This window comes from Taudactylus pleione, unplaced genomic scaffold (genome assembly GCF_031769625.1).
Source record: "Taudactylus pleione unplaced genomic scaffold, aTauple2 ptg000053l, whole genome shotgun sequence".
Lineage (NCBI taxonomy): Eukaryota > Metazoa > Chordata > Amphibia > Anura > Myobatrachidae > Taudactylus > Taudactylus pleione.
This window is the reverse complement of record NW_028284455.1, coordinates 9,222,326-9,366,504: the sequence shown is the minus strand read 5'-3', so window position 1 is coordinate 9,366,504 and position 144,179 is coordinate 9,222,326. Positions and strand designations below refer to the sequence as shown.

Genomic DNA, 144,179 nt, shown 5'->3' with positions numbered 1-144,179 from the left:
CAGCACAAAGACTAGGAACCCAGGGTCAGAGCACACATATTTATACCCCCCAGAAATAAACAACACAATAGAGAAGTTTGTTGCTAATACCATTGGTCCTAAAGGAGAGGGCATATGTTACAAGGCATTTAACAGGTTGATTCAAATAGACACAACCCAGCCTCTAGCAACTGGGGGTCTCTGGTTACCTGCCTCATGCAACATCCTAACAGTTGTTCATATTATGTACATTTCGTTGCTTGAAGTTTCTGCGGTCCATAAGTTGAGATGCATGATGCGATCTCCACACCGATGGTATCGGAATACTGTTGAAAGAGTACGCATCAGTACAATACCAATCACGGCTTACTTATCATGTATAAAACCTTAGTTACCAAATAATCTTTATTTCACAGCATTTATGCTAAATGAACAAACTTAAATCTTATACTTTAAAGCTTATTAAACCTTTTATGTGAATATGTAATGTGTAAGTATGGGGGGTGTGATGTAAAGACGCTAGTTAACTTGGGGCAGATGCGTGCGCATGAAGCTAATAAACAGCGTTTATACACAGGATCTTATGCATTCGCTAATATGAGATTAGTTAACAGCGCAATTGTGTGTATGAGAAATGGTGCACTTAAATCTCACTTAAACTAAGTGAACACCTAGTAGTGTGGAATGCTGAGCCTTATAGTTCCACACGCCCCCTCTCTCAGCAGCCTCCACCCTTCCCAGGCTCAAAAGTACAGTCCTTTGTTCTCCCAGGTTCTTGTGTAAATGCAAATTAGCACAGCTACAAGACCCAAACCTCAGATAACACTCTTGGCTTTGAAGGTATTTTATTGTAGGAAGCCTGCTAATGTAAGGTGCTACAAACGACCCTCTTGCTGTATTCGAGCAGGGCCACCTGGAGTGAGAGCAGACGTTATGTCTATGAAGCTTGTCTACACAGGCTAGTTGTCACGTGGCTATTTGCTCTGTTTAGCTAATGCAATCCAATTTTCTCATACTGTACAGCCATTTCTGAAATATATCCTTTAGGGGAATTATAATAATATACACACTTTATCCAGAGCACCCAAACTACGTAAAGTCATGAAATGGGCTTTTGATGAATCGCCGTAACTTATGGCGATGGTCACAGATGCAATCGCATGATGCTAATAGTAATATCGCTACATGTACTAAAGTGTGAGTTTATCTAAAATGGCGCTTAGGCGGCCATTCGCAAAATGGCATCTTGCGATCTCATTTCCAAGATGGCGTCTTGCGGCCAGTCGCAAGATGGTGTAGCTGCAATTCAATTTTAAACTGATCTTGTCTCAGCCAATAATCCAGCTTCGACACAATATATATGTGTAACCATATACAATTCAGGTGCATAAAGCTAAATTATAACACCAACACATTAAATAATCTATAAAGCTGCTCCTAACAGCGGTTAAATATGTAAAATGAAACCTAAAATAATTTGGAAATAATTCACTACCATATAGTTATGTTAATACTTAATTAGATGCAACAAATGATCATCCAAACAAGGAGCGCGTATCATATAAAAAATAAAAATCAATTTTTCATAAAAAATAAACTGACGAAACCGCTAGTACATTGAGCGGAGAAATGTGTAAGGGTCTCCTTACATGCCAAACTCATGACATACTGCACGAGTCGGGAGTTTGCTAGTTAGTGTTGCTTTATTTTCTCAGAGGTTGGGAGTCATTCTGAGCACCAGGAGCTACAACTACCATTTTCTTCCCACACAATATTTGCAAGCTGTGTCTCCTTTGGATTATACAGACGGTTGTCTGCTTCCCTCTAGCCGGCCGGCGATAAGGTACTTATTGCTCAGTATGATCTTGTAATTCCGATGTATGCTGTTCCACACACATGCATAGAATCAGTTTATAAACACTTGTAGTATCAAGCACCTGATTTATGCTCTGTGAGATTCTATACTTGGACTGTGAGGTCTACAGACTGTGTTCAGCAACTACAGAGAGACAAAAAGTTAATATTTATAACCTAAATAAAGATCAACTTCAGCGTTACTAACCCCGACTCAGACCACAATTATAACTTTATTCAAGACCATGTGACTTTACAGTTTACTGTCACCAAGTCAGAGTATAGAAGACTGTGTTGTTTTTTGCATTATTTATAATATATATATTTGTATCTAATTTTTCCTTTTTTATTGATGTCAGATTGGCACACCTACTGCAGAGGTAATCTTTTTTAGAAAAAATATATACTTATGAAAACGCTAATTCCATTTTTTACCTTTTTTAATACTAGCCTGTGAGGTGTGTGTGAGACAAAGGGTTAATAACCACAAGGTCTGTGTGGAAATTATTAATATCCCTCTTTACTCACACTAAATTTAATTAATACTGCCTATGCCATCCTTGATTTCAAAGCTACAATTTTGTGGAAATTCACTACAATCCACTACAAACAACACTTCAATTAAAACCAGTATTCTCATTAACCAAATAATACCTTTTGCTATAATAGTTTTGTAATGTCTATAATAATAACTAAAATTAACTAGCATGTGAATTTGTTAAGAACACAAAGACAGAATGTCATTAAATGGAGTTTAATATGATGAAAGGACAAAAACAAAGATCTAATAGGAAAATTACATAAAGTACAGGAAAGTAAAGGCAAACCATTTTCTTCCCTTTGAGGTCCCTGAAAGATCCATGAATGCTAATGCCTCTTTTATGACCTGTATTTTACTAATTACAAACCATTTTTTTATTTATCAATCCTTATAATGAAACATCTTTTTACCAGAACATAATCTAAGTATACTTTTAAATACAATCAAAAGATTTAAACTTCCCACACGTGCAAATGAAATGTGGCAATATTAGGCCCATTATTTTAAATACTACTTGTTAACTGTATTTTCTCTAGGGGCTAGCATATAAAATTGACATATGTCCTGGACCTAAACCCTGAAGATGTTTACTACCTACAGAATAGAGATCTATGCCAACATGAATTATGAACCATACTTCTTAAATGAACACATTTCCTATAGGAATATATGACACTCTGTAACATGGTTAGTATCCTATTTTGACTTGAAAGGGATTCCTAGAATTTGGTCAGTGTACTAAATTATTATCTAACAGGCTGTGTATATATAAAGAGAAAACCCAGATAGGGGAGACATTCCATCTATCTAGGACACTGACCATAGCAGATAAATAGGGGACATGTCAGCATAGTTAGTTCAACTCCTTCTGTACTTGTACACAGTGGGACGCATGTAGATTTTTACTTAAATGCAATCTGTGCCATTTTTCACTGCAAATTGCACATGCATGATGTGTCCTAAGCTAATTACATGAAAGACAGGAGCCAGATCACTTGCAGCTGCTCAACATGCAAAACATGAAGTGATGATGATAATAAAGATCAGCGTCCGCTTGTGATGGTCTAAGTGTGCCTTAATCCCTCACGTTATTACTACTATAATCAGGCTTGCCTACCCTCCCGATTTGGCCGGGAGCCTCCCGATGTTCGGGTGCCGCTCCCGGCCCCCCGGAAAGGCAGGCAAGCCTCCCGGAAGTCTCCGACCTTCCCCACCTCCCCCCTGAAAAAAAGAGAAATATCCGCAGCGGGGGGCCCGGTGACGCGATTCGCGCAGAATTGCGTCTTCGTGGCCCCACCCCCTGCTTCACAATGCCGAAAATCACGGCATTGTGAAGAGGGGGCAGAGTCACGATGACGCGATCGTGCGGCCCCGCCCTGGCTCCGATCGTGCCGCCCCGGCGGCCATTTTGTGCCCCCAGTGTGACACAAAATGGCCGCTCCATCCCCAATGGCCGGCCCGCCCCCCGCTATTAGCCGACAATCAGCTACCTCCCGGAAGGCTGGAGCTGATTGTCGGCAAGTATGCTACTATTGTTGTAGCGTGCCTGTTGTCATCCATTCACATTATTACATTTGTGCTGATTTGAACTTAATTAGTGTTTTTATTTTGCTTCAGGTTTCAAATGACTTTTACAAAATATATTCAACTTTATTGATAACTCTGTCAGGGCCGCCTAAACACCCAAAGGTCCCGGTTGCTGACGTGTGTGGCCAAGGAGGGAGCATGGCTATGCCCCATTGTTCAGTGCATATGTACAGTATGGTGTACGGGCCTCCGCTATACTCCAGGACCACTACAGAGACTAAGGCCTGGGTAATCCATATCCGCTCAACTCCCCCTCCCCCTCAGTGCCACAGAACACTGTCCACACATAGACTATACTGTGTATGAATTCTGTACACAAGTTAAGTCTCCAATATCCAAAATGCTTGGGACCAGGGGTATTTTGGATATTGGAATATTCTGTATTTTGTAGTATCTGCATACCATAATGAGATATCTTGGGAATGGGACCCAAATCTAAACACAGAATGCATTTATGTTTTATATACACCTTATACACACAGCCTGCTGATAATTTTATACAATATTTTCAATAAATTTGTGGCTCAAACAAAGTTTGTCTACATACATGAAATTAATTTATTTCATATACACAAAGCCAGAAGATAATTTTATACTTTATTTATGATAATTTTGAGCCTTAAACAAAATTTGTGTACATAGAACTATCAAAAAGCATAGGTTTCACTATCTCAGTCATGCTAAAAAAAAATCTGTATTTTGGAATATTTGGATATGGGAGACTCAACCTGTAGTAACGTTAACATGTACTAAAACCACTGTTAAAAAACATCTCCCCATGTATACCAGGTGCATATACTTCTGTCTTTCTTGAGTAAACCATGTACATATACTACTGTTCCCTCTTTGAGTAAACAAGCTGCATATACTACAGTTCTCTCTTGAAATAAACCAGGCACATATACTACTGTTCTCTCTTGGAGTAAACCAGGCGCATATACTAATGTTCTCTCTTGGAGTATACCAAGTGCATATACTACTGTTCTCTCTTGGAGTAAACCAGGTGCATATACTACTGTTCTCGCTTGGGGTAAACCAGGCGCATATACTACTGTTCTCTCTTGGAGTAAACCAGGTGCATATACTACAGTTCTCTCTTGAGTAAACCAAGTAAATATACTACTGTTCTCTCTTGGAGTAAACCAGGCGCATATACTACTGTTCTCTCTTGGAGTAAACCAAGCGCATATACTACTGTTCTCTCTTGGAGTATACCAAGTGCATATACTACTGTTCTCTCTTGGAGTAAACCCGGCACATATACTACTGTTCTCTCTTTGAGTAAACCAAGTGCATATACTACTGTTCCCTCTTTGAGTAAACAAGGTGCATATACTACAGTTCTCTCTTGGAATAAACCAGGCACATATACTACTGTTCTCTCTTGGAGTAAACCAGGTGCATATACTACTGTTCTCTCTTGGAATATACCAAGTGCATATACTACTATTCTCTCTTGGAGTAAACCAGGTGCATATACTACTGTTCTCGCTTGGGGTAAACCAGGTGCATATACTACTGTTCTTGCTTGGAGTAAACCAGGTGCATATACTACAGTTCTTTCTTGAGTAAACCAAGTGAATATACTACTGTTCTCTCTTGGAGTAAACCAGGCACATATAATACTGTTCTCTCTTGGAGTAAACCAAGCGCATATACTACTGTTCTCTCTTGGAGTAAACCAAGCGCGTATACTACTGATCTCTCTTGGAGTAAACCAGGCACATATACTACTGTTCTCTAATGGAGTAAACCAAGCGCATATACTACTGTTCTCTCTTGGAGTAAACCAAGTGCACATACTACTGTTCTCTCTTGGAGTAAACCAGGCGCACATACTACTGTTCAATCTTGGAGTAAACCAGGCGCATATACTAGTGTTCTATCTTGGAGTTAACCAGGCGCATATACTACTGTTCTCTCTTGGAGTTAACCAGGCGCATATACTATTGTTCTCTCTTGGAGTTAACCAGGCGCATATACTTCTGGTCTCTCTTGGAGAAAACCATACACACATACTACTGTTCTCTCTTGGAGAAACCAAGTTCATATACTATTGTTCTCTCTTGGAGTAAACCAAGCACATATACTACTTTTCTCGCTTGGAGTAGACCAGGTGCATATACTACTGTTCTCTCTTGGAGTAAACCAAGCACATATACTACTTTTCTCTCTTGGAGTAAACTAGGTGCATATACTACTGTTCTCTCTTGGAGAAAACCATACACACATACTACTGTTCTCTCTTGGAGAAACCAAGTTCATATACTATTGTTCTCTCTTGGAGTAAACCAAGCACATATACTACTTTTCTCGCTTGGAGTAAACCAGGTGCATATACTACTGTTCTCTCTTGGAGTAAACCAAGCACATATACTACTTTTCTCTCTTGGAGTAAACTAGGTGCATATACTACTGTTCTCTTTTGGAGTAAACCAGTCGCACATACTACTGTTCTCTCTTGAAATAAACCACATATTACTGTTCTCTTTTGGAGTAAACCAGGCGCATTTACTACTGTTCTCTTTTGGAGTAAACCCGGAGCGCATATACTACTGTTCTCTCTTGGAATAAACCACATATTACTGTTCTATTTTGGAGTAAACCAGGCGCATTTACTACTGTTCTCTTTTGGAGTAAACCAGGAGCGCATATTACTGTTCTCTTTTGGAGTAAACCAGGAGCGCATATTACTGTTCTCTTTTGGAGTAAACCAGGAGCGCATAAACTACTGTTCTCTCTTGGAATAAACCACATATTACTGTTCTCATTTGGAGTAAACCAGGTGCATCTTGTGATACAGCCTGCATTGCAAGATCAAGCTTTTTTGTGCTATTTTATAATATCCTTTTCATTATCATTTGGACATGAGAAAATATTACATGCTATCCAATGAATGTGTAAAAGATGATTTTCAATTTATTTTACATCACTTTAGATGTATGTGAATACTAACGGTTATACTAGTAGTCAGGTAAAGTCACTTTAAATGGTTGAGATTGATCTGAAATACTGTATTGACTGCCAGCATTCAGAAACCAATAGCATAAATCATTACTGAAAATGAACAAAAAAATCAATTATGTGCACAGTATTACATGAAAGGCCTAACTACTCCTCATGTTCAACTTATTGTGTCTTCAGTAATAAAGATTGCAGCACTTTGCAATGATTACCTCAGGATCCTCAGCTAGTGTGTGTATGCGTGGCAGTAATTATTTGTCAGGCTAAAGATTGGACTATTCACAAAGCAAGATCAATACTGTCTTTCTAATCTCTTAAATGACAAAACAGTTTATTTTCCTCTTGAAGTTGAATCTTAAAGGGCCACTACAGTGAAAATGTGGAAATAGATGTCAGAGGGCCTGATTTAGAGGTGTGTACTACTGCAGTGCGGATGCGTCTTTTGCTGCAGTGCAGCTGTGCTTTTATGCTAAGGCCGCAGCCAAAAGAATTCTTACAGAGATGCTCACCTGCTGCGCTAAGATGCACCATGGACTGCACAGTGTGTGCTGGGCTGCAGTGGGAGACTGCTCGTGGCTGCTGAGGAGCAGCCGCAGCAGTCTCCTATGCCTGTGATGGGGGAACGATCACACTGATTGCTCCCCCCCTGGCTTTGCGCCGGGCTGAGGGGCTCACAGCGCTGCTACACGGCACTGCAAAAGTGTTGTTTATTTTTTTTTTAGCTCCAGGGGGTGTGGCCGCGTCTCCCGCGATTAGGCCATGCCCCCCTCTTCACCTGGGCCCGGCATTGCTCTCTACGTCCCTGCTCTTACCACACCCAATCATAAACACCATATACGATTAACATCATAAGTCTGTAGACCATAGGTCCAGCAGGGAAAATGTGCCGTTCAAGAACTGCAAGGTAAAGGTTCTCTCTGCCAGAATCACCTTACCTCCCCCACCCAGAAATCAATCAATGGGAGTACAGTTACAACTGTACTGGATAGAGGTTGCTATGCATAGGAATAGTCCTCAAGGTGGCATCTCCACCATCCGCAGAGATCCACTGTGACTACTCAAATAAACAAATTGGTCTCCTCTCTTTATTCTACATCCACAATCTGACATACTTAACATTCACACCACCACAACTAACACAACTCCCTCCTCTGACTCCACCTTTAACAAATGCATACGTAGACCTACATCAAACACTCCCTTTTTCTTCTGCCCTCAATCCATTTCCCACACTAACACCACAGGTGAGTGCTAATACATACCCAAAAAGCGCAGTTCAACACCTGTTATTCTATCCCCTTGTTACCGCCCAGAAATGTCTACTGAAACTGCCTCTCTCTGCATCCAAACTCGTAATGGGGGGATATCACATAGGCAAAGTTCAGTAAGGACGTGTTCCTGCAAATGCAGCAGGCTATGCAGATCTGCGTTACAATACCTATATCTATATATATCTATAATGTGTGCAGGGTGTGAGGGGCACACGGGCCCCCGGGTTCAGGGCGGCCCACACCACACACCCTGCACCCATAGGTAATTATACTTACCTCTCTGCCTATTCCCGAAGTGCTGCTCCGCAGTGCCGAACGGGCGCTGTAGAGCAGCAAACACTCACTGGGAATATGGTGGCGGCCATTTTCCCAATGATTTGTGCATGCACAGAAAAGATGTCCCCGGGAAAGTAGGCGCGGGCGCCATTTTCCAGGAGACCGCGCATACGCTGTCGATTCTGACATGAAGCTAGAATCTACAGCGCTCAGTGCTGCTGAGCCGCAGTCAGAGAGGAGGGGGCCCAAATGGAGGCTGCACACGGGCCCCCTCGTCTCTTAAAACGCCCCTGTACAACACACCTGTATGGTGACGTATCTTTGCACCTAGTATAGGCTAGGTCAGAGGTTCTCAGACGCGGTCCTCAAGGCTCCCCAACAGTTCAGGTTTTAGAGATATCCATGGTTGAACACAGCTGACTTAATTAGTACCTCAGTCAATTTGATTTAACCACCTGTGCTCAACCATGGATATCTGTAAAACCTGAACTGTGGGGGAGCCTTGAGGACCCTGTTTGGGAACCTCTGGGCTAGGTGCAGAGATACCAGATGTGAGGGGGAGGGGTGTCTGCAGGTGCAGCAGAATGTGGAAGTGAGCAGTCTAGGGATCTGGGCCAATTGCTGCGTGTAATCATGGAGAGGCAGAATGCGGCCATTAGCACAGGCTGCAGGGTGTACACATCAGTGCGTCTCTGCACTTGTGCTGCTCCATACCGCTGGTAAGCAACAGGGATGGGAATCTTGTTTTGTGTGTATGTGGGGGAAGGGGGGGGCACGGAGTTGATTCTGTGCGTAAATTCCGCCACTGGCTAGGTGCAAGTGCTATATAATTTAGGTAATGAATCCGCACTAGTTGGAAATATATTTGTAGGAAAATATATTATATAGATGTAAGTGCACAAAGATGATGATAAGCAGTACCAAACCAAATGCACACACATATGTGGTGGCATTTTGGGATGTGCACAACTCCGCATATAGGCGAATATACTCATTTCTTCTATGCTCGGTTCTTCTAGCAAAATACGCTTTATTTATTTCCTATTATGTTTGTAAGTATGCAAAAATTGGAATGACCCATTCGAACATTAATATCACTTACTAGTCTAATAGAAACTGTCTCCGCTTTCTGCTGCAATACAGTACTTATTTCTCTAGAAGGAAACCTGATGTGAAAATCCCCCTATTCACTTATTAAATTTAACATTCCCCTATTATGTCAATATTTGCATTCCTGACATTTGTAAGGGAAAATTGAGATACTTAGTATGCTGAGAGACACCTTGCTCTATGATTCTGACCTTCAAGGTGCTGCTGTTATTATTCCTTCCAAGCGAGAAGTTTCTTATGAGAAAAGCGATATTCCTTTCCTGCTTCTAATTATACATGTAACTATGATGAGAAGACATGTTCTATGAACAACATCTCAAGTCCTGTTTGTTTTATGGTCTATTAAAGGTGAAATAAATGCATGTTAGTAGACGTGCAGTAGCATAAAAAGAGGCGTGGAAGGTAGAAATAAACTATGGGAGAGGTATGTCTAGGTACTTACCATACTTTGCATGTGAGGGGCATGATGACTGGGCAGGAGATATAAGAGGGCGGTTTACTGGTCTGTGATTTTTACAATATACGTTCAGCATGTCGGCATGAACAGAATGTCGACATTCATAATGTTGACACTGACAATGTCTACAGCTATTATTATGGTTAGGCTACGGTTAAAGGGCCTGATCAGAGCTGTAGGCTAATGCCATTGCAGCTGCCATCTCATACACAGCTGCTGTGCAAAAATATGCAAACGTAGCAGATGCCGCTGATTGTATTGAGAGGCCCTCCTGTGACTTTGCAAATCTTCTGCGTACACAGATGCAGCATCGGTCACAGATCATTTGACTATCTCAGTTCTGAGTAACCCTATGGCTACCCTGAATGGCAGCAGGAATTGAGATGCCTGTGCCACTTTCATGACCTACGGGATTGCAAATGCAGGCTTTAACACAAACCCCAAAAATGGTTGTGACACACCTGTGTTCTTTGATGCCACTCCCCGTTACCTCCCTCAAACGCTCCCTGTTAGTCACACTGCGAGCAACTGCAGTAAATGAGCTGAGAGCTGTATAAGCACAAAGCTATACAAGAGGCCTCATTTTTTGTAATTGGTTAGAGGTTAGGAACCTGATGCTAGGTAGATTCTTTCGTTCGTTTGTATTGATTGGTCAAAAGAGTTAGCCTATGGGTATGGTTTGGGGCAAATACCTTTTGAGGGGGCTATTTAAGGAGATTTGAATTTGGTCCAGCCTCTTTTCAGTTTGGAAGTCCCCCCCAAAAAAAGATGTTCATTTTATCTGTTTGTCTCTCTTACTAACCCAGTGGTTCTCAAGCTCGGTCCTCAGGACCCCACACAGTTCACATTTTCCAGGTCACCCAGCAGGTGCGCAAGTGTATTCATTACTCACTGACACATTTTAAAATATCCACAGGTGGAGCAAATTATTTCACTTGTGATTCTGTGAGGAGACCTGGAAAACATGCACTGTTTGGGGTCCTGAGGACCGAGTTTGAGAACCTGTGTACTAACCTTTTAGTAGACGTTAAGCAGAGCTAGAAGGCGGGAAGGTGCTACTAGCCAGCAGCCACATGTGGCATAAGTGGTCGTTGTGGGGCACTTGCCCTTTTGAGAGATGGCAGGTGTGACCTACCTCTGCAGAAGGAAAGAGGGCGCTTCCTTACGGAGCGTCCAAACTGTGCTATAGTAAAGGGTGGTGAGCCCTTCACAGCGCAGGTTATGCTGTTATAGAGGGGGGGGGCAGCGTTTTAGTCGTCCCCCAATTTTTTAAGAGAGTCAATTGGCTAGAGCTGGTTCTTGGTAGCATCCTTCTTTGCCACTATTATTGAATTAAAATTTGATCATTTGATCATTACAATTAATAAATAACGTTGATCTGACAATGCAGTGGTGTCATTGTCATTATTTTTAGTGTTAAGTTAACTTAATGGTTTGTATCCAAGGGTTAATTGCAATAAATTAATGGACACCTTAATGTACTTTGATGCATGCACAGTGCTACTTAGACACATGCGCAGTTTACCAATAATCCCTTAACTGCGTAATTATCATCACTACGTTCATCTATGAATCAGGGCTAGAGTTAGGGTTAGGCTGCGGTTAGGGTTAGGCTGCGGATAGGGTTAGGCTACGGTTAGGGTTAGGCTGCGGATAGGATTAGGCTGCGGTTTGGGTTAGGCTGCGGTTAGTTTTAGGCTGTGGTTAGGGTTAGGCTGTGGATAGAGTTACAGTAGGCTGCGGTTAGGGTTAGGCTGCGATTAGGGTTAGGCTGCGGATAGGGTTAGGCTGCGGCTAGAGAAGGAGTTAGGTTGCGATTAGCGTTAATTGACAAGTCAATGTAAAAATACATTGTCGATATATCAACTGTCAATTCTTATAATGGCAACATTATGGGGGAGATGTATTAAACTTTAGATAGACAAAGTGAAGATGTCCTTAGCAACCAATCAACTTCTAAGTATCATTTATGTAGCACAGTCTATAAAATGACAGTTATATAAGCCGACTGGTTGCTTTGGGCAACTACTCCACTTTATCTGTCTCAAAGGTTTGATACATCTTCCCCTATGATAGTGGCGACATTGTAAATGTCAATATCTAACATGTCGACATGCTGTCCATGTCTATATTCTGAATGTCGACAATCACGCTATGCTGAAATTCTGGTATTAACTTTTTATACCACACCCACTTTTTACACCTCCGCGTTAATTTTTCTTGTCGCAATCATAGGGGCTGATGCAGTGTTAGCACAAAGCCAGTTTGTTTGACATGCCCAGAAAATGGAGGCACACATTTATACACCTACGCAGACTTACATGACTCTGCCAGTCAGCAACCGGAGAGGCAGGTCAGAGGAGGGAATGGACAGAGTATAGCAAGAAAGTGTTTGAATCATTTTAACATACATGCAGACCAGCAACCTGAAACTAATTTAGTGTGAGAAAGCCATATTCAATTGCAGGTAGTCAGGAGTAGGTGGAAATGCATTGATGATGATGGTGACCAGTGGCGGATTTTACCTAGGCAGCAGCTCCCAAGTAAAATCTGCCACTTCAGTGAGCCATTTACAGTCTGTGACTGCATTAGATACACTATGACTGCACTGGATACACTGTGACTGCACTGGATACACTGTGAGTGGCAGTGGCTTCCCATTGCAAGCGCTACCTGCCAGTCACACACAGGATAGGCAGTCCCAGGGGGAGTTGTTTTCTTCCCCTGGGACTGCCAGTCCGGGCTGCAATTAGCAGAGAGCAGCTTCCAGGTGTTTTTCCATGCTGCCCCCACTCTGTGGAATGCTCTCCCTCACAGATCAAGACTTTCCCCTTGGCTTAAAACCAGCTCCCTGAAATCTCATCCCATTAGGCAACTTTACCAAATTCTTCAGTCACCTTTTTAACTTCTCCAGCATTTTTTACCACCTCACTACACAGTTCACACAAACTTACATTTATTCTCCTTCTATATTCAGAAACCCATTAACCCATACCTTAATCACATTACCCCACTAATATTTGTCCCATTGTGATCTGGCTATTCCTACAGTACAAGCAGTATGTGACACTTAACCTCATATATTATATTGTGAAGGCATCTGAGCAAGGCCTCCTTACCACTTTATCGGTATGCTAATATGAAGTCTTGTTTTATTATTGTTTGTCCGGATTTTAAATAATTACAGACAATGCTGCTGCTAAATAAATAAATAATTGTTTATAAATAAATGTATAGGGTCATCTTATGTAATTGCCTAGCACTTCCTCTCTCCTGCTCTGGTAGGTCTCCATGGTATTGTCAGAACCCTTCCCCATGAACTGCCCACTCATTATTTTAGGTTACCTACATCCACTAAAAACAATATTTCTATCTTTAGCTGAAATTGCAACTGTTATGGTGCTTTCATTTAATATTTTCAATCTAATGCATGTAGAATTAAAAAAAGTAGGCGTAACATATTTGTAACTGACATCATTGTTTTTAATTTACACAGATACAGTTGTCTTATTTTCTGTCTGTGCTGCAGGATACGTTACAGGCTTGCCAATATAAAGCAGAGCAGCTCTTCTCTTTAAGATTGGTGAAAGTGTGTTTACGAGTTTTCATTCCCTCCTGTGGAGTGGGCTGAAGTCATTAGGTAAACACAACATCAAAGAGAACATGATACAAACAATCTCCTTGAAAAGTTTGCCACAAAGAATTTGTAAGTGAAGTATTGCTCCCTTGAAGTAATAGCTACTGTACTGCTTGTCACAGATTCATTGCCTTCTTATCTAAAGAAGCTCAAGCTTACGATGACACAAACTTTATTTTCTATTGAAATAATTGCACTTGCAATGCAAAATGTTATTAATATAATATAATATATATATATATATATATATATTTATATATATATATATATATATATATATATGCAGTATATATGATTAAATAAAAATAGGGTAATACTGCGACCATAGGTGTCCAAATCACATTAAATAAGACTGAGAGCTATGTTTAAATAATATATAACATCCAATTTAATAAAAAGAATTCAGACAATAAATAGCATATAGTAGCAGTTAAAAAAAATTAAATAAAAATATATAAAATATATAGCACAGGAAAAGATTGAATAAGAAGGTATTACAACATAATAACACTGCAACAGCAAGCAGTAGAAATTAAAAATCAAGTAAGAATTGCACAAAATAATGAATGTCATGAAGGTAAAAATATGAGTAACTTAAATTCTGATCTTTTAGGAGAGGTGCACCCAGGAAAAGTACAAAGCGTTTTGTTCAATGGACTTCTTCAAGGGGATGCAACGAAAAACAATTTTTTTTTACCTTTGAACAAATCCACAAATCCACATAGCCTAACCATATACGATTACATAATAGCTATGAGCGAAAGAAAAAAAAGAAATAGATTGAAAAAGGAAAACAATACATAAACAGTATTCTAGGTTTTAATGCGTTGCCCATGTCAGTTTTTTACTTTTTTATTTATATCACAAAAATGCATTTTCCAACAAATATTGCAAAGTAGTTGAAATAAGAAATAATTTCTTGGTTTGCCAGCCTTTACCTTTCAAGTTTGTTCTTGTAGATATTAGTGCTAGATTTTTTTTTGAGAAAAATAAAAACAAAAAAATGTGGCCAGTGGTGCATGAAAGCAGGGTAACTAAGTATCTTGAACCACCCTCTAACTGATCACAGTCGAAGCCCTGCCCATATATATATATATATATATATATATATATATTCTGACAAAAGCTCTGGGGAAGTTGTTGATCTGCCGCCTGGGGTGTATCTAGGGGTCCGAGTTCCCCTTGACAAAGTAAGGGACTGGTGCCCCCACATCACTCCAGGCTCCCTTGTGTCATTCTAGGATCCCTCATACGTCATTCTAGGCTCCCCCTGTGACTCTCCAGGCCCCCCTGTGTCTTAACCATAAGAGGCATGCACAGATTATAGTGATCTGTGCTGTGCTTTTCCTAAAATCGCCTGCCTCAGGCAGATGGATTTATTTTGGGATATGAATGTCGGTTTTGTAGTAGATTTTAATTCAATTTTCAATCCGACTGTCAGTAAATGAGGGAATCCTGTATTGGTCTATGTGAAAGTATTGATGTTTGGTCAATGTTCGATTTTGTCCGGGATCCGTATTTATATTCACTTTTGCCTTTAGTAAATCCCCAATTTGCAAAATCTAATTGAAATCAACTACAAATACACCAAAATTGACCAAAAATCGATCTTTAGAAAATATACCCCCAAGTGTCAGAAATAGAATGCATCCCTTCCCTAGCAGTATCTCAGACCATACTCCTGTGTTGCTCATAGTACATTTGCTATATAAGAAGGTATTGCATTTTGGAATCTTAACCTGGCCAGCAAACATTGATCTTGTTGGGCTGGTTCTGACCTTGATCCTGAGTCAGATGTGGATGCAATGCCAATATTTACACAGATTGAACGATTGATGGCCATTGCAGGGGGAGGTTAGAAAAACACAGACATATCTGACCGTTTAAACACTGTTTTCTGGGCGTCCACTGCATTCTTGCTCGCAGCAGGAGAGCCCTCTGTGTATATTAAGAGATGAAAGGGCCCGTGTGCATTCCCCGTCTGGGGCCCCCTCCTCTCTCCTTGGCGGCCCGCAGTGCACTAACTATAGCAATAGACTCTGGGCACTAGTCTGTGCCCATATAAGAAAGAAAGGGTTACTGCGCACGCGCAGGTCACCAGGAAAAAGGCTGCCATTTTGCCAGTAATTTCCCTACTACGCATGTGCAAAACGCTGAGAAAATGGCCACGGTGGCAGACATTTTTTAAGGCTATCCATTAGCGCCAACTCTTTTTACTTTAGCTATAAAACCTCTTGCTTGTATCACAAAGGCATCAATGGCTTCAGAGTAGAGCACATAAATTTGCTTTATATGTAGATGACATCTTTCAAATACAAATCTCAAATTAAGTGGGCAGAGTCCATTATTTTTTCAATTAGGAGGATCTGCCAATACTGTAGATTACCCAGTCTGCAACGGATTAATACATTTAAACATTTAGGATATTGATTTCCAATAACCCAACAGAATAACATCCAGTTATCATTAACCCTTTGTTTTCTATGTGTTAACATAAAAATGCAGATGTGAATAAAAAAATTGTCAGAGTTAATTTTTATTAAAATAATAATTCAAACAAAACTCTGTACTTCTGCATTCACCTTTATATTCCTGGACATATTTTCCATTATTTATAACAACTTGTGTTATATCTGGTCTCGGTGGCAAGGTTACAATGAAGTTTGGTATATAGAACGTGTGCTTCTGCTTCTAGAGGCTTGGTCTTTCCCAGCTTCAAATTAAATTATGAGTCTCATTTGACCCAGTTTAGAGACTGGCTGGAAGATCTCTTAAACGTCTGATTAAGGAAGTTGGATTCAATCACGCAGGTCCTTCTAGAAGGAAAAACTCAAATATATATGCCTTCACTCATATGATGCAAGCTACCCATCTGTGGTGCTGCACACTCATTAACCAGACATAATGAAAGAGACCCAGACTAAGCAATTATTTATTATGATAAAATGGATACGTTTCATAAATTGGCAATTGACTATGTTTGTCTGGGTGTCATAGAACTAAGCTTTTTATTCAAACCATTTTAAATAAAATTGACACAATTACAGGAGGAATTTAATATCCCCAAAACAGCATTTCACAAATTTGTGCATTTTTTTCAAGGCTCAATTTGAACATGATGTACCAAAATGTACGTTATCTAAAAATAACCCTACAGAGGTAAATGTACTAAAATGAGAGTTGGTAGAAGTGGAGATGTTGCCCACAGCAACCAATAAGATTCTAGCTATTATCTTCTAGAAGGTGCTAGTTAAATGTTAAGTAGCATCTGATTGGTTGCTATAGGCAACAGCTCCACTTATAAGAACTCTCACTTTAGTAAATATACCCCAGGGATCACACTCATCTGTTGTGTATGCAGACCTTTTGAAATACTTTAGTTCAGCTATTATTATTAACAATTATTTATATAGCGCCAACATAATCCAGTGTGCTTTACAATTGGGATGAAAACAGTAATAGAAGAAGACTGGGTAATAATAACAGACATTCATAGAGTTAAGAGGGTGCTGCTTTCCAGTTACAGTCTATAGGGAAATAAGCATTGATACACAAGGATAAGTGCTACATATTGCACATTGGTACAGCCAGACTACAGAGGTCAAACAGCAATGCTAGCCTAGGGTCAGTGAAATGTGTGAGTCTACAAAAGTAAATATGTAAAGTTATGTGTGGACTGTATAGAGGGGATGTAATTGGGTACAGTACCTTACAGAGGTTACATGGATGGTCCTGGAGTTTGATGACCTTGCCTGAACTTTTCAGGGAACACTTGAAGGTTTGGAGACTAGAAGAAAATCTTGTTGTGCATGGGAGGGCATTCCACAGAGTGGGTGTAGCTCAAGAAAAGTCCTGTAATGGTGAATGGGAGCAGGCAGGAAGTGTGGATGAGAGATGCAGATGGAGGGTCCATCTGGGAGATATTTTGAGATAAGCAAAGAGAGATGTATGTTGGTGTAGTCTGGTTCATAGCCTTGTTTGTAAGTATAAGTTTTTTGTAAATTACAGGTAACCAGTGTTGGGACTGACAGAGTGAAGCAGCATAAGAGGAGCATTTTGCAAGGAAATCAGCCTCACAGCTGCATCCAGAATAGTTTGTAGGGGTGAAAGTCTGTTTTGGAGAAGACCAGTATGGTGACTATTGCAATAATCAATGCGAGAATTAATGAGTGCATGAAATAGAGTTTTTGCAGTGACTTGTGTAAGATAGGGTCGATTTTAGGATATGTTTTTAGATGTATGTAACATGATTTGGAAACACATTGAATGTGTGGACAGTTCAGATTCAAGTCAGCAGCAGCAAGAGAAGACACAGTGATGCAGGTAGGAGAATCAATGGACACTGAAGCTTAGTGTAGTGAGGGGAGAATAACAGTGAGTAGGGGGTGAGACAGGCTCCCAGCACTCAGACCCATCTCCATGTGTGCCTACCCAGCTATTGACCTCACCGCACTTCACTGAAATAGAGAAAAGCAGAGGACCTAGGACTGAGCCAACCAATAGAGGTAGTGAAGAGGAGGTGGAGCCAGAGAAACAAAAGCTGAAAGAGTGATGTGATAAGTAGGATGAGAACCAGGATAAAAATGTGTCCTGATGACCTACAGTAGGGATTGTAGTTTTGTATGAGAAGAGAGTAGTCAACACTACTAAACAGCAGAGCGATCCAGAAAAATTAGAAGTGGGTAATGGCTTTTAGAGCAGAGATCAAATTATTCGCTACCTTAGTCAGTGCTGTCTCAGTGGAGTGTTGGGAATGACAGCCTGACTGAGTCGGTCCAATAAGTTGTGCGAGTCAATAAAGTGTGTGAGACGGATGTATGCAATTCTCTCAAGCAGCTTGGTGGGGCATGAGAGCTGAGAGATGTAACAGTAATTTGAGAGCGTGTTCAGATCAGCATTGTGTGTTGTTTTTTCAGAATAGGAGTAATCGCTGCATGCTTGAATAACGAAGGATATATACCAGTAGAGAGATGACAGATTTTAGTTAAAGTTTGGCTGAGCACAGGAGACAGAGCTGAATGATCAAGGCTGAGAAGAAGTAATAGAGTAGGAAGAAAAGAAGAGAGCAGATTCTTTACCTTTATTTGTGGCATCAAATTAAGAGAAGTTGTCAGAGGGTTCAGGGAAGGAACTGAGCAGGTTTCAGTTTTATCAATATTGTCCTTGAAATAGGAAGCAAGATATTGGGCACTGATAGTAGCCAGTGGGTTGGCTATGGGAGGGGTAAGAAGCAGCTTAAATGTATTAAAACGTTGCTTGGGGTTAGAAGCTTAGATATCCTTGTGTCTTAAAATGGAAAAACAACACATGTTCTGTAACTGATGTTTAAGGTCTTTATTTTGAGTTAGCTCAAAAGTCTATTAAGTTTAAAAAAAATCAGCAATATCTATTTGGGAAGGTTTAATAAGGCATCGCTGAATGCTGAGCTAATACTGCGAACGGGAGTATTGTAATAGAACCTTGGATAGGGATGGGACATCATGGGTAATACCAATGTTTTTAACATTATTCAATAAACATGGTTTAGTCCTAAACATTGGTTCAGAAACAGTGAAAATTTCACAGGTTAACCAATGTTTCTACTTGTTTGAAGTCGATTAGCTACTTAACACTCCAAGCAAGGGATTTGATCACAAAACCGCCTATGCCATATTAATCCGCTTAACTTGTGAGCTATCAGCCACTGCGTGATTTATGTGCACCTTGTCATTCAGCTACATCCTGCTGTATTTAAAACATACCTTACTCATTATGTCATACCTGGCCAGAACTCAGACTCTCAACCAGGGGCGTATCTACCCATTGGCCAGGATGGCACTCGCCAGGGGCGCCAGCCAAGGGGGGGCACCATCCAGGAGTACCACCCGTGGCCAGGGGCAAGAATGAAAACAGAGCTGCCAAGACTGCAGTCCCGGGTACGCCCCTGTGGCTCCTCAGTGCAGCAGCAGCGATGAGATGCACATGACGTTATGACGTCAAGCGCGCCTTATTAAAAAAAAACAACAACTTTATTTATTATATTGTAACAGGCAGCCGCCGGCAAGCAATGGCGGCTGCCTGGACCTCGACATCTAGTTCTTAGATGTCAAGGTCCGGGCAGCCGCCATTGCTTGCCGGCGGCTGCGTGGTACAGTCAGGGGTGTAGGGAGGGAAAGCTCCAGTCGCGGTAAATGATAAAGGGTGCGCCGGAGCCCGACTCCGCTTCAACTATATTGCCTGGCCTTAGACAGGTCACAGCTGTCAGCCTGAGCCACGTCAGGTTCCCCCCTCCGTGCTCCCAACGCGCACATGACTTCAGACGGGTGGAGACTGCAGTGCAGTGTACAGAAAATTGGACTGGAGAGGGGAGGTTCCTGGGACACACCTGCCCACCGTGGAGGGCGCCATCCATCAGGACCAAGTAATCCATAAGTTGGACAATGGACACTGCTAAACTATTGGAGCAGGCAAGCCGCATTCAACAGGCAGCTGGGAATTTAGCAAGGGGGAGGGGGTGCAGAGAGAGGAATAATGGGTACAGATAGAAGCAGAAGGGTGCACCTATAATGACACTGAGAGGAATATGGGGTACAGACAGGCTGAAGAAGGTACAGTTAAAGGCACAGAAAGAATAAGGGGCACAGACAGAAGGGGGTACAGAAAGAGGCACAGAGAGGCAGAATGGAGCACAGATAGAGGCACAGAGATGAATTGGGGATACATATAGAGGCACAGAGATGCAGAAGTGGGCACAGAGATGAATATGGGGTAAAGAGTCAGTACGGGGTACATAAAGAGAAACAGAGTGGCAGAAGGAGGAAAAGATAGAAGCACGGATAGACACAAGGAAGTACAGATAGAAGTATTTAGAAAATAAGGGGGGAGGGGGCACCAGTCCATTACTTTGCCAGGGGCCCTCGGACCCCTAGATACACCCCTGCTCTCAACCTTCATACCACAGTCAGACACCTTACACATGCAGCTATTTGCTACTGCATAGCAAGCCTTATCCTAAGTATATGGAACCAGTTGTAATGATCAGTTTAACTTTGCAGCTAAGCAGGTGTGGGCTGTGGGCCTGATTCAGAGGTGGACAGAGTTGCAGTAGCTGCTGCGACTTTTGTTGAAACCAATACTGCAAATTTATGCTAATGACGCAGCTGATGGGCTTCCTACTCATGCGCCCACCAGCTATGACTCTAATTTGTCAATGTGCACAAATAGTTGTGCCATCGATTGGACATCGGCCACACCATCAGACATTAGAGCAACCCTATGGTTACTCAGAATGTCCAGTGGTAAATGGCCACCTGTGCCAGTGGAACTGCACCTTTTGATGCAGCACCAGACAACGATATGCCCGCCGCCAGTAACCAACTGATGTACCGTACAGGAACACCCATCGGAATTGCATGGATCTCCTTGCAATTTCCTTCTGCGTCCCCCGGCGGAAACCATCAGGGTGCATGTGCACAATTAAAACATCATGATGTTTTAATTCAGTCCACCTCTGAATCAGGCCCTGTGTGTAGCTGCTTACTACATAGATCTGCTTAGCTGAAATAGTGTAAGTAAATAAAGCTAATTTTAATAGTCAGTTTAGACTTCAGCTTCAAAGGCAGGAACAACAAGCTCCATGTGTTAGGTGTCTGACTGTAGTAGGTGAGATTGAAAGTTTGAGTCCTGGGTATGGCATGCTGAGCAATGTGTGTTTTAAATACAAGGGGATTTGACGCAGGAGCCAAATTAAACAAGCCTGCCTGCTGCCATCCCCAAATACATAAGTAGAGCATTACTCTTTAGAAAAAAGTGAAAAACATGATATTAATAAAAATAAATAAATAACTAGAGTGTATAGAAGTTAGCATCGATAGCTTGCATACATTAACATTTAATATGTGCTACCATATATATATATATATATTTCAAATCTTGCCTGGAAGAACAGCATAAGTGGAGGAAGAGTTTATGGCAGGGGGGGTGCCGGACTTTTGTGACCTAGGATCTACTTTTTGTTCACTTACAGTACTTAGCGGTGATCTACCAGTGTCAATGTCCACAATGTAGTTAATATTATAAAGGTTATTTTTAAATCTGTGCATTATTATTGGCACTATTATTTGGTGTGGGCCTACATCAAATAATAGCACCAATAATAATGCACATATTAAAAAATAACCTTAATAATAATGACAACATTGAATAATAGGACCGTAAAATAATGCAATATATTTTTATATTGGATATACTTTTTTCCCCCTTAGGTAAAATAACCATTTACCCATAAACTGAAAGTAGAGGTAAATCTAACTCACGGTCTTTGTACGCAACTTCTATTGGGCCCTCACTCTCACAAACTACTAAAATAAGTAGTTACTGTTCTGTTGTCTTGGAAAGCTGCTGGACCTGCCAGGTTGGACTGATAGGGTAGGGATGTCCCTCACAGAAATAGGGCCATCTCTCTGCTGCAACTGCATTTTATGTGGCGACAGTTTCCCCAGAGACATCACACTGCCAGCATCACCCCATCTCCTCCAGTGAAGTCACACTGCCAGTATCACCCCATCTCCTCCAGTGAAGTCACACTGCCAGTATCACCCCATCTCCTCCAGTGAAGTCACATTGCCAGTATCACCCCATCTCCTCCAGTGAAGTCACACTGCCAGTATCACCCCATCTCCTCCAGTGAAGTCACACTGCCAGTATCACCCCATCTCCTCCAGTGAAGTCACACTGCCAGTATCACCCCATCTCCTCCAGTGAAGTCACATTGCCAGTATCACACTCTCAGCCACAGTGACATCACACCCCATATTTCAAGTGACATCACACTGCCACCATCACCCCTCTATTCCCAGTTACATCACACTGCCAGCATCACCCCCCCAGTGACATCACACTGTCATCATCATCCTCTCTCCCCCCACAGAACACTTAACTTACCTGACAAGTCTTCAATCTGTGATCGCTGGGATGAACGCTGCCTGGATCAGGCCGATTCTGAATCTACAGTGCGGTAGACTCCTCACAGCACGCTGCACTACTGAGAGCTGGGCCTCTGGGCCCCAGAGTGTTGTTAGAGGCAAGAGGTTAAGTTGGTCGCTATCTACTGGTGGATGCTCCGTAAGCTACCGGTAGATCACGATCAATGTGTTGGCCAGTTCTGGTTTACGGTCTCATGAGATGCCTGAACTTTTTGGCTTCATCATAAGGTGACCTTTTTGCAACACTGCAAACAATCTCCAAAACCCTATTCTTATCATATATCATAGTATTGAGAATATAATGTTATGGAGATGCTTCTCTGCTTTAGGAACAGGACAACTAAAACCAATTAGGAGTACAAAGGAAAACCTGTCTGCAGCCAGCAAGAGACATAGAATTTGGGAGATTTGTATTACAGGAGGACAAAGCATATTTGTAATCATAGGTCATGTCGGAGTGGCTTAAGCACCAAAAAATCAATGTCCTGAAGTGGACCAGTCAAAACCGCAGACCTCAATTGCATGGACAATCTGTGGAATAATTATGAAATTGCTGTTCACCAACAGTTCCCATCCAACCTAATGGAACTCAAACAAAATTGCAAAGAACAGGGAAAATTGCTGTTTCCTAACAAGTATTAAAACAAGGGTGTGAACTGAATATCAATAACTATACATTTTGATTTGTATTTAAGGGAAAAAAAATAAAAATTATGTGACATTACAGTATAGTTTGGGGGGTGGATTCAATTAGCTGTGGTAATGTACCGCCACTAACTGATCCCTCAGGTGGTATTCAATTATCCATGCAGGGGTTTCTTTCAGGAGCTCAGCAAAAAATTCCCAGATAACCGTTATCGGGAAGCCGGCAGCAAAAACACATAGGTCCATGAACTTACCATAGATCCTATGTGTATTCGCCCGAAAACAGGTCATTTTTTGGGCAGATAAAACGGGCTTTAATTGAATTGCCCGAAGGCAAAAAAAAGTGCAGCAAGTCCCATTTTATCTACCCAAAAAATTATCGGAGCTAATTGAATTCCCCCCTCCGTGTTACTCATTGGTAATAATAAATACATATATTGTGATAACATGATATAATAAAATAAAAAAAAATTCCAATGGGGTGAAAACATTTTATAGCCACTATGATTTGGATTACAGTTTCAACATACTGTAGCAGGTTGTGCTCAGGCAAATGTGACTATATTAAGTGTAACAGATCAAACACATGTTCAACTGTAGTGTACAGCCGACTGTACAATATGAATGCAGTGTTGCAGACCCCTTTAAAGTTCCTTTTTTTTCTTTTTTGAACTCATAGGCTGCAAATGCCATGTTGAACTATCAGGAGCCCTCTAAGCTTACCGGTCTTATATGTGCCTTTAATGTCCTCCCAAATATATCCTCTAGAGTTAAGCCGAAAGATATTTATCACATGTGAAAGAAAAAAAATGCATCATTTTGAGCTCTTTTGAGCAAGGTTTGAACTCCTATTACATCTCCATGTTATTAACATTTTCCCATTGTGTATTGTTACTGCTTAAGGTGCCAGTACCGGCTGCAGTGTGTGATCCAATTAGCTTGTTTTAATATTAAGCTTTATTTATATAGCAAAAACATATTATGCAGTGTTTCACAGAGAATGTCTAAATACACAAACACAGAAACCTACTAACATTAACCTACAGTACCAGCATGGGAGAAAACTGATTCACCAGGAAGAGGCCCACAAAACATGGATGCCGCAATGTGTCCTATGTGCCACTTATCAGACCTAACTAGCTGAAAATATCTAGATGCATGAACACAAAACACCCATTGACCCCAATTAACATGATCGGAATCAATCAGATTTTTTCTAGACTGGTGGTAAATGTGAACAGATGATAACTGTAATCTCTTCATATGCATAAGATATAATCGCACTATAAATCTATATTAAGAATTAGACATCTTTAAAATATATTTCATTTATTGTCTTGCTCATCAAAATAAGCTACTGTACTTTATAATATTATAAACATACTTTCCAACTTTCCCCTCATTGTCAGGGAGACTACCTGATATAGTAGCAATTTCCCCGTCTCACTGAAGAGTCTACTAATCTCCCTGATTGCACATTACCCCCATTATGTAGCTGTTATATTAAAAAAAAAAAAAACACAGAGCTATATACATTCACATGTGATCATTAGTATCATTTCCCTGCATTGGCTATAAGACACAATGATGCCTATGGCTACATGTATTTTCTGATAAGTAAAAGTGTGTTTTCATGAACAAATAGATCTTACTAACTGCTTTGGGTCTCGTTTACATTTGTATGTAAGTCAGTTTTATGACACGCCCCTCAGATGTAGCAGTACACGCCCACTTTACTGCCGCACTCGTAGGTAGTGTTTTCACAATCTCCCTGAAATGCTTTTTCAAAAGTAGGCAAGTATGATTATAAACCCATATACATCCAGGAAATTAATATTTGCAGCCAGTGATTCTGTAATTAGATTGTCTGTGCACCACTGTGTAAAATATATAGACATCATCTAACCGTAATAAGTTAATGTGAAATAAAAACTACTTTGAACAGTGTATGCGTATATAAAATTTTTATTTTGCATCCAGGATGTAAATGAATAGGTTAAACAGGTCATATGCTAGAGACAGGAAGAGAAACTAGTTCTGGGGAAATAGCTGAGGTTTGGCTGATAAAACAGGAAGCATACTATATACCGTGACAGCAAACTGCACATGTAACGTACAAGTAGATAGAATATTTAGTGCTGAAGAGATTCACAAAACATGCAGCTGGTGAGAGTGGGGAACTACTTTGTATAATGAACTTAAATCATTATCTGTATGCAGTACAAGCTCACTAGCAGCGACAGCAACTTCCCATGAGAAAAGCTCCCTGCTAATTACAAGGACAGGCAGTCCTATGGAAAGGTGTAGCTCTCCCCCTGGGTTGCCAGTCTGGACTGCGATAGCAGGGAACGCTTGCCGTGGAAGCCTCTACCTTGCTATCACGGCAGCATTACCCAGCTTCTAGGGGTTGCAGCCAATGCAGTCCTTGGAAGCCAGTCGGCTAGTTAATTTGGGCGCATGCGTGTGATCACGATCCTACTATCAAGGCCGGCTTGGAGTGATTTGATGTACCTGAGCTGGGGTCTAGGGTTGGAGTGGTTAGTGAGGTTGAGTGCTAGAGCTTGGGTGTTTATGAAATTCCTGCACATGGACTGATACTAGGTGGACACTGGGAATGACAGAAGATCTCTATTCAAAGTCCCAAGATACTAATACAGGACACTGTATTGGATTCAGTGGACTTGCAGATAACTGGACACTGTACAAGTGAGACCAGAGAAGCTTGGCTGAGCACTGTGGCAGCCACGGTGGAGTTGGAGTAAATGCACAGAGGTGCTGTAGCTAGTTGCTGCATTGGACACAGCAGTGCTGGAGCTGGTTACTGCACTGGATGCATTGGTGTTGAAGCTAGTTGCTGCACTGGACGCAGCAGTGGTGGAGCTGGTTACTGCACTGGATGCATTGGTGTTGAAGCTGGTTGCTGCACTGGATGCAGCAGTGCTGGAGCAAACAGGTAACTCAGACAGAAAACGCAGAGGGGCACATATAATCTGCTCACATGGACTGCAATGAGATAAGTTGCACTGGCAACCGGATTTGAGTCCCAGGAAGTTCTTTTATAGGGTCTACTAGCTGTTGATTGGCTGGGTCTGCAGGCGTGGTACTCCCATTGGTAGAGCTGAGATCAGGTGGTTCACTTGAAGATTTAGGTGCCCATGAACCAGTGCTAGCGGAAACAGCTTGGGGAAGGGTGCCAAGAACACGTGCATGATTATGTGGGTGCCGACAGCCAAGCATAGGGAAAGTGGCGGCCGCGGAAACCCACGGGTGACGGACTGCAGACAAGGATGGGCAGCTGCCAGACAGGGTCTGTGTCTGGGGTCTCTGGCCAGGGTTGTGACACCTAAGAATTACAGACCCCCTGGCAAGCATAGGCAGGAGCCGCCTCTGTTCTACATTACTAACATGTAACACTGACTTTATCTGGACTGCATTCTGAAATCAAATGTACTCACAAGATGTGTACATTGAACAAAAACAAAGCTTTAAAAAGGATCAACTTCATGAATAAAATATGGTTTAATGCAGAGGTTCCCAAACGCAGTGCTCAAGGCTCCCCAACAGTTCAGGTTTTAGAGATATCCATGGTTTAGCACAGGTGGTTAAATCAAAATTTATAATAAAAACGGAGGTGTAATAAGTTTCAAACTAATTGCGTAAAAAAAATACTTATACAGTAGGTACAAGAATGAACATCCCTTGGGTCAGGAGTGTGTCTTCATATAATTCCTTCTAATGGTGCGTACACACTGGGCGATTAAAGTGGACGACTGAACGATAACGATATCGTTATCGTTCAGTCGTCCACTTTATCGTCCATGTTTAACACAAAAAAGATGAACGATGACGACGACGCGCGTTCCCGCGGGTCGTTCGTCATCCTCGTTCATCGGGCTGACATGCAGGCCAACCTGACGACCTCGTCAGGTTGCTGCATGTCAGGGAATGGGTGAGAGAGCCCGGCGCTGAACGATATCGCTAATGATATCGTTCAGCGGCTGTGCTCAATGTCATGAACGACATTGAGCACAGCCTGCCGGGGACACACTAGACGATATCGCTCAGGGAGCATATCGTCTAGTGTGTATGCACCTTTAGTCCGTTCTGGATGTAAAACAGTCACTTCCTTCAGTGTGATGTATGCTGTAAAAGAAAGAAACATGGATTGCATCACTGAAGTGAAGTTACACTATTGTTGTAATAAAGATGGAGAAGGTGTATTCCACATTTAGAATATAACTCGTGTCAATAACAGAGCGTAACCAACTCACAAGAAAAACACTGTGTTTGTTCCTGTAAGGGTATCTTTAGGAGTGGTCCCTCACCCAGTGTGTACAGAATAGGGGGTACTGTGTACCATTTACTCACTCAATTGTGAATCATATAAATCAAATAAAGGTATCTTTGGTCTATAAACACTTAAATCAGCGACCGAACTCACAGTTTCAATGATGTACAGTAAATCTTTGGTTTCTTTCACTGTGATGCTTCAAATGGACCGTATCCCATATATAATCCAAAATGCAAATATCTCATGGAGACTTCAATATATAAATCCAAAAAAGGGTTTATTCATACAAAAAAGTCCCACATGTGGATTAAAAAATCTCCAAAATGTACAATATTAAAATGACACATTAAAAATGACACGTTAAAAATAATAAAAATGAAACATTAAAATAATTTGCACAATAAAAGTAGTAAATACTCCAATAGGCAGCCACAGAAACCTTGTGAAAAATGGAATCCGGATTTATAAATCGACAGATGAAAAATAAGTTCCAAAATGACATACCTCTGGATCAAATAAAATAGCACAATTCCTTAGGAGTCAACGCATTTCTGCTCTCTTGGGAGCCTTTGTCAAGACATAAGAATAGTTTGCCTAGAAGGGCTATTTATATCACCAACTACCAATCAGAGTGTATCGGGGTGGAGTCGCTGCCAGACTGCATCTGCCCAAGGGTAGGATAATCCTACTCACGTGGGACTAAACACGTGTCCTAAATCAGCCAATTAAGGAGACCTGCCCCAGCATTCCTGCCATGTAGCAGCCAAAGATCCCCCAGCATGTTACAACCCCCTAATAATCTTTCAACCATCACCTCAAAGGTTTCTTTTATAGATGTGGGGGATGCCAGGGTTGTAGATCTATCAAAAGTGATGGTAAAAAATAAAGAAGAAAGTATAGATATTAATGGGAAGGAAGTACAGATCAGGGATTTTATCACTTGCAAATAAAGTAAAAGGAAAGGGGAAGAGATGAGAACTCACCGCACAGGTAACAATAACACCATAATATCAAATTTACATTGAAAGTTATTGTGGATAATTATCAATCAAAGCTTGAAAAAAAGAGAAAAGGGGGCGCTATCTCCACAGTATTACCGTAAACACATGTGTGTAAGTATATAGGAGTTGTGGTGGTGGTGCTCAGAGTAAAAGGATACAGAACACAAAAAGGGAAAAGGTCCGAGGACCAGATCCAAGACTCTACAGTGCACTCTTATAGCTAATCAGCATAAATAAAATATAACTTTTAATGAATATTAATTATAAAATTGGACTTACATAACACACAAACACTGAACATTATAGAGAAAAAGAGAGTGTGAGGGAGAAACGTTACTAACCCTGTAAGGACGGCGAAATATAAAGACAATACAACACACATTCACAAAAATACACAATACTAGATAGTATTAGTGCGACAAAGACAGTGTATAAAATACACCCAGGTCATATAAATGTTCAAGGATTAATAATCAGATGTTTGTATAATTAAGGAGATACAAAGTTATCATTCGGACAAGCTTAACCTGTAATGAAAAAATCTCTGGGAATATTCGTAATAGACGGCATATCCTGTAAATGGATCGAATAATATAGAGATATACCATGTAGTACAGAAAGAAGAAAATGGAGGGGTATAAGAAAACATGATCCATCACAGAGTTCTGCTGCTTGACATTATGCTGTTGCAGAGAATGGGAAGTGAGAGACCCGTGTGTCACAGTAACCCCACGAAATTAAAGTAAGGTCACGACCCTGTAGCAGGCATTCATTTCAATCCCCTACTTGTCATACTAAATTAGCATTGGACAAATGAGGGGGGAAGTTACTGGGCTGCAGGCGGAAGGTGAAAAGAACATGAGATCAAAGTATACCTTTAGTTATTATTAGCCTTAAACAGCCACAAAGAAGGGTTAAATTACAGTGGCATTTGTACCATATAGTATAGAAAGACAAAAGGATGGGGTGTCACTTGCAATAGCAAGAATATTGTGTATGCAAATAAATGCCATTGTAAAAAAGTGAATATTGGGTGTACGACGAGACCCTTGAAAATAAGAATGGGATAGCATCTTCGAAACATCAAAATGGGTCTTGAGACTCATTCTTTATCTTCCCACTTTTGAGAAGTACATGGATGCTCTCCCACTAAGATTGCGGGTTTTTATGGGTTAACAATCATTAAACCCAATAAAAGATCTGCTGATATATCTTCTTCTTTGGCTAAATCCAAAATTAATTATATATACACCTGTAAAACCCTTGTGCCCAACGTTCTAAATAAAGACTTCGAGTTAAAATGGTTCTTATGATATAGTATACTCGAAGGGAAATTTTAATGTGTTTTTTATATATATATATATGTTAATCTGTATTTTTTCCATCTTTTTAATGCAGAATATCTGTAGTCTTATTTTAGATTTATTATGTATCACTTGGACACGGACAATTTTATACCCCAATATGTCTGAATTCTGGTAAAAGGACATGGACACAAAGACATCTGTGGAGCAATCATCTTAAAAAAATTGTGATATGAAGCTGTTCTCCTGTTTATTATTTGTATTAGTGAATTGTATATTTGTATATGTTGATGCCTCCCTCACTAATTTTTAGAACACTCAACGGATTTTGTATTAGATGTATAAATTTATATATACATTTATGTTTAACATTTGTTTTTGATTGTTTTTATGAATGCAAATCCAGGGATTTTATATTGGCGTTTTCACCCCGGGTATCCATTGTTACTAATGATGCACCCCGGACATCCACGGCCGCTGCAGGTGTCACTTCCGTTTCCAGCAAGTGACTCGTGAAGGCCACTTCCACTTACGTCAGATGACACGCGGATGTCACTCCCGGTTGTGATCGTAGCATCGGTAGCGGAAATCTTCGGCTCCTAAGGAAGTGTGCTACAGGTTGAGTCTCCCATATCCAAAATGCTTGGGACCAGGGGTATTTTGGATATCCTAAATTCCGTATTTTGGAATATTTGCATACCATAATGAAATATCTTTGGAAAGGGACCCAAATATAAACACAGACTGCATTTATGTGTTATATACACCTTATACACACAGCCTGCAGGTAATTTTTTACAATATTTTCAATAATTTTGTGGCTCAATGTTAGTGTACATACATGAAATTAATTTGTTTCATATACAGCTTATACACAAAGCCTGAAGGTAATTTTATACTTTATTTTTTAAAATGGAAGTTTGGGTACATTGGACCATCAAAAAGCAAAGGTTTCACTTTCTCAGTCTTGCTAAAAAAAAAATTCTGTATTTCGGAATATTTGGATATGGGAGACTCAACCTGTATTTTATTTGATCCAGAGGTATGTCATTTTGGAACTTATTTTCATCTGTTGATTTGGAAATCCGGATTCCATTTTTCACAAGGTTTCTGTGACTGCTTCTTGGAGTATTTACTACTTTTATTGTGCAAATCAATGTTAATATTAATTTTTATTACATTTTATTATATTGTACATCTTGGAGATTTTTTTACCTACATGTGGGACTTTCTTTGTATGAATAAACCCATTTTGGATCTATATATTGAAGTCTCCTTGAGATAGTTGAAGCATCACAGTGAAATAAACCTTTATGAGAAAGATTTACATACCGTAATTGAAACTGTGAGTTTGGTATGCCGATTTAAGCCTTTATAGACCAAAGATACATTTTATGTGATTTCTATGATTCACTATTGCGTGAGTAAATGGTACGGAGTACCCCCTATTCTACACACACTGGGTGAGGGACCACTCCTAAAGATACCTTTATAGGAACACTTGTTCTTGTGAATGGGGTACGCTCTGTTAGTGACACAAGTTATAATCTAAATGTGGAATATACCTTCTCCATCTTTATTACAACAATAGTGTAACTTCACTTCATTGATGCAATCCATGTTTCTTTCTTTTACGGCATACATCACACTGAGGGAAGTGACTGTTTTACGTCCAGAACGGACTAAGAAGGAATTATATGAAGACACACTCCTGACCCATGGGATGTTCATTCTTGTACCTACTGTATATTTATTTAGGCACCTGTTTGTGTAACCCGTTTCGGTTAAATAAAATTGACTGAGGTACTAATTAAGTCACCTTTGCTCAACCATGGATATCATCTCTAAAACCTGAGCTGTTGGGGAGCCTTGAGGACCGCATTTGGGAACCTCTGGTTTAAAGTGTTCTCTATTTTTAAAAACACATATATATTAACAGTACCCTTACCCTGTATGTAGAGTAGCAAGATAGAATCCTCAAGACCAGCAACAGATCAAATGGGAAAACATGTTATTCTAGAGTAAATAATCTGTGCACTTTATCTTTTGTATGTATAAAGGTGGGTACACACCTGAAAGATACGACCATCATCTGTGCTGCAGCGGGTCCTGGCGGCCGGGGGGCATGGCCTAATCATGGAAAAACCCCATTTGTGGTACTGGGGAGGGGCGTGCTGTGTGCCCCTCAGCCTGGTGCACAGCCAATGGGAGGCTCGATTAGCATGATCGTTCCCCCCTTTGGCATAGGAGACTGCTCGGGCTGCTGCTTTAGCAGCCTCAGACTCTCAGTGCAACCCAGCACACAGCAGCGTGTGCTGGGCTGCTGTGCCGGAGTCGGATAAGTAGTACCCGCTCATGGCTCCCCCCCTCTCTCTGCAGATGGTATGCAGTCGGGAAGCCGGCGGACCTAATCCCGACAGCCGGCTTTCCTCTCTCTTATCCCAGCAAGGGTCTAAAGACAGGCGTCGATATGCCGACGCCTGTCATTAGACATATGCCAGGAGCCCGGCATCCCGATCCAAGGGACACTGGGTGCTGAGTGCAGAGTGCGGATAGCCGCAGGGGTTGGTGGGGGGGTAGGGTTCATGGGGGGGACTTAGGGTTAGGCACCACCCCCAGGAGGTTAAGTTTAGGCTAGGGGAAGGGGTGGGGGTTAGCATTAGGCACCTCCCCATAGGTCCTGCACCCTGGGCACTTATCGCTCACCGTTAGTTACAGCACTGGCCTTTAACCATGGTTAACTGTAAATATTGCACTTTGAAATGTGTTGTAAGGTGCATACTTGGATACAGATTATCTGTTATAAACATTCTTCAAACTAAACTAAAGTGCTTTTCACTCGATTTTTAGATGAATTCCTCCTAGCTATTCTGCATCCAGGACATGGGACAAATTACAAAAAGAGGTGAAGGGACCATGGGCGGCTCCAGAGGTGGGGCTGCAGCAAAGTCCAAAATCAAATAGGGGAGCCACACCAACAGCCAGTGAGTACCAGCTGGCAATGTTTGGCCAGGACTCACTGGCTGGATAAATAAGCCTCTTAGGTCATGGAACCAAATAATGCATGATACACTAGTACATCTAACACTAATTTCGGTGTCTCTAAATTGCATCTATATCTTTCATTTCAGTATTACTTAGAACAAAATACAAAACAAAAAAATGGGTGTGAAATCTCAATATTTTGGTACTTCAACATGGAAGATTGCTATTTTTCCTCTTGTTGTTAATGATAAAATAATGATCGCTACATCAGTAATTGGAATATAGAACTACAAATCTAGTTGATCTGTAGGTACAGTTGCATGAATTGGCCAGGTTTTAATGTGACTCCTGATACATAACTCTTCACTTTACAACAATAAGGGGTATAGTTACTAAAGTGCAGGTTTTTAGAAGTGAAGATGTTGCTCATAGCAACCAGATTCTAGCTATTATCTTCTAGAAGGTACTAGATAAATGTTTTATAGAATCACAGTCACAAAATTCTCTCATGATTAATTTAAGAAATAATGAGTCTGGAACAAACAGTGTCTTTCCAAAATAAATAAAAGCTTAGAAAAATTAAATACAACGAAGGGGTATTAAGTATTAATAAGCAGGACTTTGAAGTGGCATATTGATGTTATCCAAATAGATAAATTGCAGTGGCATATTTCCGCACATATATACAGTCAGGTGCATAAATATTGGGACACTGTCAGAATTTTCATATTTTGGCCTCTATTCACCACCACAATGGCTTTTAAATGAAACAAACAAGATGTGCTTTAACTGCAGACTTTCAGATTTAATTTGAGGGTAAATACATCCAAATCAGGTGAACGGTGTAGGAATTACTACGGTTTCTATATGTGCCTTCCACTTTTTAAGGGGCCAAAAGTAATGGGACAAACTAAACAATCCTAAATCTAACTTTCACTTTTTAATACTTTGTTGCAAATCCTTTGCTGGCAATTACAGCCTGAAGTCTGGAACGCTGAGACTGGGTTTCATCCCTGGTGATGCTCTGCCAGCAAGGGCTCCAAGAGGGGGGGGGGGGGGGGGGGAGAGCGGGTACAGATTACCCGGGCCCGGGCTTCCTGAGGGGCCCGGGTCCGGCGCCCCCCCCCTCACAGCACTCCCCCCCCCCCCCCCTCACAGCAGCCTATGCAGGGGAGCGATCACACTGATCATGACCTCCTGGAGAGTGTTCTTGATTTGGCCAACTGTTGTGAAGGGGTTTTTCTTCACCAGGGAAATAATTCTTCTGTCATCCTCCACAGTTGTTTTCCGTGGTCTTCTGGGTCTTTTGGTGTTGCTGAGATCTCCGATGCGTTCTTTTTTAAGAATGTTCCAAACAGTTGATTTGGCCACACCTAATGTTTTTGCTATCTCTCTGATGGGTTTGTTTTGATTTCTCAACCTAATGATGGCTTGCTTCACTGATAGTGACAGCTCTTTGGATCTCATATTGAGAGTCGACAGCAACTGATTCCAAATGCAAATGTCACACCAAGAATCAACTCCAGACCTTTTACCTGCTTAATTGATAATGAAATAGCGAGGGAATAGCCCACACCTGTCCATGAAATAGCTTTTGAGTTGATAGTCGCATTACTTTTGGCCCCTTAAAAAGTGGGAGGCACATATAGAAACCATTGTAATTCCTACACCGTTCACCTGATTTGGATGTAATTACCCTCAAATTAAATCTGAAAGTCTGCAGTTAAAGCACATCTTGTTTGTTTCATTTCAAAGCCATTGTGGTGGTGAATAAAGGCCAAAATATGAAAATTTTTACAATGTCCCAATATTTATGCACCTGACTGTATACAAGATTGCAAGGGTGTAGTATGTATTACCGCCGGCCGCTTGGCCGGCGGTTCAAATCCCGACAGCAGAAGCCCGGCAGAGGTGAAGATCCTGATCGCCAATAAGGTAAGTATAACAAACCCTATTTCACCTCCTACCCCTAACCCTCCCTTAGAGGTGCCTAACCCTAACCCCGCCCCCCAAGTGCCTAAACCTAACCCCACCTTCCCTGCAGTCCAACCCCAAGTCTCCCGGGGGGGGTGCCTAACCCTAACCCCCCATTCCCCTAGCCTAACCCTAAGTCCCTCCAGGAGCTCTAAAACCTAACCCTCCCCGACGTGGCTGTCCGCGCCCGGCTTACATTTGTTCAGTATGCCGGGCGTTGGGCTCCCGGGGTAGGTCTAATGACAGGCGTCGGAATTTCAACGCCTGTCATTAGTACCTTGCCGGGATTAGACAGTTGGGAAGCCGGCGGTCGGTATTTAGCCCGTCGGCTTCCAGACTACATCCCGTTTGCAAACATTGTTTAAAGCATTTGTGAATTTGGCCGAAAGAGTAAATCTTAAGATCAAATGTGAAACGAACTTTAACATAACTTTAACAATGACTGTTTAGAAGCAATGCATCTTTGGATTAAACGTTGTACCTTACAAGGGTATCCCACTATGTACTATTATATAAAAAATAGTAATTCAGAACAGCAGGTCCACATTAGCGCAAAGTTGCAAATGTTATAACACTTTACAAAATTAAAATATAATATTAGTCCACTTCTATTCATATAGGACAACAGTGGTTCTGTTCTCCCTGCCCCCAATCTCAGTTACAATATCATCTTATAGTGTTAATGCCCATCGGTGTAAGTGTGTTCCGTGTAATCGCGGTAACACAAATGATGAATTATTTCTTTTGGAATTAAATGGACCAGTTTCAGAACATTGTGTACATATCAATCATCACACGTATATATTTTTGGATCAGCCAATGAGAAGACATACAATACGCAACCAACAATTTACCAAATTAACACAACACATTTTTGGACATATGATCAGCCTGATATATCACAAAGTTACACATTTAGAAATAAATAAATAAACCAACCAATTTGGAATAGATGGAGGCAAAGGATGACAATATCATTATGTCCTGTCCTTTTAACAAAAAAAGTTTTGCCAGATAATGGAAATGTCTTTCTCTAGCTACTTTTAAGAAATTATAGAGTTGAAAACAGTTACGTTTTCTACTGCCTGAACATAGGTCAGTGGCGGAATTGCTGCAGTTACAGGGGGTGCAATGGCCCTAAGGCAATTGGGGGCCTGTAGTTGCTGCACATCCTGCAGAGGCAGTCGCTCCACCACTACCTACAACCACTCATCTCACAGAATGAACAGTGAATCCCAAAGCATGCACAGAAGAGCAGAGCGGTAGCTGCATGAGGATGGATTGCAGTACTGCCCTCCCGAGTCCCTACCCAGACGGTGCCATGTGGTGATGTAGTGTTCCGTCCCTGAGTTAAGTTGCTGGTACAGAGGTGTCCTCATACATCTAGCCTCCTTGTGTGTTAAACAGCCCTTCTAGTAGCTCCATGCCGTGGAGTTACTGTGTTGTGCAGAGCATCTTGTCATGCGACTTTTTACCTTCAAATGCGTCTTACTGGCACAGCGATGTGAATAGGAAGCGCAAGCAGCTCCTGTTGATTAAAATTATATGTGGCATGCCTATATTCTGTGTGTGACGGCGGGGGTATCTGCATACTAAACGTTACGTTACAGTGTCACAGCCACTGACGTATTTGAATGTAAAAAGTGTCATGAAGAGATGCTTGCCACTACAGTCACATTTATATCATTCCCTGGGTAGTACTTTCTGTGGGATAATGTAAGCTTATGAACCAGGAGACCTGAGCATGTACAGTTACTCTGACATACAACAGAAATGAGACCTTTTAGCTCCTCCCTAACTCTCCAAACACCAATTTAAAACTTGGAGCTTGGCCATGTTTTCCTTACTGTGAGAATCAGTAAATGAGACTGCAAACACCAAATTTCTGTACACAAATTTGAAACTTAAATAAAAGTCAACAATTGATGAATTGTATATAAAATATTCCATATTTATCTCCTTTTGGTTTTCTTTGACCTGTAGTGGACTACCAATCGTATTACATTTAAAATCATGGCTTGACAAATATTTCTTAGATAACAGTTCTTCTTTTAAAATGCTTTTTCCGCCGTTCCATTTCTTGTGTGTCCATGTGTGTCCCTGAGAACAGAGTGGTCACTTGCAGCACCCGGTTATCACTTTACCCTGGACACAGGAGCTGGCTCTTCCTTACGCCTCTCTGCTACCACCACTTCTCAAAGTAAATATGTTCTTTGGGCACTAGGAGGTCTTCAAGTTGTTTGCACATGGCCTCTATCATAGGAGGTGGTCCACATATGTAACACAGATGATCACTAGAAACATGATTTGCTAGATGATTTTCAGAGATTCTTCCCTCTACAAATATAGGACAAAAGGATGTCATTGTACTTTCAGTGGCTGTCAAGCTCAGCAATGCATTTGATGTTCCCTTACAAAGAGATAATGATGCAGCATTTAGAATTAAATTAGTTAGTGGCTATTTCATCTGTAAGGAAATTAAAAATAGACTCTCCAAAACAGGGCACATTTTTAAACTAAATTGAAAATACAATTTGTATCCAAAATATTCTATATAACCATACCTATGGCATAGACACAGAGACCATGCAGAAACAGCAGTCAGTAGTAGCACTGCTATTTACCCCGAGCTGAGTACAGAAGAGATCTCCTGCATTCGGTTAAGTAGCCCAGGTTACCACAGTACCCATTATTTTCGGGTTGGTATGAGATCCCGGCGGACGGGATGCCGCTGGTCAGAATACCAACAGCGGCATCCCGACACCAATAAGGAAATAAAGTAAGACTAACCCTTACCCCCCCCTCCCTGGTGCCTAAACCCAACCTCCCCCTCCCCGCACCCTAAACCTAACACTCCCCATGTGCCTAAACCCAACCTCCCCCGCACCCTAAACCTAACCCTGCCCCCTATTGCCTAACCCTGCACCTTAACCCTCCCCCTAATGCCCGTTACCTTCGGGATGCCAGCGGCCGGGATTTTGGCCATCGGCATCCTGCACGGCGGGAGGCTGACTACATCCCATTATTTTCAATGGTAACTGTGGTATTCTACAATTTATCAAGCTTTTCAATGTTCGACTCCCCTGATAGCTGATGCTATATTTAGATGCTTTTAGCTATTGTAGATTTGCACATATGCAGCCTGTTGGCCATGAATGTACATTTGGCAGGCCAAATCCCAAACCAAGCTGCAAAGCAATAGCATAAGCTATCACTTTACTATTTTCTCTTCGCTGAGATGGGCTCCTATCAGTGCCACTGTACTGCTGTGAGCCCCTTAATAAATAGCTCTAAAGAGGCATTCCAAACCGCTGTATATGCGACAATAAGGAATTGTAATTTTCGGAAGATCATAACTAATACATACTTTTCATGTGTGATTATATTTAAATGGTTTGTAACTGACTGTGTGGCGCTGCAGAGTTTTGTGGGCCTTACAAACAATTATAATGATATCAGCGAGTTGGCAGCAAGCTATTGCCTCTATTATATCTTGAGCTCCAAGTGTTTAAACCAAAATGGTCCCAAATGTGTGTAGTCCTAACACAACAGGAAATAGCAGCCATGATCTGATCAGCAACAAGAAGGCGTAGATCAGGTTGTGGATAACCAGTCTGTGCTGTCTGCACTAACTGGGCATCGTATAATCCATTCTGGAGCCACATTTAGTTACTCGTGTAAGATAAGCAGTCCAATCTCATAGCAAGTGGGCAACAGGTAATACTGGAAGCATTACGTGCATAAAAAGATCTAAAAAAATAAATATAGCAAAGACAAAAAGATAAGACAAGCTACCGGAATCTATATATGCAGTAATCAGTTTTTTCTGAGATATGGTGCACATCATTGCACAATGATCAAGCAAGTCACTCAGGCAATCATTGGCATGGGTACATGACCTACCTCTAATATTAATATCGCTACAGAAAACTCTTAGCATTGTGGGCATGCAACTAAATAGAAAAGGACTAAGCAACGTACACTTCTTGGACTGTCCGCTATATTCAAATCGCCACATTCTATCATGGTCCAATAGTGGCCAGTAAGTCACAAAACACAGACAACAGACTACAAACTTAGAACATCTAAACAGATTAACTTCGATTATATAAAAAATACATAATTTAGAGGCTTTTTTGTTAAAATCAATCATTACTAAATGGAGAAAAAAATTAAATAAAATGTATGATGTGGTAATCAAGTCAACAGAACCAACCTGCTTGAATTCAATGGTTGCCATCATTGAAATCCTCCTACAGGACTATTCTGCTATTTAATTTAAGCCTAAATGCCAACTCTTAATGGTTAGTGAAATATTCAACTGCAGGAACTGAAATACCATTTCTTTTAACAAGGCACAAAACAACAAATGTAACTCAATTATGGTTTGAGAGTTGCTCTGAATTAATGCACTTTTCACAAAATAAATCAAACTGAGAAACTTCACTTGTACAGTCTATTAAACTTAAGTATAAAGTTCTATATAAACATTAAAAAGCATGCAACCAGTAAAGACCCAGCCATATGTTCCCATAAAATCCTAGTTTATGTGCTAGTATGGTCAGGCAGAAAGTGTGACATTCCATCACCTTTTGTGTTCCTGAAAGGGATCGCTCGCATTTCAGAACAAAGATTTTCCAAAGCAAGACTTTGTAGCCTGATGGCTTTATGGTCAGTTAGCTGACCAAGACACCAATATGTACAAGGACCGCAAAGACAGGAGTTATGAAGGAAAATGACAGCCTTTTTGTGCCCAGGTTTCTATTTTCTCTATATGTCTTAATGGCTGCGTTCAGCTTGTTAGTAAATAGATAGATATGTGTGGTTTGATATCTCTCTCTGTTAGTTATGTCCTTTAGTACCATAGTCAAGTAAATATCTTTCTCATGTATGGCCATTATAATAAGGAAGAAGGGAAGGGGAAAACAATCTCATGTTTTTTTCTTTGAGCACTTTCACAAAATCTCTCTCTCCTATAGAGATAGATAGATAGATAGATAGATAGATAGAGAGATATATATATACAGCTCTGAGCTCCATGTGTGCGCTGTGCAGGTTGCTGTTGATGCTGCCACTATGAAGGATAAGGTGATGTTAACACGTCCATATCCTCATTGTGCCAGGCAGCGTTTCTGATACAGTATGTTGAACATACATATGATTTTGACATCTATAAACTTGTGATTTGAAAGACACTAGTCTTGAAAAGGGTCATAAATTGGACCGAAACGTCGACACAACCAAATATGGTGTCTGACTTTAACGTCTAAAAGTTTTTTGAAGAAAAATGTCTCAATAAAATCAATAATTTTTAAGTGAGTGCCTTCATCTGAGAAATTCACAGATATTTCTTATATTTTGGAACCCAAGGGTTTGGAGAGCACCCTGAACATATAACTTTTTAAGGTGTGAGTGCAGTATATTGGACTATATATATATATATCTATATATCTATATATTAGGGGTGAGCGGGTTTGGATTTCTGAAATCCGAACCCCCCCGATACGAGGCCGATCCGAGTCAGGCTCGACTTTTCCCGCCTGACTCGGATCTGAAATCGAGGCAAAACGTCATCATCCCGCCTTCCGGGTCTCGCGGGTTTTGGATCCTATATAAGGTACCCGCGTCGGCGCCATTTTCTCACTCGGCTGTGGAAAGTGAAGAGGGAGGGTGGGAGTTCGGGCTGGCTGGGCTGTGTAGTGTAGTGTTGTAGTGTAGTGTAGTGCTGTGCTGCTGTTGTCCATAGGGGATGTGTCCACTACTTCAAAGACCATACGGGCTGGCTAGACTGTGTTGTGCAGTCAGTTGTCCATAGGGGCTGTGTCCACTCCAAAGTCCTGTGCAGTGTCCCAGTCCTAAAGGGGTGCTGTAGTGTTGTCCAGGGGGTGCTCTGTCCGTCAGGGGTGCTCCCCCCAAGTGCAAAAAAAAATAATATTTTTTCTGTGTTTGTGAATTGTGTGCACTGTGGCTGCACGTGCATCAACAAAGGAGCAGCGCCAAGCGTGCGCCTGTGTCCCATAAGTAAAGGGCCGGCTGGCTTGTCCGATAAAGGGTGCTGTAACCCCCAAAGTACACTCCAAACAAAAAAAATATATATTTTCTGTGTTTGTGAATTGTGTGCACTGTAGCCGCACGTGCATCAACAAAGGAGCAGCGCCAAGCGTGCGCCTGTGTCCCATAAGTAAAGAGCCGGCTGGCTCATTTCTTAAAGGGTGGTGTAACCCACAAAGTGCACTACTCTCCAGCAAAAATAAAAAAATATTTTCTGTGTTTGTGTGCGCCTTAGCCGCACGTATATATCAATATAACATAAATGGAGGACCAAACTTTCTCCGATAAAAATAAAATAGGGAAAGATCAAGAACCACTTCCTCCTAGTGCTGTTGCTGCTGCTGGGAGTTGTTCATCATCCCAGAGAGGAAGTAGGAACACCACTACTTTTACTAAACAATTGACCCTCCAACAGTCCCTAGCGAGGAGGATGAAGTACGACAGCAGTCATCCTGAAGCAAAACGTATAACTGAGGCCTTGACTGCTATGTTGGTGTTAGACGTGCGTCCGGTATCCGCCATTAGTGCAGTGGGATTTAGACAATTGATGGAGGTAGTGTGTCCCCGGTTCAAAATCCCGTCTAGATTCCACCTGCATCCTCAAAGCAGCAGCGACAAGCGTGCGTCTGTCTGTTAAAGGGTGGTGTAACCCTCAATAAAATATTCTTCTTTTTTTTTCTGTCTTTGTGAAATGTGTGGGCTGTAGCCGCACCTGCATCCTTAAAGCAGCAGCGACAAGCGTGCGTCTGTCTGTCTAAGGATTACATCGGTGACAGCATCCAAGTAGGCATGTCAGACACATGTACTGGCAGGAAAAAGAGGCACTGAGTTGCCCCCCCTCCAGTGTGCACTCCGAAAGAGTGTTTAGTGCAGCCGGGAACCTTGTCAGCAAAAGGCGTAGGAGGTTGCTTCCACAAAATGTGGAGAAAATGATGTTCATAAAAATTAATTATCAACTTTTCCAGGGAGACCAGCCTCCAGAACGTACAGAGGGACCTGTGGTGGTGGATTCCAGCGGGGACGAATTAATACTCTGTGAGGATGAGGATGTACACAACACTGAAGAGGGTGAGGAATCGGTGAATGAGGAGGATGAGGACGACATCTTGCCTCCGTAGAGCCAGTTTGTGCAGGGCCAGATTAATTGCCAGCTTGTTTTGTGGGGGCCCAAACGAACCAATCATTTCAGCCACAGTCGTGTGGCAGACCCTGGCGCTGAAATGATTGGTTTGTTAAAGTGTGCATGTCCTGTTTATACAACATAAGGGTGGGTGGGAGGGCCCAAGGACAATTCCATCTTGCACCTCTTTTTTTTCTTTGAATTATGTACTGTTTGGGGCCTAGTTTTTTAAACTGCCATCCTGTCTGCCACTGCAGTGTCACTCCTAGATGGGCCACGTGTTTGTGCCGCCCACTCGTGTCGCTTATCATAGTCATCCATCTAGCTCGGTGCAACCTTTTGGACATAAAAACACTATTTTGAGGTGTGAGGTGTTCAGAATAAACTGGAAATGAGTGGAAATTAAGGTTTTCGAGGTTAATAATAGCATAGGAGCAGAAAAACCAACACATTCTGTGATTTTAGCTGTTTTTACGCTTTTTAAAAAAAAAAATACAGATCCAAAACACCGAAGGGTGGTTTTGGCAAAACCAATCCAGATCCAAAACACGACTTAAGATCCAGATCCAAAACACGAAAAGTGGCCGATGCACACCCCTAATTATATATATATATAGTGTCTGATTGTATATTTCACTTTATTTTAAGCTTTTTTTTGTGCCTATCCTAGACACCCAAGTCTATGTTAGAGCATGGGTTCTAAACAATGACCAATGCCACAATCTACTTTAGTGGTCTATGTGCAGCACAGGCCTCATTGTTGTTTCTACCTGTTGGCAGCTATTATATCCTAGCCTAACAGAAAAACCTGCATGTGACAAACCACTGGCTATATAACTATATCTATACAGGGGATGTAGTTATGAGAGGTCTCAATCCTGGCAGGGGATTTAACATAGGTGTCGAAATACCGACAGAGACCCCAACAGGACCCCGGACCGATCGTCCAGTGCCAGGGTTACGCAGCGATGTAGCCGGGGATATGGGGGAGGGGGATTTAGGTATGGGCAATTTAGAGTTAGGCACCCCCCTGGGGAGGGTTAGGGTAAGGGGGGGGGGAGGTTAGGCCGCCGGCATTTCAATCCCATTCCCTATATAGCTGTAGTTTCTGCTCCATCAGTGTACAAATGGCTTTCACAGTGAATAGTTAAGGAATCCCCACATTTTGTAATATGGAGATGGAAACAAAGAGACACGTAAAGAGACAGAGAAATACACAGACACAGAGAGAGAGAGAGAGAGAGACACAGTGAGAGACAGCGATACACAGAGAGAGAGAGAGACACAGTGAGACAGAGAAATACACAGACAGAGAGAGACACAGTGAGAGACAGAGAAATACACAGACACAGAGAGAGACACAGTGAGAGACAGAGAAATACACAGACACAGAGTGAGACAGAGACAGTGAGAGAGAGAAATACACAGACACAGAGACACAGTGAGAGAGAGAAATACACAGACACAGAGAGACACAGTGAGAGACAGAGAAATACACAGACACAGAGAGAGAGAGACACAGTGAGAGACAGAGAAATACACAGACACAGAGAGAGAGACAGAGAAATACAGAGAGAGAGAGAGAGAGAGAGAGAGAGAGAGAGAGAGAGACAGAGAGACACAGTGAGAGAGAAATACACAGAGAGACAGTGAGAGACAGAGAAATACACAGACACAGAGAGAGAGAGAGAGAGAGAGAGAGAGAGAGAGAGAGAAACACACAGACACAGAGAGACACAGTGAGAGACAGAGAAATACACAGACAGAGAGAGAGAGAGAGAGAGAGAGAGAGAGAGAGAGAGAGAGAGAGAGAGACAGAGAAATACACAGACAGAGACACAGAGAGAGACAGAGACACAGTGAGAGAAGTGAACAGTGACAGACGCACAGTGTGCGATAAACGTCTAATACATGTATGCACTCGCTTCTATGTGACAAAAAACAGCATAAGAACTTTTAAACAAGAAATTTTTCTTTAGAGGGAAAAATGCCACCAAAACGAAAATGATGCCTCTGTTATTACCTAAACTATTGTTAGCGGACTCTTAGCTGCTGAAGACACTGTACAAACCTGTACCTATATATAGCATTGCGACAATAAATAATTTATCTAGGATCGTTTGTACAACTAGCTTATTAAATGTACTCTTAGTAAATGCATATGTAGTTTATGGCAATGAAAACATCTCCTCTCAGTCTTCCTCTTGCTAAAAATAATCCTGAATTCATAAAACAGTAAAAAGTCTCTTCAACTGTTGCGTATTTGTCAACATTCCATAAGCTAAATGGCCTCTGCATTCCTGAATATCGTGTTTCAATAACTCATGATGGATATTTGAACTATGTCCAGCCATAAGGACCCACTCACCAGTGATAAACGGCTGTAGTTCTGGACAGACTGGTGAACTCTGTTGCGTGACATGGAAATGGCATGTTATTTTTCCAGGAAAACTGTGCATCAAATTGAGAATGTTTTTCTGCAAGAAAAAATACATAATAAAAATAGTTATTTGTAGAATTAGTCAGGAAAGGAATAGGAGTGTGGAAAATACATTGCCCTTAGTGTCATATTCAAAAATGGATAACATCTAGGGTACAGAGATTAGGGTTGCCTTATGTTTCATGTTAGATGCATTTGTGTAGAGAAAAAGAAAAAAAAAAGAAAAACGACAACATCCCTAACAAATTACTATTCCCAACAATTAATAAATAACACAAAAAATGAATACAGTATATGTGTGTGCATACATACTCAGTGGCCACTTTATTAGGAACAACTGCTCATTAACTCCATTGGATATACATTAAAACCGATGATGCCGAGTCCTATTTGTCGCCCGCTTCCTGGGGTAACAAAATAAAACGGGGACCTGCGGCCAGTTGGGAAGCTGGGTTCCGGGGACTGATGTCAGCATGCCCCTATAAAAGTTACTGCTTGGTCATGTGAGCCATCACCATGCAAAAAGCACTACACTGCAGAAAAATCATATTCGGGGAGGGATGGGGTCGGGATATCTCCTCCAACCAGGCATCCATAAATTCAGCGCACACAGTCCTCGGGTCACACTAACAGTGCATGTTTTCCATATCTCCTGGTGGAGCACTATTGCAGTGACTTTTTTACTTTTTTTTCATTCAAAGGCACACTAAACAAGAAACTAAAAATGCCGCCCAAGGCACACCATCAGTTTTTTTTTTTTTCAAGGAGAGACAAAATATGCCTCACGGCAGTAATGCTATTATGTCAACAGGGACCAGAACCTCTAAGGAATGTTTCCAGCACCTTCCTGAATCCAAAGCACAAAGTATTCACTCTGTTCTGGGGCAAAGGGAGATCTACCGTGTATTAGCAATGTGTACCTAATAAAGTGGCCACTGAGTGTACATACACATACTGTATACAAACTATATTCATTTTATATATATGTCTACAAAAAGCAGCTAATGTGGTCTGGCAAGATAAAAAAGGCTAAATATAACTACTTCATTTACCTTTGTGTGCACTATTTCTAAAAGCCAACATTTGCATTCTGAAAGCATTAAGGCTGCTGATTTCCTCCTGCGTGCAGCTGTGAAGGTGGCAGAGGCGAGCAATTTCCATTCAGACTGAATGTAGCCAACAAGCGAGCGGCAGAGAGCAGTTTACAGCCTTTTGTTCCCACCATTTACCCCAAGCGCAGCTTCTCCCTATCCCACTGGGCACTACTTATACTCACAATAGGGCAAGCAGCCGGGAGGAGTTCCAGTCAATAATAAGCACTGGCAGGTTACTGTTTACAGGCTCAAATGAGCTATTCTAAATATAGAAACAAATGGCTGACTTATGTTTTGTACAATTTCACATACGCCTCGGATATCGTCGTATACATAAATGACAAAATTCCAGAACAAATGTAAACAGGAAACTAAAACTAACAAAACCGTTCTAATACATTCTTTTTTTATCTTATTCCTAGAACTGTATGTTGTTTCAATATGAGCACAATGTCCACAAATTCTGTAAATCGCATAATATAGCTGCTCCCATGAAAGCATGTGATTTATGAATAAACAACATTGCATTCTATGACTAATACTGTGCAAGCACGAGAGAACATAGCGACACAACTGCTGTGGTCTAACAAACACGTATCCTGACTATTACAGTATGGTATGGTCATAAAAGAATCTAATCATATACTGTACATAGAAAGATCTGGAATCTCAGGATGAGATCCACTGATTTAGGGCCGTATTAAATTCGCGGCGAAAACTGACATTTTTTTCGCCATTGGCGAAACTGCAGTTTTAAAAAAAAAATATCCAAAATGGCAAACAGGCGAAAATGGAGAACCCCCCCCATAAAAAAAAAAACTGGAAGAAGATTCTCTCCAATCCAGACCAGGAGAAAAAAAAAAGCAAAATCCCTATATTTGGCTAAAAATGTGGGGATTTCTTTCAGAACCCTAATGATAAATTCCCACCAAATTTTTTCAGAAGTTGCGAACTTTAGTGAAAAATGGGCGCGCAAATCTTGGGTGAAAAAAAAAATATATCGTCGAAAATTATAGAAAGCAATTTTTCTTCCAGGAAATTAGAAATTACTGTTCCACATAAATTGTGGGTACGTTAAAATAAGTATATTTTCGTGTCGTAAAAACGCAATTTTAAAAACCGTTAAAAAAACCACCTGCTGCGACCGCGTGCGATGTTTAAAACACTTGACATCCATACAGCCCCCTAAAAAATCAGACCCAATACGTTAAAACTATTTTCAATGGTGTTTGGAGAAAAGTTTTCTCCGATTTGCACTTTTCGCCTGTTTTCAAAGTATCTCCAAAAACTCCATAGGCAAAAACAGGCGAAAAAGTTTTTCCACCAAAAGGCAGGAGAAAAGAAGTGCAAAATCCATATTTTGGGGTACAAATGTGAAGACTTGGGCCCTGATTCAGAGCCGGACGCTCTGACCAGAGCGCTCGCTCTGAATCAGGGCCCACCTCCATTAATATGGAGCGTCCTCCTGGACGCTCGTATAGCTGTGGGTCACCACCCACAGCATATAAGAGCGTGCAGGATGATGGTCGCGATGGTCTTGACCATCGCGACCATCGAAACTGCGAGCAGAAGCCTGCGGTTGAGTTTTTCAACCGCAAGGCCAGGAGTGATTTTGGCTCCATCAGAGCCAAAATCACTCCCACTGACATCACTAGTGATGTCAGTGGGGCCGGCTTCAGACGGTAGGCGTTCCCTTGGGAACGCCTCCGTCTGGCAGGCACGCCCCCGGCACGCCCACCAAAGGGGGAGTGCTGTCAGTCAACATCGACAGCACGCCCCCTTTGATGAGACACTCCGAGAGAAGGAAAGTCCTTCGCTCGTAGGGTCTCGCGCATGCGCACGACGGAGCTCCCTCCGTCGTGCGCATGCGCAGTGCAGACCATCGACCCACTTGCGAGCGGACAGCCGCTCGCGAGTGGGTCTGAAAGAGGGCCTTGGTTCAGAACCTTTTGGACACCCACCTAATGACTAATAGGGCAAAAAAAAATTAAAACATTTACTTAATTGACCCGTAAAAAAAACATGTCATTTTTGGGGAAAAATGAAAAAAAAAAAGTGTTGGAAAATGGAAAAAAGTGGGGGGCCTGGTACTTTGGGGGGCGATATATGATGAGACAGGCGTCTTTGAGATTGCAGGATGCTGCAGCTGGTGTATTTTTGAGATTTTTTTTTAAATCTTCATTTTAGAGACATCATAATATACTAGTACCCATTTTCATGTACCCCGAATTTAACCGCTGTACTTATTTTTCTGAAAAAACATTGCTTTCTATCATTTGTCCACACATATGCAAATATCCATGTAACAGCCCATTGTAACATAATAAGTTCACTAAACACCTTTACTAGGGCTACTACTACAATTCTATATTCATTCTCAGGGTCACTGAAGCTTTTTATGGGGTACAAGACTGATTTCCCCGCCCAAAAGAGATGTCCTTTTCGCTAGTTTCGCTTTGGAGAACATTCACCTATCCGCGTGTTTTACAATTTAATAGGACAAAAAGCCAGGACGGGCATGGAGAAAACATTGCGGCAAAACAAGCGAATGAGATGAATTCAATCCGTTTTTCACCAGACGGCACTTTCCGTGGCTAATTGAATTCGGCCCTCAGTGGAAAAAACGCCTGGATTTGAATTTCGGGATTGGTGCCTACAATACAGGGATTTCCGGGATTAAGCTGTGCACACCGCATCTTTTCTTCAGCCCGGGGGCAGCGCTGAGCACTAGAATCCGTCAGCTCAGTTGCTGCCACTCGGGGTTCCTACGACTGTGCTATGGTAAGCGGCTATGGTAAGTGGAGGCCTGGCTGAATCCCTGGACCCTGTCTGACTCTGAGCCGGCTGACTGGCTGGTTTGGAAGTCGGTTGGTGCCACTGCCTGCTAGTGCCTGGGCTAGCCCTGCCTACACTCTCTCTGAATGAAGACTAGAGTATAAGACTACAGGGTGAGTTAACTGACTGTGTTGTGGCACAGTGTCACGCACAGCCTGGGTTTTGTTAGTGTGGGCCAGGGACTAATAATATTTTCATTAATCAACTTAAGTTCGGGTATCGGATTGATCCCAGCTTGCCCACGCCACTGTCTTCTGCTAAACAAGTCTAAAAGCAGATCAACTGACATCAGAATCACACCATATTTGGGCATATGTAGGTCTAGCTTGTGATTTTCTGTATATTGATTGATTAGATTGTTTAAATGACTTAATCACATTTTGAAATCTTGACAAAAAAAAAAAAGTTACATTTGTACCTTCTCTGTTAAGCTGGGTATACACTATACGATATGTGTACCCAGCAATACGATGGACGAAACCCCCCCCCACCCCACTGACAGGCTGACATATCGGTCGGCCGGTACACATTAGATGACGTGGTATCTGACTGCCCGATATGTCGGCCCCTGCCTCATGAGGTCGTCAGTCGCATCATCAAGTTGAGCTGTATATAGGGACGACCTGACGATGCGGCTGACGACCAAACAGGAGAGCGCAACAGCTGACATAGCGGGTACACACTAGACGATTTTGACAATATGTCGTTCTGTTCAGTCGGAATCGGGCATATTGTCTGAGAAACTGTATAATGGGCCTGATTCATTAAGGATCACTATTGCTAAAGCGTCCTCAGACGGCCGATTGTTACATTTATGCATGCGCAGTATGCATCGCAGTGCACATACACGAAGCTACCACTGCGATCGGAGAAATGCAGGCGTGTCTGATCAGTTAAAAGCCGTTACATGGGTGTGCAGAAATTAGCCAGTGCAATTACATACGCAGCGTGTGAGGGGCCAATGGTACTCAATGTTACCGATGCAACATGCAACAATGCAAAGCTCCATGTTTATGGAGGTTTGCAAGGTATTATGTATGTGAGATAGCAGTAGTGGGCATCTCTATGCTGGTAGTGTGATGGCATTGCGATAGCAATCATTAGAATATTTTCACAGTAGACCTGCGTGCGATTACAGAGCTGCGATTGCAACAGCTATCCATAATGAATCAGGCCCATTGTGTACTAGGCTTTACTGTCACTCATTCACTCAAACTTATCTGCTGAAACCCTGACTTTCCCTGGTTACATTATCTTGTAAGACAATGTGACTGCCATGCTGCATGTGTCCTGACAACATTATAGCTACTGTGCCTGTGATATATGTAGTGCACAACCAGGGTCCCAGCACCACCTTGTGCAGCCTTAGTTACAAATGTGCAGATGGAGCCTATGATACCGACAGCAGCAGATGAATTAAGCAGGATGGACAAAACTTCTACAGACACAGGGCCTGATTCACATATGTACGCGATGCCGATACTTATGCAGTTGAGCGATTATTGGCCTGCGTGCGCGTCAACGTACCTTAGCGATGCCACACGCAGCAAGGATTGACATTCAGGGACAGTTTAGAGGAAATTACGAGGAGTGGTAGCAAAAACGCAGGCGTCACTACCGCTTTTGGGGCGTGTCTCAGCCTACAACTGAATGCAAATGTACAAAGATGAAGCATCGGTCGTCGCAGATCCTTAGATAACTGACTTTGAATAACACTATGGTCGCGCAGAAGGGCCGCGTGTACTGACTTCCAATCACACTGTAGGGAAAAAGTTGCTGCGAGTGACTACGGTAATGTACCTGTACACATGTGCCATGCGTTATCGACGCATGTACAATTTACAGATGATCATTCCTCCTCTCCATAAGTATCACTTTCAAAAAGCGGTCATTTTTGCGATGATAGCTTTTCGGATAAGAGATACTTTTCCCTGCCTGGTCCTGTCCTAGCGCATGCACCGCTTCCATTCACAGAAGCGGCGCCCGCGCAGCACTGATTACAGCTGCGGTAAATATAAATTAGAAAAAAAAATATATATTTTTCAATGTTCTCCGCGACGCTGCAACGCGAAGAGTCTCCCCTCTGTGTGTTCCCAGGGCACTTGTAAGTGCTACTTCAATTGTGTTATTTTATTAATTGCTTATAGTAAATAAACAGTTAATTAAGCACTAACAAGTGCCACCAGGGAACGTACAGAGAGGACAGATGCTTCACGATGCAGCAGCATGCAGCACCGGGGAGGGAGCATAAAAGGGGGAGGGAGGAGAAGCTGTATGACGCTACAGTCCCACCGCTTCACAAGCTGCTGTGTAAACGGCAGCTTGTAAAGCCTTATGGGGGCTATACGCCAACTGAGGATGGCATACAGTAACACCATCAAATCCGAAAATACATAGTTTTAGGTATTTGATGAATGGTAACATTTCTACATTCCCATACTAAAGTATGGGTAGGGTGGAAATTAATGCAGCAGGACTGTTACCAGGCGATATCAGTGATATCTCATGTATTACTAGGACAGGTGAACAGAAGTGAAAATTAAAAATTACTTAAATAAGTAATAAAGAGTGTGAAACCGTTAATAAAGCTGGGCATACACTATGCAATTATCTGTCAGATATCTGTCCAATCTGGCTGGTTGGAATGAAAACCTGGTAATGTATGGGAGCAAATGACAATCGACCATATGATCTTAAACACTGGAAAACGGACAAAAACAATTGTTCAAATGGGTTAAATTCAATTAATTTAACCAGTTTGTCTGAACAATCATTTTTTTCTTGTTTTCCAGTGTTTGTGAGCAAATAGTTGATTGTCATTTGCTCCCATACATTACCTGATTTTCATTCCATCCAGCCAGATTGGACAGATATCTGACAGCTAATTGTAGAGTGTATGCTCAGCATTGGGAATGATGAATAGAACCCTTGGAGAAACAAAGTACCAACCAATCTGCTCCCAACTGTCATTTTTCAAACATAGCCTATAAATTGGCAGTTAAAAGCTGATTAATTAGTATTTCATCTCCTCCAAGCTTTAATACAGTCAATCTCCCTCTGTATCTGTATTTATCTCAGTAATATCACCAAAACCTATGGTAAGACAAGCAACCACATTCCATTAGCTCATTTTATTAGTGCTAAGTAAGCAGCAGATGACTGAACACAAATAATGTAATATGACCTAAGAGATTGTTTAGGGACATAGAAAATGATTGATTATGTTAATTGGTCATTGCTTAAAAATGATTCTCTGGCTGCATATCATGTGGTTATCTGTGCATGCTCAAAAGTATTCTTTGAAATTAACAAAACAGTAGCACTGAATTATACACACAGAAGCATGTGTACGTACTGTTTATTAATCATGTTTGAATAAAATTCATAAAATGGTTACATGTTTGGGCAGCTAGGCCTGAGATTATCAATATAGCCTGGGCAGTCAGCAATTACATAGGAGGAGATGATCTGGGAAAAGGCCTCTGGCTGTGAATCGGCATTTCTAACCACCTGTGATTCAGCACACTAGAGACTCATATCACTGACCTCTGCCGTAAGGAAAAACTGCTTAGTAAAATAAAAAAAACTACAACAACCTGTATTGCATAATATAGTGAAAGCTCCAATTTATTGTGGGAAAAAGGCATATTTGCTGTCACTCTATGTTAACGAATGAATCATCACTAATAACAATAAAATAGTATTAAATGCAGATTTAAAAGAAAACTCATAAATAAACAGATGATATGAAGATGTGCGGTCACCGCCAGGCCCATATATGATTCAGAAGTGACCCAGATTGTGTACCTCATCCAATTTGCCATCCATTGACACAAAAAATGTATTAAGAGTTATGGTAGACTTACCTTTGTTAACTCAATTTCTTCAAAGTCCATAGGATCCACAGGGATACCATGGGGTGTGTGTGGTTGGAGTGATCCAGGCATCAAACAGTTAAGCTTTAGCTCCCAGGATGCACTAGTACTCCTCCACATATACCCCGCCCCCAGCCAGACAGTTTTGTAAACAAGCCCAAGACGGGAGAGATGAAAGAGGAGAATGAAGAACATTACTCTCAAGAAACACTCTCCCAGAAGGAGTCCGTGATCAAGAGAGAAAATATCCAATGAGGCCAGGTGCGTCAGGGTGGGCGCCCTGTGGATCCTATAGACTTCTTAGAAATAGAGTTAACAAAAGGTAAGTCTACCATAACTCTGCCTCAGATGATGCGTCAGAGTCCGAAAGCTGGATAGACTGAGAGGATGATACAGTCCGCCTATGTGCTTTGGTGGCTAATGGTCTGTCCGCCTGTAACCTTTGCTGAGAGGCGGCAGACGTTTGAGCCATATTCTAAACTGAGTGGGCTAAATATCCATTCAAGGAGGATGCATAGGGGATACCGACATAGAAGGCTGTTGTTGTGGGAGTTGTCAACAACGATCCACTAGCTGCATCATAACCTGGCATAAGGAGGACACCCAGGTGGCTCATATACAGGGGCTGGTAAGGTGGACTGGTGAGCAAATTTAGAACAATTAGCACATAGACCATCCTGAATGAAGTCCTAAGAGGGCAAGCCTGCAAAACAGGATTTGTATGTAATCAGCACAGGGGCTTCCGCCTCCTGTTTATCCTTGCCTTTAGAAGTCAGAAATTTCCAACAAGCAGCACACAATCCGTGTATAGCTTAGTGGTTCCCAAACTGTGTGCTGTGCACCCTGGGGTGCCTCGGGACACTAGCAGGGAAGCCTCAGGTTGGTGGTCCAGATCAAATTCTTTATGGTCAATGTAATGTAAATATGTGCACAAACAGAAGCACAAACCTGTCCACCACTATATAACCAAACCTAAGGATGACAGGTAAGCACAATTTACTTCACAACATTTTTTTCTGACTTTCTCAATAACAAACATTTGGCTTAGGGGTGCCCTGAAAACAATGCTGATACTCTAGGGCGCCGTGATTCAAAAAAAGATTGGGCACCACTGGTATAGCTAATAATGCAATGTGACACCCTTCACAAATACAAGTAAATGTGAAGCACTATTACCCCCTACACACCTGGTAGTTGAGGGTTTGAGACAGTCAAAGTTTAAGACAGTATATATCACAACAACAGAGCAATCACAAGTCATGTAAAATGCATAAAAATATACTTATAATGGGCACTACCAACTACTCAAGCCTCAAAGGGCTGGTAGGATTTGTGCGCTGTATAACCTGGCTCCAGGGAGAGGTATACAGGAAGACTGGACCAGACACCTGTAGCTTCAGAAAAGCATTCCTTAATGGTTACAGAGTGTCTCATATAGGAGGAGGGTGAGTAGGATGAGCAGCCCAGAAGCAGAAAAACTCATGTGAGGGATCAAGCTCTAGGCTGGGGGAGGGGCTGCCAGGGGAGAGCCTACTTCCCCACTGCTGCATCAACCACCGGATGCCGCTGGCCTCTACCCTCTACCTGGTCCCCGACACCGGCTTTTAACCACCCCGGTGGTCTAGTGGGGGAGCGGACAAACCAGTTGTCCCACTACAGCGTCTTCTGGCGGAATTGCCTTCCCTGTTCTTCTCCATATGCCCGGCTGCAGCCCTAGGTCCCCAGTGGAGAGGCTAGCAAAATCTGCCTGTGGCTGGGGGCAGGGTTTATGCGGAGGACCACCAGTGCATCCTGGGAGCTAAAGCTTAACTGTTCGGTGCCTGGATCACTCCAACCACACACACACACCCCATGGTATCCCTGTGGATCCCCTATGGACCCTGAAAAAAAGCAGATTGCTATTTACAAAGTAGATTTTGGATTAGATTTGTGGGATGGTGCAGAGCTACCGACCCACTAAAATAAAAAAAATAAAAATATGTCAGTTTCACTCAAGACACCGAGCTAGTTAGCGAAAGCGAAGTGTTACAATTGGTATAAAAAACGGATTTCTCTGTAAAATGTTTTTAATGAAATAGACAAATGGACTGTTTATAATGGCTTTCCATGTTATACTGGATTATGAGGTAATGGGTAGACTTAACTGTATCTTTCTTTATCTTTTATAAGGTGTTATGAATTTTGTTAGAAAAATTTGCATTAAACCTGGCACACTGTTAGGTAAAAGAATCGTACACAATGGCTTTAAAAACAGGCATTCAATGCATGGTTATAAAAAGCCTTCTAAATGCCGTTCAGTGCTGATAACCAAAAAACAATGTAAGCAAGTGTACCTGTATAGGCAGGCATATATACTGTGAAAAGCATTTGCTTAAGTTACAGCAATTTCTAGACTGCTCACAGCGCGCATGAATGTTAACGCCTGGGGGGGTCTATGTACTAAGCCTTGGAGAGAGAGATAAAGTGGACAGAGATAACATACTAACCAATCGGCTCCTGTAATTTTTCAAACACTGGTAAAGTGCCAGTTTGGAACTTTATCTCTCTCCAAGGCTTAGTACATAGACCCCTATGTTATTAGTACACTATACTGCAACAAGGTTTTAATAATACGCTGTGAAGACTTCTGTTAAAAACTAGGACAAAGCACAAGGCTTTGTATTAGCTTTTAACATATGTTGTTTTCCAATATCAGTGTGCACTGCATGACTGTGGGGATGGTGGGGACAGAACATACACTCTCCAAAGGTTAGCCAGTCAATCCTCGGTTAGCTAACCACACTCCTTAAGCATGGGCCCCCTATACTCAAGGAGTGTCCCTCTCTAATGAGGACAAGACTTGCCACATTGATCCATGCTCCTGAAACATTATACCAAGGCTTCCCGAGTCTCCATGGAATTATATCATGGAAGTTTATGCTTTTGTGACTTTTATTGTTCTGAACTGTTTGTTATTATAGTGTTTATTGCACTTTTTTCTGTTATTTAGTTGCTACAAGGAAATGAGATTCGTGTTTGATAAAAAGGAATATTATGCTTTGGTTGAATTAAATTTACATGCATCACTTATTAAGGGGCCTACATCCCCTTAGATAAGTCTTGAGTGGGTGTCAACTCAACGAGGCGCATGGCGGCAGTCACTGGTTTCCTCCGTATTCTTTGCTGTAAGCATTTTAAGAGAGTTTGGATCTGTTTCACTTACAGATGTCTGTCATGCACATCTAATCCTCACTATAAGGTATAACTTAAAAGTTGAGCTTTAATTTATTATAATTTATCTGTTAGCTATTACTGTAGGTATCAAATGGGAATACAACTGTGATTGACAGTATGTGCAATGAAATTTATTAATATCACCATGTTCTACAATTACCTTGAATAGCAACTCGCTGGTGTTCTTGGCACTATAATAGAGCTTCACACTCCCCATTTGCAAACCTCTGCCTGTTGTCTCCAGCATCTTGTGAAGGTCAGCTACATGCAAGAGTATTGAAAACAATGGATTGATTCCTACGCCACCAGCTATTAAGACCAAATCCACCAGAGAGTCAGATTCTTGAGGATCAAAGAAAAACTCTCCCCCAACTCGCAGAGCTACCTCTGAGCCGAGAGCACACTGCAATAGAGGAAAGGAGACACAACAATGTACACAATAATAACAGAATCAATCATAATAATGATATTATATATACTTTAGTAGAAAATAAAATTGAAAAGAAAAATAGATGCAAATATATATTATATATAGATTTATAATAAGATCATTTGTAACTGCCTAATATTGAGGTGGTCCCCCTTGTGCAGTCAAAACAGCTCTAGCACGTCGAGACATGGACTCCACAAGACCTCTGAATGTGTCCTGTGGTATCTGGCACCAGGATGTTAGCAGCAGATCCTTGAAGTCCTGTAAGTTGCGAGGTGGGGCCTCCATGGCTTGGACTTGTTTTTCCAACACATACCACAAATCGGATTGAGATCGTGGGAACGTAGAGGCCAACACTTTTAACCTCCACATGAATGCAAAGATCGAAGGTTTCACAGCAGAACATTGCCCAGAGCATCACACTGCCTCCGCCGGCTTGCCTTCTTCCCATAGTGCATCCTGGTGCTATTTTTTACTCAGATAGATGACACACACACACACACACACGACCGTCCACATAATGTAAAAGAAAACGTGCTTCATCAGACCATGCCATGTTCTTCTATTGCTCCATTCTCCAGTTCTGATGCTCACGTCCCATTTTAGGCGCTTTCAACAGTGAACAGGTGTCAGCATGGGCACTGTGACCGGTCTCCAGCTACGCAGCAAACTGCAATGCACTGTGTATTCTGACACCTTTCTATCATAGCCAGCATTAATTTTTTTTAGCAATTTGTGTTACAGTAGCTCTTCTGTGGGATAGGACAAGATGGGCTAGCCTTCGCTCCCTACGTGCATCAATGAGCCTTGGGTGCTTATCACCTTGTCATCGATTGTCCTTCCTCGGACCACTTTTGGTGGGTACCAACTACTGCACACGGGTAAGACCCCACAAAATCCGTGGTTTTGAAGATACTCTGAACTAAAATGCTTCCAACACATCGACTATGATGTATATACATACAAAAGAAAAGCTGGGTGGTGGCTGCCTTTTATTACATTGATGATACCTCTCACTAAGAACATTATAGGAAGTCCTCATGTGTGTACTACAGTACATTACAAATGAACAAACACTCCTATGAAAATAACATAAAAAGTACAGAACATGCAAGTACTAAATAATTTTAGAAACAATCTGATAAATGAATGGCTATTCTTTCAGCAAAGCCATAATTAGTAAATCAAACAGAGAAGGGTAATTATATATATATATATATCTCTCTCATATATATATATATATATATATATATATATATATATATATATATATATATATATATATATATATATATGAATGTGTCAGGTGCATAAATATTGGGACATGGACAGAATTTTCATATTTTGGCCTCTATTCACCACCCCAATGGCTTTGAAATGAAACATACAATATGTGCTTTAACTGCAGACTTTCAGATTTAATTTGAGGGTAATTACATCCAAATCAGGTGAACAGTGTAGGAATTACAACAGTTTCTATATGTGCCTTCCACTTTTTAAGGGGCCAAAAGTAATGGGACAAACTAAACAATCCTAAATCTAACTTTCACTTTTTAATACTTTATTGAAAATCCTGTGCAGGCAATTACAGCCTGAAGTCTGGAACGCAGAGACATCACCAGACGCTGGGTTTCATCCTTGGTGATGCTCTGCCAGGCCTCTACTGCAAATGTCTTCAGTTCCTGCTTGTTCTTGGGGCATTTTCCCTTCAGTTTTGTCTTCATCAAGTGAAATGCATGCTCAATCGGATTTAGGTCAGGGGATTGACTTGGCCATTGCATAACATTCCACTTTTTAGCCTTAAAAAACTCTTTGGTTGCTTTTGCAGTATGCTTCGGGTCATTGTCCATCTGCACTGTGAAGCACCGTCCAATGAGTTCTGAAGCATTTGACTGAATATGAGCATATAATAGTGCCCAAAACACTTCAGAATTCATTCTGCTGCTTTTGTCAGCAGTCACATCATCAATAAATACAAGGGAACCAGTTCCATTGGCAGCCATACATGCCCACACCATGACACTACCACCACCATGCTTCACTGATGAGGTGGTATGTTTTGGATCATAAGCAGTTCCTTTCCTTCTCCATACTCTGCTCTTCCCATCACTCTGGTACAAGTTGATCTTTGTCTCATCTGTCCATAGGATGTTGTTCCAGAACTGTAATGGCTTTTTTAGATGTTGTTTGGCAAACTAATCTGGTCTTCCTGTTTTTGTGGCTCACCAATGGTTTACATCTTGTGGTGAACCCTCCATATTCACTCTTGTGAAGTCTTCTCTTGATTGTTGACTTTGACACATATACACCTACCTCCTGGAGAGTGTTCTTGATTTGGCCAACTGTTGTGAAGGGGTTTTTCTTCACCAGGGAAGTAATTCTTCTGTCATCCACCACAGTTGTTTTCCGTGGTCTTCCGGGTCTTTTGGCGTTGCTGAGCTCTCCGATGCGTTCTTTCTTTTTAAGAATGTTCCAAACAGTTGATTTGGCCACACCTAATGTTTTTGCTATCTCTCTGTTGGGTTTGTTTTGATTTTTCAGCCTAATGATGGCTTGATTCACTGATAGTGGCAGCTCTTTGGATTTCATATTGAGAGTCGACAGCAACTGATTCCAAATGCAAATGTCACACCTAGAATCAACTCCAGACCTTTTACCTGCTTAATTGATAATGAAAGAACAAGGGAATAGCCCACACCTGTCCATGAAATAGCTTTTGAGTTGATAGTCCCATTACTTTTGGCCCCTTTAAAAGTGGGAGGCACATATAGAAACCATTGTAATTCCTACACCGTTCACCTGATTTGGATGTAATTACCCTCAAATTAAATCTGAAAGTCTGCAGTTAAAGCACATCTTGTTTGTTTCATTTCAAAACCATTGTGGTGGTGAATAGAGGCCAAAATATGAAAATTCTGTCAATGTCCCAATATTTATGCACCTGACTGTAGATTAGAACCACTCCCTAATACATAAATACAATGGGAACGTAAGCTCCTGAAGTTTCAAGGCAAACAATTTAAAGAGACAAGATCCTCACACAGGATGCCAGTGGAGGATAAATACCATAGTGCGACTTCCTCATTTAAAACTAATAGGGTTGCCATAGAAAAAGACAGAGTGGCAGAACTAGTGTGGTGACCGTGAAAAAAGTACTTTTGTACTTCAATACTCTGTGCACAATAAACATTTTATTAGAATTTCTCCAACGTATGGTGCATGTGTTCCACTTTATGTACTATAAGGGGATTCAGGATCTGCAATGAGGATTCATTTTCCATTTCCCTACAGGACTTTGATCTATTGTTTTCCAACACCTCTTACATAGTAAATGTGATTCCACAGGACTATCGTTACCCCAGTTTCATGTATGTACATGTTATTCAGTTGTATCATGAATCACAAATCTAAAATACTAATTTATTAACAAAATGTTCTGCTTTTATGGACGAATTCCAATGTAATTGTTTTCTCTCTTTCCTTGAACACGGCTTCAGATGTGAAATGAAAGACATATTCCAGCGACACACAATCTGTCCCCTGTAATGAGGAAAACTGGCATGGCTGCGGTAAACACTTGGCAAAGCAGTGCGCTGGCATGGTCATATTGGTTCTATGTTATTCTGAGTCTCACCCATAGTGCAGATTGCCTGCTCTTCCACACAAAACAGGGATGTTGTTTAAAATGCAATACTATGAATCATGTGGAACCAGCCACATATATTAGAGGTACTGTTACGACATCTTCTACAAAATTGGTGCTTTTCTCACAAATAGTAAAATGTTGCCTTAAACCATGTACACAAAAAAATAACAATAACCATTACAGACAGAAAGATACACAAACAATAATGCATATTGAACATACAACGCTGGATATGTCATTTACTAAGTCTAGGCCAGTGGATACTGGCACCATACCTAGCTAAGCCCGTAGTAAGGTTATTTCAGGCACACAGTCATCATATGGTGGCTTCATCTCTGGGTATGAACACTCTACTGCTCATGAATATTTAGGACAGTACAGAAACAAAATCGATGATCAACCTCCTTGGTGGGAAATGGATACATCTCACTTCCAGACTGCGCTAAAGACATGTACAGGAATTGTGGGGGAACAGCCAACAGATCCTACTGCCCAGTAATGACCTCTCTTGAATAATGGCTGCTTGAATGTAGTCTATCAAATATTATGAACGAAGATCTCACTGATGCTAATCTAATATCACTATTTCCTATTAATCCTATATATTCTTATTTGAAAGGCTGAATTTTCAATCCACTTCCATTGATTCTGCACGTGAAATGCCCACCTCCACTGTGTGTACAAGAGGGACACACATTAAAAACAGATAATATCAGATGTAGACCTTCTCTTCAGAAAAAGGCAGATATGGAAGAGTTATCAACACAGTGCTTGTACGAATATAAAAGGAAACTCCAGTGATATGTGAAAAAAAAAAAAATACAGCTCTTTTGTTATGCAAGGCATGAATGTGTGTAATATGAAGGACTATTAGTAGTACCTTGAAGCTCCCTGAATTCATCTGGGGGTCAAGCTTTTAGCTTTGCTGCTCTGAATCTATGGAACTCGCTTTCACGCACAGTTCGAGAGGTCTCCACTCTAGAATCCTTCAAAAACAGACTCAAGACTCACCTGTAGACTCAAGCATGTCACTAATGTGCCTTCACTAATGTCTCTCTTTGCTGGTAAGCTTATTTTCTATTTTGTGTTTTAAATGCAAATGTAAAAAACTTTGAGTCCTATTAGGAGAATAGAGCTATATAAATAACAATAATAGGAGATTTATCAAACTTTCTAAAGAGGACATGCTCAAAGCAACCAATCAGATTATAAATATCAAATTATAGACTGTACCAAATAAATGATAGTTAGACTCTGGTTGATATGGGTAACACTTCACTTCACTTCACTTTTCCTCTGAGGTTTAATAAATCTCACCCATAATCGGTTTAAGAAACAGAAACTCAGAGAGATGAGGAACCCTTTCATGATGACCAAAGTGTTAAAAGTTGAATTATATGGTTGTCATAATAAACCTAAACTATGCAGCACGCACCAGTTTAAAATGACAAAGGTCTGTGAATGTGGATAGTGAACTATTTGGGAAGGATCTGTCCTTAAAGTTCACAGCTGGGCCCTACTGACCTGTGTATGTTGTGAGGATAAGAGATAGAGGAAGGGCCTACATAAAGCATTTCCTCCTCCTTTCCTCAACCAGACAACAAAAGGACCAACTACTATATATATTACAATCCCTCATCTATGTTATAATTAGGAGTATAAAACCTTATTAAAAAAAAAAAAAAAATGATGAGAAAGTTTGTTTTAAAACAGGAATGTTTTATTTATTTGTTTAGTTTTCTTCTGGTTTATATTTATATAATAATTTTCTAAGGTCTTTTGGTGCATAGACACGGTCAGATTTTTCTTCAGATCTGAATGATGATGATTTTAAAAATCGTTCACTTGTTCATATCTGAAAGAAAAATCTGACATCTGTGCAATGATGAACGATGCGCGTTCCCGTTTGTCATATAACGATATCCGACATCTGATGTGTTTGCAGACAGTTTTGTACAATTTCCATTCAGTTTAACACAGGCTGAAATCGTTCAATCTTTTGCAGATCGTTTGCAAATCGTTCATCTGACATATCTAACCGTGTGTATGCACCATTTCTCGTCTCCTTAATGTGTACGTCATGGAAAGCAGGACACGCACCCAAACAGCTCCCGCTGCTAGGGAGATGGGACAGACTTAGGAGAGGAGGACCGAAGTGCAGGGACGCTGCAAATATGTTAGCGAGTGGGACGAAGCTTGGAACGATGACACACAGGATGGGGGGCTTGGAATGATGAAACACAGGATGAGCAGCTTTAGCACTTCGATGGGCGGAGCAGCAGAAAGATGGGGGGCAGGACTGGACAGAGAGGGGCGAGGCACAGACCGGTTCTAATTTACTAGTATTTAAATAAACTGATAATATAAGCCTATAAAAACAAAACAAAATAAAAAATCTTTATAAATGTTGTTAAGCTACTTGTGAGCCCTTGTCAATGCTGAGCATTTAAAAACTTGTGATGCCAAAAAAATAAATCAAACAAAACTGCAAGTGCAAATAAATCTTGTCAAATAATGTTTGGAAGACATTTACATATTTTTACTTTACAGGGATGTCCAACTATTGGCTCACAAGTATTTTTGGAACCTTAATAGTCTCATTGTTATTCTATCATTGTTTTGGTATTCTCTGGGGTTTCGGTTTACAGGCCATAAATGAGCTGTATTTCAATGAAAACACAGCAAGTTCCAACCATAGTCTAGGATGCTGTTAAGAAAGTGTAATACCAGGCTAATACCACAATGAGCACTGTTTCTAGAACCAATGTCAAGCCTTGGTAAGTTTTTTTTTTTAACTTTGGACCTTGTAGCCAAGTTAGCGAATCACAGTTTAAAGGCTCCAGCGGCCATTTCCCAACAATGAGAGAACAGACTTGCTGTATGTGAGAGCTCTGCAGATGGAGCAGGAGCCGAGATAGAGAGCAGTGTTTCACCATTACCATTTACCTGGGAGTGGATCCAGTGAGCAGGAGGATGCAGGTTGTATTTCACAGCAAGCTCCAGGACCCTCTCTCTTTCCAGGAGCCCAGGACTAGAGCAGATTGAGAAACCGCCGACTACAGAAACTCCAGGGATAAACAAATCTACCCTGAAGACAATAAAACAAGAAAAGTTAATGTCACACAATAACATTATTTTAGTAATCTAGCTAGTTAATATTAGGGTTGGAGTTTAGTTAGGCCCTATGGGGCAGGGTCCTTCTTTTTTGGTGTATTTTGCATTACTTGAACCCTACCGGCCACGTTCACACAAATCGGCTTTTTTGTACGCATCAAACACATGAAAAGCACATTAGAAGTAGATCTGTTCAGAATCAATGCAGCTGCTTCAACCATCCAGTTCAAAAATGGTATTTAAAATATTACAATGAGGTGCAACCTATTTCTAATACATTACTGGTACAATAGAGATCACAATACAGGACATAGATAACATGTTTAAAACACATAACTAATCCAGGCGTTCATTTTCACGTGCTTTTATACAACACACGGATGTCTGAACGAGCACATATTAATTATATTTATTTATAGACCCTTTTATTTATGATCTGCGCACCTCACACAGCATTACATAAATACATTAGTAGGAAGAGTACATGAATAAATAGAAAATAATAGGCTTGTGATATTTGCAGGCATGAAATCTAAAAGCTCCTGCAAATTGCATTATTGACAGAAAGAAATGTAGCAGAGGGAAGAAAAACAAATGATTGTAATATTTCCTGTAATCTATTTCTGATCAATACATAGTTTTTGTTTTGTTACTTAAAAACCAAAGTCGGAGAAGAAGAAGGAAAGGTGAATAGATTAGTGGAAGACATTATAATACAAATAAATTGATAATTTCCAATGTGAAGTCCACTCCCATCTTTATTCTTTTCTCTCGCCCTCTATAACATCCATAGAACGGAGAGAGTATACTTTCCCTACTACTCCTGTAATCTACAAATAACTGATGGTAATCATGTTTTACATGACCCGATGAGGAGCGGAACCCAAGACGGCCGTAATTGCGCTTGCATTGCGCGCACAGAAATAAGACTGTATATTCGCCTGTATAAAGAGTTGTACACGTCTCTGCAGTTATATGCTCACTATCAGTAGCTTAGGTTTGGTCCTCATCATCATCAATAGGGTGCAACTTGAATCAGCCTATACTCGGTACAGATAATACACCTGGAAGCATGTGTATTTATGCTTCTGGCTAATTCGGCATAGCCCACATTCTGCGCATACGCAGCGCGGAAACATGTGATATACTCTGACTTCAGGTATCTCTCCAACTCAGCACCAGGGCCCAAGTATCACTGTGAGGAGCATTTCTAAACAATTTAATGAGTACACCAATGCAAGAAGCACTATGGGGAACATATAAAATAATATCATTTATAGATGATACTCCAAATGATGGAAAACCCCTTAAACGTGAAGTCTCCAGAAAGCTCCCCAGCATTATACACAACTGGTCTTGTACGTGTATATTAAAAATGTATGGATGCAGATATACTGTAACTGAGAAATTAGGCTAGACATCTTATTTTTCATATTATGACATTCTGATAGAGGACAACTAGGACCAAAAATTTCTTGCGGACGGGAAATCATTTATTTTTAATCACTGGGCCAGTTTCACTTAACTTTCAGTTCTCAAAATTGGGTTTTAGTTATTCAGCATTTGGTCAAACCCCATGATATGGATGTGGTGCACAGATTGTGTTAGGTTTACAATAATTGTACATTTAAATGTAAATGGTGTACAATAGGGACATAGTCAAAATGTTGACATTCACAATGTCGACAGTTATGTCAACATTGTTAAAATGTGGACATTGAGCATGTCGGTATCTGCAGAATGTGAATATATATTCAAAGTCAACATGCAAAATGCCGATATTCTGCGTGGACCAGCAATGGAGGATTAGGGTTATGGAGGGGAGGGTTAGAGTTAGGCACGAGGGGTAGGCTATGGGAGAGTTAGAGTTAGGCGCTAGGGTTAGGGAAGGCTACAGGAGGGGGAGGGTTAAAGTTAGGCACTAGGGGTAATGTTACAGTTAGGCTATGGGAGGGTTAGAGTTAGAGTTAGGCACTAGGGGTAGGGAAGGCTACAGGAGGGGAGGGTTAGAGTTAGGCACTAGAGGCAGGCTACGGGAGGGTTAGAGTTAGGCACTAGGGTTAGGGAAGTCTACGGGAGGGGAGGGTTAGAGTTAGGCACTAGGGGTAAGGTTAGATTTAGGCTACGGGAGTGGAGGGTTAGAGTTAGGAACTGGGGGTACGCTTAGGCTACAGGAGTGGAGGTTAGAGTTAGGCTATGGGAGAGTAGGGTTAGTTAGGTACAGGGGTACGGTTAGGCTAAAGGAAGGGAGGTTAGGATTAGGCACTAGGGGGAGAGTTAGGGATACTTACTGCCATGTCCTTTCAGTGGTTTATAGTGTCCCGGTGAAACCCAAATTAAGAGCCCCCCTGTCTTAAAAAACCCCAAAACATTAAACATGCATTTAAACTGTATTAAATTGATTTTTATGCTTCACTTTATTCAACTTTACGAATACTGTATACATATGCTGATGTACTGGATTGTTGGGGATTACAAATTAGAAGTGCTTTTCTAGCTTTTGTTTTCTGCAAATGCAGCAATCAATTTGCAAAAATCTACCTTTCATGCCACGTCACAGTGAATACTGACCATGGCCGGCCCATTCAATCACTCTCGCCCCCTAATTGAGCGATGATCGGTATTTACGTTATTCAGCACACTGAGCATTACGTCACCAGAAGCAACAGATGCTGGCAAACTGAGGAATGTACGCAAAGCAATTGTGATGACCCCGGAAAGTTTTAGTTCTAGGATTTCTGTAAGAGGTTCCTTTGGCTTGCTTTCCAACTTAAAGTTTGTACAGGTACTATAAATTCGCTTTAGGAAACTTAGTCACTGAAATATTGGGCATTATATTTCTTGTATTGTTGCTGAGCCCCCATGCTCGTCGTCACTCTCCTTCTCCTGAAGTTCTGACGGCACTGTGGGAGCTGGAAGAAGACTGCAGAAAATGAGCTAGACGCATCGCTTATAAAAACATTGCAACTGGTACCTGGCAAATGGCATTGCGGAGGCGGCCGGTTCCACCCCCAGGGCAGCCTGTGCTAGGGCATTGCCCTAGTTATGGCCCTGTTACTTAATTCATGCCATTTACCCTTAAAAAGCGTTCAGTTGTTCCCATAAAAAAAAAGTGATATTTCAAAATGTATTAATAAAAACAAAACTTGTTGAATCTATACAAACATGAGCATTGTAATATCAAAAAAATGTATGAAATGAGTTTACCTAACATGCCAACTCTGCAATTCCTCAAGCAAACATTGAACATCAAACAGTCCAGTTTTCTAATTAAAAACAAACCATTCCATTGCAAAGTTGGTAGTCACTCACCCCTACAAATCTCAAGGACAAGTGACAGTCTCTTGCGTCTGTGTGGATAGGTGCATCATGCACAGAGAGAGCAATAAGCACATGCACCGCAGCGCGTTATGCCAATTTAACCTGTTAATATATTTAGGCGCTAGGTTTGAACTTTTATTACTTGGAAATTGCCAAATTAGCAAATGGATAAATATAAAAAAAAAAAAGTCAGAGCACAAAAATAATATGTTGGAACATTTTAAAGCCTGCTGCAGTCCGAGGCCCAGGGAAATTTCCCCCCTAGCCCCCCATCGGACAGGGTCTGCTCACCACTTTAAGTCCTCATTAGCTGACCAGGAAAACATCGCCTGCGCCGCTGAACCAGGTTATACCCCTTTTACACCAAAATCGTGGGTCTGACGCAGGATTTGGAACACGTTCCAACCCAGGACTGACTCTGTTCACATTGCGGCTCCAACCCGGGTTATTCCCAGAGTTAGGGCTATTTACACTGTACGCGGGTGCAGCGTTAAGTTTTTTGGTTGGGGCTTGCAGATGACAATCTCCAAGCTCCGGTGATCCAGCTGTTCCTATGCTGTAAACGGGACACGCATTGCCAGTTTGTACTGCCCCGTAACCCGGGTCCAACCCTGCTCGCTACCCGGGCTGGATTGCGGGTCACCGGAACTGGTTATTATTCGGGGACCCTTTTACACTGAACTGGGCCCCGGGTTCACAAGGAAATAACACGGGTTATTTGGCCAGTGTAAAAGGGGTATAAGTCACCACTATACCACCAGTGTCGACATGATTAACGTTGACGTGGTCAATGCAGACATTACGACCATGTGGACATGATGAATGTCCCTAAAATATCCCAAACCCCTCCCACTACTGTAGAATTATTCTTTAGATTTAAACCTGTGAAATACATTGCTATTTTCATTAAAAGTTACTGTTATTACTTGGGCATTAATTCAATAACAAATTGTGAAGTAATAAATCATTACATTGTGGATGGTATAGCCTAGGTATGTAATGCCTACATTTATAAAAAACATTCTCCCGGACTCCTCTGTTGGAACCCTTATATACACACAACATTGCACTACAGAGAAACACACAGTATTTCATTTAGAATACAAAAAACACAAAGTAAATTGTTACATTTCTTTTAAGCACTTTCTTACTATAATGGAAAGCATGTGGTGCACAGATTAACAAGCCAAAAATCCGGTGACGTAAAACAGCCAGGCTTCTGGCACAACTTGGCTCCAGAAAAAGAAAAAATATATATTGAATGTTGTTTTTGTAACAAGAACAATGATCATAATATTTTATTATATTTGTTTAGCAAGAAACACAATGTAATCATACAATGCATGGTAAGCCCCATAAATAGTCGCACTGCATGAGGTCATTGTTTTTTCTCAATTAATTGAATCTCCAGACTCTTACCAAATTATGAGATCTGACTCTGGAAAAACCTTTAGATCCAACACCCCTCCCTACAAATAAGAAAACTAATTTTTTTTCTGTCTTGTGAGAGTATAATTTTTTCCATGAATCGTTTTTTTTTTTTTATATTTTTTTTTAAGTAGATTGTTTGATATATATTGATTTTGTTTAAGGATAGCTGTTAAGAGAAAAAAAAATAAAATTAATATTACTAATACAAAAATATAAACAGGCTATCCATGGATCTGTCTGTTATTACACATATTAATAGTATTAGGCAATAGCGCCCTCTTGTGAAAAAAAATGTACTGTATTGTTAGTCCCTAATGTTCCAAACATTTTAATTCAAAACAGTTTTATTCAGATGTAGGGCTTATTAATGTCTAAAGGGGTGTGCAATGTGTTATTATTATGTCACACATGCAAAACATCAGATGCAGAGTTAAAAGGAAATTGGGTGCATGTTGCTAGAAAACTGCAAAGCACAGGGAACAATGGTATATTTACCTGTTTGCATCTAGTGTTGTAACCGCCACTATGTGTACATCTGGTTTGCCATTAATCATCACTATCAGTGCGCATTTGCACCTACACTATACTAAGTACAAAAGATACCTGGAAACATTTGTAATTTACACCTAGATCCAACTCTGCATAACCAGTAGGTCCGGTAACTGAACTTTACCTATATGAGAACATCCTGGTACAGCACAGTCGAAAGTGTAGATGTGCTTACATTGTGCGCACTCTGCATCACCCGTATTTGTGTACGCTCAGTTCTGGAGCATACATAGGGGTCTCTAGGGTCTATTTACTAAGCCTTGGATGGAGATAAAGTACCAGCCAATCAGCTCCGGTCATTTTTCAAACACAGCCTATGACATGGCAGCTAGGAGCTGATTGGCTGGTACTTTATCTCCATCCAAGGCTTAGTAAATAGACCCTGTATGATAAAGTGGACGGAGATAAAGTACCAGCCAATCAGCTGCGGTCATTTTTCAAACACAGCCTATGACATGGAAGCTAGGAGCTGATTGGCTGGTACTTTATCTCCATCCAAGGCTTAGTAAATAGACCCTGTATGATAAAGTGGACGGAGATAAAGTACCAGCCAATCAGTTCCGGTCATTTTTCAAACACAGCCTGCAAAAGTGACAGGAGCCGAGTGGTTGGTATTTATCTCTCTCCAAAGCTTAGTACATAAACCCCATTGTGTAAAAACATGCAAGATCCATGACACAAACAGTCATATGTTCAACTCAGAATCCGCCCCTGTATTGGGAAGCACCTCATGTGAGGTCCTACAACAATAGCGCAAGGAGACCAAGCAGAAAAAGAAAAAAAAAAAATGTTGCATTACCGGTTTATTACATTAACACCAAGTATAGCACAACTCATTCCCAGATCTTTGTAAAGCTAGGTATACATCGTACAATGGTGCGACCCAGCGATGGTGCAATGCAATATAACGATACACAGTGCATGTGCTGTACACATTACACAATCCAGTGTACGATGGTGCGATGTATCGGTACATGCTGTATGTAACAGAACCACGTAGTTCACTCCATTCACCCATCTAACATGCAGAACAGCAGATGGAACGATGCGAAGAACGATTGATCGGCCGTACACACTGTATGATGTGCACAAAGTATTGTTCCAAACCACGTCAGAATTATATATTGTACGATACATTGTACAGTGTGTACCCAGCTGAAGTCACGGTATGGAACAAAGTAAAGGTTATATCGGACCCAGTGGTCTGATGTATCCAGCCTGCTAAAGAGTAGGGAAGTGGACAAGTTGCCATAGAAACCAATCAGCTTCTAGATATCATTTTATAGAATATACTTGATATATACTAGCTAGAAGCTGATTGGTTGCTATGACAACTTCTACCCTCTTTAGGAGGGTAGATACATCTCCATCTTGATAAAGTAAATTGATAAAGTAAAGCATCTTCATCATTGGTCAATTTCTGTTACACCTGTTAAATGCGATGTCGACTTTGCTAAAATGCGAATTAAAGCACTTTAACGGCATCAGCAGTGGAACTGTAAATATGTTGAAGCAGCATGTTTACAGTTAAACTGCCAATAACGTTAATGTGCTTTAATTAGCGTTTTAGTGAGGTAGACATCGTGGTGCCGGGATTATGTTGCTGACGAGAACTATTTGCCTGCAATGTTCTTGCTGATATTATGACCGCATACCGTTAAATGCAATTGTCTACACCCCCTATATAGGCAATAGTGTTCCTGAGACACTGCACTAGTGACAGCTAATGACAACAGGATTCAGGAGATAGTATTCTTTCCATATTGTCAATGTTTTCCATCAGATTCATAGCTCTGAATGAAGAAACTATTCAAGAGTCCTTTTGATCTTAAAATTCAATCCAATATAACCCTCTATGTGCATTTATGTTACAGAGATTGGGGATTAGTACACTCTATTTTATGTTCATTTGTACTTAACAACTGTGCAGCCTGAATTCACCTCTATGAACACAAGGAAAAATAAATCTGTTAACACCAATTTTAAATGTAATTTTTTTGTCTATTTCTGTCTTAAGATGACGGATTAGTATACAGATGTGAGTGTCATCCACCGATCGTTTTTGCTATATATGGCGCGATACACCTGGCGCTGTTCCCGTGCGGTACACTCTCTCCTCAGTTGGTAGCAAAACAATATTAAAAAGCAAGTAACATTGTACCTTGGAAAAATATGAGATATGGTAAGAACTTACCCTTGTTATCTCTATTTCTACGAAGTCCATAGGGTTCCACAGGATACCTTGGGGTATAGGTGTGACGTCAGTCGCAGGGCACCAAAGAGTTAAGCTTTCAGCCTCCCAGGATGCACTAGGTCCCCCTCCTATACCCCGCCCCCGGGCCAAGGCACCTCAGTTAGTTACCAAGCCATAGGCCGGAGGAGGAGAAGGAAGAGAGAGAACAAAGATCTGGACACATACAAGAATCACATTCTCACCAGAGGGAGACGGAAAACCGGTGACCAGAGCAAAGCCCATCTGCAGCACAGGTGCGACAGGGCGGGAGTCCTGTGGAACCCTATGGACTTCGTAGAAATAGAGATAACAAGGGTAAGTTCTTACCATATCTCATATTTTCTACTTCAGGGTCCATAGGGTATCCACAGGATACCTTGGGGATGTCCCAAAGCAGTATCCTTTAAGGGTGGGGACGCTCCTGTGCAGAAAGGAGAATCCGCCGCCCGAAGGAAGCATCCTGAGAGGCGAAGGTGTCAAACCTGTAATACCTCACGAAGGTATGGACAGAAGACCACGTAGCAGCCTTGCAGATCTGAACTGCCGAGGCACCACGTCGAGCTGCCCACGAAGGACCCACAGACCTAGTGGAATGAGCCTTCAGAGAAGGAGGGACCGGTAGGCCTTCATGAAGATAAGCTTCAGAAATAGCCATACGGATCCAGGCTGCCAAAGTTTGCTTTGAAGCAGGCCAACCCTTTTTACGGAAGCCATAGAGGACAAACAAGGCGTCCGACTTCCTAAACGAAGAAGTGCGGTCAACATAAGTCATTAAGGCCCGCACAACATCCAAAGTGGCCTCACCCACTGAAATACCAGGTGAGTTAAAGGCCGGAACAACAATTTCCTCGTTAAAATAAAACTGGGAAACAACTTTGGGAAGAAACTCGGGCCGAGTGCGGAGCACTGCCCTGTTCCCATGAAAAACCAAGAAAGGGGGTCTACAAGAAAGAGCCCCTAACTCAGAAACACGTCTGGCCGAAGCAACGGCCAGAAGGAAAACAGTCTTAGCTGTTAGCCATTTAATATCCACTGAGCCCAGTGGTTCAAACGGCGGTCCTTGGAGAGCCCTCAGGACCACAGCCAAATCCCAAGGCGCCACAGGTGGAACAAAGGGCGGCTGAATACGGAGAACACCTTGCATAAAGGTGCGCACATCCGGGATTGTAGCAATCCTACGGTGAAACCAGACAGATAGGGCCGAAACCTGTACCTTCAAAGAAGCAAGGCGAAGCCCATGATCTAGTCCCGCTTGCAGGAAGGCGAGAATCCGAGACAGACGAAACTACCGCGGTGCATAACCTCTCGGTCGACACCACTGGAAGAACGTATGCCACACGCGATGGTATATCCTCGCGGAAGACGGTTTCCGGGCTCGTAACATGGTACGCACCACAGAGCTGGAAAACCCCCGGGACCTCAGCATGGCCGTCTCAACAGCCACGCCGTCAAAGACAGCCGAGTCAGGTCCGGGTGAAGACAAGGACCCTGAGACAGAAGGTCCGGTCGTAGCGGCAACCGCAGAGGACTGTCCACGGACAGACCCTGAAAGTCTGAGAACCAGTGCCGTCTGGGCCACGCGTGAGCTATCAACAGGAGCGTCCCTCCTACCTGTTTGAATTTCCGGATTACCCGTGGAAGAAGGGAGACCGGAGGGAACAGGTATGCGAACCTGAACGTCCACCGGACGGACAGAGCATCCACCAGAGACGCCCCTTCGTCTCTTGTGCGAGACCCGTACACCGGCAACTTGTTGTTGTGCCGGGACGCCATGAGGTCGATTTCTGGAAGACCCCACTTGTCCACCAGTAGTTGAAAAACGTCCGGGTGCAGGGACCATTCCCCTGGATGAACGTCCTGGCGACTTAGAAAGTCCGCCTCCCAATTTAGCACTCCCGGGAAGAAGACCGCTGATATGGCCGGAAGATTGCGCTCCGCCCAAACCAGGATCCGAGAGACCTCTACGAGAGCGGCCCGACTGCGAGTTCCTCCTTGCCTGTTTATGTAGGCCACGGTGGTAGCGTTGTCCGACTGGACCTGCACCGGGTGACCCTGGAGAAACCGCTGTGCCTGCAGGAGAGCATGGAAGACCGCACGGAGTTCCAAGATATTTATTGGAAGCTCCGCTTCTGTCGGCGTCCACCTGCCCTGGAACAAGTGTGGACCCGAAACTGCTCCCCAGCCCCGAAGACTGGCGTCCGTTGTCAACAGGACCCAATTTGGAACCCAGAACGGACGGCCCTTGTTGAGGTGGGTCGTCTTTAACCACCACGCAAGGGACAGGCGAACCTCCGGGGTGAGCACAATCGTCTGGAACTTCAGAGACTGAGGCAGCCTGTTCCACTTGGACAGGTGCTGCAGAGGTCTGGAGTGAAACTGGGCGTATTCCACCATGTCGAACACCGACACCATGGAGCCCAGTAACCTCATCGCCGAGTGTAAGGACACCCGGCGGCTGTGCAGACAACTGCGCACCCTTGACTGTAAAGCAGAGATCTTGTCCTCCGTCACGAAGATCCTTTGCTGTCCCGAGTCCAATAAGGCTCCAAGATGCAGAATCCTCCGAGACGGGATTAGAGTGGACTTCTGCCAGTTGATTAGCCAGCCGTGCCGTTGCAGCAGTGCAATGGTCAGGTCCAAGTGGTGTAACAGGAGCTCTGGAGATCCTGCCACCAATAACAGGTCGTCCAAGTACGGCAACATGCGGACTCCCTGCAGCCGCAGAGAAGCCGCCATGACCGCCATCACCTTGGTGAAAACACGTGGAGCTGTCGCCAGGCCAAAAGGTAACGCCCGAAACTGGAAGTGGTCGCTGCGGATTGCAAACCGAAGGAACTCTTGATGGCGCAAAAGAATAGGGACATGCAGGTAAGCGTCCTGTATGTCCAATGACACCATGTAGTCCCCAGGTTCCAGCGCCAGAAATGATGGACCGTAGGGTCTCCATCCGAAACTTCGGGACCCGCAAAGACTTGTTGAGTGCTTTGAGGTTGAGAATCGGACGATATGACCCATTGGGTTTCTGTACCAAAAATAGATTTGAATAGAAACCCTGGCCCCTCTGGGAGAATGGAACAGGCACTATAACTCCAGCCTGGAGCATAGTGTGCAATACCTTCCGCAGCTCCGTAGCCTTGTTCCAGTCTGATGGTAGACCCGTGGTGAAGAATCGAGCCGGGGGTCTGTGCCGGAAGGAGAGGGCGTACCCGTGGGAGACCACCTCCAGAACCCAAGTGTCTGTCGTAGTGAACGACCAACACCGGGAGAACTGCAGCAGGTGGCCTCCCACCCTGGGATCCCCCAAGGGGAGACCCGGACCGTCAGGCCGCAGGCTTGTCATCTGGCTTGGGGGCCGGACGTCTGGTACTCCATGCCTGTTTCCGGGGCTTGACCGATTTCTTAGGGCCAGCCTGTCGAGGAAACGACTGTTGTTTGGGCCTGCCCTGGGACCTAGATGACCGAAAGGACGATGGTCCAGAACCAGAAGGAGCAGCGGCCGACGGAAGACAAGCAGATTTGTCTCCTGCCAGCGTGGCCACAACCTTATCCAGATCCGTACCGAAGAGAACTTCTCCGGTAAACGGCAACGCTTCCAGACCTTTCTTGGAATCTGCGTCCGCCTTCCAGGATCGCAGCCACAAGGTGCGACGAGCAGCTACCGCTGCTGAAGAAATTCTAGACACCAGAGTACTAATGTCTAGAGCCGCCTCGTTGATGTAGGTGGCCGAATCACGGAGATTGCCAATCAACTCCGCCTGTTCGGCCGGACAGTCGGATTCAAAAGAAGCCTCTAATGAATCCGCCCAGCGCTCCATCGCTCTGGCAACCCAGCAAATGGCCATAGCCGGCCGTGCTGCCCCCCCTGCAAGGGAATAAGCGGACTTCAGCCAGATTTCTACCTTGCGGTCCGTAGCATCCTTAAGGGAGGACATGGATGGCATCGGCAATGTGGCACTACGGACAAGACGGGTCACGTGAGAATCCACCTGTGGAGGGGATTCCCACTTAGCAAAATAATTATCCGCGAACGGATAAGCCACCGCCAGGCGTCTCTGCGGCTGGTATCTTTTGCCAGGTTGTTTCCACGCCTCCTCTAAATGGTCCACCAACTGACCCGAAAGAGGAAAGACTGTGGCATCGCCCTTCACATCTTTGAAAAAGGCATACTTAGATTTAGCCGTTGGGGGAACTTCGTCCTCAATCACCAAGGCTGGGCGGTCCGCCCGAATAAGTCCAGGAATATATACTTTGGACTTAGCATCAGCGTCCTTAGTATGGAGAGGTTCCTGATCGTAAGGATCCAGAATCTCCCCATCATCAGACGTCCCTTCGTCATCCTCATAAGGAGCGGACAGAGACGCCACCGGCCTTTTATGAGGCCGCATCACAGACTCCCCTTGCAACACATCCGATAAGTGCTGTACAGAACTCGTCAGGGAGTTAACCCACGCTGGCTCCTGAGAACCCGGGAGCGGGGAAATAGGGAGACTGTGGGGTACCACCAATTGTCATGGGAACCCCTGCATGGGTGACGACACCACAGACTGCTGGGACAAACCCATCGGAGTAAACGCGGGCTGCGGAGCTAACAGGCCCACTAAAGCTGTTAACGCCTGAGCGAAACAAGCCCAGGGCGGCTCCTGTACCGGTGCTGTAACCGTAATAGGCCGCGCCATGGACAAACACTGCCGGCAAAGGCCCTCCGCGCTACCCTCCCCCTCCGCTAACGGTACTTTGCACGTGGTACACTGTAGCCGGAGGGGAAAAACACTTTCAGACATGATGGCACCACGTATGTGACCTCTCTCACCAATTAAGTATTAAATAGGCGAGAGACCACCCTGCAGCACCGCACCGCAAGGGCTTTAGCAGAAAGAACAGGGACAGTAATAAAGCTGACAGTTTAGAGAAGAAAAGTTACAGGCAGCGCTAGCACAGTCACATACAATGCAGAGAAATAACATTTCCTGCACTAACAGCGCTGATCACTCAACTACACAGACACAGGGCCTGGTAGGACACAGCGCTGCATACACAGACCTGAGCCACAGCGGAGGAGAGGTATGCGGGGGGACCCAGACCACGATGCTTCCTTCCAGACTTCCAGCAGCGTTCACCATGCGTTGCAGAGAAGATGGCCGCCGAGGAGCAGAGAGAAGCTGGCCTGGGGGAGGAGCGCTGACACAGGGCCAGTCAGCACAGTGCAGAGAGGGCTGTGTGCAGCGGGGGAGGCGCCGGCTGTGAGACAGGGAAGGCGTGCTCCCCTGGCATGCATTTAACCCCTGGGACGCCGCAGCGCTACCGCTCTGCTGCGGTCCGCTGTCCCAGGGGGTAGTGGAAAGCGCAGGTTCAGTACCTGGCTCCACGCTGCAGCCAGTCCCCAGGGAGCCCCCTGCCTGGGGACTTAGGACCATGTGACCAGCGGGGACCCACCGCGGGACCCCGCTGCTTACCTTTGTCCCCCTTGGATCCGGCCATGGTCCGGAACATCTGGGGTCACCGCTAGCTGTGACCCCAGATGCTCACCAGCATCCCCGGATCGGTACCGGCGTTCTGGTACCGGCGGGGGTGTAGGGAAGACAGCATGGACGTCAGGACTGACTGTCCATGCTGTACATCCAGATGTGCAGCCACAGCTGCATGCAGAAAAGCTTCAGGGGCTCTTCTTAGCCCCCACTCCAACAGGTGCACCCGACGCCGGCCGGGCACCAAACTAAACTGAGGTGCCTTGGCCCGGGGGCGGGGTATAGGAGGGGGACCTAGTGCATCCTGGGAGGCTGAAAGCTTAACTCTTTGGTGCCCTGCGACTGACGTCACACCTATACCCCAAGGTATCCTGTGGATACCCTATGGACCCTGAAGTAGAAAAACCATGTTGCAGTGTAAGGGGTGCAAATACATTCATTATTTTGCATGCAGGTAAATACTGGCTGCTTTTGCATGGAAGCCTATAAATGTAGGACTGCTTTATTTTTACACTGAAATTTATAAGTGAGTTTGGACGCACTCCTCAGAAATCTAAATCTCTCCCACCTGCAGTGCTACATGGTTTTGCCCAGGTGCACAGTTACTTGCTCTGTTTGCCTTGCCCTATCTTAGGGCCTGCTTCAGAGATAGGCGCTAATGCAATTTTCACGCAGAATGTGCAATTGTTTGCCATAGCGCATGCATCGCAAAGCACGTGCGCGAAGGCAGCTCTGCGATCATACTGCGATCACGCAGGTCATGGAGACCCATCGCAGAGTGATTGACAGGAAGTGAGCGTTTGGGGGTGTCGAAGGCGAAATGCAGGTGTGCCTGGCCATTTAAACGCCGTTGCATGAGCGTGCAAAAATTAGCCATTGCATACACAGCTCTGTGTGTCAGAACAGCACGCAAGGCTGCGGCAGGTCAGCCCTTCCGCAAGGGCAAGATGGCCGCCGATGTGCTTCGATGTTACCGATATTTACGCAGGTATGTTTTGTCGCATGCAGGTAATAAAGGCAGCAGTGGGCGTCTTTATGCTCGGGTGATCTTTGCTGACATTAGTATAATTTTGCAACTGCGATCGCATTAGCGTCCATCTCTGAATCAGCCTGGCAGTGTACTAGGTACTTAGGATTAGTTTATTTGACACAAAATAATTAATATAAAGTCACAGATAAGGTATAACATAGCATGGCACAGCTCACACGTATCGGACCTGTCTTTTGTATTTTACCCAATGTATACTTTTTTTTTCAATTTTGCATCTTACTTTGCCAATAGTGTACTAGGCATTTAGGGCCAGATTTATCAAATCTTGGAAAGAGATAAAGTGGAGAATTTGCCCATAGCAACCAGTCAGCCTGTAACTAATTTATCTAGCACAGCCTGTAACTAGTTTATCTAGCACACAGCCTGTAACTAGTTTATCTAGCACAGCCTGTAACTAGTTTATCTAGCACACAGCCTGTAACTAGTTTATCTAGCACAGCCTGTAACTAGTTTATCTAGCACACAGCCTGTAACTAGTTTATCTAGCACAGCCTGTAACTAGTTTATCTAGCACAGCCTGTAAAATGACAGTTAGAAGCTGAATGGTTGTTACTAGTCTTCAGGAGATTTATAAAATTTTGGAAAGAGAGAAAGTAGTTTTTGTAGGTATTGGAATTAAGTGACAGATTAAGCATAATGATGCATGGCGCAGGTAATCGTATCAGACCCGCCTTTTGCCTTTTAGCCTAGGTTGTGTACTTTTCCCTCAATGTTGTATCTCAGTAGGCTTATAGTATATTAGCTAGTTAGGATTAGTGTTTTGACATTGCTAAGTAGCAAAGACCGTGGTGCGCTAAACACGGCTATTTGGCGTTATTTGCGGATGTGTATGTGGACACATGTGTAATGAAAGCATATCAATTAAAACCTCCTTATTTGTAATAAACCTATTTATTCGGTGTTGTACATTATGGTGGTTTTCTGACCAGTATTTGAAAGATCATAAAGTGTGACGGAAATCATGGCTTGCACACGGCATCTGTCACACATAGCAGGACTAATATTGAAATATTTAAGGGAGCCTGATAGAAACCAAATAAACCAAGACAATATTATTCAGTTCTCATCAAACATTTACTTTTTGGAACAGAAATAGATTGTAAAATTCAAAGGGTATCTCCAAGATTGTAAGTTTGTGAGCAGGGCCCTTTTACAGTTTTAGCTATCTGTTAATCCTGTCTTATTTTATTACTGTGTTTGTCGAATTGTAAATCACTAAAGAGTATGTCAGCACTGTATAAATATTTAATAGTAATTATTAACAATACAGGTTAATAACAATAAAAGGCTTTCATGACGATTACGGTTAAAATAACGATGTTAAAAAACATACACTATGACCAGCAATAAATCTGTATAAGTTACAAGACACACAGAGCAAGGTCAATGTGACTGACCTTTATCCGACAATGCATTGCCAAGCCAGGGCTCTATTTTAGGACATTGTTGTTTCATAATGAGAAAAGCAGTAAAACAATGCAAATAGGAGCCACTTCCCAGATTTGCATTTACTAAGCAGAAAACATGAGGAAATCTGTGAAAAGCTCATTGCTGTCACAGGGTTAAGGCTGGTGTTCTTAACCACCAAATCAACCACTCCTTCCTGACTTCCGATCTGGGAAATCCTTTATTTATATAGCGCCTACATATTTTGCACAGCTATACAGAGAATATTTAACCATTTACAGCAGTCCTTACCTCAGTGGAGGTGACAACCTATATACCCTACCACAGTGTTTCCCAAACTCATTCCTCAGGGAACACTAACAGTACATGTTTTCCAGGTCTCCTCACAGAATCACAATTGAAATAATTAGCTCCACTACCCTACCACAAGAATACACACCAGGGCCAGACTGCCCATCCGGCACTTCTGGCAAATGCCGTGAAAGACGATGGCCAGATGGGCCGATCCGGCGTCAAACCCTAGCCGAGCAGCTCCGGCTCCTGGCGCTCTGCTAGGCGGGGATATTGAAATCCCGGGGCGTGCTGCGAATCCAGGCCCCCGTGACTCACCCCGGGAAGGCAAAGCTTCATTTGAGGTGAGGCAACACCCCTTTTGAGACAAGGCCACGCCCTTTTAGCGGGCCTACGGAGGACTTCCCAGAGCTGCTCAGCAGCCCCATTCCATCCCTGATACACACACAGGTTAATTTACCAGTATATTTGTGAAGAAGTCAAAGGACTTAGTGGTCGACTCAGACCCTGTCGCTAAGCAGCGGACGCACGCTATGGGCGATTATCACCTGTCTGCGCATGCGGCAAAATATGCATGTGCGAACCAGTCGCTGCGTTCGGCAATCGTGCCCTCGTAGTACACAGACTGGACGCTACTTTAAGTGACAGAATGTGCAGTTTGTGGGTGGCAACAGGGGAAGATGCTTGTGAACGCAGGCGTGTCTGGGCATCAAAACTGAGTTTTAGGGGTGTGCATAATTAGCAAAGAAGTGTCATTGTACACGTCACTTGGTTGTATTTCAGCCTGCAGTGATTGCAGTGCTTGCAGCGGGGTAGGGTCTACTTCAAGCGCTGCGTGCTGCTCCGATGGCTCTCGATGGTTCTGATTAATCATACACTTCCTGGAGATGACGTGTGTTAAGAAAGAAAAGTGGGTGTCTTTATACCGGCGTGTGTTCGCTCTGCTGTCGCTCTCTAAGAGGGCGTCCGTACACCAGACAGTGCGATCGTGGAATTTGCATGCCTAGAACCTTTTGGCTGCAAGATAGCGCAGCTTAGCGTCCGGGTCTGAATCGACCCCTTAGAGCAAAACAACACAAGCTTGGGGAGAATATACAAACTCCAAACATTGGCCTGGTGAAATGTGCTGTAAGGCAGCAATGCTCACTACTGTGGCACTACAATGGTGTTTATAAAGCTGCTAATTTTGTGTACTGTCCGTTTCTAAAAAAGTTGAAACTGCAGGGCCGCTGTGCAAATGCCATGTTGTAACACTGTGTACTGTAACTATTTTTGTGCAAATACACACACTTTATGGGGATGTGCAATGGATTTGTGCACCATTATAGCAGTGTCTGTGGGGAGCAACATTTGTCAAGTGTTGCTTGCTGAGTGCAGGCTTGGTGCATGGCTATGTTAGATATGCACAGAAATGGGAAAACAAAATGTAGTTTTGCAGAACAAAATAAATGAGCCTAAAGAAATGGAGAATGGCGCATGTAGGGGGTATCCACAATAACTTGTTTTACACAAACTCGGAGGTAATAGAAATCAGCACACCTGTTATACAGTATACACATCGTTACACAAACTCGGAGGTAATAGAAATCAGCACACCTGTTATACAGTATGCACATAGTTACACAAACTCGGAGGTAATAGAAATCAGCACACCTGTTATACAGTATGCACATAGTTACACAAACTCGGAGGTAATAGAAATCAGCACACCTGTTATACAGTATGCACAGTTACACAAACTCGGAGGTAATAGAAATCAGCACACCTGTTATACAGTGTACACATAGTTACACAAACTTGGAGGTAATAGAAATCAACACACCTGTTATACAGTATGCACATAGGTACACAAACTCGGAGGTAATAGAAATCAGCACACCTGTTATACAGTATACACATCGTTACACAAACTGAATCACTATTAAAAGCAGTCAGTCAATCTCACAACAGCAGCAAATGTATTAAACTACAGTTCCTGAATGTGTAACTGAGCCCAAACTGAATAGTACTCATTAAACAGGGTCAGCCCACTTGCCTCATGACCAGCAGTTATCTTTAGAAGCGAGGCTGGTTTTCACAAGGTTCAGTAAAGCCGGGTACACCCTAGACAATATGTCGCCATATCTCGCGGACCGGGCAGAGATATCAGGCATTGTCTAGTGTGTACCCACAATGCGTGATCCCGCGGGTTGTTCATTGGGGTCGTTCCTTTGACCAGCAAACGCGGCCAATAGAGCGAACCAGCTGCCGACGCTGGCACGATCAATGGTGCCGGGGAATGATATATCGGTCGGTCATTCACCGGATCGTGCAGTGTGTACCGCCTGCCCGATATATCGATCATCGGCACCATCTGGCATCGCATTGGCGGAACTGTATACCCAGCCTAAGTCAGTGGGATAGATAGAAGAGAAAAGCTCTTTATTCTGCACGCTGATGTTAATGGTACGTAGCTGTAGTTGCAATGCTTCCTTGGATGAGGATGTCGTTTTCTGCCAATTCAATGAGTAAGAAAGGGCTACTACCGAGGATCTGGAATATCTCACACTTCCTCACAAGTATGTTTACTCCCTCTGTAACTATTATTAGTCATTGGGGGATGTCTGGGGGACATTTTTTAAAAACAATTGGTGGCATTTATTCAGCTGTACTCAGGAGAAGAGAATGGGATGTAAGCATGCAGGGACATGGGTGCTTCTGAAGAAGCATGCTAACATGTCAATGAGAGTTTTCTTTTTAAATTCACAGTAAAAGCTATAAAAAAGTATTATTACTGTATATAGGCAGCAATAAAAAGATTCAAATATACTAAAATAAATAAAAAATCTGTACGTACAATAAGGGAAGAAAACAATCTATAACCTAAACAATGGCACATATAGAGACAGACAGAGGTGAGGCTTTCAACCTTATGGCAATGAATATAAAAGCAACTGCAAACCGTACATCCCAAAATATTGCAACAAAGGCATAAAAAGGGATGCACACATTACCATCAAGAGTTATTCTGAATAAAATGGAAAATGTAATATGACCGGTAAGTTATGCTCCCCAGGAGAACATATGATTTGTCAACACTTATGCTGTCGACAGTTAAAATGTGTACAGCGTAATGCTGACGTGGTGGTGCTAATGTTATTAAAGGCATGTTAACTGTGTCGACAAATTGATAAGCATCATGTTTAAAGTTATAATGCAGACATGCTTTAAACAACATTAGTACAGCATCAGCATTCTCCCATCGACATTGCTCTGTCGACTTGTTAACTACATCCCTCTCCCCAAACTATCTCAAAGTATTTCATAGAAGTTGAATGACATGAAATGAGATTATACCACCTAGTGGTTGTTTTCCATATTCTGCCACAGATATACAGAGGCACATGCAGGTTTTTTGACAAAACTGTTATTTGTTGTTACCCCTGCCTGGGTGCAAGTCCACCTGTCCGTTGTTTGTGCACATTATTTGTGATACAGTGTACATCAATAAAACAAGCCAAAGACAATTCATTCATTTAATTAAAATGGCAAACAGAGGTGTTCACATATACCTATCCTCAAGTTGCACTAAATAGCACAGTTTCGAGTGCCACCGACTTTGTCACTTAGCTAGCTGTGCCATGTGGCTCGCTCTTAAAACATGCCTATTAAGGTGCTATACTAATTCCAAGTACAGTACTTAGTACACTATTGGCAAATTACGACGTAAAATCCGGGAAAATTTATTCTGTGTATAAAGGCAAAAGACCGCGGTCCTAGCAGTATAGCACTAGCGCACAGTGCACAGTATGCACCAAGCATTGTTATGCTTAATCTGCTACTTTATACCAATTCCTATGCAACAAAAATATAATCCTATCAGTATTTAGTATGCTATTAGCGAATAGCAAAATTTGGGAAAAAGTACTCCAGCATGGGAATTGCTACACGTTACGTTGCGCCAGGCGTCTCGCATCATATGGCGCATAAAGGCTAAGTGCATGAGGACACCGCTGTATAATGCAAAAAAATATTTTTACATCATAGGTTTGGATAAAATGAAAGTTATGGTCGACTTAGGGGGTCATTCAGACCCGCTCGCGAGGGAAGTTCGCTCGCAAGCGGGTCGATGTTTGGCGAATGCGCACGACGGAGGGAGCTCCGTCGTGCGCATGCGCTCGGGGTCTCGCACCAAAGGGGTCGTGCTGTCGATGGTGAGTGACAGCACGCCCCCTTTGGTGGGCGTGCCGGGGGCGTGGCTGCCAGACGGAGGCGTTCCCATGGGAACGCCTACCGTCTGAGTCCGGCCCCACTGACATCAGTAATGATGTCAGTGGGAGTGATTTTGGCTATGATAGAGCCAAAATCACTCCTGGGCTTGCGGAAGCGAGACCCTACCGCAGGGTCTCGTCGCAAGCCCGATGGTCGCGATGGTCTTTGACCATCGCGACCATCATCATGGACGCTCGCATAAGCTGTGGGTGGTAACCCACAGCTATGCGAGCGTCCATGAGGCCGCTCCATTTGCAGGTAGGAGGGCCCTGATTCAGAGCGAGCGCTCTGGTCAGAGCGTTCAGCTCTGAATCAGGCCCTTAGCTTGATGACGCTTTTTCTTCGAGGTCCATAGGGTCCACAGGGATACCATGGGGATAATGTGGTTGGAGAGATCCAGGCACCAAACAGTTAAAGCTTTCAGCTCCCAGGGTGCCTCGGGTCCTCCTCCATATATACCCCGCCCCTAGCCACAGGCCTTCAGTTTTGTTAACAAGCCTCAAGGCAGGTGAGGAAAGAGGAGAAGGAAGAGCAATTGTACACCAGAAACACACTTACACAAGATGAGGGAATCCGTGACCAAAAAAAAACCAAAACATGCAGCCAGGTGCGTCAGGATGGGTGCCCTGTGGACCCTATGGACCTCGAAGAAAAGGAGTTATCAAGGTAAGTCTACCATAACTCTAATTTTCTTCTTCATGGTCCATAGGGATCCACAGAGATACCATGGGGATGTCCTAAAGCAGTTCCCCTAGGGTGGGGGACGCTCCTAAGCAGAAAGGAGAACTAGTTGCCCAAAGGAAGCATCCTGAGAGGCAAAAGTATCAAAGGCGTAGAACCTAAGAAAAGTGCGGACAGAAGACCGCGTGGCTGCCTTACACAACTGTTCAGCAGAGGCACCACGACTAAACGCCCATGATGGCCCTACAGACCGAGTAGAATGTGCTGTCACTGTGAAGGGAGATCAGCCTGTGTGTAGAACTACATCCAGGGAGGCTTCACCTACAGAAAGATCTGGATCCTGAAAAGCTGGAACTACAATTTCTTCATTCACATGAAAATGGGACACTACCTTAGGAAGGTAACCCTCCCTTGTACAAAGAACAGCTCTATCCTGGTGAAAAAATAAAAAATGGGGAGCGACAAGAAAGCGCTGCCAGATCAGAAACTCTGCGTGCAGAAGAGATAGCGAAGACACTTTTTCTTCTCGCTATCAACCATTTCAAGTCTACAGAGTCCAGAGGTTCAAATGGGGGAGCTTGTGTAATACCCACTTTCTGTGTCCAATGGTTAGGGTACAGTAGGTCACTCGATCATGACAGAGAGGTGAAGATAATCCGACCCCAGGCCGAATAACCACAGGTTAGAGTACTATATGCTTTTCAACAATATGAATCCTGGCTATTACTATACCTTAAATGTTATACTGCAGTATAAAGTCCCAAATCTCAATAACCCCAGAGTTCTAACTATGTTGCAACATTGACGATGCACATCAAGTTTATTTATTAGTACTGTATCTGCCAGCTCCAGCTGGTTAATTGGCTGATATATAGGTTGTAATGGTTATGAATTGAGCAGATTAGTCTATGAGAGCCTAGCTATATTCGTTTATTTTGCAAAGTCTGTGGTTAGGTAAATAAGGTTGCTGGAACTTGCTTTATAGCATACTGGTTATAGTGTGAGACTGTCCTCCACAAAAGGCTTGCTATAAAATATTACACTTCTCTTCTGTATAATTGCTGGGACAGCTAAACTGACTCCACTGCAGCAATAGCACTTAGGCATTGTACTTCTATACACACTGAGTAGCCGCTACCTGCATTATGTCCAGGTTAGGTACTTAGATCTGCATACTGTATATTCTGTCTCTTTCTATTTATTATCACCCTTTCATGACTAAGAGGTGCCTGTGGAGATTACTGCTTCTGCACTGTCCCTGTAATTGCTTTCTCTATGGTCTGTGTCCGGATTGTGAGGAGCTGTGAATGTGACAGGTGCTGGGTAACGTCGTGACTACATCCTGATGCCCCATATACCTGTCCTCCTCGCAGGCTCACAGGGACTCCCCCCAGCTCTGCTCTCTGTCAGGTTCCTCCTCTCAGCGCAGTCTCTCAGGTCCACCTCTGGCTCTACCCAGCTTAGGGGAACCGCACCTCCAGGTCCTGCCTCCTCCACTGTCAGCCACGGAGGGGGACTGGACAAAATTTTGCCTCCTCACAGCACAGCGCAGCGCAGCTCTCTATGACCATTACCCATACTTGCCGACAATCAGCTCCAGCCTTCCGGGAGGGAGCTGATTGTCGGCTAATAGCAGGGGACCGGGCCGGCCATTGGGGGCGGAGCCGGGGTGGGGGCGGCCATTTGGTGGCACACTGGGGGCGGGGATGGAGGCGGGGATGCACGATTGCGTCATCGTGACTCCGCCCCCTCTTCACAATGCTGTTATTTTCAGCATTGTGAAGCAGGGGGCGGGGCCACGATGACGCGATTCTGCGCGGATTGTGTCACCGGGCCCCCCGCTGCGGGGGTTTCCGTTTTTTTCAAGGGGGAGGTGGGGAGGGTCGCAAGCTTCCGGGAGGCTTGCCTGCCTTTCCGGGGGGCCGGGATCGGCACCCGAAAATCGGGAGGCTCCCGGCCAAATCGGGAGGGTAGGCAAGCCTGCCATTACCTCAGCTCAGCCCTGACCAACTGACATTTCCTCCAACTGTCACTGGTCTGACCACCTGACACTGTTCATGTGACCTGCTCCTGACCTCCTGAGCAGCTGCAGAGGTGTGCCTGTTTATTGACTTAGCGCTATGCATGGTGTAGAACGTAATACTTCGCATAGCAGGATATTACACTTGTAGCCCTTTAAGAACCAAAGACAAATCCCACAGTGCTATTGGTGGAACATAAGGAGGCAGAACTCGCAGAACTCCTTGGAAAAAAATTCTAACATCTGGTAATGAAGCAATCTTCCTCTGGTACCAGACTGACCGTGCAGAAACCTGCACTCTCTAAGTGGCCAGGTGGAGACCCCGATCTAAACCTGCCTGGAGAAAAGCCAGTACCCTGAAAATCCTAAACACCTTAAGATCATACTTTCTGTGGGAACACCATTGAGCAAAAGAATGCCAAACCCTGTAATAGATGTGGGCAGAGGCAGGCTTTCGTGCATTAAGCATTGTTTGAATTGCAAAACTGGAAAAACCTTCTCTTAAGATGGAAGATTCAAGAGACGCGCCGTCAAGCGCAGACAAGGCAAGTCCAGATGCAGGCAGGGACACTGCACTAACAGATCCTGCCATAGAGGAAGAGGATAAGGACTGTCTATGGATAGATTCTGTATGTCGGTGAACCAATGATGTCTGGGCCAAGCCGAATCCACCAGTATTACTGTTCCACCTTCCTGCTTGAATTTCCTGGGCACTCTTGGGAGGAGGGAACATCGGAGGAAACAGATACGCCAGCTTGAAGTCCCATCTTGCTTATTAAAAAAAGGATACAAGGTTCAATATCCTTTTCAAATGGAGCTACATTTATATACATCTATATCTTGTGAACATTTTTATTTTTCTGTTCATTATTATTATTATCATCATCAATCAATTTTCTTTTCTTGGTTCAAAGTCTATTTTATTTACATGTATTATATGTTCTACTGTATTTATTATTGATGCATTAGAAATTTTTTAAGATATTTTTATAAGTAAAGATATATTTTATTGATAAGCACCTTACACTTTTTTCTTTCTCTGACCTTCTTGATTTTTGGGGGGTTATCCAGTATTCCCCCCGTTTGTGGTGGACGAGCGGTCAATAAGATATTGCTAACTAGACAATTACAAATTAGATTTATTCGACTAGTAGGTTTAGCGCCTCGTTGTGTGTGTCTTGACTGGATGTGGACCGGCCTGCCCTAGAGCAGGTCCTGTGCCATGATAAGTGCTTTGTATACTGCTCGCAGTTCCAGAATGTTTATTGGCAGATGACTTTCTTGATTTGTCCATCTTCCCTGAAAAGGTGTGATGACTTGTCACTGCCCCCTTCTGCGAAGACTGGAGTCTGTGGTGAGAAGCACTCAATTTGGAATCCCGAATGGGCGCCCTTTGTTCTGATGGTCCTTTTTCAGCCACCGCTGGAGGGAGTGACAAACCTCTGGAGTGAGAAGAATGTTCTGGGACCTCATCAGATGAGACTGTCCGTTCCACCTGGAGAGAATCAATTCTTGCAGAGGCCTGGAATGGAACGGAGCATACCCGAGCATGTCGAAGGTGGATACCCTTGATCCCAGGCCTGCATCGCTAATAAAATGGATACCCTTCGCTTGCATAGCAGTTTGTGTATTTGCAATGATAGAGCCACAATCTTGTTCTCTGGCAGAAACACCCTTTGTGCCTGAGAATTCAGAAGAGCTCCCAGATGTACCATCTGCTGTGTTGGAGTAAGAGATGATTTCTTCCAATGATCCTGCCGTGCTTTTGTAGGCAGGATATATGGTCAGCTGAAGATGGTTTTGTAAAACAACCGGAGTCTGCGCCAATATCAGAAAGTCGTCCAGATATGGCAGTGTTCTGACTCCCTGACGCCTGAGATAGGCTGTCATGACTGCCATTATTTTGGTAAATACCCAGGGAGCCATACATAGGCCAAAGGGTAGTGCCTGAAATTTGCAACGTTGCTGAAGGACAGCAAACCGTAGAAATGTTTGATGGAATGGCATAATAGGAACATGCAGATACGCATCCTGAATGTCCAGGGAAAACTATGTAATCCCCAGGCTCCATTGCCAAAATAATTGACCGGAGAGTTTCCATACAAGACTTGGGTACATGGTACACCTGTTGAGTGCTTTTAGGTTTAGAATAGGGCGATGAGCCCCATTCGGTTTCTGAACCGAGAATAGATTGGAATAATATCCCCTTTCTTGTTGCGACACAGGAACCGTGATTATTACCCCTGCTTGCAGCAGGGAGTAAATAGCCTCCTGAAGGGCCAAGGCCTTGACCACATCTGATGGAGGATCTGATCAAAAAAACTTCTGGGGAGGATGCCTCCTGAAAGTGAGGGCATACCTGTGAGAGACCACTTCTCGGACCCAGGAATCTGTTGTTGTCTGATGCCAGTAATCCACAAACCTGAAGAAGTTAGCTTCCAACCCTGGGATCCCCCAGGAAGAGGCCCGTCCCCAATCAAGCCGAGGGTTTGTCGTCCGGTTTAGAAGCTGGAAGTCTTGCCGGCCCAGACTTCTTGTCGCCCTGTTGTCCTGCGAAAACTAGATGGCTTATAGGAAGACTGATCCATTGCTCTTTCCCTGAGTACGGAAGGACCAAAAAGAAACCTGCCTAGATTTTATTGTAGCTGTAGATGGCAGACTTGCTGACTTTGAAGCTACCAGAGTAGCTATTATCTTATCTAACTCTGCTCCAAAAAGTACTTTTCCATAGAAAGGTAAGACTTCCAGATCCTTCTTTGATCCTTTATTAGCTTTCCAGGATCTTAAACAAATGGCCCTGCATGCCACTAATGAAGCTGCTGATGCCTTAGAAGCTAAAATTCCAGCATCTACTGCAGCCCAAACAGGAAGCCGCTTCTCATATGCGAGAGATATATATCCTCTGTTCTCTGGGAGCATCTGGTAGAGAATCTTTCAATGTCCCCCATCCATTCTTCAACGGCTCTGGCTACCCATACTCCAGCCATAGCTGGACAAGTAACTGCTCCAGACGATGAAAATATTGTTTTAAGACATGCTTCAATTTGTCTATCTGTCGAATCTTTGAGAGAAGATGCTGACGGAATAGGCAATGTAGCATTTCTGATTAAGTGCATCACATGAGCATCCACAGTACGTAGTACCTCCCACTTAGTACATATAGAGGCTGGGAAAGGATACAACGGTGTTATTCTTTTATTCACATAAAACCGTTTGTCCGGCTTACCCTATGCCTCTTCCATCAGCTCAGTGAGCTCCGTTTTGGCCACCTTCCGATGGTGTTTAAGCACTGGAGCCTTCTTACTATGAGTTGGTTCAACATCCTGAATATCTAGGACTGATTTAACCCGCCCACACCAAAGGAGGAACATCCACTGTAGACGGATCGTCCTCCTCCCCCGAGCTAGACCCTGGAGAAAAACCTGCACATCATCTCATTCCTCTGATGATGTGTCTGAATGCATATGTTGAGCAGACTGAGTAAAAAATACCTTGCGCTTAAGCGCATTAGTAACTACTGGTCTACTTTTAACATTTTAACTTTTGATGGTGCCATACTCAGACTAGAATGGCCATAAACATCCTTCCAGGTAGGATGCATAGGGGGTGCAAACATGGCATGCTGTGGACACTCCACCCAAGATGGCTCTTGTACAGGGAGTGGCAAACTGGACTGGTGAGGTGGCTCTTTATAAACAGACAACAAACCATCCTTTACTTCCTGAGGGAACAAACTGGCCATACAGGATTTACATGAAACCAGCACAGGGGCCTCACCCTCCTGTTTCCCTTTAGCCTTGACATGTTCAAGATAAAAGCAATACATGCAATGCTATGTGACAGACTTCACAAATACTTAGTGAATGTGAAGTACCCAAAGAAAAACCTCCACCCCACTGGGATAGAGAGAAAAAAACTGTGATAGTTATAATTGACAGACAGAAATGAAAGACTGTATCAATAGATCATCTAGGAAACAGTCACATACAATGCATATGTAATATAATTACAATAAACTCTAAATCAACTACACAAACCAAGGAACGGTAGGATATAGAGCACTATGGGCCTGATTCCGCAAGGACCGCAATTGCAAAGCTGTACGCAGGCTATAGCTATATGATGTATGCACGCAGGCAGCTTTGCAATTGCGATCCTTGCAAATATGGTAATGCAGCAGGAGACATCACGCCTCCTGCTGCATTACGTATCCGAGCTGCGTTGTCCAACGCAGCATCGGATACTCTGAGGACCAGCGGCCGGCTGCGTGACCCAAGGGGGCATCAACCAGCCGGGTACGCTCATCTCATGGCAGCAGAAGCATCTGCTGGTGATCCCCAGCGTCAGACGATAAGGCCCCGGCAGTCTAGTGAGGACACGGACGCTCCGGGCACTGACTGCAGCAGCTTCCGGCGCGTCTCCAGAAGCAAGGACTGCTGCGTGCGATTCTCCATGAGCGAGGAATCACGTTACCTGACATCTCCGTGCGTCCGTTTGCAGTCTGGGTCCCAGCATCGCTGCTAGCAAGCTCAGTCATAACCCACCGGAATCACCAGCCCTGGTTACTGGTGCTGTGGCCCTGCGGAGGTACATGGAATCGCAGCATGTGCGTCTTAATTCAGACGCTAAGTACTGCCAACCCAAAAACATAGAAATAAAATGAAACATAAAATAAAAGCTTAGGACTGCCTGAGCAGTCCCCTGTTACAAAGGTGCGTCTTAATCCTGCAGCACCAAACAACTGAAGGCCTGTGGCTAGGGGCTGGTTATATGGAGAAGTACCTAAGGCACCCTCGGAGCTGAAAGCTTTAATTGTTTGGTGCCTGGATCTCTCCAACCACATTATCCCCATGGTATCACTTAGGACCCTGAAGAAGAAAATTTGTTTTATTTACACAAGATTTTCATGTATCTTGAAGTTGGTATCAGGCACCAATGAAGAGTTTTCGTTAGATAGGAGTGACTGTATTAAGCAGCCTGAAAAGGGCACACTCACGGGCAGATGTGTTCTTACACATCTCTGCTGTGATCGCGTTAAAAATCCCCTCTTGGTGCGCCAGGTCTCGTGAGACATTGCTGGCACCAGGCATCTTTTTTTGCATCTTTTATTGCAGAAAATGTGTCTAAGGGCCGGATTCAAGTAGCTGCGAAAAGCTGAGATCGGTGAAAATCGCAATGTTTTTGCCTCATTCGCATGTTTTGAGGCGAAGTTTTCACCTGCTTACTCAATGTACGCACCCACTTCTCGCCTAATTCAATTGTAAAACAGGAGAAATGCATATTGGCGAATGCAGAGAATAACGGAACGGGCGAAAAGGTCCGTTTTTGGGGGGGGAGATAAGTGTGTACCCCCAATAAAGCCTAACTCACCCGGGGAATCAATATAGAAGAGTATTCATAACCGTAATAAAAGTAATTAGGGTACTTAAATTGAGTCAAAGGGCTGTTATATGCATATTTGCATAAGTGTGGAAAAATGATGGAGAGCATTTTTTTGGGGGGGAAATAATTGCTGTAGTTAAATTGTGGGTACATTAAAATGGGTAATAGTATATCTGTGTGTCTATAAAGTGCAGATTAAAAAAAAATTAAAAATACACCTGCTGCAGCCACCTGCAATCCTAAAAACACCTGGCCCATCCATACAGCCCCCCAAATACCTGTCCCAGTACTTTATACCCATTTTCCAACACTTTTTACATTTTCGCCCCAAAAATGACATGTCTTTTCTGGGGTGAATTAAGATATTTTTTTAATCCTAGCCATTATGGGGGTGTCCATAGGATTCTGAACCAAGTCCCCGCATTTGTACCCCAAAATAGGGATTTTGCACTTCGTTTCTCCTGCCTTGGGTGGAGAAATGTTTTCGCCTGCTTTTGCCTATGTAGTTTTCACCTAGGCCAATACTTCGGAAACAGGCGAAAACCGGCCATCGGCGAAATCTTTTTGCAGATCGCGGCTTTTCGCCTCTAATTGAATACGGGCCTAAGTAGCAATGAGATGTGACTAGGACACACCAGCAGACTGTGCTGATTAATTTTATATGAGACACTTGTATATCTGTGTGCGACTGAGTCTCTGTATCTGTATTCGAAGTGCTACAATGTAGCGAGTGCAGTTTTTTTCATTCCAAGTTCAGTTGTGGTTCATATACATACTCAGGTGCACACAGATATACAAGTGTCTCATATCAAATCAATCAGCACAGTTTCCTGGTGCGTCCTAGCCGCACATCACATTGCGACTTGGGTGTATTTTTTTTGCCCAAAATGCATCTGACTCTAACAAAGTAACACAGGACCTGGCGTCTCAAGCCGCATGGTGTATTGGGGCTTGGAGTATGAAAACACATCTATTCTTTGTATAAGGTGGAGATGATTATACATTTATATAGAGTACATACTGACCAAGTATAGAAACTTACCACTGTCCTGCTTTAAATGTAAATTCACTGTTCTCTACAGCGAGGCGGACTCTTTTCACGGTGGCAGACTCATTGGTGATCCCACAGACTTTTGCAGGAGATATAATCTGAAAACAAGTAGTATGTTATTAGCTAGTAAGTGCTCCGTTATGGTGGCTGATCAGCCTACAGTAGTTCAGGACTCACATCTACAGTTTTAGCCAAAAGAATCCTCCGTAAATCTCAGTAATTTTAATGTCGGCCAGGGTTCCATTGTATATTTTTATTATATAGATATATACTGTATAAAGCAAATACTGTGTAGGTGAGAATATAGACTGAAGGATAAACAATCATGTGATTTTGACCACGAATTTCAAACTACTGTTCTTACACCCTTTGTAAGAGAGCTGCCCCCTTTGTGTAACAAACACCACCGGCTTATAGTGCTTTAGATTTATGGAAAGGAAAAGGAGAAAAGAAGAGCCCAATGGTGAAATATATTTTATAAACACACCCTCATCAGTATAATATAAAATATATTCCATTTCAATGCTTGCCACTAGAAGAAAATAGATGTGGCAGGTCCAGATATGTAAGTGTTCAAACTCCATTCCTAGAGGATCACATGATTACTCTCCGATCACATGATACAGCAAATATATCTCTAATGCAATGCTCATCATTCAGAATACATACATTTTATCAATAGGAGAATGTTGACAGGGTTGTAATGTTATTTAAAGCATATTAATCGTGATGGCATTATAACTTTAACATATGACCTTAAAACATCATGTTTAAAAGGTATAATGCAATAAACACATTTAAAATGCTTTAAATAGCATTAAAACAGTGTCAACATTCCAACATCCGTACATATATTATTAATATACCCTAATTAAAAGCAATAATTATTATTTTCATGGAGAATCTCTCTCACATCCTGTGTAATACAATGTGGGGCACCTTGCCCTCCATGTGGATATCCCAAATTACAACTCCTGTGTCTGATATACAAAATTACAATGGGTTCAACACCTATTGTTAATGAATATCTAATAAAACAGACAAAAACAGATGATGCACTCATTTGAAAAGGCCTGCAGCTCCATAACAGTGCTATAGAGGGGAAAAAGTGATTTATACAGTAAAATAATGATCAAGTAATCAAGAAGCAACTAATTATGAAGGTGACAAGCCCTCCTCCAAGTTCTGTTAATCATTAGTTGCAATTACCATATTAAAGCTTAGCACCATAAAGCGTAACGTGTGTTTGTAATCCGTGACAGGGGACTGGCTGAGTCTCATATTTCATGGAATGTCAGCAAGTGCAAAACGCACACCAACATAGTGATTACATCGCACAAGAGTGAACACACTGCACAGACAAGATTATATATTTATAAGCTTATATATTAAAGTTATATAAGGCCTAAATTAGAATTAGGGTTATAAACAACCTATACATAAAACAAAAAATATGCATATACAAACTCTGCAAAATGCGAACCTCAGTAAACCAAAAATATTATACCCTTATGGGTACTTTGCATTTAGTGTCAGTGCAATGGTGTACTGTATGTCAGAAAATGACTCTGCTCTGTAATCTAAGCTTAATTCATTCACAACCTAACCTTAGTTATATGCTGCTTTGCAGTATTACTGCCCTACTGTAAAACTGCACTAAGCGGAGTGACCTCTGCTGATACATGACTACAGAGCCTCAACATGACTGTGTAATGCAGATATACAGGCAACTATAGATATTAAGGATATAGAACAGGGAGGCCGTCTGCACATAAAGTTCAGTAGTGTAAGTGGAGCGTTTATCCTATTAAGAACTTCTTCACTATTTTGTTTCTACTACTGTAACTAGATTTCATCAAAATCCTTCTGAGCTCCGGACTTTTCATTTCAGTGATCTATGCAACAGGAAAGGAGGCATTCCTGGAGTTACGGACAATAGTGCTAGACGTGTGACACCGAATGAGAAGTGCAGAATACTTAGAAGCCCATATATGAAAGACAGAGTAGGACACAGAAACAAATAAATTATAACGAACACTGTGTTTATCTTAAAGATAGTCACTTACCTCTTGTCTAAATGTGTTTGCGGTTCTCTCCAAATGGTCTGTTTTTCTTTGCGACGTCATTTTCCGTCTTGGATATCAAATACAGATTTCATTATTAGAAAATAAAATGTGGTCTTTACAGCAATTTCAGAAACAATTACACAGTACTATTTAGCTTCCATTCACTATAAGCCACCAGGCACAGGAGCACTTGTGAACAGCAACATTAGCTCTGCTGGCTGTACTACACTGACTAACACGGTGAGGCGTTACTTACGAAAGGCCTCTGTCCTACAACAACGGCAACAAAGATCTACTGTTTGAGAGTTTGATGAGCATCTCTTTCCTAGAACAACAGAACTGCCATCACATTACTTTACAAACAATATTTAATAGTGCCTGCAGACCAGATCACCCACCTATTCAGGGTACAAGCGCACAAAGCAGGGGCCCTCCACAGTGATGAGGCCGACAGACTAGTGAAAATTCCAGTAGTCCCTCTGAGCACTTGACAAGAGGCAGAAAACACAGCAAGAGCCATGGCCCAAGTGAAAACAATCCGGCCTTTGGGGCTAAAAGGTTGGAAAATAAAAAACTGCATTAGATTATGTTAATTGTAATTATTGTAATCACATAAAAAAAAAAAAAAAAAATCATTAAAAACTGGTGCTCTCCTCTGCAAAGGAAAACCCCTGACCCTGCACACCAAACAATTGTACATTGTTAACCCTCCATGTGCTGATCCATACAGTTCTCTGCATATCAGCTCTGCTTTACACAACTATGAAACACTACATAACTTATGCTTTTATATAAGTTATGCTCCGATAAGAATAAAAATAAATTATCTTCTGTGTTTTTTTATTTTGGGATTACTGTGCCCAGACCTACTGTGGTGCTGTAACACATAAGCCATGTCTGACTGGGAGAGGTTTCTTACTATAATCATTGAATTAGAATGGCAGAGCTACAGCTACAAGTGATTACACAGCTAATTATTGGTAGCAGCACAAATCAAAGTGACAGTTTATACAGAGAAAAATCTTACTACTGTAGATAATATCTATATCAGTGGTCTCCAACCCATAGCTTACGAGCTACTGGTAGCTCGCAGTCTTAATTTTGGTAGTCAGCTAGGAGCCCACTAGGTGGAAGTAACCTCTGATGCACGCTCTCCTGTGGCATTGACACCATGGGTGGAGCCACGGGCAAGTGAGTCAAGCAATTTCCATAGCCACTACGATCGCCTGACGTGCTTCCACCCACAGCGTCTGCGCCACGGTGGAGCGGCACAACACATGACAACACCGTGACTCCTTCTTAGACCTCCTGGAAGATCACATAGCATCCCTGCCTATATCTTTTGCTCCTCTACTGCACTCACCTCCTTGGAGCCGGTAAGTAACAGTGAAATGTGCCTGTTCTTAAACTTATTTATAAATTGCAACAATATCACTGTATTAATTATTGCATTGTTGTTTTCTTGAAAACATTTAATTTTCATTAAATTGCCTTCAATTGATCGGTTTTTAGCCAGATTTTTTCTCTATACTTTTAGTAGCTCTGAAGGGGGTATAATTTGTTTCGAGTAGCTCACAACCCAATTAAGGTTGGCGACCACTGATCTATATAATGCAAAGACATTTTATGATCCAAAAGAGAGTAATCATTTGTGATTGCCTCAATACTCACCTACATTTGTGAAGACTTACAGAGGTCTATATCAGCCAGTTAGCACAAGTTCCTAGTATGTGGCCCCAAAATAGAATCAACAGAGAGATCAAGACCATATCATTATTCTAATGAATTTCAGCAGCTCATTATTGGACATGGAGGTGAATGCAGTCATTTTCCGGTCAGTGAGGCCAGAAACATTACAAACAAGTAGATAGGAGCTACTACACTCAACCCCTTATCGTGAAGAATGTTCGTGTGTGTATAAAGTAAACAGGCTAACTCTAGTAATAACGTATAAGTCTGTTTATTGGTTAAGCACAGTGTTAACCTCAGAGATTATATATTGTACAAGTGTCACAGTGTTAAATACAGGGATCAAAACAGTGGAAATGCAGGGCAATGGAGTACATTTGCACTTAATCGATGGAGTGTTAGATACATATATTGGTGTACAGTATCTTGTTGGTATGCAATTACAAATTACATTGAATTAAGTTAAACAGATGGTGCTGACAATATAGTCCAGTAATTACAAATGGTAAGTTCTTGCTGGTGTAGTGTACTATACATTGTGTAGTCCCGGTAGGTACCCAGTGTAAAGTCATCAGCAGAGAGCAGAGACCCGCTGTGCTGTTACAAGGGTTCCGTTCACAGTGGTGATAGTGAAAAAGAAAAATATAAAATGAAAAATATTATAAAAAAATATTAGTAATAGAGGTCAGTCTATAGCAGCCACAATATTACTACAAGGACACCTCAGTCGCAGTATGTTCCTGCCTGTTCAGGGTTTCCGTGCATAGCCTGGGAATTACACCTGCTTCCCTGCAGGAGATGCTTCCGACGACGTGCCTGGCGGGGCCGGACCGTTGGGCAGAAAATCTCTGCCGGGGTGCCTGTTGGTTGGATCAGAGTTGTCGCGAGTTGCCTGGTAGGGGGCTCGGCGCGGGAGGTCTTTTCCTTCCTTTCTCAATGTTTTCCTCTCGTCCTATCGATGAGGTTTATTGATGACGTGTTCTTCATCAGTTATTACAGGGACGATGTTCTGCAGTCTGGATGCTGCGCTGCAGGCGGCCTGGTCACTCAATCAGGGGGGATATCCCTTAGTGGTGCTCAGAGGTCACTGATGACTGATGAGTGCTGCAAGGAGAGGACTAGGCACCTCTTCCTTGCCTACGGCACACCCAGCAACAAATTAGAGTCATCTAATGCACAAGGTACCGAACTATGTTTATATCAACATTACAAACATGCATACAGAGACAATCCACTCTACCCTTCTTTGTGTGAGTTTTAATTAACTTCTTCATATTTTAGATAGATGTCCTAAAAATACAGATGTGTCCAAATAAAGATGTGTCCTTGCACATCTTTTCTGCAGTTGCGGTAAAAAGCCCCTCTTGGCATGGCAGGTCCCGTGAGACTATGCCAGAGTTGGACATCTTTTTTTTGCCAGATATGCATCTAAGTCGCAATGCTATGCAGTTACGGTGCACTTGCAGACTCTGCTGATTAATCTGATATGCGACACTTGTATATCTGTGTGTGATTGGGTCTCTGAATCTGTACATGTAGTGGCCGCAGCTTTTTTCTTTCCAAGTTCCGTTGTGGTTCATATACAGACTCAGGTGCTCACAGATATATGTCACATATCAAATGAACCAGCAGAATCTGCTGGTGCGTGCTAGTCACAGCGCATTGCAACTTAAGTGCATTATTGTAAAAAAAAAGATGCCCGACGCTAGCAGAGTAGCACGGGACCTAGCGGCTCACTTACACCAGGCATGTCGCGCTGTATGGCCTATTCAGGCTAGATGTATGACGACACATCTGTAGCCATAAGTTGGTAATATTAATCATTATTTTTATTGCTATAGGGGTTCCCCCCACAACTGCTGGGAGACAGAACCATGGATCTAAACCTTTTTCTGTAGAAAAGCTCTTCCTTATGTTATCTTTTAGTAATTCTCACAATGTACAGTGTGTCCTCTTACTCTGGACTAAAACTGCCTTTCTGAATTCTATTAATATATTAGCATTTGTGGCCTTTAATTTGACAGGTCTCAAATGTCTCTCACACAGCACTCGCCCAAATATCTGTAGGCTGTCTTGGTCTGTACCCCCGGGCCTAGGGCCATTGCACCTTCAGAGTTAGGGTCTTTTGTTGCTGCTCTCCTCTCCTGTTGTCTGGCACCTGTCACTCCTGCCTGGCCATGGCTGGGTGTAGGATCACATGGGGTCCACCGTGCCTTGCTTGCTGTGAGGCGGTACTGCTGCAGCTGCTGGTAAGCTGTGCGGGCCGAATCGGGCAGGGATGTGGGCTTGGGACTTCTGCCACATGCTGAGAATTCCTCCCTGTATCAGGTGCGTCGGAATCAGCATCCCCTCTCACTGCGGTGTCCTAGGAAGTGTCCGCTGGTTCAAACCCCTGCACCCTTGGTTGCTGTCATGGCTAAACAGTTCGCTACAGGCTGCCAACCATGGGCTTCTACCAGGGCAGTATTCCCTATTCAGTGTGTGAAAGGTTTTTTCTTCTTAATTAAACTCATCAGGTGGCGCCCACAGAGGTCCTCCACACTAACGTTACGACATAATTTCTATCAGTCAATTATATATAGATATTGTAATGATTCTACCAGATGACATGACATATCTCCTTTTTTCCTCTAAAAGGTGCCCACACACATAGCGACATTTTACACGATTTGGCCGATTTCGACGAATCGTGACGACGAATCGGGTAAAATAGGTACAAATCGTGAGTTTATACTCACGAGCACGATGCCCATGCGCGTCCCCGCTCGTCATACATCGCATCTTCTGATCTGCCGTGCTGTAGGGCAGATTAGCCAATCTGGGATACAATGCATTGGCTGCAAGATGGATCTTTAGTCAGATTGGACATTTTTAACTCCAAATCGTGATCACGACGGCAAGGGAGCTCCCGTGAAAGTTCATGAGGAAATTGGCCATAAAATCGTATCGTGAGGGCATCGGTATATGTGTGGGCACCTTTAGTCAGAGGTTCCCAATCACGGTCCTCAAGGTTCCCCAACAGTTCAGGTTTTAGAGATATCCATGGTTGAGCACAGGTGGATAAATCAAATTGACTGAGGTACTAATTAAGTCACTTGTGGTCAAGAATGGATATCCTTAAAACCTTGACAATTAGGGGGCCTTGAGGACAGAGTTTGGGAACCTCTACTCTAAGCTATACATGTTCAGCTCTTGATGTCTGTTATATGGTCCCTGCACCTTATTTGTAAATCTTTCTATATTATAAATATCTTGAAGATATGGCATCAAGAACTATAGTAGAGGTTAGGTCTTACCAGTAACCTATAAAGTGGCAAAATTGCCTCCCCCTTCCTGCAATACCGCCTGCTATATAATCAAGTATTCTACAGGATTTGCCCACTGCTTGAGTACACTGCTTCATTACTTTCAGGTCACCTGAAACTAGAACAAGCAGAACTCTTTCCTGTTTTGATGTTGAGCATTTAAGTAACTGCCACAACATATCCAATGTTGGCACACAGAATGGATAATGAACAATGGTTGTCTCTCAGTAGGTTTAGCTCTCTGGGCATTCTAATATCTCTGGTGGTAAACCAAAATCCTTACTTAAGTCAGTGGTCCTATACCACTAACTGCTTTAAGACTGCAAACCAGGTCACCATACAGCTAACAAAACTTTCTTTACTCTCTTCTATGGATTCCCCCCCCCCAAAAAAAAAAAAACTAACTTCTTGGAATTAGAAGAATTGGACTAACAACATAAGCAAGGCATAACTAGTTTTAATTGTGAAAATTCACATTCAATTTTAAATGAAATGCTGAAATTGCTAGAATATTAGGTTAATTGCTACCTAGGAGATAGTTGAAAGGTTTTTCCAATGGTTGCCTGTTGCTAGCAATACTGTATACTGCAGAATAAAACAATTCAGCACCATTTCCTATTATTATAATTATTAGTCTCTATTTTTAAAACACCAGGATATTCTGCATTGCTGCACGATCAGGCTGTGAAATTAGAGCATAAAATTACAAAACAAAATATAAGATAAGATACCACTGTTATTCAGATAGTGCCTAGACATTAAGCCAAGTAATGGGGATCAGCTTCAGAAATAAATGCCTTTCTAGTCAATGCAAAAGAGGACAGGATATCACCTGGTTGAAATGAATCAGTGAACGCTGCCGAATCAGGTCCCCTCTTCATATGAAGACGTCCTAAGTGACAATGAGTGCACTCCTTAGACCTTTTGGGTAACTTGGGAGTGGTACTGGACAGAAGTTTATTGCTCAAACAGGAAGTGGCAGAAGTGGTAAAATTCTCATTACTTCACCTGAGAAACATAGAAGGAACAAAGTGATTTATTATATCAGAGATCCTGTGGGATTTATTAAATATATACAAGACAAGGACATACACCAACTGTATGTGATGTAGAAGATTGCAACTCACAAATCCTAACCAAGACATGCACATGACATTAATCCTAGATGCCTTACACTGGTTGCCATTAAGGACTGTCTTTAAAACATCCATTGCCACAACAAAAGTAGGGTTACATGGCTATGGAAAATATTAGGGCTTATTAATAGAAAGCACCCATCGAGTGGGAATTAATCCAACAATTTGGCAAACAGTTGGAAGATCACCACTGTAGGCTATGATCTTCTCACCTGACTAACAGACCAAAGTAACACCAGAAAACATATGGCTTCTCGGCACAAGCGCTGAACAGCCAGATCTCATCTAATGTGGACACCTATATATGTGGTCAATTTAGTCAAATAGTGTCGCTCAGGTCAAGCTTTGGGATTGCACCACCTGTAGTTAGACTGAAATTGCATAGGGCTTCCCCAAACAGAAACATAGTCAATAGATCTTAAATGTAAGATAGTATGCATTACATTTCAGATTACTGCATTACACCTGAATATGTTCATTCACTGGCTGATTCACCCTACTGTGAGTAAAGTTTGCCAGTACAGATCTGTGTGTCAGTGTCTCACATAGTTCTTCTTGTGTATGCTGTATACGTCTATACACAGTTGTCTGGCTGCTGCATTTCAGTCATAGCCAAATGTTGGGAGGGATATAGGATATTTTATTGATACAAGTCATATCACTCATTTACTGGACTTGTCTGTCCATTTGCTAGCATTGTGTGTTCATTCACTGGTAATTTCTACAACTCTCATGTCTTTTGGCTGTAAATTCTAACTATTCCTTCAATCTTTAAACCAAAAATGTATTTTAAAAGTATACACCAATAATGATGGCACATCTCAAAATAGATTTTATGTTGTATCTTGTAGATACACCGTCCCCTTATCTGTTCATTCACTGGACGATACACCCTACTACTCTCATTTCTGTGACTATAATTCACTAACGTAAGGGACAATAGCTAATTTCTACCAACACTACAGAAAATGAAGTACAGTACCGCAGCACATTTAAGGAGGATGGATGTTTATTTTTCACAGACCTGAAAACACTTGCGATATCTGCTACATTAAGAACTCTTTGGGGGAGATTTATTAAATCTTGAAAAAAGAGGACAAGTTAATGTCTTGCCCACAGCAACCAATCAGATAATTTTATAGAATGTACTAGGTAAATGATAGCTAGAAGCTGATTGGTTGCTAAGGACAACCCCGCCACTTGTCCTCTTTAGATGGTGTGATACAGTCAGGTGCATAAATATTGGGACATTGACAAAATTTTCATATTTTGGCCTCTATTCACCACCACAATGTATTTCAAATTAAACAAACAAGATGTGCTTTAACTGCAGACTTTCAGATTTAATTTGAGGGTAATTACATCCAAATCTGGTGAACGATGTAGGAATTACAACGGTTTCTATATGTGCCTCCCACTTTTTGAGGGGCCAAAAGTAATGGGACAAACTAAACAATCCTAAATCTAACTTTCACTTTTTAATACTTTGTTGCAAATCCTTTGCAGGCAATTACAGCCTGAAGTCTGGAATGCATAGACATCACCAGACACTGGGTTTCATCCCTGGTGATGCTCTGCCAGGCCTCTACTGCAAATGTCTTCAGTTCCTGCTTGTTCTTGGGGCATTTTCCCTTCATCAAGTGAAATGAATGCTCAAATCGGATTCAGGTCAGGGGATTGACTTGGCCATTGCATAACATTCCACTTTTTAGCCTTAAAAAAACTCTTTGGTTGCTTTTGCAGTATGCTTCGGGTCATTGCCCATCTGCACTGTGAAGCGCCGTCCAATGAGTTCTAAAGCATTTGACTGAATATGAGCATATGATATTGCCCAAAACACTTCAGAATTAATTCTGCTGCTTTTGTCAGCAGTCACATCATCAATAACTTCAAGGGAACCAGTTCCATTGGCAGCCATACATGCCCACGCCATGACACTACCACCACCATGCTTCACTGATGAGGTGGTATGTTTTGGATCATCAGCAGTTCCTTTCCTTCTTCATACTCTTCTCTTCCCATCACTCTGGTACAAGTTGATCTTTGTCTCATCTGTCCATAGGATGTTGTTCCAGAACTGTAATGGCTTTTTTAGATGTTGTTTGGCAAACTCTAATCCAGTCTTCCTGGTTTTGAGGCTCACCAATGGTTTACATTTTGTGGTGAACCCTCTATATTCACTCTTGTGAAGTCTTCTCTTGATTGTTGACTTTGACACATATACACCTGGAGAGTGTTCTTGATTTGGCCAACTGTTGTGAAGGGGTTTTTCTTCACCAGGGAAATAATTCTTTTGTCATCCACCACAGTTGTTTTCCGTAGTCTTCCGGGTCTTTTGGTGTTGCTGAGCTCTCCGGTACGTTCTTTCTTTTTAAGAATGTTCCAAACAGTTGATATGGCCACACCTAATGTTTTTGCTATTTCTCTGATGGGTTTGTTTTGATTTTTCAGCCTAATGATCGCTTGCTTCACTGATAGTGACAGCTCTTTGGATCTCATATTGAGAGTCGACAGCAACTGATTCCAAATGCAAATGTCACACCTAGAATCAACTCCAGACCTTTTACCTGCTTAATTGATAATGAAATAACGAGGGAATAGCCCACACCTGTCCATGAAAAAGCTTTTGAGTTGATAGTCCCATTACTTTTGGCCCCTTAAAAAGTGGGAGGCACATATAGAAACCGTTGTAGCTCCTACAACGTTCACCTGATTTATATGTAATTACCCTCAAATTAAATCTGAAAGTCTGCAGTTAAAGCACATCTTGTTTGTTTCATTTCAAAGCCATTGTGGTGGTGAATAGAGGCCAAAATATGAATTCTGTCAATGTCCCAATATTTATGCACCTGACTGTACATCTCCCCCATGACTCTGATGTGCCTGTATGACAAGCTTGTATGTTTGATAAGTTGCCTGTAAGGCAAGTTTGGTGCAGGAAAGTGCTCGGGCTCTGCTCCCTAGTAATCCAGCATCTCCATTCAGATAGATAGTTCAGGCAAACTCAAAATACCAAACGGACCGAATATTCAAGGTCTAAGAGTACGTGGGCCGCAAGAAAAAAAAAAAAAAAGGCTTATATGCAATTTTGAAAGGGTTATTATTAATATAAACCAATGCAGTGCCCCCTGTAGTAGAGCCCCTTATGCAATGCCCCCTGTATTAGAGCCCCTTATGCAATGCCACTGTAGTTGTGCCCATTATGCAGTGCCCTTTGTATAATAGCCCCTTGTGCGATGCCCCCTTTATAAGAGCTCCTTATGCAATGCCCCCTGTATTAGAACCCCTGACGCAGCGCCCCCGATAGTGTCCATTATGCAGTGCCCCCAGTAGTGCCCCCCAGAAATGCCCCTTATTTAATGCCCCCTGTATTAGAGCCCCTTGTGCAATGCCACTGTAGTTGTGCCCATTATGCAGTGCCCACTGTATAAGAGCCCCTTATGCAATGCCCCCTGTATTAGAGCCCCTTACACAGTGCCCCCAGTAATGTCCATTATGCAGTATCCCCAGTAATGCTCCTTATGCAATGCCCCCAGTAGTGCCCCTTATTCAGTGCCCCCTGTATTAGAGCCCCTTACGCTGTGCCCCCAGTAGTGTCCATTATGCAGTGCCCCCTTTATAAGAGCTCCTTATGCAATGCCCCCTGTATTAGAGCCCTTATGCAGTGCCCCCTGTATTAGAGCCCCTTATGCAGTGCCCCATCAATTCTCCTAGTAGTGCCCCCAGTAAGGCCCTTATGTTGTGTCCCCAGTAATGCCCCTTATGCTGTGCCCGTCTCCCAGTATAGAATAGGCCTGACTCCGATGTGCAGTACTTACCTCTCATCACGCTGGCCGCTGGGCACCGCTCCCGCGTAAACGCTGCCGCTGACTGGATCTAACTAGATCCAGCAGGGCAGGCCGCTCACATCGCGGGTGACATCATGACGTCACCTGCGCACCCGCGAACAGCATAACTGGGAATGCTTGCCTCTGAAGCGATCAGAAACCAGCGTTCCAAGTTTAAACACAAATATTATGTGGCCCAGTCACCCCTGCCGCGATCGGAGCTGAGCTCCGATCACGGCAGTGGTGACTGGGCCGCATAATATACAGTATGTATTTGGGCCCACACTATTGGGCCGCATTAAATGTTTCTTTGGGCCGCAAGTGGCCCGCGAGTTTGACATGTCTGGTTTAAAATGATCCAAATACTGTAAAACCATCAGATGAATGATTTTCAGAGCATTGTAATTCAAACATACAAAAAGATAACTACTGCAAACTAAAATTTGACTGATGTTTAATTACTGGTAAATAAAATATTTAACCACTTAATGGGCGCCGTTGCATGGGATGTGACCGCAAGCCAGCTGTGCTTCAGCTAACACTGTCACATACCATGCAATCATGCCATCCGGCTGCATCCCCCGGTATATAAGGAGGAAATCCATTCTACACATGTGCAGAACAGATTGCCTCCTGTGTGTCAGTCTTCCCTGCAGTGACGCGATGGTCGCTGACATCACTGACAGAATTTTGCAGAATGTTGTGCGAACAGATCGAGCACTATTTGGCTGATCTCTGCAAGTGCAGAGATCAGACTAGCAGTGGGGACTGATGATTAGTCCCCCCTGAACCACACTGTATCATGGTAATTTGAAGGGGGAGGTACAATTCCACCGGGAACCTATGGAGATAGAGGGGGGAGGTGCAAGGAAACCCACAGGAATATTTAATATTTTTAAAAACACATTGCAAATTTAATTAAGTGGCTAATAAATGTTGTATAGCAGGGTAAGCCATGAACTTTGATTCAGGAAGTAATTGAAGTAACAGAGTTGTAGGTTAACGGCAATTTAATAAATCACTACTTTTAGAGATGATATGACCGAATAGTTATGAATCAGTTCAAGATATTCACAAGTGACAGCTTTACTACTGAGCAAAGGCTGTTGAACTCCACACATTCAACATGCACACCCTTCTTCTAAAACGCACATAAATCACCGGGCTCTCAGCTTCTGATAATACTATCCAGAGAGGGTCATTAGGGAGATGATCGTTATAAAAAATGGTCTCTCTCTTGTCCGGCAAATGTAATGAAAGAGAAATATGCAGGAGGGGGATATACCGGGACTGAAGGATTTCCTCAATTTTACTCTTAGATGTAAAAACAATAAACAATACATATTTTGCTATTGAAATTACATGTGAAGGATGAGTAACACTAGTTCAGATATCAGAATTGAGCCTTTTAATGTACATGACATGTTGCATCTCCAGACTGTCCATTACATACTGTAGCCCTGCTTGTCTACATTATTAAACAGTTCCACTTGTCCAGATACTTACATAGCAGTACCAAGGGTGAAGTGTAAACGCACTTCATTCAGCACAACCTATACTTTTATTAGGTAATAGCACTGGTTACATTTACAGAGATTTCCAATCAAGCCCAATCTACTCTCACCTAAAATCCCTCAAACGCTCTCCTCTTCCCTACAGTATTAGTCTAGTCCAGTGGTTCCCAAACTTTTTTGAACCACAGCACCCTAGAGTATCAGCATTGTTTTCATGGCACCTCTAAGCCAAAAGTTATTGAAAATGTAGTAAATTAGTAACATTAAGTAAATTGTGCTTACCTGTCATCCTTAAATTCAATTAAATGTGGTGGTGGACAGGTTTTACACTTCTGTTTGTCCACATATTTACATTACATTGACCATAAATAATTTGGTGCTGGACCACCAACCTGAGGCACCCCTGCAAATGTCCCAAGGCACCCCAGGGTGCCACGGTGCACTGTTTGGGAACCACTGGTCTAGTCTCATTTCCACTCACACTCCCTCCCGCACACTCCACTGTGCCAACAACTGCTACTAACGTCCTCCATGATCACTTTTTGCTTTTTTTTTCATCATCGATTAGCTACAATCCCTATCTGAGCATTAGTCAGAAGGACTGCTGTGCTGAAATATTGTAGCCTCCTAACACTTTCAAATAAATTATCTTAAATAACAATCAAATAAACTATTATTTAAAGGAACAATAAATCTCATTTTTACATACATACTTTCCACAAAGATGTGCTATTAGTTGCTGAATCTAAGCAAACAGTTTACTAATGTTAATGACTGAGCACAGTAGCCACAGCTCAGAGGGCTTTCATTTTTCCATGAAAGAAGAAATCGACTGATGCAACTTTGCTGAGAAATTAGATACATTATGGTAGGTATTCAGTTAGGAAGCGAGGTAAAATCCACGTAAAAAACACCAAATCGGGCTAGCGCATGGGGAAAAAACCCATTGTTTCCACGGAATCAGTGGGTTTCCGCACCTGAATCACGATTATTCGACATGGGAAATAGGCTATTTAATCGAATAGCCTTTCATCGCACCGTGGGGATTTTTGCCGGTAATTAGTCGCAGGGTAAACCCCGCGGCAAAATGAATACCCCCCTATATGTGTTATTCTGAAGAAACGTCCTGCATTAGCCATACTTTATTACACCCATTTGCCAAGGTGAATGTACATGTCATAATGTACAATGGCTCTGAGAAAACAGGATTCTAGCATTTTCACATTTATTGTTTTATGCAAGTAGGGTCAAAATTGGCAGGAAATAGTAAAGTTATCACAGATTTCCTTTATGTTGGGTTTTCCTAATAAATTAATCTAACATGTTTAGCCCCTTCCCTGACTTCTGTGTTCATCAGACCAATATTTTTCCAATCTTTTTGGTCTTAAAGGGCAGCAGTAAATCCTGGTGGTCTTCGGCAGCTGAGAGATGCCAGAGGAAGCTCATCCTCCAAATAAGGTGCCTGTATTCAAGACAACTGAATGACAGGTAGGTGGAGACCATATCTCAAGTAGCACTTGTTTATCCAAAAAGTATCATTGTTTCTTTAGATAAAATGCGTTTTTTTATTTCTGTTAAGTAACATATAGTATACCCATGTACAATTTACTCCACAGACGTTATAAGAATTATCCCACTATTATATTTTTATTTCAAACTTAACTCATGAGAGAATACAAATAAATTCAGGTAAACTCACAAACCATAGAAAGGCTGAAATCTATGCACACTTTTGGAAGAGTGACAAAGAGCACAGTGCTATTATCAGTAACTAATTGGGTAAGAAAAGGGCTGACCAGAATGGAGAGCGTACAAAACAAAGATTATGTGACGTTTTAAAATGTGAAAATGTTATGAAATATCCAAATGTCATCCCTTGCAAGACTGGCCTGTCGTGGCCACTCATGTGAATGGCTGATGTACTATAATGAAAGAAAGTTAAGGTGTGTACACACTGGGTGATTGAAGTGACTGAACGATAACGATATCGTTCATTTATCATCCATTTTGTCACCTAAATTATGAACGATAACGACGAACGACCAACGATGCACGTTCTCACAGGTCATTCGACTTTATCGTTCATCTGGCAAACATGCAGGCCAACCTGACGATATTGTCAGGTTGCTGCATGCTGGAGAATGGGGGAGAGAGCCCGGCGCTGAACGATATTGTTAATGATATCGTTCAGCGGGTGTGCTCAATGTCATGAATGACATTGAGCACACTTTGCCAGGGACACACTAGACGATATTGCTCACAGAAGCATATCGTCTAGGGTGTATGCACCTATACTGCTTTTACACCAAAGTCCCAGGTATGAACCGTGCTTTGGAACGTTTACAATCCGGATCAAACCTGGGACAGATGCTTACCTACTGCGGCGCCAACCTAGGGTATGGCCGGGTCGGCACCATTCACACTGGAGCCAGGCATGCGGTGGCCGAGCTCTTACGACATTGCAGTGGACGCTTGGAGATGATGTAATCTCCAAGCGCCACTGAAGCCACTCAATCGGGTGCATGAGGCACGATCCGGGTCATCGTGACCTGCATCACACTGTTTACACTGCAGGGTGGCACGGGAACATCCTGTGGCCAACCCTGCAAGCTTCCAGAGTTGGATCCCCGGGTCCCTGGATCCGGGTGGATCCATTTACACTGACAAAAATACAGGGTTGATGCATGTTCACATGCATCAACCAGGGATTTTCAAGTCAGTGTAAAAGGGGTATGAGAGTCACCAGGGTACTGTAAGCAATAGACCATGGGGGAGATGTATCAAGCTTACTAAAGAGTGGTGAAGAGGCCAAGTGAAGAAGTTGTCCAGATCAACCAATCAGCTGCTAGCTAGCATTTTATAGAATGGATTTGATAAATGCTTTCTAGAAGCTGATTGGTTGCTATAAGCAACTGCATAACTTGTCCACTTCTCTACTCTATATTACCCCATGTCCCCATTATAGAAAGTCTCATCCTAATCTATAACATTCTATAACTCAGCACTGAGTTACTATATAACTGAGCTTCTACTGGACAGAAATACTAGCATCACGTTACTATTTACCTATGAGTCGCGCTGGGACCATGATTCTGACCTCCGGGAGCCCCGCACAACATCACAATAGCAGCAGCCAGCTTGTGTTACTTACATCACATGCCGGCTCCAGTGGAGGACATTGGTGACTTCCGGGTGTGTGATGTCATGCCGTACATAGCGTCAGCGCGTCCCCGTGAGCTGGTGAGGAGGGAGCCACCTGGCGGTCATCTCCTGTGTCTGACACATGACATTGCTATCATCATGCATTACTGCGTGTGGCTGTCAGTGCTGCATAATAATAGCAGGGCAGTCATCTGTGTGTTGCTAGCCAATGTTATAGCGATCAGTAACCGTAAACTACATTGCATTTAGGACAGACAGGTGCTGTTACTAGTAAGCATGTGTGCTGGTTACTCCAACATAATTGCCTACCCTCAAACATGACCCCTTCCACCCTGTACAAAATGCTCTGCTCCTGGACTTCCCACCTAATTTCTGATTGCAGTCACCTGTGTTGAACTAGATAATTGATGAGACAGGTGTTTCACACAGGTGACTGCAATCATCAATTAGGTGGGAAGTCCAGGAGCAGAGCATTTTGTACCTAATGGAACTGTGCATGAATTTTCCATATTATTTACTTGTAAACGTTGCTGGCATCAAAGCAACAAGGCATTGTCACATATTACCTACCATATGAAGCCTTTTATAAAATAAAAAATAAGCACAGATGTTCTTCCAGTTGTAGCGTAGCGGTGCTGTACAGTGAGAAGACTGAAAAAATTACACACACTGCCCAAATACACAGTTTCATTAGACCTTGCTGTACAATTTGCCTCATAACTCAAGGAATTACCTTTTTCAAGGGGATGCAATCGGGAAGCCGGCTGACATTATACCGACAGCCGGCTTCCCGGCTGTCATATCCCGGCGAGGGTGAAATGACCGTCATCTAGATGTAGACGCCGCTCATTTCCCCGATGCAGGGAGACCGGCACCTGGCATCCCGATCGAAGGGATGCCGGGCGCCGCGAGCGGACAGTCGCGGGGGGGAGGGTAAGGTTTAGGGCTCCCGGGGGGAACTTAGGGTTAGGCACTCCCCCGGGAGGTTAGGGTTAGGCTAGGGGAGGGAGGGTTAGGGCTAGACACCCCCCTGAGGGACTTAGGTTTAGGCAGCGGGGAAGGGGGGGGGTTAGGTTTAGGCACTTAGGGGATTAGGGTTAGGCACCCCTAAGGGAGGGTTAGGGGGGTAGGTTAGGTTAGTTAATACTTACCTAGGGACGATCGGGATTTGCAGCACTGTCGGCCTGCCGCTTCCGGGATCTGTTCCAGTGTCGGGCTGGCGCTGCCGGGAATCGAACCGATTCCGTTTCAAGCGGGCTTTCAGTGGTGCAAAGCAAATTACTGGGACAAAGGAAGTTTTCATGTGTGGTGATGTTATTACAGTATTTACTCTGCCTGTCACTACTACTGACATATCGGGCGGCCGGTACACATTACACAACCCGGTGCCTGACCGCCCGATATGTCGGGCACCGTCTTCATTCACCTGCCTGGCGTCGTTCATCACATTAACAGATTGACCAGCATGTACTGCAGATCTGTAGATGCGATGAACGACCCCGCAGGTGCCTGCAAGGGCTGACTTAGTGGGTACACACTTGTCGATGTAGACGATATGTCAGGCGACATATATTCTAATGTGTACCCACCTTTAATATCAATCTCACAGCAGGATTCCGCCGATCAGCTGACAGGAGTCACAGAGGAGCTGATCTGTCCCTGCATGTGATATTTGATACATCCTTGCAATGTATACAAATAATGTATTGCAAATTTGGGCAATACTATCACATCCCATCTGCATCTGAGATTGTGGTAAATATGCCCCTAAAGGTATTAAACCTTTAAAAAGGGATACAGTTGGAGAAGTTACCCATAGGCATAGCAGCCAGTCAGCTTCTAGAGATGCTGGTGCTCGGGATCCCAGCGGTCAGAATCTCAACCAGGTTACAATGCAGACACCTAAAGGTAAGTAAACCTAACCCTCCCTCTCCAGTGCCTAAACCTAACCTCCCCTCTAGTGCCTAAACCTAACCCCCACCCTGCAGCCTGACCCTCCCCATAGTGCCTAACCCCTTATCCTAACCATCCCCCTAACCTCCCCCCATTCACCTGTGTGTATGTCTCCATGACCCATCTTTACTCCCTGTCACCATTGTGTATGTCTCCATGTTCCCCCTCTGGTCCCAGTGTGTATGTCTCTATATCCACCTCCAACCCCAGTCACCAGCCTGTATGTCTCCATGCCCCATGCCGCACAACCCCAGTCACCAGTGTGTATGTCTCCATGCCCCCACCTCAGGCCTCAATGTGTATTTCTCCATGTCCCCCCCAACCCCAGTCACTAGCATGTACTGTATATCTCTATGGCCCCTCCCCTCCAGTCATCAATGTGTATGTCTCCATGTCACCCCCCATTAACCTGTGTGTATGTCTCCATGACCCCTCTTTCCCCCTTGTTACCAGTTGGGAATGTCTCCATGTTCACCCTCAGGCCCCAGTGTGTATGTCTCCATATCCCTCTCCAACCCCAGTCACCAGCCTGTATGTCTCCAAGCCCGCACACCCCCAGTCACAGGTATGTATGTCTCCATGTCCCCCTCCAACCCCAGTCACCAGCATGTACTGTATGTCTCCTTGTCCCCCAGTCACCAGTGTGTATGTCTCATTCCTCCCCCCCACCCCAGAAGCCACCCACCACCCTCGCCACAGTGAAGCAGTGACACAGCAAGACAGGCTGCGGTGCCGAGGACGCAGTGCTGACTTGGGCTGTGCTGGTGACTCGGGCTGTGGTGATGATGGGCTGAGGTGCAATAAAACTGAATCAATGTGTTTTATTAATTTTTCTCGTTGGGGGCCAATGTATTTTTTTTTCCTATGAGGGCCAATGTGTATTATTTTTTTCTGTGTGGGTCAATGTGTTTTTTTCCTGTGGGGGCCATTGTGTTTAATTTTTTTCCTACTGGTGCAAATGTGTGTTTTTTTTTAATTATTATTATTAATAATAATAATAATAATAATCTTATATATAAAATACATTGGTTGGTTTGTTTGTTATGCATTCTTTTTTCGGACACCCCTGCACCAATTGGAATTAAACCAACGTGAGGTGGTCCAGTTGGATCCTGGATAGGTTTTAGGGGGGGTTAGGGTCCCGGTCTAACCTGCTGTTGCTGTATGCCGGGCAGAACTTTGACCCGGGGAGCCTGTTCTGAGCCTTCCACTGGATGGATTTGGCTGAAAACTTCACAGAGTGGTAACATTGGATCCCAGAAAACATACTATAGGGTTGATGTCCTGGTCAGACCTCCTGTTGATGTATGCTGGGCAGAACTTTGACCTGGGGAACCTGTTCTGGGCCTTCCACTTGATGGATTTGGATGAATACTTCACAGAGGGGTAGCAACCTACTGGAGTGGTTGGGGTCCTGGTCAGGCCTCACGGCGGAGTGCGCAGAGCAGAACTTTGACCATGGGAGCCTGTTCTGTACCTTCCACTGGATGGATTTGGCAACATCACATAATTTGGATGAAAACTTCACAGAGTGGTAACACTGAATCCCAGAAGACATACTAGAGGGTTAAGGTCCTGGTCGACCTCTGGATGGTGTATGCTGGACAGAACTTTGATCCGGGGAGCCTGTTCTAAGTTTTCCACTGGATGGATTTAGATGAAAACTTCACAGAGTGGTAACATTGAATCCCAGAAGACATACTAAGGGGCAGTGGCGTATCTATAATGGGTGTGCGCGGGGCACACGGGCCCCGGGTCCAGGGGGGCCCCGCACCGCACACCCTGCACTCATATTATTTTAAACTCACCTGTCCGTGGTCCCGTGGTGGGTCTCAGCGTTGCTTAGAACACCGGAAAATGGCCCCTGCGGCCATTTTTCCGGTGTTCTGCGCATGTGCCCAGAGTTTACTATGTGCCCAGAGTTCACTCTAGTGCCCAGAGTTTACTATGCATGCACAGAACGCTGGAAAATGGTCACCGCGGTAATTTTCTCGGCGTTCTGCCCATGTGCAGTAGACTCCGAGCACACTCTAGTGCCCGGAGTCTACTAACGCTTCGGTGGCTGGCCAGCCACATCAGTCGGCTGCCAGCCACCACGGAGAGAGGAAGGGGCCCTGCACAGGGAGTGCACACGGGCCCCCTCCTCTGTTAAGACACCCCTGCTAGGGGGCTGAGGTTCCTCACTGCGGAGTGCGCCTGGTAGAACTTAGATCAAGGGAGCCTGTTCTGGGCCTTCCACATGAAATTGGACGACATCACATAATAAACCGTAATAACTTGAAGATTTAAACCCGGGCAACACCAGGTACTTAAGCTAGTTATGGATATAGTTGGATGGGAGTATCCTCCAAAATTTCTTGTGCAGGGTGCAAGTAGACCTGGGGCCAGACCTCATCATTATCACCATCCAGGATAACAGTAGGAAGTGGGAGTGAGTAATGTTTATTTAATGTTGAAAGCCTTTTATTTAGAAAGGGATACATGATAGAAATCTTAAAATGATTAGAATAACAAATATTCTCTCTCAGGCACAGCTATGTCATTAGACTTATTGTTCCATTCCTAGACCTTACACACCATACAAAAGCATTTCCTCCAAATTAGTTTCTTCCTCTTAAACTATTCATTTCTGCTGAGTATAGAACATATAATGGTATATGCACATTATATTCTGCAATATACATTTTTCTGCATGTGTTTGAATATTTATACAAGGATGTGGCATACCCTTTAGGTGTTCTCAATACTTCTTATTTCCTGTATGGACAAACAATGTATGTAGAAGGAAAGAGCACCACGAATTGAACCATGTTTTCTTATTGCTTAGGCTCACCTTAAAAAACCCAGTAAATAAAAAGTGGTGCATGCAGGGCCAAATGTAGCTTATGGGTCTGATGTAGAGCTAGCAGTCTGCTAACATAGAATATTATGGGCCTGATTCAGAGATGTACATTAATGACTATATTATATAGACATATATATACTCCTGCGCATCGTCAGCTACATTGCCGGTCGGATCTGCATGCAGATTCAACAGGCGACTTCATCAGCGACGGCCATGCGCCGAATGCAGTATGGCCACCATCGTTGCTTCATCGCTGCCGGCATCGGCTATTGTGTATGCACTTGCCGATGCCGGCACCCCGACCGGTCCCGTCACTTACGAGGTCGGAAAACACTGGACGTCATCCAACCTCCGGGTCAGACCAGGAATTAAGGTGTAAAGGCGGTATCAGTCACCTTCAGCTGGTATTCACCCCCCACTCATCGCAACAGTCCTGCTGGCAGAAACTATAATTATTAAATAAAACAAAAAAATATTATTTCCAGCAGTGTGGGTGCAGGTTCCGGCCGCTGTCGTATTGTGCCTGCTATAGGGTAGCGCCCTTGTGTGGCCTCTCCACTGGAACAGACCTTGAGCTGGCCCTGCACAAATGGATGATTAGAATTTGCACCAGATTCACGAAGGTGCAAATAAAGCAGGATGATGATTATGGACGGCAACATGACCTTATCAAATCTCATTGTATGATTGTCGACAACAATGCTGTCATTAATTACACCAATCAATATCAGCTGGCTGTCCTAACGCTTGTTTGTGGCAATAACAAAGCAATCTGACAGGTATGCTAATTTTTTTTTGTTTATAAACCTATTTGCCCATGTTGGTGTCTCGCTAGCAAGTTAATGTCTGCAAACATCAATACTTAGCTAATTTGATTGTCATTATTTTGCTATACTTGAGCTACTAATTGTTATTTTTGCAGAGTTGTGAATATTTTTTTTCACTAAATATTAAATGATTCTGTATTTGTTCACATATGGCTGTTTCTTTCTATATAATTATGTTCAAATGCAGTCTCCGCCAAAGGGCCCCCTCCTCTCAGTCCGGCAGCTGGCAGCGCACTGAGCCCAGCGCGGCCAGCGCTGCACTGATAGACTCTGGGCACTAGAGGCCAAGGGGCCAGTGTACACTACACCCATTATAAATATGCCCCTATCTATAGCAAAGTCTCCGGGGCTCTTCAGGTGTATTGGATGATCCTAACCGGGGGGCTGGTCTGTCTTTCCATTTCCCTTCGGTGGCTTGCAGTATAAATCATCAACTTGCCAGGACCTCAGTGCTGGTTATATTGCCTGTCTTGTTTGACCAGGCTGACCTGGAACGGTTCCTGGATTCTCCCGTTTTCTGTCTCTCTATACTTCGGCCAGGGGTGTATCTAGGGGTCCGAGTGCCCCTGGCAAAGTAAGGGACTGGAGCCCCCCCATCCCATATTTTTGGAATAATTACACACTGTACTTATATTGTTAAAAACTAAGAAATTTAAAATAGAGATTAATTTTTTTTTTTTTTAAAGTACCCACCTTCACTCACTGGTTTACGCTTAGGGTGGAGGGCACACTGACCGACATCAGTAGCTACCCTGCCCCAGGGTGCTCCTGTCTGCTGGATGAGCGGTTGCGGAAAGCCCCTCCCCCTGTCACAAACAGCACACTTATCTGCCCAGTCTCTGTCTCACTGTCAGTGTGTGTCACTCAAAAGTTGTGATCCTGGCTGGTGGCATCAGACTGTAACAGCGTCTGCTGGGATCACCGCGGTGCAAGTCGTGCAACTTTTGAGTAATTCACACTGAGGGCTCCCCATCCCATACTGTGCTCCCCTTCTCCCCTCCACATCCAACACTGTGCTCCCCTTCCCCCCTCCCCATTCCATACTGTGCTCCCCCATCCACATCCCACACTGTGCTCCCCTTCCCCCATACACATCCCACACTGTGCTCCCCATCTCCCCTCCACATCCCACACTGTACTCCTTTTCCATCCAGCCCCCACACTGTGTGTGCTCCCTTGTGTGTGCACTCTTCACATCCCACACTGTATTATGTGCTCCCTCTCCCCCTCCACACTGATCCCACATTTTACCCTCCCAGCAGTAGTCTCTTACTAACAGGAAAGGAGGTACCGGGCCGCCCTCTGTCTTCTTTTCTGAGTGCTCTTGCTGGTTCTTTTGACACTGACAGTGTCAGCCCACTGCCAGGCAACATTGCGTGGCAGCAGTCATTAGCAAGATGCTTCAGTGCGGGGAGCCAGGATTCCGGAAGGGACTGCGGTCCGCAGGCGAGAGCTGATCACATACAGTCAGTGTGTGTTTTGCTGTGGTGCCGGACATTGCCCTGCACCACCACAAGCGCCAGGACTCTGCTCCACCCTCCCTGGCTGGAGCGCAAGAATGGGGCAGGAAGTCAGAGGCGGGTTAAGAGGAAGCTCGACAAGTGTCAGTCGGTCAGTGCCTAGCTTTCCTAAATTGCAGCCGACTCACTGCCGAAAGTGCCCGGCCCCAGACTCCACACCAGTCATGAACGACAGCCTTGATTTCTATCCCCTGGCCGCAGGTGTCACCACCGGGTGGCTCCCCCCCTTGGTCGGCACCCCTGGCGAGTGCCATCCTGGCCAATGGTTAGATACGCCCTGACTTCAGCTTTAATTTTTGGACCACTCTTTGCCTTCTGTCTGCCCTGAACTGATTGTGACCTAACCATGCTGATTGCTGCCAGCCCCTTACTTTTGGCCTGACCATGGACTTACGTATTTTGTATCCAGCTATCCTAAGGCTTATCTACTGTTTCCTGCTCCTACGGTGCATACTTCATTATCTGTCGGCTGTTGTCACCTGCTCCTAATCTAGCGTCCTGTTTATTCCAAAACATCTAACAATCAAATGAAGAAATCTATTGCACAGGAACTATAAGTAAATATTGCAAAGAAACCCCCTAATTATCAACTTAATTATATGTAAATACTTATATGTATCAGGGGGTGCTACCACAGCTAGTATATTGCAAGTAGAAACAAGGAAGAAATAATCTGTATGTGGTGCACAACTGTATTATAAAATATAACTTTTATTATATTGTAATTAAAATGTTTACATTAAATCATATCTAAAATAGATTCAAATTAAAACAGCAAATATATGTGACATAATAAGTGAGGAAGTGCAAATTAGTGTAAAGGTGTATACTAAAATACACTGTATGCCTGTATTTGGTCTTCTTATTCTGTTTTATTTTTATTATTTCTCCTTATTGTTCATCTGCAAAATTATTTCACATTAAAATATATCACAATATATCTGTTACAATTTCCATCAACATTCTTAAACATTGTATAAATATTTTTATATATATTATATTTAAGTTCACACATCTATTTTTCCACCTTTCCAATTTATTACACATATTTCTCCATATCTCTTTTCCAACGACTTTTCTCCATTATATCTTGATTTCTGATTATATATCTTAAAAGGGTGTATTTCCCTTTAATACCATTGTAGTATACCAAGTTGTTAATTGAAAACTTTTTTTACAGCTAATTTAATATTTGGAGATAATGTTGCTACATAAGGTAGCCAGATTGCAAAAATATTCTCTGTTAACTTTTCCTTATCCATTACAGTGCTAGTCCAATCCATATTAAACAAATACATCAATCTGGGTAGCATACACATAATTGTCGGAGTACTAGATTCAATCCATTTAGAAAGTATAGGGTTTTTTTGCCGTAGGCGCTATTTTTGTTAACAACATCTTTTCATTCTTTTTTAACAAAGTTGAAGTATGTTTATCCCTGAATACCCATTCTGGAGTAACTACAAAATCTATGTTAAGGCTATTCTTTACATATAGATTTATTTGTTCCCCAAATTGTCTAATATGTTGACATTCCCATAAACAATGGTATATATCTGCGTCCACTGTACCACATTTGTAACAATTGGAATTCTCCGACTTTCCAATTATTAACCTCATTCTAGGTGTACAGTAGGCTCTATGTAGAATCTTATAATTGATCTCCGAATAAAATATTGATATTAAAATTTTGTTCATATGTTTTATAGATTTTGTCATTTCTAACAAACCTATATCAGGAAAGTTCTTTCCATTACGCTTATCCTCCTGTAATTGAATATAAATGAATCCTAGGTCTTATAAATGTATATAGATGAGAAGGCTTCTATAGATCGAGACCTAATCATATTATCCAGTTTGTTATATCTCTCTATTTCTGGTAATGATCTCAAAACCTTCTGTAAATAACTTTGCGTCTGTAAGTGTGAAAATACGGAGATATTCAGATTGGGATACTTCTGTCGTATCTGACTATATGTATATGGTTTCATTATTTTAGTATCCATTAACTGATATAGATACTTTAAACCACCTAATGCCCATTTCCTCATATCTCTAGATGTTCTTCCACTAGGGAATGTGGGTTTTTTGTTAGGGGAAGAAAAAGAGATTTTGATTTAGACATCTTTGAACTTGTTCTCAATTGTCTCCAAGCTTTACAAGTTGTTACAAAGAGGATATTTTGTTTTCTATCCCTTGGAAAAGATGCAGGATGCATGTGTAATAATGCTATTAGATTTATTCCTGGACTGAATGCTTGTTCTATTTTATGATTTGCTTAGTTATTTGCTTCCCCTATCCAATCTATGGCAAATCTAAAGTTTGAGGCCATAACGTATCTTTCAATACATGGTAAATTTACCCCTCCTAGCTCATTTAATTGGGGGAAACTAACCATTTTAAAAATATGATACCTCCCTATATAAGACAGTGGCAGAGTTCCCCATTTTTTAAAATCTCTTGCCATTTGTGCCAATATATAATTATAATTGGCTTTATAAAGATATGAGAAATGACATGGGATTTTGACCCCCAAATATGTCAATGTTGAGGTCACCCACTTAAACGGGAATTTATGATTCCATCCTCTATGTGCCTCAGGGAAAAAACCTAATGCCTCTGTTTTCACAAAGTTAACTAAAAAGCCAGATATAGAGAGAAAGATATTCAATTTCTCCATTACCAACACTATTGATTTTTTTGGTTGTTAAAATATAATAATAAATCATTCCCAAACGCCGAAACTTTAAGTTCCTGGCCAGCAATTTTTATCCCTTGTCCCCCATCTCTGCATATTTTCAAATTGTCTTATTAGAGGATCTATAGCCAAATTAAACAATAATGGGGACAGTGGGCATCCTTGCCGAGTCCCTCTATATAACATAAACTTTCTAGTGTTTAATGTGTTAACAGTCAAAAATGCTAAAGGTGATTTACATAATGTTTTGAAAATATGTATGAAACCTAAGCCAAAACCCTGATGCTGAAATATTCGGAGTAAATGGGACCAAAACTCTATCAAATGCTTTGTCCCCATCACAACTGACCACTATATTAGAAGTTTCCTTAGCTTGGTGTGTATGAATCATGGCTGCTAATAGTGTTCTGATATTTTCAACAGAATATCTACCTTTAATGAATCCAGTTTGGGCTGAATGTATTATTTTAGATAAGATAGGCTGTAGTCTTTGTGCCATCAATTTAGCAAATATTTTTAGATCTTGATTTAATAATGAAATAGGATGGTATGATGTAACTTGAGTCGGATCTTTGTTGGGCTTTAATATGATTATAATACGAGCTTCATTTAATTTAGAGGGGGCTTCTTTTCCACTTAATATAGAATTGAATACATTTCTCAGGTAATGGATTATACATTTCTCAGGTAAGGGATTATAATATGAATTTTTAGTATCTTATAATATTCTGCATTTAGGCCATCTGGTCCTGGACTTTTCCCCTTGATAGTTGTTTAATAACCTCTTGGAGTTCTACATCAGTTACTGGTCTAATTAAACTATCTCGATCTTCCTCCCTAAGCTTGGGTAAATTAGCCTGATTGAGGAATTCCATTCCCATAATTTGATCTGTAGTTGGGGCAGCATACAATTTCTCATAATATTGACAAAATTCTTCTGCTATATGATCTGGATCGGTAATGGTCCCTAAAGTAGATGATTTAATTTTCATTATTCGTTTAGGGGCCGCATGTTGTTTACGCATTGATGCTAATAGTTTACCTGATCTATTACCCCATTTGAAATACTTGTGTTTCTGGAAGGTAATATCCATAAGAGCCCTCTCCGTACATATATTATTATATAGAGTTTTTGCTTCTTTATACTTTTGTTTTGTTTCTTCTGTTGAATATTGTATCATTGCAGAATATGTTTTAGCTAGGCTTAGACTAGACTACACTCCTTAGTCTGCTGTAACAAATTCTTCCATTTATGAGCCGTGTATGCAATAATATTACCTCTCATCACGGACTTAGAGGCTTCCCACATTAATTTGACATCTTGTATATGTTGTGCATTATCACTAACATAATTAGAAAAGCTTTTTTCTAAAAAATATTTTGAACTCTTCAGAATCTTTTAAATAAGAAGGGAATCTCCAATTGTATGAGCTCTTTATAGGGTTGGAAAGCTTTAACTCAAACTATATAGGAGCATTGTCTGATAGCATTATATTATATATTCCCGTATCTACTATTTGATGCACTTTGTCGATATTAACCAGAAATCTATTCTAGATGATGTATAATGCGGATGAGAATAGAAGGAGTATTCTCTAGCCGTTGGATAACTATATCTCCATATATCTATTAACTGTAGTGTATCTATCATATATGATAATGAAGATGGTACATTTCCTTGTGAACTCTCTGCTCCTCCTGATTTATCTACACTTGGGACCATTACTGTGTTGAAATCTCCTCCCATTATCAAATGTCCCTCCCACCATCCCTGCAGTGTCGTATATAGCGTATATGGGAAGGTTTCTGGACTGCACACCCTGAATATATATAATGGGAGGTGCTACCTGATGAGACTAATTGTAGGCACAAAAACAGACAAATCTCAGGTGCACAACTCCAAATTATTAATAATATATAAATGCAATACAATTTTGCAATCAATAGAGGTTTTTAGCATAATCTTGGCCAAGGTTATGGGCCTACCCACCATATCCAGGTAACCTCTGTAGGGTAGGTCCCTAACATACTATGATTCAAATCCAGAGTGCAGGACACCCCAAACTAGCCCAGCTAAGCTGCCCCAGGGCACCGCCATAGTATGAAAAGTGCAGTGTGAAAGATAGTTAGGAGCAGCTACTGCTGCATATAAAGAATGAAAAAAAAGTGAGGTACTGTAGTGCAACTTTGGTTCATTTTTGGGGCATGGGGCCCCCTGGATTGCCTTTGTTGATCTGTTTCAGGGCACCGCATTATAACACATTTTTCTTTTATGACACATTTTAACCCTTCACTGTTTGTATATTATATATGTACCTCACTTTTTTTTTTCATTCTTTATATGCAACAGTAGCTGCTCCTAACTATCTTTCACACTGCACTTTTCATACTATGGCGGTGCCTTGGGGCAGCTTAGCTGGGCTAGTTTGGGGTGTCCTGCACTCTGGATTTGAATCATAGTATGTTAGGGACCTACCCTACAGAGGTTACCTGGATATGGTGGGTAGGCCCATAACCTTGGCCAAGATTATACTAAAAACCTCTATTGATTGCAAAATTGTATTGCATTTATATATTATTAATAATTTGGAGTTGTGCACCTGAGATTTGTCTGTTTTTGTGCCTACAACTAGTCTCATCAGGTAGCACCTCCCATTATATATATTCAGGGTGTGCAGTCCAGAAACCTTCCCATATACGCCATTTAATGTGCTTTATTGCACACTTGAGGGAAAGGAGACGCCCTCAGTCTGGATTAGCACCCCTACCTTATTGGTTTAAAAGCATGGAGTCTTGTAATGAATATGCACACTGGTATTAGGCACAATTCTAGGTAAGTCCTACAAGTTTTATATACTGTAGTGCAACTTTGGTTCATTTTTGGGGCATGGGGCCCCCTGGATTGCCTTTGTTGATCTGTTTCAGGGCACCGCATTATAACACATTTTTCTTTTATGACACATTTTAACCCTTCACTGTTTGTTTATTATATATGTACCTCACTTTTTTTTTTCATTCTTTATATGCAGCAGTATCTGCTCCTAACTATCTTTCACACTGCACTTTTCATACTATGGTGGTGCCCTGGGGCAGTGTAGCTGGGCTAGTTTGGGGTGTCCTGCACTCTGGATTTGAATCATAGTATGTTAGGGACCTACCCTACAGAGGTTACCTGGATATGGTGGGTAGGCCCATAACCTTGGCCAAGATTATGCTAAAAACCTCTATTGATTGCAAAATTGTATTGCATTTATATATTATTAATAATTTGGAGTTGTGCACCTGAGATTTGTCTGTTTTTGTGCCTACAATTAGTCTCATCAGGTAGCACCTCCCATTATATATATTCAGGGTGTGCAGTCCAGAAACCTTCCCATATACGCCATTTAATGTGCTTTATTGCACACTTGAGGGAAAGGAGACGCCCTCAGTCTGGATTAGCACCCCTACCTTATTGGTTTAAAAGCATGGAGTCTTGTAATGAATATGCACACTGGTATTAGGCACAATTCTAGGTAAGTCCTACAAGTTTTATATACTGTAGTGCAACTTTGGTTCATTTTTGGGGCATGGGGCCCCCTGGATTGCCTTTGTTGATCTGTTTCAGGGCACCGCATTATAACACATTTTTCTTTTATGACACATTTTAACCCTTCACTGTTTGTTTATTATATATGTACCTCACTTTTTTTTTTAATTCTTTATATGCAGCAGTAGCTGCTCCTAACTATCTTTCACACTGCACTTTTCATACTATGGCGGTGCCCTGGGGCAGCTTAGCTGGGCTAGTTTGGGGTGTCCTGCACTCTGGATTTGAATCATAGTATGTTAAGGACCTACCCTACAGAGGTTACCTGGATATGGTGCTTAGGCCCATAACCTTGGCCAAGATTATGCTAAAAACCTCTATTGATTGCAAAATTGTATTGCATTTATATATTATTAATAATTTGGAGTTGTGCACCTGAGATTTGTCTGTTTTTGTGCCTACAATTAGTCTCATCAGGTAGCACCTCCCATTATATATATTCAGGGTGTGCAGTCCAGAAACCTTCCCATATACGCCATTTAATGTGCTTTATTGCACACTTGAGGGAAAGGAGACGCCCTCAGTCTGGATTAGCACCCCTACCTTATTGGTTTAAAAGCATGGAGTCTTGTAATGAATATGCACACTGGTATTAGGCACAACTCTAGGTAAGTCCTACAAGTTTTATATACTGTAGTGCAACTTTGGTTCATTTTTGGGGCATGGGGCCCCCTGGATTGCCTTTGTTGATCTGTTTCAGGGCACCGCATTATAACACATTTTTCTTTTATGACACATTTTAACCCTTCACTGTTTGTTTATTATATATGTACCTCACTTTTTTTTTCATTCTTTATATGCAGCAGTATCTGCTCCTAACTATCTTTCACACTGCACTTTTCATACTATGGCGGTGCCCTGGGGCAGCTTAGCTGGGCTAGTTTGGGGTGTCCTGCACTCTGGATTTGAATCATAGTATGTTAGGGACCTACCCTACAGAGGTTACCTGGATATGGTGGGTAGGCCCCTAACCTTGGCCAAGATTATGCTAAAAACCTCTATTGATTGCAAAATTGTATTGCATTTATATATTATTAATAATTTGGAGTTGTGCACCTGAGATTTGTCTGTTTTTGTGCCTACAATTAGTCTCATCAGGTAGCACCTCCCATTATATATATTCAGGGTGTGCAGTCCAGAAGCCTTCCCATATACGCCATTTAATGTGCTTTATTGCACACTTGAGGGAAAGGAGACGCCCTCAGTCTGGATTAGCACCCCTACCTTATTGGTTTAAAAGCATGGAGTCTTGTAATGAATATGCACACTGGTATTAGGCACAATTCTAGGTAAGTCCTACAAGTTTTATATACTGTAGTGCAACTTTGGTTCATTTTTGGGGCATGGGGCCCCCTGGATTGCCTTTGTTGATCTGTTTCAGGGCACCGCATTATAACACATTTTTCTTTTATGACACATTTTAACCTTTCACTGTTTGTTTATTATATATGTACCTCACTTTTTTTTTTCATTCTTTATATGCAGCAGTAGCTGCTCCTAACTATCTTTCACACTGCACTTTTCATACTATGGCGGTGCCTTGGGGCAGCTTAGCTGGGCTAGTTTGGGGTGTCCTGCACTCTGGATTTGAATCATAGTATGTTAGGGACCTACCCTACAGAGGTTACCTGGATATGGTGGGTAGGCCCATAACCTTGGCCAAGATTATGCTAAAAACCTCTATTGATTGCAAAATTGTATTGCATTTATATATTATTAATAATTTGGAGTTGTGCACCTGAGATTTGTCTGTTTTTGTGCCTACAACTAGTCTCATCAGGTAGCACCTCCCATTATATATATTCAGGGTGTGCAGTCCAGAAACCTTCCCATATACGCCATTTAATGTGCTTTATTGCACACTTGAGGGAAAGGAGACGCCCTCAGTTTGGATTAGCACCCCTACCTTATTGGTTTAAAAGCATGGAGTCTTGTAATGAATATGCACACTGGTATTAGGCACAATTCTAGGTAAGTCCTACAAGTTTTATATACTGTAGTGCAACTTTGGTTCATTTTTGGGGCATGGGGCCCCCTGGATTGCCTTTGTTGATCTGTTTCAGGGCACCGCATTATAACACATTTTTCTTTTATGACACATTTTAACCCTTCACTGTTTGTTTATTATATATGTACCTCACTTTTTTTTTCATTCTTTATATGCAGCAGTATCTGCTCCTAACTATCTTTCACACTGCACTTTTCATACTATGGCGGTGCCCTGGGGCAGCTTAGCTGGGCTAGTTTGGGGTGTCCTGCACTCTGGATTTGAATCATAGTATGTTAGGGACCTACCCTACAGAGGTTACCTGGATATGGTGGGTAGGCCCATAACCTTGGCCAAGATTATGCTAAAAACCTCTATTGATTGCAAAATTGTATTGCATTTATATATTATTAATAATTTGGAGTTGTGCACCTGAGATTTGTCTGTTTTTGTGCCTACAATTAGTCTCATCAGGTAGCACCTCCCATTATATATATTCAGGGTGTGCAGTCCAGAAACCTTCCCATATACGCCATTTAATGTGCTTTATTGCACACTTGAGGGAAAGGAGACGCCCTCAGTCTGGATTAGCACCCCTACCTTATTGGTTTAAAAGCATGGAGTCTTGTAATGAATATGCACACAGGTATTAGGCACAATTCTAGGTAAGTCCTACAAGTTTTATATACTGTAGTGCAACTTTGGTTCATTTTTGGGGCATGGGGCCCCCTGGATTGCCTTTGTTGATCTGTTTCAGGGCACCGCATTATAACACATTTTTCTTTTATGACATATTTTAACCCTTCACTGTTTGTTTATTATATATGTACCTCACTTTTTTTTCATTCTTTATATGCAGCAGTAGCTGCTCCTAACTATCTTTCACACTGCACTTTTCATACTATGGCGGTGCCCTGGGGCAGCTTAGCTGGGCTAGTTTGGGGTGTCCTGCACTCTGGATTTGAATCATAGTATGTTAGGGACCTACCCTATAGAGGTTACCTGGATATGGTGCTTAGGCCCATAACCTTGGCCAAGATTATGCTAAAAACCTCTATTGATTGCAAAATTGTATTGCATTTATATATTATTAATAATTTGGAGTTGTGCACCTGAGATTTGTCTGTTTTTGTGCCTACAATTAGTCTCATCAGGTAGCACCTCCCATTATATATATTCAGGGTGTGCAGTCCAGAAACCTTCCCATATACGCCATTTAATGTGCTTTATTGCACACTTGAGGGAAAGGAGACGCCCTCAGTCTGGATTAGCACCCCTACCTTATTGGTTTAAAAGCATGGAGTCTTGTAATGAATATGCACACTGGTATTAGGCACAATTCTAGGTAAGTCCTACAAGTTTTATATACTGTAGTGCAACTTTGGTTCATTTTTGGGGCATGGGGCCCCCTGGATTGCCTTTGTTGATCTGTTTCAGGGCACCGCATTATAACACATTTTTCTTTTATGACACATTTTAACCCTTCACTGTTTGTTTATTATATATGTACCTCACTTTTTTTTTTCATTCTTTATATGCAGCAGTAGCTGCTCCTAACTATCTTTCACACTGCACTTTTCATACTATGGCGGTGCCCTGGGGCAGTTTAGCTGGGCTAGTTTGGGGTGTCCTGCACTCTGGATTTGAATCATAGTATGTTAGGGACCTACCCTACAGAGGTTACCTGGATATGGTGGGTAGGCCCATAACCTTGGCCAAGATTATGCTAAAAACCTCTATTGATTGCAAAATTGTATTGCATTTATATATTATTAATAATTTGGAGTTGTGCACCTGAGATTTGTCTGTTTTTGTGCCTACAATTAGTCTCATCAGGTAGCACCTCCCATTATATATATTCAGGGTGTGCAGTCCAGAAGCCTTCCCATATACGCCATTTAATGTGCTTTATTGCACACTTGAGGGAAAGGAGACGCCCTCAGTCTGGATTAGCACCCCTACCTTATTGGTTTAAAAGCATGGAGTCTTGTAATGAATATGCACACTGGTATTAGGCACAATTCTAGGTAAGTCCTACAAGTTTTATATACTGTAGTGCAACTTTGGTTCATTTTTGGGGCATGGGGCCCCCTGGATTGCCTTTGTTGATCTGTTTCAGGGCACCGCATTATAACACATTTTTCTTTTATGACACATTTTAACCTTTCACTGTTTGTTTATTATATATGTACCTCACTTTTTTTTTTCATTCTTTATATGCAGCAGTAGCTGCTCCTAACTATCTTTCACACTGCACTTTTCATACTATGGCGGTGCCTTGGGGCAGCTTAGCTGGGCTAGTTTGGGGTGTCCTGCACTCTGGATTTGAATCATAGTATGTTAGGGACCTACCCTACAGAGGTTACCTGGATATGGTGGGTAGGCCCATAACCTTGGCCAAGATTATGCTAAAAACCTCTATTGATTGCAAAATTGTATTGCATTTATATATTATTAATAATTTGGAGTTGTGCACCTGAGATTTGTCTGTTTTTGTGCCTACAATTAGTCTCATCAGGTAGCACCTCCCATTATATATATTCAGGGTGTGCAGTCCAGAAGCCTTCCCATATACGCCATTTAATGTGCTTTATTGCACACTTGAGGGAAAGGAGACGCCCTCAGTCTGGATTAGCACCCCTACCTTATTGGTTTAAAAGCATGGAGTCTTGTAATGAATATGCACACTGGTATTAGGCACAATTCTAGGTAAGTCCTACAAGTTTTATATACTGTAGTGCAACTTTGGTTCATTTTTGGGGCATGGGGCCCCCTGGATTGCCTTTGTTGATCTGTTTCAGGGCACCGCATTATAACACATTTTTCTTTTATGACACATTTTAACCTTTCACTGTTTGTTTATTATATATGTACCTCACTTTTTTTTTTCATTCTTTATATGCAGCAGTAGCTGCTCCTAACTATCTTTCACACTGCACTTTTCATACTATGGCGGTGCCTTGGGGCAGCTTAGCTGGGCTAGTTTGGGGTGTCCTGCACTCTGGATTTGAATCATAGTATGTTAGGGACCTACCCTACAGAGGTTACCTGGATATGGTGGGTAGGCCCATAACCTTGGCCAAGATTATGCTAAAAACCTCTATTGATTGCAAAATTGTATTGCATTTATATATTATTAATAATTTGGAGTTGTGCACCTGAGATTTGTCTGTTTTTGTGCCTACAATTAGTCTCATCAGGTAGCACCTCCCATTATATATATTCAGGGTGTGCAGTCCAGAAACCTTCCCATATACGCCATTTAATGTGCTTTATTGCACACTTGAGGGAAAGGAGACGCCCTCAGTCTGGATTAGCACCCCTACCTTATTGGTTTAAAAGCATGGAGTCTTGTAATGAATATGCACACTGGTATTAGGCACAATTCTAGGTAAGTCCTACAAGTTTTATATACTGTAGTGCAACTTTGGTTCATTTTTGGGGCATGGGGCCCCCTGGATTGCCTTTGTTGATCTGTTTCAGGGCACCGCATTATAACACATTTTTCTTTTATGACACATTTTAACCTTTCACTGTTTGTTTATTATATATGTACCTCACTTTTTTTTTTCCATTCTTTATATGCAGCAGTAGCTGCTCCTAACTATCTTTCACACTGCACTTTTCATACTATGGCAGTGCCCTGGGGCAGCTTAGCTGGGCTAGTTTGGGGTGTCCTGCACTCTGGATTTGAATCATAGTATGTTAGGGACCTACCCTACAGAGGTTACCTGGATATGGTGGGTAGGCCCATAACCTTGGCCAAGATTATGCTAAAAACCTCTATTGATTGCAAAATTGTATTGCATTTACATATTATTAATAATTTGGAGTTGTGCACCTGAGATTTGTCTGTTTTAGTGTCGTATATAGATCAGAAAAAAAAAGACACTTTCGAACCATTCGGGGTGTATATAATTACAATTGTATATTTTTCGCTTTCCACCACTAATTTAATCAGTAGGTAACGACCCTGATCGTCCATATATGTGTCTAATATCTCATAGTTTATAAATGTACTAAATAATACCATAACTCTTCTTTTTTATATGTTATATAGGATGCCACTACATAATCTTTTATCCAATCTCCCCGTAATGTATTTTTATCTCTTATTTTCCAGTGTGTTTTCTAAAATTTTTTAGCTGTGTTATTTATTTTTTTAATTGGGGAGTTTAAAGCCTCAATATTCCATGCGACAAATTTGATAGATTTTTTAACCCTGGTCTGGTTTGTTAAATCATCACCTGTACTAGACGTTTAATAATAATAATAATAATAATAATAATAATAATAATAATAATAATAAATAATTAAATAACTATTTACACCCCATTTTATTCTTATCTTTTATCTATGAAACTAAAAATTTACACCAATTTGTGTTTATTATATCTCTTCCCATGTGCCATAATCTTAATAAGAACTCTCATATTAACCATCAACAGCACACATAAATTGCACCTCTTCATATTTTTCACAATAATATATGTTATATATCTTTCCCAAACCTTAAGTGTACCAAATAAACAACTTTCTCCCTCCTTCCTAAAATATATCAATTTGTGTTTATTATACCTCTTCCCAAGTGTCATAATCTCAATAGTGACTCTCATATTAACCATTAATATCTTATATAAATTGTGCCTCTTCAAATTTCTCACAATAATATTGTCACGACCCTGTCTGGTTTTTACCTTTTGCCTGTTGACTTTCCACTGCCAGCTGGCTCCATGGATCTGTGTGTGTGATTGCCTGGAGGATCTGCTCTGGTCATGCTGGCTGCTACACTTCTCTGTGTGCATTCCCTTCCACACTGATTGTCCACCTGAGCTTCCTCTGTCTGTGAGCATTGCTAGCCCTGATTGGAGTCACAGGTGTGGTTCTGATTCTCAGTGCTGCAGAGATGAATACTCCCTCTGCATGTTGTGCCTTCCACCACTAAGAATGCTACTGCCAGACAACCTGTCCATATCCACCAATTGCTGCCAGACCCAGGGTATATATTTCCTCCCCTGATAGCATTCTGGGCCTGAACATCTCATCTTCCCGTGGTGTATGGGTCGTGTTGTTTCTGTATACAAATGTATCCCTGACTCCTGCTGACAGCAACCCCTGTCGCATCCAGAAAACCTGTTACAGCTATACCTGGCAATCCAGTAAACCTGCTGGCAGCAACCCCCCAGTGCATCCAGAAAACCTGCTACAGCTATACCTGGCAATCCAGTAAACTTGCTGACAGCAATCCCTGGTGCATCCCGAAAACCTGCTACAGCAATACCTGCCATCCAGACGCCCTGTTACAGCAATACCTGGCCTGTGCTCTGCTGCTAGCCTTACTCCTGGTTGGTCCCTGGCACCCTGTAAACCTGCATCGTGTCACCCTGCCTTGCTTCCTGCTGTGGATCAACTCCTGCTCCTTTTACCTACCTACTACCTCCCTGAACCTAAATCCCAAACCTACCCATTCCTTCTTGAACCTGTAATTCCCAATTATCCAATCCAGCCTGCACCTGAGTTCCAACCTTTGTCACAGCATTTCCGGATCACCCTGTTTAATCCTCATCTCAGCATTACCTGATTTCCCTTCAGCCATTGTCACATTATTCCAGTCCAGAGTCAAGTTCCTGTCATATCAGTTTTATCCACGTTGTTCCAGTCCAGAGTCAAGTTCCAAGCTCATCAGTTCAAGCCACGTAGTTGCAGTCCAGAGTCAAGTTTCATATCCAAGACAAAAGGGGGTCTCATACACCCTCATCAAATACATATCTCTATAAATAACTGGCATGCCTCAGAAAACAAGTTATATCAATTCTTAACAGATTCAGGAATCATAATTAATAAATCACATTTCTCCATCGGCCCTTCTGGACACAGTTGGCATTTCTGATAATGAGTGCAAAAATTTGGAGGCTACTTTTGAGGAATCAAAAAAGGTTTTTTCGTTATATAAGATTCTAAGTTTAGCCGGGTATAACAAGGAAAACTGATTCCTTTTTCATACAGCTCTTTGCATATCGGTGAGAATTCTCTCCTTCTCATGGTGACATTGTAAGAAAAGTCTTGAAAAATTTATAATTTAGCCCCGTTATACGAAACTTGATCGTCTGCGGTAGGCTTCCAGGATATGCACTTTATCAGCATAATTAAGTATTTTAACAATAACTGGTCTAGGTCTTTTTTGCTCTGTCCGATTTTCCTGGACCTACCCTGTGGGCTCTTTCAATAATAATAGGATTTGTCAACTTATCAATACCCAGCTCAGTTGGAAGCCATTGTGAGGCAAATTCTGGAAGTTCTTTATTTTTGACCGTCTCTGGCAGGCCTATAATGCGCAAATTATTACTCCTACTTCTGTTTTCTAGATCCTCAATTTTTTCATGAAAAGTAGCTATGATTGCTTCAAGTTTTTGAATCGTGACTTTGGATTCTATCAATTCATCTTCCAAGTCTGAGATTCTTTGTTCCACCTCAATAATACGTTGCATTTGCTGTAATAATTGCTGTAGTGCTGAGTCTACAGACTGTTTCAATTCTGCTAGACCGACCAGTTTTTGGTCTAACAGTGGGGAGATAATTTCAGAGATTTCTTGGGCTCTTTGTACTGATTGTGAGCTATATTGAATACTCTCATCAGCCAATGCTGACTTCTCACCTCTTGGAGATATAGCTGGAAAATGAGGTGATTTTGGCGGTGAGATTTTTCTTTTGCTTTATGTACGGCTTTTTCTCTTTGTCCCCTTTGTTGTTGTTTAATATATTTCTCCATTTTAATCGCAAATGCTAAGTTTTTAGCAGTATTACGTATGGCTTATTATAGCTATTCCTTCAATAAGCAGAAACCACTTTATATATACAGGAGGATATGTCATGGGGCCAAAACAATTGCAGTGTATCTTTGGGGTCTATTTACTAAGCAGTGTTAGGAGACAGAGTGAAAAGTGATAAGGTGCCAGCCAATCAGCTCCCAACTGTCATCTCACAGGCTGTGTTTGAAAAATTACAGTTGGGAGCTGATTTGCTGGCACCTAATCACAGACTTATCACTTTTCACTCTGTCTCCTAACACTGCTTAGTAAATAGACCCCTATATCTCTTAAAGAAATATTGTCAATAGAAGTATGTCTTACATACCCTTCCTTTAGAACACTGCGCCCATGCAATTATCCTCATCTGTTTGCCATGTGTTTGGTGTGTGTTCACGCCGTTGGCTCCCTCACTCCGTCACTCCCTTCCTAGCAAGCTTCTCAGACCTGCACCAGGCAGCTGCTCTCCCCTTCTCTCCTTGGCCGCTGCTCCACCACGTCTCTGCCCTCCAAGCAAGTCTCTCTGTGTCCTCAGCCTCCGCTTCTCCCCGCCACCACTGCCAGCCGTCCATCTCCCACGGCCTCTCCGTCCCCACCGGGGCAGTCTCCCCTCGTCAGTGGCTACCGCTCAGAATGAGCAAGTGGAGAGGTGAGTCACTGGATTTCTGCTCTTGGAGCATTCGCGCAGGTGTTCGCGCTCTCTATCTCTTCCGATGTTTGTTTAAGCACAGGAAGCCGGGCCGCCAGTACCTCTTGCCTGCTCTGTCCTCCTGCTCACCACTAGCTATGAGCCACTCCATGCCTGGTGTATTACAGTGTTCTGTTTAGGGCCTGTTGTGGAGCATTGAGGAGCTCAGTAAAACGCGCCTTCACCATTAGCCCGCCCACCGGAAGTTTCAGCTAGTCTTATTCTAAATATAGATCTAAGTCCCTCACCTTAATTTATGTGAGAAAAAACATTTACCAATTATAAGATATACGTGGATTGATAGCAGTTGTATTAATTTATATATATACAGATTATTTTATTGTCTGTGAGGGGTATTCAATATGAAACGGAAACTTCGCTGTCGAAGTTTACGTTTCATATCGGAGCTTTTACCTGCGTTAAAGTATCGGGCGCGCGCCCGCTTATCCCCGTATTCAATATGAAACTAATGAAAACGGGAGCCTGCGAAGTGGGATTTGCGTAAAGTTACGAAATTTTCCTTAAAAAAATTGTAGGACCTCCCTAAAGTTGTGAAAACATGGGGGATCACTATGGGTACACCCGTTTTAGCCTTTAAATGAAAGTCGGGGATTTAAATAGCCGCAGCAGTTGTTTTTTCCCGACATTGAAGAAGTGTTGCAGAAGAGCACTTAGGTTATTTTTTTCATTTTTTTAAGTGGTCCCATCAAATTTGGGGTACATGAAAATGGGTACTAGCATATTTTGATGACCCTAAAGTAAGTTTTAAAAAATTCTTCAATTGTGCACTTGTCGCTATAAATCTATTCTAGAAAACACCTGCCGCATACTTGCAGAATAGCCCTGAACCTATTTCCCTATTGTTAAACAATTTTTTCCCATTTTTTTTTTTCACCCCAATTTTTAAATAAATTTTTTGGGGTGTCCCTATTTTTTTTTAAACTTTTTTTTGACACAGTTCTTTTTTACTTTTTTTTTGGGGGGGCAGGCTATTTTTTTTACACCTGCACCCCTAAACCCCAATTCTGCACTTTTTTTCGACACCTATTCAATGGTGAAAAGTTATCCACGTTTTTTATCAAAGACTTTTCGAACCTGCGAAAAGTCTTTGAAATTGAATACGGTGTAAAACTAAAACCTGCGATAATGATGTCATAGGTGCGATATTAACGCAAAAACGATGTTTTTGCTCCCCTATTGAATACCCCTATGTGTCTATAAAGACTTGTATCCAAAATCTAGATACAAAATTATCTTGCGCAAAGTGTTTTGCAACAATTAATGTGCATACAGCCCACTATCTTTTATACGAGGATTTGACCTCTTTACTGCCTAATTATGTCTCCGTGTGTTATACAGTATGTCAGGAAGCAAATATATTTTCAATAATACATATATATCCAGTTACATTGATACACTATAATAGCTTTTATTTGCTTAAGGATAGATACTGCTTGCCGATCTATTTGATCTTTCTCAACATTAAATGAAAAGCAATTCTGACACTGCTTTTACACTTATGTAGAAAAAGGGGAAAGATGAGGGAAAAAGGGATGGGTAGGATAATCAACTGCACAGGAGCATTCGTATAATGATATAAGGGCCTGTACATATAGTATTATATACAGAGGTGCTCCCTCAGAGTTAATACAATATATAAGATGCAAAGAGAGAAAAAGAAAACTCCTATTGTGGGGCACACTCTGGTTAGAGCAAATGGGAAAATAATATTAAGATATAACTTTTATTAATGCCAGGCTAAAATAGATACTATTAGGCAAAAAAAGTTTATATGGGGGGGAGGGCGAGACAGACACACAAATCTATATATAGACAAAAATACAATATTAGACAATATACACAAGAAAAATAATAAACAAAGTAGTTGCCTGCAGAGATATGAGGTCTAAGAAATGACCTGGACACTGAGTTAGTATGCAATGACAATTGTCACATACATCCTGATATTATTAAGGTATATCCCAAAGACAATATATGGGGGTATATAATTATTAAATACTCAAATATGCAGGCATAAATCAATGCAAGTATGAATCAAAATAATTTTCTTGTATAGAATAAGGCGAAATATTAAAACATATCAAACATATGACAAAACAAACATACACATATAGTTAAAATAGCTGAACACCATTATCAATGTTATATACCAATAAAGAGGTTAGATTAGAGGCGTCCCTCCCTTCTATCTGGGAGAATGAAGTTAAATACTGACTAAATAGTCATGAAAATGAGAGTAGTGCACTTACTAGTTAGATGCTGCTTTCCCACGTCTTACAAGTATCAGATGTGGAATGAGTGTCACTAATGTATGGCACATGAAAATAGTATAGCTTGCTTCTGCTATTAGTGTCCGCATAACCTAGGGTCCCTGTTGCCAATGGCAGCGCAAGGAGCCTGGTGAGGGACAACGAATGAGAGAGCAATGAATGAGAAAAAGTATAGATACCTTACTCTATCTCCCAGATAGGAACGTGGTGTAGGGGTCCTACAGTGCGCACTGAGTCCCCTCCAGCTGTGAGGCCGACGCGTGTTTCGCCGGAGGCTTTTTCAAGGAAGCTGTCAAAGAACGTGTGCTTGAATCGGAGTAAAATACTTCCTGTTTGGCCATGATTGGTTGTTTTCTCAAGTCACGTCCCCGCCCACTAGCGCGTTATCATAGCAGTGGAGGAGGTTATCTTACTTAATTAATCTGGTAATCAAAGGATCACCTACCCTATATAAATTATATAGTACACCAGAATAAGCATCAGAAATAAAGCGATCAGCAAGACCGCTGTTATGCTGTGTTTTATCCTCCATACACTAAACAATATGATAATGAGGAAACAGAAAAGTCAGGTGATCAGATGACATCATAGCAGTGGGTGATCAGCTGATCGGAAGATCTCCAAAAATTAAATATTGCATATAATCACATGCTGTTTATAATTTTCAACTAATATCAAAGTAAAAGCAAACAGTGGCACCATATTTATAATAGATCATTTTCTATCTATATTCTACAGTATAATATCATAGCATAGATAGCGCTTAGATACAATTGGTCACATAGTATCAATTCAATTCTACATTGCTAGCATGACAGTTATATATAATTCAGTTAGTAAATAGTATTTAATATATATCAGAATGACTCATCCAGGCAAAAACAAGGGAACAAAAGTAAAATAAGAATTATTGTTAAGAGATATAGTATAATTATTCATGCAGTAAAGGTTACACTCGCATACCATAGCTGTAGTTACAGGATATCAGTATCTAAATCAATGTATATTATCTGTAATTTTGATAAATAGTACCTCATATAACCATGAGGTTGAAATAACATAAAAAAGGGAAAGGGATGAAAAACACTATATATCTCTCCTAGATCTTACAAGGGTATATACAGGAGCTATACCCGCTGATTATTCAGAGTAATATATAAGGATGCAATAGTAGATCCATTGAATAAATAAATAAATTCATGAGCACAATCAACATAACCGCATATATCTATAAGCAATATTAATTACCACCGTAGCAGTACGTTAATACCATATACAGTTCTTTAATAGAAAACAAAAACATTCTAGAAATATTCAATTGTTTTAATAAATAGGAATTCCACAAATAAAAAATAATAAAATATAAATAATAAAAAATAAAAATAGTAATAATAAAAAATGAAAAATAAAGTACATATAAAATAATTAAATAAATAATTAGTGTGAGGTAAGTAAATAGTGTAATGGTAATAAACGCACATCCTACATCCTTATATGAACGTACGTACGTACGTACATACGTGTATTTATAAACACATAAACATCATACAAACAAACTTGCACATATATATATACTTACATTATTTATTTATTATGTTTACATTTACATAACTAATTTATTGTGTTTCATTCTATATGTTAAAACACCAAGTGTCTATAATAAATATAATAATTGATGATCAGTGATAAATGTGTGTAGTTGTAATGAATAAAAATAAAAATAAAAATAATAAGATAAAAATATTGAGAAAAAAAAAAAAAAAATTGTTTTACTAGTGTAAATATTAATCAAAAAGAATACCACAACAGAATATATACAATTGTGACAAACCACTCAAAAAGTAATCACACCACAAATGTGAAAAGTGAAAAAATACATAAATAAAAAAATATATAATGAAAACTAAAATTAGAAAATGCAAAGATGGTTATATGCAAGAAGAAACCATAAGAGAATTATGTAACAAATCTGTCAGACCTCTAAAAAGGGACTGTAGTTGATCATTTCATTCATACCATTCGGGTTGACAGTGTCTAATTTAAAGGTCCATTCACACTCCTTCTTCAGGAGTTCTTTTGTTAGATCTCCTTTTCTTAGGCCCAGTGATATTCTTTCAAGGCCAAAGGCTCTTAGGTCCTTCCAGGACCCTTGATGGTATGTGTGAAAGTGCCTTGCCACGGTTGTGATTTTCTTCATTTTTTGAATATCCGTGGCTGCATGTTTGATATTGCCGATATGTTCCAGTAATCGTTGTTTTAAAGGTCTGGTTGTCATACCAACATATCTTTTAATACAAGTGCATTCTATGCAGTAAATTACTGACACTGTATTACAGTTAATACATTTTTGAAAGATATGTTTCTTACCTTATCGGTCCTCTATCTCTTTCTTCTTAATCATGTAAGGGCATGCTTTGCACTGCCCACATGGGAAAGAGCCTTTCACATCCAATTTGGTCTTGGGTTCAACTGAAAAGTGGCTGCGGACACACATGTCCCTCAAATTTTGTGCCCTTCTCCAGCTGACTTGGGCTTTAGGATCTAGATGTTGTTTAAGATCAGGGTCCAGGGTCAAAATCCCCCAATGTTTCTGTATAATATCTCTTATCAGTTGCCATTCTTGGCAAAATTTCCCTGTGAACTTGATCTTATCCGTTTTTTTCTCCTTCTGCTTGTTAGTTGAGAAAATCAAAGTTTCTCTGTTGATTTTAGATACAGTATGATATGCTTGCTTGATGGATTTATTGCTGTATCCTCTATTTTTGAGTCTCATGGATAAGTCTACTCTGAATCCAGAATGTTTTCTCTTCAGAACAATTCCTTCTCAATCTAAGGTATTCTCCTTTGGGGATATTGTTGATAGTAGAAGGAAAATGACAACTATCATGGTGCAGTAAACTATTTGTCGCAGTGGGTTTCCAATATAAATCAGATCTAAGATTCCCCTGCTCATCCACTGTTAATTTGAGATCCAAGAAATTTATTAACTTATTGCTGATCTCATAAGTGAATCATAGATTGAATTCATTACTGTTGAGCTTCATCATGAATTCATGGAATCTATCCACTGGTCCATCCCATATTAGCAAGATATCATCTATGTACCGGATCCATAGTGGTATCAATGTATTCAGTTCTTCATTCTCTTCATTGAAGATCTGAGTGCGCTCCCACCACCCCAAAAACAGATTGGCATAGGTGGGAGCGCAAGCCAATCCCATGGCTGGTCCCCTCGTTTGAAGGTAGAATCTGTTATTAAATACAAAATAATTTTTGTTCAACACAAATTCCAGTAATTCCACCAGTAGATCATTAAATTCTGATGTCTCATCCATATTCAGGAAGAATTGTACTGCTTCTATACCTTGTTGATGGCGAATGCTTGTATAGAGTGACTCGACATCAATACTTGCTAACATCTGCCCTCCCTCTAGTTTGATGTCATTAATCTTCCTCAACACTCCAAGGTGTCTTGAGCGTAGGAGGGTAATGTAGTAACATATTGTCTCAAATGTACATCTATAAAGGTGCTAGCTTGCTCTGACAAGCCTCCTATACCAGAGACAATCGATCTACCAGGAGGTTCTTTATGACCTTTGTGCACCTTAGGCAGTAGATAGAATGTAGGTGTTTTTGGATGCACAATTTTCAAAAAATCATATTCAGACTTGGTAATTACTCCTTTTGTCCTAGCTTTTTCAATGATTCTGTTGTATAAGGTTATAAAGTTATCAGTAGGATTGAATAATAGTTTTTGATAGCAATCCTTGTCCTCCAATTGTCGATATGCCTCTTTAAGGTACATCTCTGTAGGCCAAATGACCACATTTCCCCCTTTATCAGAGGGCTTGATAATAACATTGGGCCACTTTTTAATCTCTTTCAATGGTCATACCTCATTGGCATTCAAGTTATTCGCCTTATATATTGGTTTCTTTATATTCTTCCTGAATAGATCATCAAAGTCCCTTGATATCAGTTCCTGGAAGATTTTGATTTCAGGACAATTACTATTTATTGGGTAGAAAGATGACTTTCTTTTGCATATAGGTCTACCTCCCCCTGATGGTAGGACTAATTCCTGACCAGAATTAGATTCTAGTAGGTCCTCCAAACTTTCGAGTGCTTCAATTTCTTCTGAAGTCACAAGGGGAGAAATAATTTTCTCCGGTGTGGATATTATCCACTGATCTAAAATAGATTCCATTCTAGGTGAAGCAAAGTTGGTATTGTTTTGTTCTTTTACCATGGATTCAATATTATCTCCATCCTTTTTGTTTGCAAAAATTTTTGTCAATAACAATTTCCTACAAAAGAGATTTAAATCTTTCTCCCATTTGAAGCAATCAAAACTACCTGTAGGTGAAAAAGAAAGACCTTTTTGAAGAACAGACAAATGTTGTTCTTTCAAAACTATTTTAGATAACTTGATAATTTTCAAATTATCTGTGTCCTGTAGCGTCTTCTGTTTATCCGTTGAGATTGTCTTTGCGGTAGTGGGGTTTCCCATACTCTTTCTTCCCTTCCTCTTCTTGCCCCTCTTTGTTTGTTTCCTCTTGCCGTCCGTAATCGCGGTCTGGAGCCAGTAGTGTTCTCTAAAAAATGAGATATAGTAGAGGAAGACCTAGGTGTCGTCTGACAAGGTCCAGGGTTTTCTTCAGTGCCCGATGATTCTGCTTCTGAAGAGGTGTATTGTGGGTTGTATGGTTTGATCAAATCTTTTCTACCTTTATGATTCCATTTGAAAATGGTGCCACTAAGAAAATCACGTTTGTCCCTATTAAATTTGAGTTTTTTTCTTTCAATCATTTTCCGTTCATATTCCTCAAGATCTCGTTTTGCTTGTTCAAAGCATTTTTCGAAATTATGATCTTTCTCCCAGGTTTCGAGTTTCTTGCCTAAAGATTCGATTTCTTTGTCACATTCGTCCAATATCAGTAAATCGTGTTTTACTAATATAGTCATCAATTCATGAGAGCATCTTAAAAGACACGTTTCCCATTCCTTCTGGAGAGCTGGAGTTGCTAACTGAAATGCAGGAAAGATTTTGGGTCTAAGACGCCTGGGAGAAATTTTCTGTTTGATATAACTTTCGATGGTAATTGCATCCCAGTGTGTCCTTGTTCTCTTTTGTAATGCTTGTTTAAATGCAAAGAAATCCTGTTCCCAATTAACATTGGGAGAGTCTTCCTGAATTTTATCTGGAAAAATATTTTCTATCTCCTCTGGAGAGCAGCGTTTGCTAACTAATTTACTCCTAAGGCTAAAATGTGCCATAAGTATACACACACCACCCAAAACTCTAACACAGCTTAAATAAGCGTTAATTATATTATAACAGACCCAGTTACTTCAAATAATGAATACAATAATAACAAGGTAGTTAGTTCCGTGCTAGTTGATAGGAATCTGGGATAGAAAAACCCAGAGTAATAAACTTATGTATAGAATGATACATTCTTGTATAGAATGTATCATTCTATACAAGAAAATTATTTTGATTCATACTTGCATTGATTTATGCCTGCATTTTTGAGTATTTAACAATTATATACCCCCATATATTGTCTTTGGGATATACCTTAATAATATCAGGATGTATGTGGCAATTGTCATTACATACTAACTCAGTGTCCAGGTCATTTCTTAGACCTCATATCTCTGCAGGCAACTACTTTGTTTATTATTTTTCTTGTGTATATTGTCTGATATTGTATTTTTGCTTATATATATATTTGTGTGTCTGTCTCGCCCTCCCCCCCCATATAAACTTGTTTTGCCTAATAGTATCTATTTTAGCCTGGCATTAATAAAAGTTATATCTTAATACTGCTTTTACACTGACATTCCGATGTCTAATCTCATTTAGTGTACTGCTTGGTACACACTGACCGATATATTGGCCAATCAATTGATCAGCCAATATATCGTGTCCCTGTTGGCCAGTGTGTACAGCCGATATGTCTGTGAACGACGTCGTTCAGACATATTGCATTGACTGTGCTGCACAGCCGATGAACAAATATGTCTGCAGACATACACTCAGGTCCATAAATATTGGGACATTGACAGAATTTTCATATTTTGTCCTCTATTCACCACCACAATGGCTTTGAAATGAAACAAACAAGATGTGATTTAACTGCAGACTTTCAGATTTAATTTGAGGGTAATTACATCCAAATCAGGTGAACGGTGTAGGAATTACAACAGTTTCTATATGTGCCTCCCACTTTTTAAGGGGCCAAAAGTAATGGGACAAACTAAACAATCCTAAATCTAACTTTCACTTTTTAATACTTTGTTGCAAATCCTTTGCAGGCAATTACAGACTGAAGTCTGGAACGCATAGACATCACCAGACGCTGGGTTTCATCCCTGGTGATGCTCTCCAAGGCCTCTACTGCAAATGTCTTCAGTTCCTGCTTGTTCTTGGGGCATTTTCCCTTCAGTTTTGTCTTCATCAAGTGAAATGCATGCTCAATCAGATTCAGGTCAGGGAATTGACTTGGCCATTGCATAACATTCCACTTTTTAGCCTTAAAAAACTCTGGTTGCTTTTGCAGTATGCTTCGGGTCATTGTCCATCTGCACTGTGAAGCGCTGTCCAATGAGTTCTGAAGCATTTGACTGAATATGAGCATATAATATTGCCAGAAACACTTCAGAATTCATTCTGCTGCTTTTTTCAGCAGTCACATCATCAATAAATACAAGGGAACCAGTTCCATTGGCAGCCATACATGCCCACACCATGACACTACCACCACCATGCTCCACTGTTGAGGTGGTATGTTTTGGATCATGAGCAGTTCCTTTCCTTCTCTTCTCTTCCCATTACTCTGGTACAAGTTGATCTTTGTCTCATCTGTCAATAGGATGTTGTTCCAGAACTGTAATGGCTTTTTTAGATGTTGTTTGGCAAACTCTAATCTGGTCTTCCTGTTTTTGTGGCTCACCAATGGTTTGCATCTTGTGGTGAACCCTCTATATTCACTCTTGTGAAGTCTTCTCTTGATTGTTGACTTTGACACATATACATCTACCTCCTGGAGAGTTTGGCTAACTGTTGTGAAGGGGTTTTTCTTCACCAGGGAAGTAATTCTTTTGTCATCCACCACAGTTGTTTTCCATGGTCTTCCAGGTCTTTTGGTGTTGCTGAGCTCTCCAGTGCGTTCTTTCTTTTTAAGAATGTTCCAAACAGTTGATTTGGCCACACCTAATGTTTTTGCTATCTCTCTGATGGGTTTGTTTTGATTTTTCAGTCTAATGATGGCTTGCTTCGCTGATAGTGACAGCTCTTTGGATCTCATATTGAGAGTTGACAGCAACTGATTCCAAATGCAAATGTCACACCTAGAATCAACTTCAGACCTTTTACCTGCTTAATTGATAATGAAATAACGAGGGAATAGCCCACACCTGTCCATGAAATAGCTTTTGAGTTGATAGTCCCATTACTTTTAGCCCCTTAAAAAATGGGAGGCACATATAGAAACCTTTGCAATTCCTACACCGTTCACCTGATTTGGATGTAATTACCCTCAAATTAAATCTGAAAGTCTGCAGTTAAAGCACATCTTGTTTGTTTCATTTCAAATCCATTGTGGTGGTGAATAGAGGCCAAAATCTGAAAATTCTGTCAATGTCCCAATATTTATGGACCTGACTGTATCTTTCCATCGGCAAGTGTGTACGGGTGATCAGCCGATCGCCCATACACAGGGACGCGGAGGGGGGGGCCACGGGCGGGTACTAATTACCTGAGTCCGGCACCGTTCCCCATCCCTCATAGGTCACAGCAGCCCAGCACATGCTGCTGTGTGCTGGGCTGCATTGAAAGAGTGTCCAAGGCTGCTAAAGCAGCAGCCGGAGAGAGTCTCCTATGCCAAAGGGGGAAAGCGATCATGCTGATTGTGCCCCCCATTGGCTGTGCACCGGGCTGAGGGGCACACAGCACCTCCCCAGCCCAGCGCTGCACCGCAAATGGGTTTTTCCCTCGAAGGGGGCGCTGCCACGAGTTCCGTGATTAGGCCACGCCCCCTACCTGCCCCAGGTCGGCCTGACCCGCTGCAGCATGCAGATGATGGTCGTTCAGTGTGTATGAACAACCATCATCTGCAGAGATATCTGCAGATCACTCGATCTGCAGATATATCGCTATAGTGTGTAACCACCTTAAGATACTGCAGAGTTCTGGCGCGTGTCTGACATAAGCTGTAAATCCAACTTAGGGAGATAAGGACTTATCTTCCCTTTATGTAAATAGTAAATTATGCCAGCCGCTCAGTGTAATAGCTAAAAGTACCAGAAGCCACACGCTGTGTTGTCCAGTTCAAAGGCAATGATTACCAAGCGTGCAGTGAATATTAATCAGCTTGGTTACACACACGCTGACACGCTGCTGTATAACATCTATTGTCAGTGTTCATTTTACCGGGCATCGTCAGTATATTTAACAGTACAAATTTTACAAATTGAGACAGACATTATTTTTTAGTTGACCACAGGCACACAGCGTAGACACCAACGCGTGTTTCGCCGAATCGCTTTTACAAGTATATGTTTCTACTTATTCCAAAACATCAAAATATTTGGGGGTGATTTATCAAACCTTCTAAAAAGGACGAGTGGAGGTGTTGTCCATAGCAACCAGATTATAGCTATCATTTATCTCCATAGCAACCAATCATTATCATTTATCTAGTATATTCTATAAAATGATAGCTAGAATCTGATTGGTTGCTCTGGATAATACCTTCACTTGTACTTTAGAAGGTTTGATAAAGGTTTGATAAATCTCCCCACCAGCACGTAAATTCTGGGGCATCTGATAACTGATATGTACATAAGGCATTAAGGGCCGTATTCAATTAGCCGCGATAATTTTGCAGCCGTCGGCAGAATGTACCTTTCGCTGACTTCACGTGTTTTGGATGCGAAAACTTTTCATGCGCAGCCCCGCTTTTCGCCCTATTCAATTCCAAAGTTCACGAAAACGGGTCCTCCTTCGTTCCGTTCTCCACCTAGGTTCGATGTGACCAGTATTTTGCTGCTTTGTGATGTTCCACATCTGCCATCCCCACCGTCAAGTCTTTCAGTTGTTTTGCAACGGGTCTGTAGACGGAGCTAGAATACCTTGTAGTACGGCATCCTTGCCTTTTGACGTTTTCTCAAAACATGGGTGCTCATGGAATCCTGGCATCTCTGGGAACTCCACATTTGTATTAGTGCCTACTACTCTGATCGCGGCCTCTTTGAAATCCAAAAACGAGTCGTCTGGCTTCTGCAGTCTCAACAACCATAATTGTGCTTGAATACTTTCTCCCATGGACCCTTCGATAAGTTGAGTTATTAGGACCTCATCATTGTTTCTGACTTCCTCTGCATCGACAGCCTGTATTTCTCGTATGGCTTCCTGTAAGTTCAACGTGTAGTCATGGAGGGTTTCTCCTGACCGTTGCTTAATAGCATAAAATTTAATTTTTAGTTCAGGGAGTGTTCGTGTTTCGAAGGTAGCGGCTAGCATTCTCAACACCTGATCTACTTTTTTCCTCTCATCCAATGGCCATGAGGTCACTTCCCTAAGGGCTGATCCTTTTAATTGGCCTATCAATATCTCTACCTGTTGTTGGTCACTTAGGGGATACAGCCGAAACAGATTTCATTTTATTTTTAAATTCAGTTAAGGTGTTTCCTTCCTTCTGGACTGTGGATGTCCCCACTGTAAGTTGGGAGCCATGGGGCTCCAAAGTAGTATGGCAGGGTGATTGGGTTGATTTGTGCCGTTGAAGGTGTAGCTTGTTCTGATCTGTTGCATTCACTGCTGGACTCCACCCTGAGGGAGGTTGTTCTGTCATCATGTTTTTCTGTGGTCATTGTTTTCTTTACTTTGGACTCTGAATCCTGTTTGTGACACCAAATGTAATATCCCCAGGTACTTATGTGTCTAGGTGTGTCACAGTGTGAGTATGCATGGCAGTTATGTTTCATTTACCTGATAGCCGAGTTCAGGTTCCCGATTTGAGGTTCGATTGGGCTACTTCAGAGCGGTAAGGAATACAGGTCCCGAACAATGATAGTTCAGGAAGCAGTCTCAAGTTCCGTCTGATTTAGTGGAACCAGTGGGTATAGTACATCAATAACTTACAGATTCAAGGTACATTACTGTAAATTAAAATCTCATTACAAGCAAATATTTTTCACTCAATAAACAACTTTAAAGACAAGAAAAAATGTTTTATTGTACAGGAACTGTGGGACTCAACGTCGTCTGTCACGGGTAATTAGTCGCAATTATTTGACCAGGTTATATGACCTCAATATGCTAAATCACACACTTATGAACAACTTACCAACAATGCGCCTATACTCAACTATACACTTCAGTTGTCAGGTTATCTTGTGGACACACTTGACATATGTGAATACACGAAAATGACTGAATAACTCAATACTCTTAATTTCTCTGACTCAAGAAAATAAT

General features: G+C 42.1%; 1 protein-coding gene across 2 annotated transcripts; it reads right to left on the bottom strand.

Moving 5' to 3' along the window:
• Positions 1-36,769: 36,769 nt before the first annotated feature.
• On the bottom strand, positions 36,770-108,674 carry OXNAD1 (oxidoreductase NAD binding domain containing 1). Of its 2 annotated transcripts, none has more exons than XM_088463269.1 (9): positions 108,479-108,674; positions 99,683-99,858; positions 94,255-94,407; positions 93,857-93,923; positions 91,782-91,888; positions 62,490-62,631; positions 55,628-55,870; positions 44,379-44,487; positions 36,770-37,176 (listed from the first exon to the last, which is right to left on the bottom strand). In XM_088463269.1, the coding sequence occupies exons 3-9, from the start codon at positions 94,374-94,376 to the stop codon at positions 37,022-37,024; spliced, it is 945 nt and encodes a 314-aa protein (XP_088319395.1). In that variant the 5' UTR covers positions 94,377-94,407; positions 99,683-99,858; positions 108,479-108,674; the 3' UTR covers positions 36,770-37,021. The 2 variants fall into 2 exon arrangements, with proteins under 2 accessions (XP_088319395.1, XP_088319389.1); XM_088463263.1 differs by having other exon boundaries at positions 108,394-108,483.
• Between the last annotated feature and the right edge of the window lie 35,505 nt (positions 108,675-144,179).

What these genes read in the sequence shown, in the direction of transcription:
- OXNAD1 (XM_088463269.1), bottom strand. Translation starts at nt 94,376, where the DNA reads ATGGCTCTTGCTGTGTTTTCTGCCTCTTGTCAAGTGCTCAGAGGGACT. An exon ending in ACATTTAAAGCAGGACAGTG is followed by an intron (nt 62,632 to 91,781) that starts GTAAGTTTCTAT and finishes TATTGTCTTCAG; the next exon opens with GGTAGATTTGTTTATCCCTG. An exon ending in CCAGCGAGTTGCTATTCAAG is followed by an intron (nt 44,488 to 55,627) that starts GTAATTGTAGAA and finishes TTTTTCTTGCAG; the next exon opens with AAAAACATTCTCAATTTGAT.